The sequence below is a fragment of the Oncorhynchus clarkii genome, chromosome 12 (genome assembly GCF_045791955.1).
Source record: "Oncorhynchus clarkii lewisi isolate Uvic-CL-2024 chromosome 12, UVic_Ocla_1.0, whole genome shotgun sequence".
In the NCBI taxonomy this organism is placed as follows: Eukaryota; Metazoa; Chordata; class Actinopteri; order Salmoniformes; family Salmonidae; genus Oncorhynchus; species Oncorhynchus clarkii.
The window spans coordinates 95,148,940-95,270,939 of NC_092158.1; the positions used below are offsets into that span (position 1 = coordinate 95,148,940).

At 45.9% G+C, this 122,000-nt stretch overlaps 3 protein-coding genes across 5 annotated transcripts; all 3 read right to left on the reverse strand.

Annotated features, from left to right (window-relative positions):
* Positions 1-1,952: 1,952 nt before the first annotated feature.
* Positions 1,953-27,811, reverse strand: LOC139421688 (zinc finger protein 598). Its single transcript, XM_071172782.1, has 11 exons — positions 27,470-27,811; positions 21,670-21,782; positions 20,814-20,943; positions 20,493-20,704; positions 18,837-19,054; positions 18,646-18,754; positions 15,338-15,826; positions 12,579-13,525; positions 10,285-10,453; positions 7,155-7,299; positions 1,953-2,948 (listed from the first exon to the last, which is right to left on the reverse strand). Exons 1-11 carry the CDS (start codon positions 27,638-27,640, stop codon positions 2,583-2,585), a joined length of 3,069 nt encoding a protein of 1,022 aa, XP_071028883.1. The 5' UTR covers positions 27,641-27,811; the 3' UTR covers positions 1,953-2,582.
* Positions 27,812-37,204: 9,393 nt separating this feature from the next.
* LOC139422382 (coiled-coil domain-containing protein 97-like) lies at positions 37,205-45,530 on the reverse strand. The gene is made up of 6 exons (XM_071173587.1): positions 45,154-45,530; positions 44,812-44,976; positions 44,368-44,527; positions 42,675-42,947; positions 39,513-39,636; positions 37,205-37,478 (listed from the first exon to the last, which is right to left on the reverse strand). The coding sequence occupies exons 1-6, from the start codon at positions 45,346-45,348 to the stop codon at positions 37,343-37,345; spliced, it is 1,053 nt and encodes a 350-aa protein (XP_071029688.1). The 5' UTR covers positions 45,349-45,530; the 3' UTR covers positions 37,205-37,342.
* Positions 45,531-47,813: 2,283 nt separating this feature from the next.
* Positions 47,814-99,879, reverse strand: LOC139421689 (E3 ubiquitin-protein ligase SMURF1-like). Of its 3 annotated transcripts, none has more exons than XM_071172786.1 (17): positions 99,613-99,879; positions 96,906-96,944; positions 96,165-96,273; positions 91,812-91,945; positions 87,498-87,563; positions 79,407-79,482; positions 78,839-79,050; positions 76,380-76,464; positions 75,604-75,750; positions 72,394-72,610; positions 71,482-71,585; positions 64,741-64,855; positions 63,205-63,281; positions 61,762-62,020; positions 59,951-60,152; positions 57,604-57,688; positions 47,814-48,330 (listed from the first exon to the last, which is right to left on the reverse strand). In XM_071172786.1, the coding sequence occupies exons 1-17, from the start codon at positions 99,665-99,667 to the stop codon at positions 48,231-48,233; spliced, it is 2,082 nt and encodes a 693-aa protein (XP_071028887.1). In that variant the 5' UTR covers positions 99,668-99,879; the 3' UTR covers positions 47,814-48,230. The 3 variants fall into 3 exon arrangements, with proteins under 3 accessions (XP_071028887.1, XP_071028886.1, XP_071028884.1); XM_071172785.1 differs by having other exon boundaries at positions 57,604-57,679; positions 63,205-63,383; XM_071172783.1 differs by having other exon boundaries at positions 63,205-63,383.
* Positions 99,880-122,000: the final 22,121 nt, after the last annotated feature.

Genomic DNA, 122,000 nt, shown 5'->3' on the forward strand with positions numbered 1-122,000 from the left:
CCTCCAGACTACCGTCCCAAACAGTCCGACTCCCTCCAGACTACCGTCCCAAACAGTCCGACTCCCTCCAGACTACCGTCCCAAACAGTCCGACTCCCTCCAGACTGTCCGACTCCCTCCAGACTACCGTCCCAAACAGTCTGACTCCCTCCAGACTACCGTCCCAAACAGTCCGACTCCCTCCAGACTACCGTCCCAAACAGTCCGACTCCCTCCAGTCTACCGTCCCAAACAGTCCGAATCCCTCCAGACTACCGTCCCAAACAGTCCGACTCCCTCCAGACTACCGTCCCAAACAGTCCGACTCCCTCCAGACTACCGTCCCAAACAGTCCGACTCCCTCCAGACTGTCCGACTCCCTCCAAACTACCGTCCCAAACAGTCCGACTCCCTCCAGACTACCGTCCCAAACAGTCCGACTCCCTCCAGACTACCGTCCCAAACAGTCCGACTCCCTCCAGACTACCGTCCCAAACAGTCCGACTCCCTCCAGACTACCGTCCCAAACAGTCCGACTCCCTCCAGACTGTCCGACTCCCTCCAGACTACCGTCCCAAACAGTCTGACTCCCTCCAGACTACCGTCCCAAACAGTCCGACTCCCTCCAGACTACCGTCCCAAACAGTCCGACTCCCTCCAGACTACCGTCCCAAAACAGTCCGACTCCCTCCAGACTACCGTCCCAAACAGTCCGGCTCCCTCCAGACTACCGTCCCAAACAGTCCGGCTCCCTCCAGACTACCGTCCCAAACAGTCCGGCTCCCTCCAGACTACCGTCCCAAACAGTCCGACTCCCTCCAGACTACCGTCCCAAACAGTCCGACTCCCTCCAGACTACCGTCCCAAACAGTCCGACTCCCTCCAGACTACCGTCCCAAACAGTCCGACTCCCTCCAGACTACCGTCCCAAACAGTCCGACTCCCTCCAGACTACCGTCCCAAACAGTCCGGCTCCCTCCAGACTACCGTCCCAAATAGTCCGACTCCCTCCAGACTACCGTCCCAAACAGTCCGACTCCCTCCAGACTACCGTCCCAAACAGTCCGACTCCCTCCAGACTACCAGACTACCGTCCCAAACAGTCCGACTCCCTCCAGACTTCAACTATCTGATTACCTTCCACAGCCCTGAGAGAACCTCTACCTTTTAACAAGGTTACTTTACCACCCTGAGGGACGAGTAGAGGGTCTGACTGTCTCCGTGGGAGGAGAAGAGGGTTTGACTGACTGTCTCCTCTCTGAGGGAGTAGTAGAGGGTCTGACTGACTGTCTCCTCTCTGAGGGAGTAGTAGAGGGTCTGACTGTCTCCGAGGGAGTAGTAGAGGGTCTGACTGTCTCCGAGGGAGGAGTAGAGGGTCTGACTGTCTCCTCTCTGAGGGAGTAGAATAGAGGGTCTGACTGTCTCCGAGGGAGGAGTAAAGGGTCTGACTGTCTCCGAGGGAGTAGTAGAGGGTCTGACTGTCTCCGAGGGAGTAGTAGAGGGTCTGACTGTCTCCGAGGGAGTAGTAGAGGGTCTGACTGTCTCCGAGGGAGTAGTAGAGGGTCTGACTGTCTCCGAGGGAGTAGTAGAGGGTCTGACTGTCTCCGAGGGAGTAGTAGAGGGTCTGACTGTCTCCGAGGGAGTAGTAGAGGTTCTGACTGTCTCCGAGGGAGTAGTAGAGGGTCTGACTGTCTCCGAGGGAGTAGTAGAGGGTCTGACTGTCTCCGAGGGAGTAGTAGAGGGTCTGACTGTCTCCGAGGGAGTAGTAGAGGGTCTGACTGTCTCCGAGGGAGTAGTAGAGGGTCTGACTGTCTCCGAGGGAGTAGTAGAGGGTCTGACTGTCTCCGAGGGAGTAGTAGAGGGTCTGACTGTCTCCGAGGGAGTAGTAGAGGGTCTGACTGTCTCCGAGGGAGTAGTAGAGGGTCTGACTGTCTCCGAGGGAGTAGTAGAGGGTCTGTCTCCGACTGTGTCTCCGAGGGAGTAGTAGAGGGTCTGACTGTCTCCGAGGGAGTAGTAGAGGGTCTGACTGTCTCCGAGGGAGTAGTAGAGGGTCTGACTGTCTCCGAGGGAGTAGTAGAGGGTCTGACTGTCTCCGAGGGAGTAGTAGAGGGTCTGACTGTCTCCGAGGGAGTAGTAGAGGGTCTGACTGTCTCCGAGGGAGTAGTAGAGGGTCTGACTGTCTCCGAGGGAGTAGTAGAGGGTCTGACTTAATAAACTCTCCTCAGTCATCAAACCTGATAAAACAACCAACGCGTCACTCCTTCAACACTTTATCAACAACATGGAAATGTGATCAGAAGAGAGGGGGAGAAAAATCAAATATATAGAACCATTCTTCTTATTAATACACAACATGTGGTACTTGTAGGGCCCTCCAGGTTCGGGTCGCCAGGCTGGGTCCAGGTCCAGCCGGAATCACACCGGGAATCAGGTCAACATCTGGCAACCAGAATTCAGTTCAACCTCCTGCTGGCCCCAGCCTCGCCATCAAATACACTACCCAACGTCCTCTCTGGCCATGGTCACCATGGAAACAGGCTCCCCCTGAATGGCAACAGGCAGGGCTGTGATTGGGCAGTGCGCATGTCTGTCCCAGGCCAGGGCTAGCTGATGATGCGGCTGATGTCCTGCAGGGAGGGGAAGTCCTCGTTGTCCCCCAGGTGCAAGGTCTTATGGGAGTTGAAGTCTTTAGGGTCCAGCACCTGGCAGCAGGTGGGGCATACCTGGCAGTCCAGCGCGGCTGCATTAGAGATGGCGCTGGAGGGGGTCTGCCAGGCACTCTTCCTGTTCTTCCTGGTCCCGCCCCCTCCCTGTCTTTCCATGGCCCGGTCGTCTGCGTGGGCCGTCAGCAGCTCCTGCTGTTTCCTCGTGTCAGGAAGTAGCACCAGCAGCTCATTGAAGACGCCGCCAAAGTTGTCCCCTAACAGAGTCCTACAGCTCTGGTGGTACAGCACGGCTGTCATCAGACCCTGTTAGAGAGAGAGAGATGTTAGGGTTAGGGTCTACATCAGACCCTGTTAGAGAGAGAGAGATGTTAGGGTCTACATCAGACCCTGTTAGAGAGAGAGATATGTTAGGGTTAGGGTCTACATCAGACCCTGTTAGAGAGAGAGAGATGTTAGGGTTAGGGTCTACATCAGACCCTGTTAGAGAGAGAGATATGTTAGGGTTAGGGTCTACATCAGACCCTGTTAGAGAGAGAGAGATGTTAGGGTCTACATCAGACCCTGTTAGAGAGAGAGAGATGTTAGAGAGAGATGTTAGGGTCTACATCAGACCCTGTTAGAGAGAGAGAGATGTTACCGACTTCACTGTCCCCATGGCAACATGCTGCTGCTGCGTCACGTACACGTTTAAATACAACTTTTATAAACAGTTTCGTATCAATAAAAATAGACTAGCCTGCTGGTCTTACTGGGTCTATAGGAACATTAGCCTGCTGGTCTTACTGGGTCTATAGGAACATTAGCCTGCTGGTCTTACTGGGTCTATAGGAACATTAGCCTGCTGGTCTTACTGGGTCTATAGGAACATTAGCCTGCTGGTCTTACTGGGTCTATAGGAACATTAGCCTGCTGGTCTTACTGGGTCTATAGGAACATTAGCCTGCTGGTCTTACTGGGTCTATAGGAACATTAGCCTGCTGGTCTTACTGGGTCTATAGGAACATTAGCCTGCTGGTCTTACTGGGTCTATAGGAACATTAGCCTGCTGGTCTTACTGAGTCTATAGGAACATTAGCCTGCTGGTCTTACTGAGTCTATAGGAACATTAGCCTGCTGGTCTTACTGAGTCTATAGGAACATTAGCCTGCTGGTCTTACTGGGTCTATAGGAACATTAGCCTGCTGGTCTTACTGGGTCTATAGGAACATTAGCCTGCTGGTCTTACTGGGTCTATAGGAACATTAGCCTGCTGGTCTTACTGGGTCTATAGGAACATTAGCCTGCTGGTCTTACTGGGTCTATAGGAACATTAGCCTGCTGGTCTTACTGAGTCTATAGGAACATTAGCCTGCCGGTCTTACTGGGTCTATAGGAACATTAGCCTGCTGGTCTTACTGGGTCTATAGGAACATTAGCCTGCTGGTCTTACTGGGTCTATAGGAACATTAGCCTGCTGGTCTTACTGGGTCTATAGGAACATTAGCCTGCTGGTCTTACTGGGTCTATAGGAACATTAGCCTGCCGGTCTTACTGAGTCTATAGGAACATTAGCCTGCCGGTCTTACTGGGTCTATAGGAACATTAGCCTGCTGGTCTTACTGGGTCTATAGGAACATTAGCCTGCTGGTCTTACTGGGTCTATAGGAACATTAGCCTGCTGGTTTTACTGGGTCTATAGGAACATTAGCCTGCTGGTCTTACTGGGTCTATAGGAACATTAGCCTGCTGGTCTTACTGGGTCTATAGGAACATTAGCCTGCTGGTCTATAGGAACATTAGCCTGCTGGTCTATAGGAACATTAGCTTGCTGGTCTTACTGGGTCTATAGGAACATTAGCCTGCTGGTCTTACTGGGTCTATAGGAACATTAGCCTGCTGGTCTTACTGAGTCTATAGGAACATTAGCCTGCTGGTCTTACTGGGTCTATAGGAACATTAGCCTGCTGGTCTTACTGGGTCTATAGGAATATTAGCCTGCTGGTCTTACTGGGTCTATAGGAACATTAGCCTGCTGGTCTTACTGGGTCTATAGGAACATTAGCCTGCTGGTCTTACTGGGTCTATAGGAACATTAGCCTGCTGGTCTATAGGAACATTAGCCTGCTGGTCTTACTGGGTCTATAGGAACATTAGCCTGCTGGTCTATAGGAACATTAGCCTGCTGGTCTATAGGAACATTAGCCTGCTGGTCTATAGGAACATTAGCCTGCTGGTCTATAGGAACATTAGCCTGCTGGTCTTACTGGGTCTATAGGAATATTAGCCTGCTGGTCTATAGGAACATTAGCCTGCTGGTCTTACTGGGTCTATAGGAACATTAGCCTGCTGGTCTATAGGAACATTAGCCTGCTGGTCTATAGGAACATTAGCCTGCTGGTCTATAGGAACATTAGCCTGCTGGTCTATAGGAATATTAGCCTGCTGGTCTATAGGAACATTAGCCTGCTGGTCTATAGGAACATTAGCCTGCTGGTCTTACTGGGTCTATAGGAACATTAGCCTGCTGGTCTTACTGGGTCTATAGGAACATTAGCCTGCTGGTCTTACTGGGTCTATAGGAACATTAGCCTGCTGGTCTTACTGGGTCTATAGGAACATTAGCCTGCTGGTCTTACTGGGTCTATAGGAACATTAGCCTGCTGGTCTTACTGGGTCTATAGGAACATTAGCCTGCTGGTCTTACTGGGTCTATAGGAACATTAGCCTGCTGGTCTTACTGGGTCTATAGGAACATTAGCCTGCTGGTCTTACTGGGTCTATAGGAACATTAGCCTGCTGGTCTTACTGGGTCTATAGGAACATTAGCCTGCTGGTCTTACTGGGTCTATAGGAACATTAGCCTGCTGGTCTTACTGGGTCTATAGGAACATTAGCCTGCTGGTCTTACTGGGTCTATAGGAACATTAGCCTGCTGGTCTTACTGGGTCTATAGGAACATTAGCCTGCTGGTCTTACTGAGTCTATAGGAACATTAGCCTGCTGGTCTTACTGGGTCTATAGGAACATTAGCCTGCTGGTCTTACTGGGTCTATAGGAACATTAGCCTGCTGGTCTTACTGAGTCTATAGGAACATTAGCCTGCTGGTCTATAGGAACATTAGCCTGCTGGTCTTACTGGGTCTATAGGAACATTAGCCTGCTGGTCTATAGGAACATTAGCCTGCTGGTCTATAGGAACATTAGCCTGCTGGTCTATAGGAACATTAGCCTGCTGGTCTATAGGAACATTAGCCTGCTGGTCTTACTGGGTCTATAGGAATATTAGCCTGCTGGTCTTACTGGGTCTATAGGAACATTAGCCTGCTGGTCTTACTGGGTCTATAGGAACATTAGCCTGCTGGTCTTACTGGATCTATAGGAATATTAGCCTGCTGGTCTTACTGGGTCTATAGGAACATTAGCCTGCTGGTCTTACTGGGTCTATAGGAACATTCGGCTGCTGGTCTTACTGGGTCTATAGGAACATTAGCCTGATGGTCTTACTGGGTCTATAGGAATATTAGCCTGCTGGTCTTACTGGGTCTATAGGAATATTAGCCTGCTGGTCTTACTGGGTCTATAGGAATATTAGCCTGCTGGTCTTACTGGGACTATAGGAACATTAGCCTGCTGGTCTTACTGGGTCTATAGGAACATTAGCCTGCCGGTCTTACTGGGTCTATAGGAACATTAGCCTGCCGGTCTTACTGGGTCTATAGGAACATTAGCCTGCCGTTCTTACTAAGTCTATAGGAACATTAGCCTGCTGGTCTTACTGAGTCTATAGGAACATTAGCCTGCTGGTCTTACTGGGTCTATAGGAATATTAGTCTGCTGGCCTTACTGAGTGTTTGGAGTCAGGGTTAGGAGTCAGGATTAGGGGGGTTAAGGTTAGGAGTCAGGGTTAGGGGGTTAAGGTTAGGAGTCAGGGTTAGGGGGTTAAGGTTAGGAGTCAGGGTTAGGGGGTTAAGGTTAGGAGTCAGGGTTAGGGGGGTTAAGGTTAGGAGTCAGGGTTAGGGGGTTAAGGTTAGGAGTCAGGGTTAGGGGGTTAAGGTTAGGAGTCAGGGTTAGGGGGTTAAGGTTAGGAGTCAGGGTTAGGGGGGTTAAGGTTAGGAGTCAGGGTTAGGGGGGTTAAGGTTAGGAGTCAGGGTTAGGGGGGTTAAGGTTAGGAGTCAGGGTTAGGGGGGTTAAGGTTAGGAGTCAGGGTTAGGGGGGTTAAGGTTAGGAGTCAGGGTTAGGGGGGTTAAGGTTAGGAGTCAGGGTTAGGGGGGTTAAGGTTAGGAGTCAGGGTTAGGGGGGTTAAGGTTAGGAGTCAGGGTTAGGGGGGTTAAGGTTAGGAGTCAGGGTTAGGGGGGGTTAAGGTTAGGAGTCAGGGTTAGGGGGTTAAGGTTAGGAGTCAGGGTTAGGGGGGTTAAGGTTAGGAGTCAGGGTTAGAGGGGTTAAGGTTAGGAGTCAGGGTTAGAGGGGTTAAGGTTAGGAGTCAAGGTTAGGAGTCAAGGTTAGGGGTTAAGGTTAGGAGTCAGGCCTTACCTGTCTAAACTGTCCAGAGTAGTCCTTGAACTGGTTGAATCGTGACTGGTCGTTCTGCAGGAGGTTCTTAATGGACTGGATCAGTTCCATGTTCCTCTGCTGGAAGTTCTCTGGAGCCAGGTACACCCCCGGGGACTGGGGAGAGCTGAACACCCCCCCCCCATATGGAGTCATTTAGAACACACAGTTTGAATCAAATATGTGTTGTTGTGTCTGTAAAGGTGGTGGCCTGTCTGGTGTCTGGTGTCTGTAAAGGTAGTGGCCTGTCTGGTGTCTGTAAAGGTAGTGGCCTGTCTGGTGTCTGTAAAGGTGGTGGCCTGTCTGGTGTCTGTAAAGGTGGTGGCCTGTCTGGTGTCTGTAAAGGTGGTGGCCTGTCTGGTGTCTGTAAAGGTGTTAGCCTGTCTTGTGTCTGGTGTGTGTAAAGGTTGTGGTCTGTCTGGTGTCTGTAAAGGTAGTGGCCTGTCTGGTGTGTGTAAAGGTGGTGGCCTGTCTGGTGTCTGTAAAGGTGTTAGCCTGTCTTGTGTCTGGTGTGTGTAAAGGTGGTGGTCTGTCTGGTGTCTGTAAAGGTGGTGGCCTGTCTTGTGTCTGTAAAGGTAGTGGCCTGTCTGGTGTGTGTAAAGGTGGTGGCCTGTCTGGTGTCTGTAAAGGTGTTAGCCTGTCTTGTGTCTGTAAAGGTGTTAGCCTGTCTTGTGTCTGGTGTGTGTAAAGGTGGTGGTCTGTCTGGTGTCTGTAAAGGTGGTGGCCTGTCTTGTGTATGTAAAGGTGGTGGCCTGTCTGGTGTGTGTAAAGGTGGTGGCCTGTCTTGTGTCTGTAAAGGTGGTGGCCTGTCTGGTGTGTGTAAAGGTGGTGGCCTGTCTGGTGTCTGTAAAGGTGGCGGCCTGTCTTGTCTGTAAAGGTGGCGGCCTGTCTGGTGTGTGTAAAGGTGGCGGCCTGTCTGGTGTGTGTAAAGGTGGTGGCCTGTCTTGTGTGTGTAAAGGTGGTGGCCTGTCTGGTGTCTGTAAAGGTGGTGGCCTGTCTGGTGTCTGTAAAGGTGGTGGCCTGTCTGGTGTCTGTAAAGGTGGTGGCCTGTCTGGTGTCTGTAAAGGTGGTGGCCTGTCTGGTGTGTGTAAAGGTGGTGGCCTGTCTGGTGTGTGTAAAGGTGGTGGCCTGTCTGGTGTGTGTAAAGGTGGTGGCCTGTCTGGTGTGTGTAAAGGTGGTGGCCTGTCTGGTGTGTGTAAAGGTGGTGGTCTGTCTGGTGTGTGTAAAGGTGGTGGTCTGTCTGGTCTGTAAATGTGATGTAGTGGTCTGTGACTGGTCTGAAAAGGTGATGTGGCGTCTGGTCTGTAAAGGTGATGTGGCGTCTGGTCTGTAAAGGTGATGTGACGTCTGGTCTGTAAAGGTGATGTGACGGTTAGTCTGTAAAGGTGATGTGACGGTTAGTCTGTAAAGGTGACGTCTGGTCTGTAAAGGGGATGTGACGTCTGGTCTGTAAAGGGGATGTGACGGTTAGTCTAAAGGGGATGTGACGGTTAGTCTGTATAGGGGATGTGACGGTTAGTCCGTAAAGGGGATGTGATGGTTGATCTAAAGGAGATGTCTAGTCTAAAGGCGATGTCTAGTCTGTAAAGGTGATGTGATGGTTGGTCTGTAAAGGTAAGGTGATGTCTGGTCTCTAAAGGTGATGTGATGGTTGATCTAAAGGTGATGTCTAGTCTAAAGGCGATGTCTGGTCTGTAAAGGTGATGTGATGGTTGGTCTGTAAAGGTGATGTCTGGTCTGTAAAGGTGATGTGACCGTCACATATAGTCTGTAAAGGTGATGTCTAGTCTGTAAAGGTGATGTAATGGTTGGTCTGTAAAGGTGATGTGATGTCTGGTCTGTAAAGGTGATGTGATGTCTGGTCTGTAAAGGTGATGTGACCGTCACATCTAGTCTGTAAAGGTGATGCCTGGTCTGTAAAGGTGATGTGATGCCTGGTCTGTAAAGGTGATGTGATGCCTGGTCTGTAAAGGTGATGTGATGCCTGGTCTGTAAAGGTGATGTGATGCCTGGTCTGTAAAGGTGATGTGATGCCTGGTCTGTAAAGGTGATGTGATGCCTGGTCTGTAAAGGTGATGTGATGCCTGGTCTGTAAAGGTGATGTGATGCCTGGTCTGTAAAGGTGATGTGATGCCTGGTCTGTAAAGGTGATGTGATGCCTGGTCTGTAAAGGTGATGTGATGCCTGGTCTGTAAAGGTGATGTGATGCCTGGTCTGTAAAGGTGATGTGATGTCTGGTCTGTAAAGGTGATGTGATGGTTGGTCTGTAAAGGTGATGTCTAGTCTGTAAAGGTGATGTCTAGTCTGTAAAGGTGATGTAATGGTTGGTATGTAAAGGTGATGTGATGGTTGGTATGTAAAGGTGATGTGATGGTTGGTATGTAAAGGTGATGTGATGGTTGGTCTGTAAAGGTGATGGTTGGTCTGTAAAGGTGATGTGATGGTTGGTCTGTAAAGGTGATGTCTGATCTGTAAAGGTGATGTCTGGTCTGTAAAGGTGATGTCTGGTCTGTAAAGGTGATGTGATGGTTGGTCTGTAAAGGTGATGTCTGGTCTGTAAAGGTGATGGTTGGTCTGTAAAGGTGATGTGATGGTTGGTCTGTAAAGGTGATGTCTGGTCTGTAAAGGTGATGTGATGGTTGGTCTGTAAAGGTGATGTGATGTCTGGTCTGTAAAGGTGATGTCTGGTCTGTAAAGGTGATGTCTGGTCTGTAAAGGTGATGTCTGGTCTGTAAAGGTGATGTCTGGTCTGTAAAGGTGATGTGATGGTTGGTCTGTAAAGGTGATGTGATGGTTGGTCTGTAAAGGTGATGTCTGGTCTGTAAAGGTGATGTCTCGTCTGTAAAGGTTATGTCTGGTCTGTAAAGGTGATGTCTGGTCTGTAAAGGTGATGTGATGGTTGGTCTGTAAAGGTGATGTGATGGTTGGTCTGTAAAGGTGATGTCTGGTCTGTAAAGGTGATGTCTGGTCTGTAAAGGTGATGGCTGGTCTGTAAAGGTGATGGCTGGTCTGTAAAGGTGATGGCTGGTCTGTAAAGGTGATGTGATGGTTGGTCTGTAAAGGTGATGTGATGGTTGGTCTGTAAAGGTGATGTCTGGTCTGTCTGTCTCACCGGGGGCTGGATGCAGGGGGGGCAGGCTCCACCACGTTGCTGTTGAGGGGGATGCCGGTAAACCCTGGGGGGGGCTTACTGGGAGGGGTGGCGCTGCCCTGGCCGGGGCGAGGGGGGGACAGGTTACTGCGGGGGGCAGAACTCTTCAGGACGAAGGAACTTTTAAAGCCTGGAGGAGACAAACAGCATGGTCAACATCACTACATTATCACAGTTACTTTCATCCATAACCCCAACTTAAAACCTAGAGACAAACAGCATTGTCAACATCACTACATTATCACTGTTACTATCATCCATAACCCCAACTTAAAGCTGCAATTTGGAACTTTGGTCACACAACTAAATTCACATAGAAAATTATGTTAAAGATCTGTCATTATCATTGACGGCAAGTCTAAGAAGCGGTAGGACTGTTCTGTGACCTATTTCTATGCTCCCTGTTCTTATGTTTAGTTTCTGCGTCTTTTACTTTCGGTGTTCAACACCAGCATCAAAACAACTGAATATACAATATTTTTGGTTATTGCATACATATTTCACAGCGGTTTAGATAGAACAATGATTCGCCATGCAATTGGCTAAAAGATTTATACTTAAATGTCAATAAATAAAATGGCTGAGGTCCAAACTGCTGACGCTACGCCCTCATAGACCAACACATCCTCACTGCTGAGACGTTACGCCCTCATAGACCAACACATCCTCACTGCTGAGACGTTACGCCCTCATAGACCAACACATCCTCACTGCTGAGACGTTACGCCCTCATAGACCAACACATCCTCACTGCTGAGACGTTACGCCCTCATAGACCAACACATCCTCACTGCTGAGACGTTACGCCCTCATAGACCAACACATCCTCACTGCTGAGACGTTACGCCCTCATAGACCAACACGTTACGCCCTCATAGACCAACACATCCTCACTGCTGAGACGTTACGCCCTCATAGACCAACACATCCTCACTGCTGAGACGTTACGCCCTCATAGACCAAGACATCCTCACTGCTGAGACGTTACGCCCTCATAGACCAACACATCCTCACTGCCGAGACGTTACGCCCTCATAGACCAACACATCCTCACTGCTGAGACGTTACGCCCTCATAGACCAACACATCCTCACTGCTGAGACGTTACGCCCTCATAGACCAACACATCCTCACTGCTGAGACGTTACGCCCTCATAGACCAACACATCCTCACTGCTGACACGTTACGCCCTCATAGACCAACACATCCTCACTGCTGAGACGTTACGCCCTCATAGACCAACACATCCTCACTGCCGAGACGTTACGCCCTCATAGACCAACACATCCTCACTGCCGAGACGTTACGCCCTCATAGACCAACACATCCTCACTGCTGAGACGTTACATCCTCACTGCTGAGACGTTACGCCCTCATAGACCAACACATCCTCACTGCTGAGACGTTACGCCCTCATAGACCAACACATCCTCACTGCTGAGACGTTACGCCCTCATAGACCAACACACATCCTCACTGCTGACACGTTACGCCCTCATAGACCAACACATCCTCACTGCTGAGACGTTACATCCTCACTGCTGAGACGTTACGCCCTCATAGACCAACACATCCTCACTACAAAACCCCTCCTAACCCCCCAGGGGTAATACTGCACAAAACCCCCCCTAACCCTCCCAGGGGTAATACTGCACAACCCTCCCCAGGGGTAATACTGCACAACCCCCCCCAGGGGTAATACTGCACAACCCCCCCCAGGGGTAATACTGCACAAAAACCCTCCTAACCCTCCCAGGGGTAAAACTGCACAAACCCCCCCCCCAGGGGTAACACTGCACAAAAACCCTCCCAGGGGTAATACTGCACAACCCTCCCCAGGGGTAATACTGCACAACCCTCCCCAGGGGTAACACTGCACAACCCCCCCCTCCCCAGGGGTAACACTGCACAAACCCCCCCCCCCCCAGGGGTAAAACTGCACACCCCCCCCCCCCCCCCCAGGGGTAATACTGCACAAAACCACTCCTAACCCTCCCAGGGGTAATACTGCACAAAAACCCCCCTAACCCCCCAAGGGGTAATACTGCACAACCTCCCCCCCCCCCCCAGGGGTAATACTGCACAACCCCCCCCCCCAGTGGTAATACTGCACAAAACCCCCCCAGGGGTAATACTGCACAAAACTCCCCCAGGGGTAATACTGCACAACCCCCCCAGGGGTAATACTGCACAACTGGCACATAGAAATGTATTGTGTAGAGCAAATATGAATTGGGATAGTTATGTTATGTACCTGGGGGAGGTTTCTTGGAGATGAGGGCAGGGAACTCCTCCTCTACCTCCAGGGGGGGTTCCGGCTGGGCTTTAGGGAGGGGGGCCACTGTGACTGGTTTATCCAGGTGGCCGTTAGCCAATCCACTTGCTTTGACCTTTGCTTTTACAGCGGTTTTAACTGTTGCCGTCGTCATAGCAACCAGTGGCTTGGAGGCGTGGCTCTCCGGAACGTTCTCCTTCTGTACCCTGGAGACCGTTTCCATGAGGACAGGAACTTGGTTCCCAAATGATGACGGAGGGGGCGTGGCCTGTTTCTTCTTCTTGGCTGTCTTGGATGTGGGGCTTGGGGCGGGAATAGGAGTGGGGTTAGATGTCACAGGGGAGGGCTTAGAGGTCAGTGGGAGGGGCTTATCTGTCAGTGGGGGAGGCTTGGCGGTTGGTGGGAGGGGCTTAGCTGTCAATGGGAGGGGCTTAGAGACAGATTTAGAGGGTCCTTTGACGATGAGAAGAGAGGAGATATCCAACATGGTTGGAACTGCTCGGTGCTCCTGCATCGTCTTGGCAACGCAATTGTCATCATCAGATGGGGGGGAGGGGCGGCGGATGGGGTGCTTTTTCCTCCGAGAGGAAGAGGAGGAGGAGAGGAGCTGGGGGCCGGCGGGGAGGGGGAGAGGAGGGTTGTTAGGGGGAGGTCTAGAGGAAGAGGAGGGAAGGATGACCGTCTTGGAGGTGTTGCTGCTGCTGGCTTGGCTCCAGGCTGAGGTAGCTCCGCCCGCTGGTCTGGGAGGGCGGATCTTAGAGACCAGGGCGGGGAAGTCTTCTTCTTGGAAGGAGGAGTGCTTCCTGGGTTGGGCGGAGTAGGCAGGGGTCATGGGGGTCATAACCATGGCAGCAGATAGACTGGGGAAGTCATCCTCCTTCAGAGGGACCTGGGCTGGAGTCTTCAGGGCTGGGGGGGGCTTTACACTGTAACACACACAATATATATACCTATAACATACATCACTAGAGAGACCTGGGGGGGCTTAACACTAACACACAATATATACACATCACTACAGAGAGACCTGGGGGGGGGGGGGGGGGGGGGGGGGGGGGTCAGGAGGGCTGGGGGGGGGGCTTTACACTGTAACACACACATTAATGTATATACCGGTAACATACAATACCAGTAAAAAGTTTGGACACACTTACTCATTCAAGGGTTTTTCTTTATGTTTACTATTTAATAAGTGAAGACATCAAAACTATGAAATAACATAAAGTGTTAAATCTAAATATATTGTATATTTGAGATTCTTCAACAGTAGCCACCTTTTGCCTTGATGACAGCATTGCACTGTCTTGGCATTCTCTCAACCAGCTTCACCTGGAATGCTTTTCCAACAGTCTTGAAGGAGTTCCCACATATGCTGAGCACTTGTTGGCTGCTTTTCCTTCACTCTGCGGTCCGACTCATCCCAAACCATCTCAATTTGGTTGAAGTCAGGTGATTGTGGAGGCCAGGTCATCTGATGCAGCACTTCATCACTCTCCTTCATCAAATTGCCCTTACCCAGCCTGGAGGTGTGTTGGGTCATTGTCCTGTTGAAGAAAATATAGTCCCACTAAGCGCAAACCAGATGGGATGGCGTATCACTTCAGAATGCTGTGGTAGCCATGCTGGTTAAGTGTGCCTTGAATTTTAAAAAACACCTCCTCCTCCATGCTTCACGGTGGGAACCACACATGCGGAGATCATCCGTTCACCCATCTCTGCATTTCACAAAGACACGGCAGTTGGAACCAGAAATCTCAAATTTGGACTCATCAGACCAAAGGACAGCTTTCCACCAGTCTAATGTTCATTGCTCGTGTTTCTTGGCCCAAGCAAATCTCTTCTTCTTATTCGTGTCCTTTAGTAGTGGTTTCTCTGCAGCAATTTGACCATGAAGGCCTGATTCACACAATCTCCTCTGAACAGTTGATGTTGAGAGATGTCTGTTACTTGAATTCTGTGAAGCATTTATTTGGGCTGCAATTTCTGAAGCTGGTAACTATAATTCAGTTATCCTCTGTAGCAGAGGGAACTCTGGGTCTTCCTTTCCTGTGGCGGTCCTCATGAGAGCCAGCTTCATAATGATGGTTTTTGCAACTGCATTGAAGAAACTTTCATGGAAGAATCTTGACATTTTCCGTATTGACTGACCTTCATGTCTTAAAGTAATGATGGACTGTCATTTCTCTTTGCTTATTTGAGTTGTTCTTAACATAATATGGACTTGGTCTTTTATCAAATAGGGCCATCTTCTGTTTCCCACCCCTACTGTGTCACAACACAACTGATTGGCTCAAACGCATTAAGGAAAGAAACTTCACAAATGAACTTTTAACAAGGCACACCTGTTAATTGAAAAGCATTCCAGGTGACTACCTCAAGAAGCTGGTTGAGAGAATGCCAAGAGTGTGCAAAGCTGTCATCAAGGCATCTTTGAAGAATCTCAAATATAAAATCATTATGATTTTGTTTAACATTTTTTTGGTTACTACATGATTCCATATGTGTTATTTCATAGTTTTGACGTCTTCATTATTGTTCTACAACGTAGAAAATAGTACAAATAAAGACAACCCCTGGAATGAGTAGGTGTCCCAACTGTTGACTGGTACTATACATCACAACAAAGAGACCTGGGCCAGGGACAGGAGGGCCGGTGGGGGGCTTTACAGTGTAATATACACATAAATGATAACACAGCTGGTATACACCTTCACCTCGGGGTGTGTGTGTGTGTGTACCTCAGTGTGGGTGCTGCAGCCCCCAGGAGAGCTGGAAAGTCGTCTCCTGTCAGAGGGTTACTCTTCATGGTCCTCACTGGGGGAGCTTCTGCTGGAGGTTTGATAGGAACACTCCTGTGTCTCTCCTCAGTCTCCATCCGCTCGGGCCGCTCCATCCGCTCGGGCCGCTCCATCCGCTCGGGCCGCTCCATCCGCTCGGGCCTCTCCATCCGCTCGGGCCTCTCCATCCGCTCCATCCGCTCGGGCCTCTCCATCCGCTCGGGCCGCTCCATCCGCTCGGGCCGCTCCATCCGCTCGGGCCGCTCCATCCGCTCGGGCCTCTCCATCCGCTCGGGCCTCTCCATCCGCTCGGGCCTCTCCATCCTCTCCTCTTTGCGGTGTTTGGGCGCTGCGCTCCTGTCCTGGGTGTCTCGTCCTCCGTCCTCCTGTCTCCTCTGCTGCATCAAAGAGGCTCTGACTGCTACTGCCAACTCCCTGTCCTCCTCCTCACTACCAAAACACAGCACTGTTATAGTCTATCACAGAGTCATAATACCCCAAAAACACTGGTGAAACACGCAAACGGTTCCAATCGTTTATCCACAATTCATTTTTATTCATTGTGGATATTAGAGTCATTTCAAATAAGGACTGTTTGGTGTAGGCTCACCCTGGCCCTGTTGTGATAACCATGGAGGCTCACCCTGGCCTGATGTTGTGATAACCATGGAGGCTCACCCTGGCCTGATGTTGTGATAACCATGGAGGTTTACCCTGGCGTGATGTTGTGATAACTGTGTAAATCTCTCTAAGACAAGGTGACTTGTATCAATATAGTCGCCTGTATTTACAACCCCAAAAAATGATATGCTAGTTAGCTGCTAATGTGGCTATCATACAGAACTAGAAACGCCTGTCAAGCTTCACGCCACTCACCAGGGCCGTGATGATCTGGACCAGACTGACGAATCCAGGCAAAAGGTAAGAATCTCTGGATTAACTAATGTTAGCTAAATGTAGTAATTAATAAATTGGCTACAGTTGTTTAAATCCTGTGAACTGTCTTGAGCAAGTTTTTAAATTGAAAACGCCTGTTACCTAGCTAGCTAGCTCATGGTTAGCTAGCAAGCAACATTAGCCTGGCTAGATACATTTGTAACTTGTTTAGGTTTTTATAAACCAACAGCCTAGCTTGCTAGTTGACTAGCTAGCTAACTTAGATGGTGAAGCTGGGGCTACGTGTTCATGATAATGTTTGTTTGTGTCTGTGGGTGAGAGTTGGGTAGCCTACTTCAAGTAACGTAAACTCACGTAAACTCGTACATCGCCTTTATTTTAGCGCCCCCAAAACGTAATACTTCCAGATCAACTGTAATGTCAATACCATTGTAAAAGCACAATTTCTCCCCTTTCCAACAAAATCAATTACATGACCTAAACGCTGCCTGTTTCTGCATAATTCAAGCAGGCACTGAGCCCCGTCGGGTCTTTAAAAAAAATGGCGGGTGGGGAAGCGAAACTAATGCGTGATAATGAGAAGGACAGATGTTGTCGTGTGGGAAAATTGCTTTTTTCACTCGATCTGTCCAACTTATCACCTTATCGCCTCTAAAATGTAAATAAAACTCTATAAAGAGTTTATATAATGTGTCATTACATACCTATTTGAAGGTTTGTGTCGAATTTGAATCGGGTTATTAGGGCGGTTCTAAAGTGATCTTAGAAGTAAACAGCGGCTTCGAGAATGATGATCGCATGCAATGATGACGAAAAAAATGACTAGGATGATAGAGGTGCTACACCTGGTGGAGAGAGATTGTAAGACAGAAATAGTTGCTTTATGCTGCTGTACGTTACGACATGACACGTCGAGATGTAACGGAAGGTCAGTTTTCTCAACTTTTCTCCAATACTATAGAGCCGTTACCATGTCGATCAACGCTTGAATGGAAACCTACCGTAATACATCGGATGAAGCAATTCTGAGGCTATTCAACTCCGACGCCGAAGGAGATGACTTCAGTGGTTTCAGTGCACAGGAGGAGGAAGATCGTGACCAATGACTTTCTTGGTAGGCTACTGTTTAATTTTTGTTACAAGCCGTGTTTCGTTAAAGCCTATTTATTTTTGTTACAAGCCGTGTTTTGTTTAAAAGCCTATTTATTTTTGTAACAAGCCGTGTTTAGTTAAAGCCTATTTATTTTTGTTACAAGACGTGTTTAGTTTAAAAGCCTATTTATTTTTGTTACAAGCCGTGTTTCGTTAAAGCCTATTTATTTTTGTAACAAGCCGTGTTTAGTTAAAGCCTATTTATTTTTGTTACAAGACGTGTTTAGTTTAAAAGCCTATTTATTTTTGTTACAAGCCGTGTTTCGTTAAAGCCTATTTATTTTTGTTACAAGACGTGTTTAGTTTAAAAGCCTATTTATTTTTGTTACAAGCCGTGTTTCGTTAAAGCCTATTTATTTTTGTTACAAGCCGTGTTTCGTTAAAGCCTATTTATTTTTGTTACAAGCCGTGTTTCGTTAAAGCCTATTTATTTTTGTTACAAGCCGTGTTTCGTTAAAGCCTATTTATTTTTGTTACAAGCCGTGTTTCGTTTAAAGGCTGTGTAAAGTTCAATAAAATAAATAAATAGTCCAGCAATTACGCTAGTTCACACCCCCGATTGCCGTCAACACAGTCGCTACAGTCCCATTAGTTTTCTTTGTAGCCTCGTTTAAATGTTGCGGTTGCGCACATTTGTACGGAATGGGGCGAGTTTACGTTACTTGGGGGTATGATATAAAATGCTAACCTCCCCTGTTATAGTAATGGTGAGAGGTTAGCATGTCTTGGAGGTATGATATAAAATGCTAACATCCCCTGTTATAGTAATGGTGAGAGGTTAGCATGTCTTGGAGGTATGATATAAAATGCTAACCTCCCCTGTTATTGTAATGGTGAGAGGTTAGCATGTCTTGGGGGTATGATATAAAATGCTAACCTCCCCTGTTATTGTAATGCAAAGAGGTTAGCATGTCTTGGGGGTATGATATAAAATGCTAACCTCCCCTGTTATTGTAATGGTGAGAGGTTAGCATGTCTTGGAGGTATGATATAAAATGCTAACCTCCCCTGTTATTGTAATGGTGAGAGGTTAGCATGTCTTGAGAGTGATCAGCTAACTTTAGCCACCGCTAGCTAGAAATCAATAAGAGTAATGGGTGCAACCCAGCAATGTTTTGGACAAATGAACTGAAATCAACTGGTTTAACGTTACTTAAAGTTGATTAGTGTGATGTGTCACGGATGTCATGGTGGTCTCATAGTGATGATGTCATACTGACCGGTTGTATCTCCAGCTACCTCTGGTGTTCGGTTGGTTCCCTTGGCTCCTTCCTCTTCCCCCCCGACCCGACCTCGCCTCCTCATAGTCCTCTCCAGACACCATGCCTCCTTGAAGGAACACAGTGTGTTGTTACCAAGCAGGCCTGAAATCCAGTTTGTTTAGACAGAAAAGCACAGTATCCAGTCTCACCATCGTTGCGTCGGGTCTGGCGAGGGGCATAGCTGAACTGCAGGTCTATGTGTCGGTTCTGTCGTGCTTCGGCTCGGTTCTTGCTGTGTGCTGAGGCCTTGTGGGCCTTGTAGTCGATCTGGCTCCTGAAGGCGTGGGTGAACTGCTCCGTAGCACAGCGCCCCTCCTCACACAGGTAGTGGGCCTCCCGGAAGTGTTCGCTCAGGTACTGGTAGTCACTGTGGAGAGAAGGGGGGGTACAACATGTTTAGGACAGATACGGGGGGGGGGGGGTTCTCAATTTTGACCAATTTCTACTTGGTAGAATAATAGTGAAGACATCAAAATTATGAAATAACACATTTGGAATCATGTAGTAACCAAAACAGTGTTAAAAAAAAATTAAACTCAGCAAAAAAAGAAACCCTTTATCAGGACCCTGTCTTTCAAAGATAAATGGTTAAAATCCAAATAACTTCACAGATCTTCATTGTAATGGGTTTCAACACTGTTTCCCATGCTTGTTCAATGGGTTTCAACACTGTTTCCCATGCTTGTTCAATGGGTTTCAACACTGTTTCCCATGCTTGTTCAATGGGTTTCAACACTGTTTCCCATGCTTGTTCAATGGGTTTAAACACTGTTTCCCATGCTTGTTCAATGGGTTTCAACACTGTTTCCCATGCTTGTTCAATGGGTTTAAACACTGTTTCCCATGCTTGTTCAATGGGTTTCAACACTGTTTCCCATGCTTGTTCAATGGGTTTCAACACTGTTTCCCATGCTTGTTCAATGAACCATAAACAATTAATGAACATGCACCTGTGGAACGGTCGTTAATACACTAACAGATTACAGACGGTAGGCAATTAAGGTCACAGTTATGAAAACTTAGGACACTAAAGAGGCCTTTCTATGGACTCTGAAAAACACCAAAAGAAAGATGCCCAGGGTCCCTGCTCATCTGCGTGAACGTGCCTTAGGCATGCTGCAAGGAGGCATGAGGACTCCAGATGTGGCCAGGGCAATAAATTACAATGTTCGTACTGTGAGATGCCTAAGACAGCGCTACAGGGAGACAGGACGGACAGCTGATCATCCTCGCAGTAGCAGACCACGTGTAACAACACCTGCACAGGATCGGTACATCCGAACATCACACCTGCGGGACAGGTACAGGATGGCAACAACAACTGCCCAAGTTACACCAGGAACGCACAATCTCTCCATCAGTGCTCAGACTGCACTTGAAGAAACGTTCAGAGTTCTTGGCATTTTCCAGATTGACTGACCTTTAGGTCTTAAAGTAATGATGGACTGTCGTTTCTCTTTGCTTATTTGAGCTGTTCTTGACATAATATGGACTTGGTATTTTACCAAATAGGGCTGTGTTCTGTACACCAAATAGTAAAAAATAAAGAAAAACCCTGGAATGAGTAGGTGTGTCCAAACATGTGACGTGTGTGTGTGTGTGTGTGTGTGTGTCCAAACATGTGACGTGTGTGTGTGTGTGTCCAAACATGTGACGTGTGTGTGTCTGTGTTTCTGTGTGTGTGTCTGTCCAAACATGTGACTGGTTGTGTGTGTGTGTGTCCAAACATGTGACTGTGTGTGTGTGTGTCTGTGTTTCTGTGTGTGTGTCTGTCCAAACATGTGACTGGTTGTGTGTGTGTGTACCTGTAGTACTCCTGGGCTCCGTCAGCATCACAGAAGTGACAGAAGTAATGGTCTCTACGAAGGTGTTTCAGCAGCTCGTCGTTGTCAAGGTAACGGTCATCACAGAACTTGCAGAGCGGGTGTCCGCGGTGAGACGTGTCATCTGGGTCACCATGGGTGCGGTGACGTGCCAGATCCTTCCGGTTATACCACTTCCTCTCATGGGAGAAGATCTGGTGGGAACAGGTTACTTACATGTTAGACAGACAGGTATAACAGGCAGACAGACAGGTATAACAGGCAGACAGACAGGTATAACAGGCAGACAGACAGGTAACCTACCTGCAGGTGTTTGGTACAGAGTTTGCAACAGAAGAGTTCATGCTGTTTCCTCATGTGCTGCTCCAACTCCTCAAACTTTGAGAAGACTTTAGACTCTGGACACACAGGACACTCAGACTGCAGCAGTGTCCTACAGGCAGAGAGAGAGACATGAGGAAGAGACAGACAGAGACTGATAGTAGATAGAGAGGGCCAGGGGGAGGACAGGAGAGGAAGAGCGGTCCAGGGGGAAGACAGGAGAGGAAGAGCGGTCTAGGGGTAAGACAGGAGAGGAAGAGCGGTCCAGGGGGAGGACAGGAGAGGAAGAGGGCCAGGAGAGGAAGAGAGGGCCAGGAGAGGAAGAGAGGGCCAGGAGAGGAAGAGAGGGCCAGGAGAGGAAGAGAGGGCCAGGAGAGGAAGAGAGGGCCAGGAGAGGAAGAGAGGGCCAGGAGAGGAAGAGAGGGCCAGGAGGGGGACAGGAGAGGAAGAGCAGTCCAGGGGGAAGAGGAGAGAGGGCCAGGAAGAAGAGGAGAGAGGGTCAGGAGAGAGGGCCAGGAGGAAGAGGAGAGAGGGATAGGAGAGAGGGCCAGGGGGAAGAGGAGAGAGGGATAGGAGAGAGGGCCAGGGGGAAGAGGAGAGAGGGTCAGGAGAGAGGGCCAGGGGGAAGAGGAGAGAGGGCCAGGGGGAAGAGGAGAGAGGGATAGGAGAGAGGGCCAGGGGGAAGAGGAGAGAGGGATAGGAGAGAGGGCCAGGGGGAAGACAGGAGAGGAAGAGGGCCAGAAGAAAGAGGAGAGAGGGATAGGAGGAAGAGGAGAGAGGGATAGGAGAGGGGCCAGGAGGAAGAGGAGAGAGGGATAGGAGGAAGAAAGCAGTGTACCTGAACTGAGCGTATATCTTGGAGTCTGTAAAGTAGATGTCATGTTTCCTTTCCACCTGCAGCGTCTGGAGGGGCTGAGAGGAGAACGCCACCAACTTCTGCACAAACAGCACCTAGACACAAACACCCTGTCAATGGGAATCAGCCTTTACCTGACCTGTCCACTGGTAGCTGGGGTCAAGCCCTTGGGGTTTTACTTGTTATACCAACCAACATTACAGTGACAATCAAAGTACAGCTGTTAAATGAAGCTAACCCTACCCTAGGGCACTAGCTCACAAACTAACAGAGACAGGGATTAGCCAGCTAGTTAAAGTGAGTAGTGAAATCAGTCTGTAGTCCCACTACTGACCAGACCAGAGTAGTGTTTATAACGAGATGGAGAATCTGTCTCAGAGACCATACTTGTTTTGGGAGACTGCAAAAAACAGGATAAATATATTGTTTCAGGTGTTTAGTTACTTTTTCCTCAACTAGTTTCTCTAATTGTATAGCAAGTCAAGCTAGCTTGCACTGCAGAGCAGCTTGCTAGCTGAATGCTAGGCTAGGTTGAAGCTCCCACCGTAGCTAGCTGAATGCTAGGCTAGGTTGAAGATACCACCGTAGCTAGCTGAATGCTAGGCTAGGTTGAAGCTCCCACCGTAGCTAGCTGAATGCTCGGCTAGGCTGAAGGTACCACCGTAGCTAGCTGAATGCTCGGCTAGGCTGAAGGTACCACCGTAGCTAGCTGAATGCTCGGCTAGGCTGAAGATACCACCGTAGCTAGCTGAATGCTCGGCTAGGTTGAAGATACCACAAATGGTAGGCTGCAGTAGCATGAGTCATTTCCACAGGTTTACTGTCTAAAACGGTAGGCTGCAGTAGCACGACAGTCATTTCCACAGGTTTACTGTCTCAAATGGTAGGCTACAGTAGCACTGTTCTGCCCTATTATTATTCGACCATGCTGGTCATTTATGAACATTTGAACATCTTGGCCATGTTCTGTTATAATCTCCACCCGGCACAGCCAGAAGAGGACTGGCCACCCCACATAGCCTGGTTCCTCTCTAGGTTTCTTCCTAGGTTTCGGCCTTTCTAGGGAGTTTTTTTTTAGCCACCGTGCTTCTACACCTGCATTGCTTGCTGTTTGGGGTTTTAGGCTGGGTTTCTGTATAGCACTTTGAGATATCAGCTGATGTACGAAGGGCTATATAAATACATTTGATTTGATTTGACAGTCATTTCCACATGTTTACTGTCTCAAATGGTAGGCTGCAGTAGCACGACAGTCATTTCCACAGGTTTACTGTCTCAAATGGTAGGCTGCAGTAGCACGACAGTCATTTCCACAGGTTTACTGTCTCAAATGGTAGGCTGCAGTAGCATAGAAATAGGCTACTGGACGGCCAACAGCTGCAAATGTATCATTCTCCACATGTAATGTCAGTTTCATTGTGAACTGTTCCCCATAACAGAGGCCCCTGGACTGTTCCCCAGAGGCCCCTGGACTGTTCCCCAGAGGCCCCTGGACTGTTCCCCCATAACAGAGGCCCCTGGACTGTTCCCCAGAGGCCCCTGGGCTGTTCCCCCATAACAGAGGCCCCTGGACTGTTCCCCCATAACAGAGGCCCCTGGACTGTTCCCCCATAACAGAGGCCCCTGGACTGTTCCCCAATAACAGAGGCTCCTGGACTGTTCCCCCATAACAGAGGCTCCTGGACTGTTCCCCCATAACAGAGGCTCCTGGACTGTTCCCCCATAACAGAGGCTCCTGGACTGTTCCCCCATAACAGAGGCTCCTGGACTGTTCCCCCATAACAGAGGCCCCTGGACTGTTCCCCCATAACAGAGGCCCCTGGACTGTTCCCCCATAACAGAGGCTCCTGGACTGTTCCCCATGTTCCCCAATAACAGAGGCACGGAAGGGAGTTGCATAACTTCCACTTCAAAACTCCACTCAAGACCCAAGAACTGAGCATGCGTAAAAACCCTCCGCTTGATACGGTTTTCCATAAGCAGAGTCGATATTACAATGCAGTTTAAACCACCTACAAGCAGGGTCGATATTACAATGCAGTTTAAACCACCTACAAGCAGAGTCGATATTACAATGCAGTTTAAACCACCTACAAGCGAATGTATCTAATGCGCTGTAGTGCCTAGTGGTTTTCCAGTGCTTTAACACGCTAGAACTGATATATGTTTTATGGAAAAAGCTGTCTCCACAATGACAAATTAAAGAGCCTAACTACAACTGGTGAAACAGTTGTCAGGACGTGCGTCTGCTGTTCACATGCTGGTCGGAATTGGAAGCTCAGGAACGTCCGACTTGCTGATTGAACGAGGCGTATAACTACAACCAGTTAAGCAAGTCGGACATTTCAGACTTTCCTAGTTCCGACTAGCATGTGAAGGCAGCAAATGTCTCCTCTCACTCAGGTGACTCAGCTACCTGCTGCAGCGCTCTCTCAACGCACACCCAAAGACAGTAGGAAGATGGGCAGGAACTCACCCAAAGACCGTATGAAGATGGGCAGGAACTCACCCAAAGACCGTATGAACATGGGCAGGAACTCACCCAAAGGCCGTATGAACATGGGCAGGAACTCACCCAAAGACCGTATGAACATGGGCAGGAACTCACCCAAAGACCGTATGAACATGGGCAGGAACTCACCCAAAGACCGTATGAACATGGGCAGGAACTCACCCAAAGACCGTATGAACATGGGCAGGAACTTATTTTCCAATACAAATCCAAGCTCATGCTTGTAGGTGATGTCATTGCGACATTGGCTAGCTCAGCTCATACGCAGAAACATGTCATCAGGTTTAACGGTCGTTTTGCGCTTGTGCAGGCCGTCAAATCAAAGGCGTATGAGCCTTTCATAGAAAAAGGGTTTTTACCCCCTTTTTCGCCCCAATTTCATGATATCCAATTAGTAGTTACGATCTTGTCTCAACTCCCCAACGAGCTCGGGGGGAGGTTGAAGGTCAAGTCTTGCGTCCTTCGTAACATGACCCGCCAAGACGAGCTACTTCTTAACACTGCTCGTTTTACCCGGAAGCCAGCCGCACCAATGTGTCGGAGGAAAACCCATTCAACTGACAAACGAGGTTAGCTTGCAGGCGCCCGGGCCCACCACAAGGAGTCGCTAGAGCGCAGTGAGCCAAGGATGTTCCACCAGTCAAACCCTCCCCTGGACGACGTGGCTGTAGTGCCCTAAGACAGCTGCGCCACTCGGGAGGCCGATGAAGTTGTTTTTTGCCAAAAATGAAAACGTGTCAGTTTGTCACCTTTATGAGGTTGGAGAAATAACATGTTCAACTACTTAAGACTTAAGCTCAAATCTAGATTGCGCCTTTAGATTAAAAAAATGAACAACTAAAGCCAGAATTGTTCACTTATATTTATTGACTTCTCAAACCCCAAACCGGTCTGGTCTGCTTGGTGTGTTTCAAAAGCGTTCCCGGAAGTCTTGCGATTTTGCACTTCTGGGTTTAGAAACTCTGACACACCCCTACGGCCCTCCCCTTCCCCACCACTCACTCAGCAACAGCTGGCCTCACTGCTTGATCACAGATCGAACAATGAGACAGATATTTCACCGGATGTATAAATGTGAAGCATCCGGTCAGCGTTTCAACTCACTACCAAATATGGTGATGAGAGGAAACCCATCCGGTCGGCGTTTCAACTTACTACCAAATATGGTGATGAGAGGAAGCCCAGTGGGAGAAGATGGAGCGGGATGGATTTTGGCCGACATTCTGCAAATGTTCTCGTCAATGAAACGTTTGATCTCAATACAGTTGACTGCTCCCAAAACTAAAATCAGCTATGAACAGAGTGGACTAAGTTGAGTTGACTTTTCTTCCCCTCACCATTTGCCAATGTTTCCAAAAAGTGCAAAGGCGAATTTAGTTTTTGCACACCCTCACTTCAGAGTAGGCGTTCCCTAATGAAAATATGCAAATACACGCATAAAATGAGCCAATAGGATCTTGGGAGCTCGTGCTTTGCTCTGCCTCCATCCTTGCTTGTTCTGCCAACTATAACTCATTTGTTCCCATTGCAAACCACAGGTTGTGGTCTCTCTTGGATTAGCTATAAACATCTTTGGCCTGATTCTCTGATAGTCAGCAGGTCACAGTGAAATATATATTTTTGTTGAGAAATGCCATGGCGACCGCGGTGCAATTTAGAAGTAGTCCGAAAAACCTGCAACCAATACATTTTCACATTGATTTCAAAGTAGCTTAATTTCAGGAAAACCGCGGACATGGCATCCCCGCCGTCCCGTAGCGAATACCACGGCAACCCAGCCGTCCCGTAGCGAAAACCACGGCAACATCGTTGGAAGCTTCATGAAAATGGGATTCCATGGCCGAGCTGCCACACACAAGCCTAAGATCACCATGCGCAATGCCAAGCGTCAGCAGGAGTGGTGTAAAGCTTGTCGCCATTGGACTTAGGAACAGTGGAAACTGTTATAGCAGCAAAGGGGGGGACCAACTCCATATTAATGCCCTTGATTTTGGAATGAGATGTTGGATGAACAGGTGTCCACATACTTTTGGTCATGTAGTGTCCTTCACAATGTAAACAGGGCATAATGCCTGCCTCATGCCGCAGAACTAGGAAACTTGGAAATGACGAGTTGCTAAACGAGACAAACAGAATCACATGGCTTATCAGTCTTTCTGAACGCTGATAACTTCAGAACAAAGTCGACTACGAATACAAAGTTCTCAATGTCTTTGCAATTGATGTGAAGTATGAAAAGTTATTTCAAATGAAAAAAAATGAGATGAATGCAATTCAAATTTAAACATTAGGCTATAGGCTCATTTCAAGTATATTGAAATTACATTTCATGTTCAATTAATTGACTTCTATTTTCCTACTTGTACTTTTCACAAAATCTGTCATTTGTCAAAAATATATAATGTGTAGCCTAACATGCGAGCAATGACGTGCCAAATCTGTGATTTAGTGCATTTTTATTGAGTAAGCATTAGGCCTAATGTCTGTCTAGGAGCTGATCCGTCGTCTGCATTGTGAAATAATTACCATGTTAATAAGGTCATATTTGAATGGAGAAAACTTATCCTAGAGCAGTGATCCCTTTCTTCCGATCCATCAGACCGATATCTCTACGTGGTGTTTTTGGGAAACGCATGTAACATCATCGGCCGTTGTAGGAAAGATGGACAGGATAGTTAAACAGTCCAACCAAAATGCCATCGCTTTCGGGAAACCGGGCCCTGGTCAATATAATGGATCATCTGTGGCTAGGTCCATGGTACGGGGAGGGGTGACTGTCCCGTCCCCGGTAGTAAATTACAAACCATTACATAACCACCACCCTTCATGAAGCCTGACAGCTCTCTCTCATAAGACAACCTTACATGGCCTTATAGCATCGGTTACATACTTATTAGTTACCTACATAAATACAAAAACGACTTACCTGGTGACAATAACACCAAAATATGTGTTATAACTCACCTCTTTGTTCTATTTGTGATAACACTCAAGCTAACGTTAGTCATTACGTTTCTTAGGTCATTTAACTGTGTGTGTGTGGAGGGGTTAGCTCGTGCCTGCCTATTACCACGTACAAACTACAAATATATGTGTTGACTTTGACGAATAACTATCTAAGTAAGTAAATAAACCCCCTCCGACCTAACTGAAGTAGTTAGATAAGAGTCCGTGAGAGATCATTAGAAACGTAGCTGAGCAGATACCACGGCCTACAGTGTTCCCAGCGCATCCCCGCTGTAGAGTAGTCGGGCCGGTAGTCGGTGTTACCTTGTCGAGCTGCTCCCGGCACACGGCGCAGTACTTCTGGTCGCACAGCACCCTCATTTTGGTCGAGCAGCGGTAACACACCGGGTGGTCGCATTTCCCCAGGGCGAAGATGTCGAGCTCCTGACAACACAGAACACAGTTCCGCTCGTAGTTGTTAGATGTTGATTCCATGGTAGTTATTTGTTTTTTTAAAGGAGTTAAAACCCGGAGTTGTAGTTGGTTTTCCGGTCTGAATCGCAGACGTCAGGAAGTAGCTGGGTGGTTTAACAGCGGCTGTTAGTTCAATAGAAGGAGGTATCGTCTGTTTGTGTAATGACACGGAAGTCCTAAAGTCACTCGACAATGCAGAGATTTACTGGTGTATAAACCATAAGGATAGACTGTCCACGGGTTTGTCTGCGTTCAATGGTAGTTGTGCTTCTCCTATCCCTCGCCAATAGAGATTTACTGGTGTATAAACCATCAGGATAGACTGTCCACGGGTTTGTCTGCGTTCAATGGTAGCTGTGCTTCTCCTATCCCTCGCCAATAGAGATTTACCGGTGTATAAACCATAAGGATAGACTGTCCACGGGTTTGTCTGCGTTCAATGGTAGTTGTGCTTCTCCTATCCCTCGCCAATAGAGATTTACTGGTGTATAAACCATAAGGATAGACTGTCCACGGGTTTGTCTGCGTTCAATGGTAGTTGTGCTTCTCCTATCCCTCGCCAATAGAGATTTACTGGTGTATAAACCATCAGGATAGACTGTCCACGGGTTTGTCTGCGTTCAATGGTAGCTGTGCTTCTCCTATCCCTCGCCAATAGAGATTTACCGGTGTATAAACCATAAGGATAGACTGTTCAATGGTAGCTGTGCTTCTCATATCCCTCGCCAATAGAGATTTACTGGTGTATAAACTATAAGGATAGACTGTTCAATGGTAGCTGTGCTTCTCCTATCCCTCGCCAATAGATATTTACTGGTGTATAAACCATAAGGATAGACTGTTGAATGGTATGTGTGCTTCTCCTATCCCTCTACGAGGCATTGGGGTTCATTACACAGGCGGGTCCTCTGACATCTCCACGTGCCTGTCTCAGTGACTCAGAACATGTCAGATGATTCTTTATGTCAATCCGACACGCATTACATATATATAGTATGTATTTATTTGTGGGTGTCCATCATCCATAATATGTATATATTATGAAGACGTGTCAGATTTTGGTGAGAGTTTTCCGGATGTTCAGGCACACATTACTCTACAGGCGAGCCGCAGCGCGGACCCGAAGACCCTTCGTCGGTGATTGGTCAACGGTGGGGATTCTTCAATAAACTCTGTCATTCAACGAGATACGACTTGTTTCCATGCAAATGTTTTATTTAAAATGAGATACCTTTAGCTAACATGTAAATGAGATGCCTTTACCAAATATCTTAGTTCAATGTAAAATTGCGCAACTAGGATCTCTAAAGGAAAAAATGTCAAAACTAACGTCAGATTTCTTGAGTTATTTTGGCTACAGCCTCTCAAAATGGACAAACAGTACTATTGCCGCTTTATTCTCGTTTTTAAAAATCAAATCAAATGTTATTTGTCACATACACGTGTTTAGCAGATGTTATTGCGGGTGTAGCTTGTGTTTCTAGCTCTAACAATGCAGTAATATCTAACAGTAATATTTAACCATTTCACAACAATACACAAAAATCTAAAGTAAAGGAACTGCCTTTAAGAAGGAGAGGCCTTTAGCTAACATGTAAATGAGATGCCTTTAGCTAACATGTAAATGAGATGCCTTTAGCTAACATGTAAATGAGATGCCTTTAGCTAACATGCAAATGAGATGCCTTTAGCTAACATGTAAATGAGATGCCTTTAGCTAATATGCAAAGAAGATGCCTTTAGCTAACATGCAAATGAGATGCCTTTAGCTAACATGCAAATGAGATGCCTTTAGCTAATATGCAAAGAAGATGCCTTTAGCTAACATGTAAATGAGATGCCTTTAGCTAATATGCAAAGAAGATGCCTTTAGCTAACATGTAAATGAGATGCCTTTAGCTAACATGTAAATGAGATGCCTTTAGCTAACATGTAAATTAGATGCCTTTAGCTAACATGTAAAGGAGATGCCTTTAGCTAACATGTAAATGAGATGCCTTTAGCTAACATGTAAATGAGATGCCTTTAGCTAACATGTAAATGAGATGCCTTTAGCTAACATGTAAATGAGATGCCTTTAGCTAACATGCAAATGAGATACCTTTAGCTAACATGCAAATGAGATGCCTTTAGCTAACATGTAAAGAAGATGCCTTTAGCTAATATGTAAAGAAGATGCCTTTAGCTAACATGTAAATGAGATGCCTTTAGCTAACATGTAAATGAGATGCATTTAGCTAACATGTAAAGGAGATGCCTTTAGCTAACATGTAAAGGAGATGCCTTTAGCTAACATGTAAATGAGATGCCTTTAGCTAACATGTAAATGAGATGCCTTTAGCTAACATGTAAATGAGATGCCTTTAGCTAACATGTAAATGAGATGCCTTTAGCTAACATGTAAATGAGATGCCTTTAGCTAACATGCAAATGAGATGCCTTTAGCTAACATGCAAATGAGATGCCTTTAGCTAACATGCAAATGAGATGCCTTTAGCTAACATGTAAAGAAGATGCCTTTAGCTAATATGTAAAGAAGATGCCTTTAGCTAATATGCAAAGAAGATGTCTTTAGCTAACATGTAAAGGAGACACATTTCGCTTACATGTAAATGAGATGCCTTTAACTAACATGTAAATGAGATGATTTTAGCTAATGGAGATGCCTTTAGCTAACATGTAAATGAGATGCCTTTAACTAACATGTAAAGGAGATGCCTTTAGCTAACATGTAAAGGAAATGCCTTTAGCTAACAGGTAAATGAGATGCCTTTAACTAACATGTAAAGGAGATGCCTTTAGCTAACATGTAAAGGAAATGCCTTTAGCTAACATGTAAAGGGGAGGTCTTCAGCTAACATGTAAAGGGGAGGCCTTTAGCTAACATGTAAAGGAGATGCCTTTAGCTAACATGTAAATGAGATGCCTTTAGCTAACATGTAAATGAGATGCCTTTAGCTAACATGTAAAGGAGATGCCTTTAGCTAACATGTAAAGGAAATGCCTTTAGATAACATGTAAAGTAGATACCTTTAGCTAACATGTAAAGGAGATGCCTTCAGCTAACATGTAAAGGGGAGGCCTTTAGCTAACATGTAAAGGAGATGCCTTTAGCTAACATGTAAAGGAGATGCCTTTAGCTAACATGTAAATGAGATGCCTTTAGCTAACATGTAAAGGAGAGGCCTTTAACTAACATGTAAAGGAGGTCAAAAGTATATATATGTAGGTATCGTTAAAGTGACTGTGCATATAAGATAAACAGAGAGTAGCAGCAGCATAAAAGAGGGGGACACACACAATGTAAATAGGTCAGGTAACCATTTACCTGTTCAGGAGTCTTATGGCTTGGGGGTAAAAACTGTTGAGAAGCCTTTTTGTCCTGGACTTGGCACTCCGGTACAGCTTGCCATGCGGTAGTAGAGAGAACAGTCTTTGACTGGGGTGGCTGGGGTCTTTGACAATTTTTAGGGCCTTCCTCTGACAGAGGTCCTGGATGGCAGGCAGCTTTGCCCCAGTGATGTATTTGGCCGTACGCACTACCCTCTGAAGTAACCTTTGTCTTATGCAACCCCACCAAACTTAACCAGGCTGGTCTGTCTAGTCTGAGAGATCAGGCTGGTCTGTCTAGTCTGAGAGATCGGGCTGGTCTGTCTAGTCTGAGAGATCAGGCTGGTCTGTCTAGTCTGAGAGATCAGGCTGGTCTGTCTAGTCTGAGAGACCAGAAAGGTCTGTCTAGTCTATAGACGTTTATAAGCGTGAATATCGACTCATCCACTTGAGCATGCTTTTGTGTCAGAGTCGATGGCGCGCTGGGCTTCCCTTTGAGGGTTCCTTCTGCCCCAAAGTCAAAGCATACGTTGTAAACCAGTTTATAATACCAATAAGGCACCACCGGGGTTTGTGAAATATGGCCAATATACCATGGCTAAGGGCTGTATCCAGGCATTCCACATTACGCGAAGGTAGCCGTGTTATATTGGCCTTATACCACACCTCCTTAGGCCTTATTGCTTCATTATAAACCAGGTAGTTTGGATCCTGAATGCTGATTTGTATTTATTATGGATCCCCATTAGTTCCTGCCAAGGCAGAAGCTACTCTTCCTGGGGTTTATTATGGATCCCCATTAGTTCCTGCCAAGGCAGCAGCTACTCTTCCTGGGGTTTATTATGGATCCCCATTAGTTCCTGCCAAGGCAGCAGCTACTCTTCCTGGGGTTTATTATGGATCCCCATTAGTTCCTGCCAAGGCAGCAGCTACTCTTCCTGGGGTTTATTATGGATCCCCATTAGTTCCTGCCAAGGCAGCAGCTACTCTTCCTGGGGTTTATTATGGATCCCCATTAGTTCCTGCCAAGGCAGCAGCTACTCTTCCTGGGGTTTATTATGGATCCCCATTAGTTCCTGTCAAGGCAGCAGCTACTCTTCCTGGGGTTTGTTATGGATCCCCATTAGTTCCTGCCAAGGCAGCAGCTACTCTTCCTGGGGTTTATTATGGATCCCCATTAGTTCCTGCCAAGGCAGTAGCTACTCTTCCTAGGGTTTATTATGGATCCCCATTAGTTCCTGCCAAGGCAGCAGCTACTCTTCCTGGGGTTTATTATGGATCCCCATTAGTTCCTGCCAAGGAAGCAGCTACTCTTCCTGGGGTTTATTATTAGTTCCTGCCAAGGCAGCAGCTACTCTTCCTGGGGTTTGTTATGGATCCCCATTAGTTCCTGTCAAGGAAGCAGCTACTCTTCCTGGGGTTTATTATGAATCCTTCTCCCTGCCTGCTTTCACCTGATGGCGTGATGGGTCTTTACTTCAGCCTCATCGAATCTGCCCATTATAAACCGGGTAGTTTGGCTCCTGGATGCTGATTGGCTGAAAGCCGTGGTATACCACAGGTATGACAAAACATTTATTTTTACTGCTCTAATTACGTTGATAAACTCGGTCTCAACCTTTAAGTCTTTACTGAAGACTCATCTCTTCAGTGGGTCATATGATTGAAGTTGTAGTCTGGCCCAGGAGTGTGAAGGTGAACGGAAAGGCTCTGGAGCAACGAACCGCCCTTGCTGTCTCTGCCTGGCCGGTTCCCCTCTTTCCACTGGGATTCTCTGCCTCTAACCCTATTACAGGGGCTGAGTCACTGGCTTACTGGTGCTCTTCCATGCCGTCCCTGGGAGGGGTGCGTCACTTGAGTGGGTTGAGTCACTGATGTGATCTTCCTGTCTGGGTTGGCGCCCCCCCCTTGGGTTGTGCCGTGGCGGAGGTCTTTGTGGGCTATACTCGGCCTTGTCTCAGGATGATAAGTTGGTGGTTGAAGATATCCCTCTAGTGGTGTGGGGGCTGTGGGAACCACACATGCAGAGATCATCCGTTCACCTACTCTACGTCTCACAAAGACAAAGCGGTTGGAACCAAAAATCTCCAACTAGCCTACCTGGTAAAATAAAGGTAAAGTGGGTGGGGTTGTATCCTTCCTGTTTGGCCCTGTCCGGGGGTGTCATCGGATGGGGCCACAGTGTCTCCTGACCCCTCCTGTCTCAGCCGCCAGTATTTATGCTGCAGTAGTTTATGTGTCGGGGGGCTAGGGTCAGTTTGTTATATCTGGAGTACTTCTCCTGTCCTATTCGGTGTCCTGTGTGAATTTAAGTATGCTCTCTCTAATTCTCTCTTTCTTTCTCTCTCTCGGAGGACCTGAGCCCTAGGACCATGCCTCAGGACTACCTTGGTATGATGACTCCTTGCTGTCCCCAGTCCACCTGGCCGTGCTGCTGCTCCAGTTTCAACTGTTCTGCCTGTGATTATTATTATTTGACCATGCCGGTCATTTATGAACATTTGAACATCTTGGCCATGTTCTGTTATAATCTCCACCCGGCACAGCCAGAAGAGGACTGGCCACCCCACATAACCTGGTTCCTCTCTAGGTTTCTTCCTAGGTTTTGGGCTTTCTAGGGAGTTTTTCCTAGCCACCGTGCTTCTACACCTGCATTGCTTACTGTTTGGGGTTTTAGGCTGGGTTTCTGTATAGCACTTTGAGATATCAGCTGATGAACGAAGGGCTATATAAATACATTTGATTTGATAAACAGTTTATAAAAGCAATAAGGCACGAGGTGGTGTGATATATGGCCAATATACCACGGCTAAGGCTCTGTGTGCCTAAGGACAACCCTTAGTCGTGGTATATTGGCCATATATCACACCACCTCGTGCCTTATTGCTTAAATATAAGACTGGTCTAGTGAACCATAAGAGCAGTATTACATGGTTGGGGCAATCATGAGCACTCTTAATTTACAGGATTCATTAGCTAGTTGAAATTCAATCCCTGTGTTCTCCCCCATTAATGGAAATGGAACGGGAAAAATCCCTCTGAAATAAAAATAACTGATTTCACTCCTGGAACCCAAAATCCACCTGTTTTCAGCCCTTTGAAATACTACAATCAGCTCTCTGACTCATTCAGAAATACTGACTCAGTTACAATCAGCTCTCTGACTCATTCAGAAATACTAACTGTTACAATCAGCTCTCTGACTCATTCAGAAATACTGACTCAGTTACAATCAGCTCTCTGACTCATTCAGAAATACTGACTCAGTTACAATCAGCTCTCTGACTCATTCAGAAATACTAACTGTTACAATCAGCTCTCTGACTCATTCAGAAATACTGACTCAGTTACAATCAGCTCTCTGACTCATTCAGAAATACTGACTCAGTTACAATCAGCTCTCTGACTCATTCAGAAATACTGACTCAGTTACAATCAGCTCTCTGACTCATTCAGAAATACTAACTCAGTTACAATCAGCTCTCTGACTCATTCAGAAACACTAACTGTTACAATCAGCTCTCTGACTCATTCAGAAATACTGACTCAGTTACAATCAGCTCTCTGACTCATTCAGAAATACTGACTCAGTTACAATCAGCTCTCTGACTCATTCAGAAATACTGACTCAGTTACAATCAGCTCTATGACTCATTCAGAAATACTAACTCAGTTACAATCAGCTCTCTGACTCATTCAGAAATACTGACTCAGTTACAATCAGCTCTCTGACTCATTCAGAAATACTAACTCTTCATTGAGTTGCTGACTCAGTTACAATCAGCTCTCTGACTCATTCAGAAATACTAACTCAGTTACAATCAGCTCTCCGACTCATTCAGAAATACTGACTCAGTTACAATCAGCTCTCTGACTCATTCAGAAATACTAACTCAGTTACAATCAGCTCTCTGACTCATTCAGAAATACTAACTCATTTACAATCAGCTCTCTGACTCATTCAGAAATACTGACTCAGTTACAATCAGCTCTCTGACTCATTCAGAAATACTAACTGTTACAATCAGCTCTCTGACTCATTCAGAAATACTGACTCAGTTACAATCAGCTCTCTGACTCATTCAGAAATACTGACTCAGTTACAATCAGCTCTCTGACTCATTCAGAAATACTGACTCAGTTACAATCAGCTCTATGACTCATTCAGAAATACTAACTCAGTTACAATCAGCTCTCTGACTCATTCAGAAATACTGACTCAGTTACAATCAGCTCTCTGACTCATTCAGAAATACTGACTCAGTTACAATCAGCTCTCTGACTCATTCAGAAATACTAACTCAGTTACAATCAGCTCTCTGACTCATTCAGAAATACTAACTCAGTTACAATCAGCTCTCTGACTCATTCAGAAATACTAACTCAGTTACAATCAGCTCTCTGACTCATTCAGAAATACTGACTCATTCAGAAATACTGACTCAGTTACAATCAGCTCTCTGACTCATTCAGAAATACTAACTCAGTTACAATCAGCTCTCTGACTCATTCAGAAATACTAACTCAGTTACAATCAGCTCTCTGACTCATTCAGAAATACTAACTCAGTTACAATCAGCTCTCTGACTCATTCAGAAATACTGACTCAGTTACAATCAGCTCTCTGACTCATTCAGAAATACTGACTCAGTTACAATCAGCTCTCTGACTCATTCAGAAATACTGACTCAGTTACAATCAGCTCTCTGACTCATTCAGAAATACTAACTGTTACAATCAGCTCTCTGACTCATTCAGAAATACTGACTCAGTTACAATCAGCTCTCTGACTCATTCAGAAATACTGACTCAGTTACAATCAGCTCTCTGACTCATTCAGAAATACTGACTCAGTTACAATCAGCTCTCTGACTCATTCAGAAATACTAACTCAGTTACAATCAGCTCTCTGACTCATTCAGAAACACTAACTGTTACAATCAGCTCTCTGACTCATTCAGAAATACTGACTCAGTTACAATCAGCTCTCTGACTCATTCAGAAATACTGACTCAGTTACAATCAGCTCTCTGACTCATTCAGAAATACTGACTCAGTTACAATCAGCTCTATGACTCATTCAGAAATACTAACTCAGTTACAATCAGCTCTCTGACTCATTCAGAAATACTGACTCAGTTACAATCAGCTCTCTGACTCATTCAGAAATACTAACTCTTCATTGAGTTGCTGACTCAGTTACAATCAGCTCTCTGACTCATTCAGAAATACTAACTCAGTTACAATCAGCTCTCCGACTCATTCAGAAATACTGACTCAGTTACAATCAGCTCTCTGACTCATTCAGAAATACTAACTCAGTTACAATCAGCTCTCTGACTCATTCAGAAATACTGACTCAGTTACAATCAGCTCTCTGACTCATTCAGAAATACTAACTCAGTTACAATCAGCTCTCTGACTCATTCAGAAATACTAACTCAGTTACAATCAGCTCTCTGACTCATTCAGAAATACTAACTCAGTTACAATCAGCTCTCTGACTCATTCAGAAATACTGACTCAGTTACAATCAGCTCTCTGACTCATTCAGAAATACTGACTCAGTTACAATCAGCTCTCTGACTCATTCAGAAATACTGACTCAGTTACAATCAGCTCTCTGACTCATTCAGAAATACTGACTCAGTTACAATCAGCTCTCTGACTCATTCAGAAATACTAACTCAGTTACAATCAGCTCTCTGACTCATTCAGAAATACTGACTCAGTTACAATCAGCTCTCTGACTCATTCAGAAATACTAACTGTTACAATCAGCTCTCTGACTCATTCAGAAATACTGACTCAGTTACAATCAGCTCTCTGACTCATTCAGAAATACTGACTCAGTTACAATCAGCTCTCTGACTCATTCAGAAATACTGACTCAGTTACAATCAGCTCTCTGACTCATTCAGAAATACTAACTCAGTTACAATCAGCTCTCTGACTCATTCAGAAATACTGACTCAGTTACAATCAGCTCTCTGACTCATTCAGAAATACTGACTCAGTTACAATCAGCTCTCTGACTCATTCAGAAATACTGACTCAGTTACAATCAGCTCTCTGACTCATTCAGAAATACTGACTCAGTTACAATCAGCTCTCTGACTCATTCAGAAATACTGACTCAGTTACAATCAGCTCTCTGACCCATTCAGAACAACTTCAGTGGCCAGTGTTGTCAGCAGGGTGTGGAGTCCAGTCCAATCAGGAACTAGTAAGAAATAATTCAACTGACTAACAACGTACGTAAACACACACGATTTATTGCTATCCATGCAAACTGAATATTAAATGAATGTGAGGAGAATAAACAGAGTAGAAACATTACATAGTATAGTTATTACAGAAGTTAATATATTTACAGTCCAATGACAGCTGCTGTCATGACACATCTATAGTCATGTCCTCCTCCTCCTCTTCCTCCTCCTCCTCCTCTTCATCCTCATCGAAGTACTTCTCCTCTGCATCTCTGTTGACGATGTCCAGGTTGTCGTAGTCGGGGTTCCCGTCCACTTCACTACAACACAAACAGCTCGTAAAGTAGTTCAGTCTGTCCACTTCACTACACACAGCTAGTACAGTCTGTCCACTACGACACACACAGCTAGTACAGTAGTTCAGTCTGTCCCCTTCACTACACACAGCTAGTACAGTAGTTCAGTCTGTCCACTACAGCACACACAGCTAGTACAGTAGTTCAGTCTGTCCACTTCACTACACACAGCTAGTACAGTAGTTCAGTCTGTCCACTTCACTACAACACAAACAGCTCGTAAAGTAGTTCAGTCTGTCCACTTCACTACAACACAAACAGCTCGTAAAGTAGTTCAGTCTGTCCACTTCACTACAACACAAACAGCTCGTAAAGTAGTTCAGTCTGTCCACTTCACTACAACACACACTGCTAGTACAGTAGTTCAGTCTGTCCACTACAACACACACAGCTAGTACAGTAGTTCAGTCTGTCCACTACACTACAACACACACAGCTAGTACAGTAGTTCAGTCTGTCCACTACAACACACACAGCTAGTACAGTAGTTCAGTCTGTCCACTACACTACAACACACACAGCTAGTACAGTAGTTCAGTCTGTCCACTACAACACACAGCTAGTACAGTAGTTCAGTCTGTCCACTTCACTACACACAGCTAGTACAGTAGTTCAGTCTGTCCACTACACTACAACACACACAGCTAGTACAGTAGTTCAGTCTGTCCACTACAACACACACAGCTAGTACAGTAGTTCAGTCTGTCCACTACAACACACACAGCTAGTACAGTAGTTCAGTCTGTCCACTTCACTACACACAGCTAGTACAGTAGCTCAGTCTGTCCACTACACTACACTACAACACACACAGCTAGTACAGTAGTTCAGTCTGTCCACTACACTACAACACACACAGCTAGTACAGTAGTTCAGTCTGTCCACTACAACACACACAGCTAGTACAGTAGTTCAGTCTGTCCACTACACTACAACACACACAGCTAGTACAGTAGTTCAGTCTGTCCACTACAACACACAGCCAGTACAGTAGTTCAGTCTGTCCACTTCACTACACACAGCTAGTACAGTAGTTCAGTCTGTCCACTACACTACAACACACACAGCTAGTACAGTAGTTCAGTCTGTCCACTACAACACACACAGCTAGTACAGTAGATCAGTCTGTCCACTTCACTACACACAGCTAGTACAGTAGCTCAGTCTGTCCACTACACTACACTACAACACACACAGCTAGTACAGTAGTTCAGTCTGTCCACTACACTACAACACACACAGCTAGTACAGTAGTTCAGTCTGTCCACTACAACACACACAGCTAGTACAGTAGTTCAGTCTGTCCACTACACTACAACACACACAGCTAGTACAGTAGTTCAGTCTGTCCACTACAACACACACAGCTAGTACAGTAGTTCAGTCTGTCCACTACAACACACACAGCTAGTACAGTAGTTCAGTCTGTCCACTACAACACACACAGCTAGTACAGTAGTTCAGTCTGTCCACTACAACACACAGCTAGTACAGTAGTTCAGTCTGTCCACTACACTACAGCACACACAGCTAGTACAGTAGTTCAGTCTGTCCACTACAGCACACACAGCTAGTACAGTAGTTCAGTCTGTCCACTACAACACACACAGCTAGTACAGTAGTTCAGTCTGTCCACTACAACACACACAGCTAGTACAGTAGTTCAGTCTGTCCACTTAGTTGGTCAGCCCGGTTAGTCTCCCCAGTTGGTCAGCCCGGTTAGTCTCCCCAGTTAGTCAGCCCGGTTAGTCTCCCCAGTTAGTCAGCCCGGTTAGTCTCCCCAGTTGGTCAGCCCGGTTAGTCTCCCCAGTTGGTCAGCCTGGTTAGTCTCCCCAGTTGGTCAGCTCGGTTAGTCTCCCCAGTTAGTCTCCTCGGTTAGTCTCCCCAGTTAGTCTCCGAGTTAGTCTCCCCGGTTAGTCTGCCCAGTTAGTCAGCCCGGTTAGTCTCCCCAGTTGGTCAGCCCGGTTAGTCTCCCCAGTTGGTCAGCCAGCTACTAACCTGTAGTTAAAGTCTTTGTCGTGTCCGTCCAGGAAGCGTTGGTACATCTGAGTGATGAACTCGTCCCTGAGCAGAGCTTTCTCCTGGGGTGTTGGCTCATAGCCCTCTGCCCCCAACCCTCCACCTGGAGGCACCACACACACAGTACCGTGAGACACACACACACACACAGTACCGTGAGAAACACACACAGTACCGTGAGACACACACACAGTACCGTGAGACACACATACACACAGTACCGTGAGACACACACACAGTACCGTGAGACACACATACACACAGTACCGTGAGACACACACACACACAGTACCGTGAGAAACACACACAGTACCGTGAGACACACACACACAGTACCGTGAGACACACACACACAGTACCGCGAGACACACACACACACAGTACCGCGAGACACACACACACACAGTACCGCGAGACACACACACACACAGTACCGTGAGACACACACACACACAGTACCGTGAGACACACACACACAGTACCGTGAGACACACACACACAGTACCGCGAGACACACACACACACAGTACCGCGAGACACACACACACACAGTACCGTGAGACACACACACACACAGTACCGTGAGACGTTACGATTCTAACTACATGGCCACATTACATTACGTTGCTATTCTAACTACATGGCCACGTTACGTTACGTTGCTATTCTAACTACATGGCCACATTACGTTGCTCATCTAACTACATGGCCACATTACATTACGTTGCTATTCTAACTACATGGACACATTACATTACGTTGCTATTCTAACTACATGGCCACATTACATTACGTTGCTATTCTAACTACACGGCCACATTACATTACGTTGCTATTCTAACTACACGGCCACATTACGTTGCTATTCTAACTACATGGCCACATTACGTTGCTATTCTAACTACATGGCCACATTACGTTGCTATTCTAACTACATGGCCACATTACATTACGTTGCTATTCTAACTACATGGCCACATTACATTACTATTCTAACTACACGGCCACATTACATTACGTTGCTATTCTAACTACACGGCCACATTACGTTGCTATTCTAACTACATGGCCACATTACATTGCGTTGCTATTCTAACTACATGGCCACATTACATTACGTTGCTATTCTAACTACACGGCCACATTATGTTGCTATTCTAACTACATGGCCACATTACATTACGTTGCTATTCTAACTACATGGCCACATTACATTGCTATTCTAACTACATGGCCACATTACATTACGTTGCTATTCTAACTACATGGCCACATTACATTACGTTGCTATTCTAACTACATGGCCACAGTACATTACTATTCTAACTACAGGGAGTCATAACGTTGCTATTCTAACTACATGGCGTCATAACGTTGCTAATCTAACTACATGGCCACATTACATTATGTTGCTATTCTAACTACATGGCCACATTTCGTTGCTATTCTAACTACATGGCCACATTACATTGCGTTGCTATTCTAACTACATGGCCACATTACATTACGTTGCTATTCTAACTACATGGACACATTACATTACGATTCTAACTACATGGCCACATTACATTACGTTGCTATTCTAACTACATGACCACATTATGTTGCTATTCTAACTACATGGCCACATTACGTTGCTATTCTAACTACATGGCCACATTACGTTGCTATTCTAACTACATGGCCACATTACATTACGATTCTAACTACATGGCCACATTACATTACGTTGCTATTCTAACTACATGGCCACATTACGTTGCTATTCTAACTACATGGCCACATTACATTACGTTGCTATTCTAACTACATGGCCACATTGCGTTGCTATTCTAACTACATGGCCACATTACGTTGCGATTCTAACTACACGGCCACATTACGTTGCTATTCTAACTACATGGCCACATTACATTACGTTGCTATTCTAACTACATGGCCACATTACATTACGTTGCTATTCTAACTACACGGCCACATTACATTACGTTGCTATTCTAACTACATGGCCACATTACATTACGTTGCTATTCTAACTACACGGCCACATTACGTTGCTATTCTAACTACATGGCCACATTACATTACGTTGCTATTCTAACTACATGGCCACATTACATTACGTTGCTATTCTAACTACATGGCCACATTACATTACGTTGCTATTCTAACTACATGGCCACATTACATTACGTTGCTATTCTAACTACACGGCCACATTATGTTGCTATTCTAACTACATGGCCACATTACATTACGTTGCTATTCTAACTACACGGCCACATTATGTTGCTATTCTAACTACATGGCCACATTACATTACGTTGCTATTCTAACTACACGGCCACATTATGTTGCTATTCTAACTACATGGCCACATTACATTACGTTGCTATTCTAACTACACGGCCACATTATGTTGCTATTCTAACTACATGGCCACATTACATTACGTTGCTATTCTAACTACACGGCCACATTATGTTACTATTCTAACTACATGGCCACATTACATTATGTTGCTATTCTAACTACATGGCCACATTACATTACGTTGCTATTCTAACTACATGGCCACATTACATTACGTTGCTATTCTAACTACATGGCCACATTACATTACGTTGCTATTCTAACTACACGGCCACATTATGTTGCTATTCTAACTACATGGCCACATTACATTACGTTGCTATTCTAACTACATGGCCACATTATGTTACTATTCTAACTACATGGCCACATTACATTATGTTGCTATTCTAACTACATGGCCACATTACATTACGTTGCTATTCTAACTACATGGCCACATTACATTACGTTGCTATTCTAACTACATGGCCACATTACATTACGTTGCTATTCTAACTACACGGCCACATTATGTTGCTATTCTAACTACATGGCCACATTACATTACGTTGCTATTCTAACTACATGGCCACATTACATTGCTATTCTAACTACATGGCCACATTACATTGCTATTCTAACTACATGGCCACATTACATTACGTTGCTATTCTAACTACATGGCCACATCGTACAGACTACCTTCTCAAACTGTTAGTCAACTGTAGTGAATGTTGGCAAACTATTTCCCTTGTTGAACGCACGTCTGGTGATGCTGTGTCTTACCCTCCTCCCCCTCCTCCTCCTCCAGTGCGTTCTCCTCCCTGTCCTGCTCCTCCTGCAGCCGGCTCTGGATCAGTCTCTCCTGGTAGGAGGTGAGGAGGAGGTGGGCCAGCCCCCCCTCTGCTCCCCCCGGCCCCCGCTCCTCCCCTGCTCCTCCCTGCATGGCCTCGAGGGAGCGATGTAGCAGCTCCTCCTCTGTCAGGTATTGGCCGATGTATTGCTCATACAGTAGGGGCTCCCGGCTTCTCATCTGGTCCTCACTGAAGTACTGGCCCCCTGGGGGGGGGTTAGAGACATGTTGAAGTACTGGTCCTCTGGGGGGGGGGGTTAGAGACATGTTGAAGTACTGACCCTCTGGGGGGGTTAGAGACATGTTGAAGTACTGACCCTCTGGCGGGGTTAGAGACATGTTGAAGTACTGACCCTCTGGGGGGGAGGGGGGAGAGGTTAGAGACATGTTGAAGTACTGGCCCTCTGGGGGGGTTAGAGACATGTTGAAGTACTGGCCCTCTGGGGGGGGAGGGGTTAGAGACATGTTGAAGTACTGGCCCTCTGGGGGGGGACAGAGAACATCCCTGGTCATCCCTACTGCCTCTGATCTGGAGGACTCACTAAACAGAGAACATCCCTGGTCATCCCTACTGGCTCTAATCAGGAGGACTCACTAAACAGAGAACATCCCTGGTCATCTCTACTGCCTCTGATCTGGAGGACTCACTAAACAGAGAACATCCCTGGTCATCCCTACTGCCTCTGATCTGGAGGACTCACTAAACAGAGAACATCCCTGGTCATCCCTACTGCCTCTGATCTGGAGGACTCACTAAACAGAACACATCCCTGGTCATCCCTACTGCCTCTGATCTGGAGGACTCACTAAACAGAGAACATCCCTGGTCATCCCTACTGCCTCTGATCTGGAGGACTCACTAAACAGAAAACATCCCTGGTCATCCCTACTGCCTCTGATCTGGAGGACTCACTAAACAGAAAACATGTCTCCCCTGGTGCCGTCTGGTTTGTAAATGATGTCTGAGTGTTGGCGTGGGCCCCTGGTGACGTCTGGTTTGTAAATTATGTCTGAGTGTTGGCCCCTGGTGACGTCTGGTTTGTAAATTATGTCTGAGTGTTGGCCCCTGGTGCCGTCTGGTTTGTAAATGATGTCTGAGTGTTGGCCCCTGGTGACGTCTGGTTTGTAAATTATGTCTGAGTGTTGGCGTGGGCCCCTGGTGCCGTCTGATTTGCTTCATAAGGAATTTGAAATGATTTATACTTAAATATATTTTAGCAATTGCATTTACTTTTGATACTTAAGTCTATTTAAAACCAAACACTTTTAGACTTTTACTCAAGTAGTATTTTACTGTGTGACTTTCACTTGAGTCATTTTCTATTAAGGTATCTTTACTTTTACTCAAGTATGAGGATTGGGTCCTTTTTCCACCGCTGATTACCAGTAGCTTTGCAACCCTGGACCTGGGTGAGCATCAGTGTTTGAGTACCAGGGTCTGTGATTGGTGCTGAAGACTGAGTACCAGGGTCTGTGATTGGTGCTGAAGACTGAGTACCAGGGTCTGTGATTGGTGCTGAAGACTGAGTACCAGGGTCTGTGATTGGTGCTGAAGACTGAGTACCAGGGTCTGTGATTGGTGCTGAAGACTGAGTACCAGGGTCTCTGATTGCTTGCTAGGCTCACCCCTCTGCAGCTCTCTGAGGGCAGCGTAGCGTTGGTTGCGTACCCGGGTCCTGTTGGTCCGTCCCGCTGCTCTCCGCCTCACCTCCCGGCAGTAGTACTGCGCCCGGGGGTCAGAAGTCAGATGGCAGAATACTGACAGGTGCTGTGGCTTCAGGTGGGCCTGTGGGAGAGGGTTAGAGGTCAGAGGTGATGGGGGAGCAGGGGTTGGTCATATGTCAGTTTCTATATAATATCAAGTTGTACTCAGGCCAGTTTCAGATACAGAGATACTGTATGAATACAGTAAGTGAATGAGATGGCAAAGCATTTGTGTCTCAAAAACAATAAGTGTAAAGAATGTCTAAAAATATGGATTTCAAAAATACTTAACTTTCTAAGCTTTAATTTAATCAGTGGAGAAAGACCAGCCCAGTTCTGGTTGTCAGGGTTCGAGAAAAGAGGTACCTGGTATCTCTCCAGGAACACCAGGGGCTTGGTCCGGTACTGTCCCAGCAGCTCCTCTCTCCGCTGGGCTACGGTCAGTTCTGCCTCACCTACCTGCTGGCTCTTCACCTGAATACCACTCACAGCCACCACCTCCACCATGGCACACACACCGATGGGATCCGCCTGGGAAAACACACACACACACACACACACTTGTCTTCGCCAATTCCTTGTCATTCGCCGGTTGGTAGCTAGCTAGTTCACACATTAACATCACAGATGGAAGGGGCGTAGTCATCAATATTTTTGGTAACATCTGGTTTATACGTCACTATCTCCCTCCTTGTTGCTGTTTCTCACCTGGTTGTCCTGCGGCTCGTCCTCCTCGGTGTGGGCGGTTTCAGAGCAGCTAGAAGCTGGTCCGGTTCCCCTGGGGTCGGGCTGTGGTTTCCGGGGGTCGGGCTGTGGTCGCCGGGGGTCGGGCTGTCTGCAGGCCACTGGTTCAACGCTGACAGGCGGACTGGGCTCGGGAACAGGGTCGATCTCCCCCCACATGGCTGTGAGCACAATGACGACACCTCTATGGTCTAACTTAACTTACTAGCAATGTTAGCGCGGACGGAAGGTCCCTCTTTCTTGCGAAACGAGACTAATCTGATAAATATTGGTTGAATACAATTTTAGAATTCTCACTGCATTTCAAAGTTTATAAACCTTTTGCATTTCTTGCTATTTCGAAAATGTCGCTTCCTGGTCCGTCGTTGTTGTCAGTCCCCTGATTACCAAGGTACATCGCTCAAGGTTCCTACTTACGGTTCATTATTTTTTCTTTCTTGAACTTTTCCATTTATACAAACATATACGGGAGTTAAATGATACATTTAAAATGTATATTTAACAAAGAACATAACCAAACACACAGGTTGAAGAATATATATTTGAACAAACGTCAGATCTTATACTGTATACAAAACATTAAATTATACATGTCATATCAGCAATGAGATTCAGGACATGTTTGTTTTTAACAAATGTCTATGTGTAGTGTATGCTAAGGCGTTTCTCATGAACCCTCCATTATGATTTGCACCAGTTCTTCTCCAGAATAAAGACAAGTTGGAACTCAACTTTATTTTCAATTTAGTTTCTTTAATAGAATCTTATTTACACAGTATTTTGTCATTAATGTTTAGTAGCCAGGAAGTTACAATACTCTGCTTCCATCTTTACACAACGAACAACCTCTCCACTGTTACCAACACACTCATACTGCAGTACTGGGAGCCGTGGTCCTGTAGCCCACTGAGCTAAAGGCATCAGGTCTCAGGTCAGAGATCACTCATACTGCAGTACTGGGAGCCGTGGTCCTGTAGCCCACTGAGCTAAAGGCATCAGGTCTCAGGTCAGAGATCACTCATACTGCAGTACTGGGAGCCGCGGTCCTGTAGCCCACTGAGCTAAAGCCTCAAGGCATCAGGTCAGAGGTCACTCATCATGCGAGTGCAGTCATCTGTTATGTTCCACCAACGTCCAGTCTTCGTCATATTTGACCTTCAACATTTAGTTTGATTTAATTTGTTTCTATGGAGGTTTAACGACGGTTGGGATTCACTCATTCAGGGAGAGAAATAAACAGAAAAGTAACCATAGTAACCAATCCCCAACCTTATGTCTGTGTTCAGGAGAGGGGGAGGGAGGGAGGGGGAGGGACACAGATGTAGAGATGTGAAGTTTGGAGAGAGAGAGGGATGGAGGTAGGAAGAGACACAGGTGGAGAGAGAGAGGGATGGAGGTAGGGAGGGATACAAAGATGGAGAAAGAGAGGGATGGAGGTAGGGAGGGACAGGTGGAGAGAGAGAGGGATGGAGGTAGGAAGAGACACAGGTGGAGAGAGAGAGCGATGGAGGTAGGGAGGGACAGGTGGAGAGAGAGAGGGATGGAGGTAGGGAGGGACACAGAGATGGAGAGAGAGGGATGGAGGTAGGGAGAGACAGGTGGAGAGAGAGAGGGATGGAGGTAGGGAGGGACACAGGTGGAGAGAGAGGGGGATGGAGGTAGGGAGGGACACAAAGATGGAGCGAGAGAGGGATGGAGGTAGGGGAGGGACACAGAGATGGAGAGAGCGGTGAAGTTTGGGGGTTTATTGCATATTTCAGACAGGTGTGGGGATGAGACAGGCTGGGGAGTGAGGCAGGTTAGATTATTGTGGAGCTCACAGCCAGTCTGTTTGTCAGACCCAGATGAACCCTAACAAGGATGAGGGAGGATGAGAGGAAAGAAGGAGAGAGGGTTAACCTAGGGTTAATATGGGGTCTGAAGAGGAGTGGAGGAGGGATGAGAGGAGAGAGGGATGAGAGGAGGAGAGAGGGTTAATGGCTGTGAGTGGAGGAGAGGGAGAGAGGGAGGAGAGAAGGAGGGATGAGAGGAGGATAGAGGGAGGGAGGGAGGGATGAGAGAAGGAGGGATGAGAGAGGGTTAATGGCTGTGAGTGGAGGAGAGGGAGAGAGGGATGAGAGGAGAGAGGGAGGGATGAGAGGACAGAATGAGGGATGTGAGGAGAGAAGGAGGGAGGAGAGGAGAGAAGGAGGGATAAGAGGAGAGAAGGAGGGATGAGAGGACAGAATGAGGGATGTGAGGAGAGAGAGGGAGGAGAGAAGGAGGAGGAGAGAGAGGGAGGAGAGGAGAGAAGGAGGGATGAGATGAGAGGAGGGATGAGAGGAGAGAAGGAAAGATGAGAGGAGAGGGAGGAGAAGTGGAGAGATGAGAGGAGGGGGATGAGGAGAGAGGAAGACAAAAGAAGGAGGGATGAGAGGAGGGGTTAGGGGGTCCGTCTCTGTAGAGTAGCAGCAGGTCAGTATCATCATCATCACAGTAAATAAATAAAATAATAATCAGAGAGACATACAGGATTAATACCATTATACAGAGGACCAGGTGCTATGCACACACACACACACACACGCACGCACGCACGCACGCACGCACGCACGCACGCACACGCACACGCACACGCGCACGCACACACACACACACACAACAGTGGTTAAACATGAAGCATGAACATTAATCAATCTGCTTTCTGATTGGAGGATTTCAGCTCAGATGGTCTCTGATTGGCTTATTCTGTACAGAGACTGCGTGTGATTGGAGACAGAATCAAAGTCATTGGTTGTTCTGAAGAGTGACATCATAGCTCGATAAAACTGAAGGATAAAAATGTTTCTTCAAAATCTGAAAAACCTCTAAAATACAGGAACCGATGATATCCCCGGATCATGCAACCATGGTAACAAACCTGGCCGTGACCCATGATGACAGTTCCCCTGGAGATCAGTCTGGTCGGGATGGGAGAGGCTAGGTGGTATTGTCCTGTGATTGGTCAATAGTAGTTCTGTAGGGGCGGGGGGTTATTGCAGGGTGACGTGTGTGTGTGTGTTTCACTCCACAGCGAAGCCGCAAGTTTCCTCCACGGCCGTCAGCAGTTTCTCATAAAGTTTCTCGTACGACTCGTAGGGAGGGATATCTATTCTGTTAAAACTAAAGGAGGAGAAGGAGAGAGTGAGATCGGGAAAGGGGGAGGGAGGGAGGGAGGGAGGGAGGGAGGGAGGGAGGGAGGGAGGGAGGGAGGAAGAGAGAGATTAATATCCAGACAGTGATGTTCAGTGCCTTCAGAATGTATTCACACCCCTCGACTTTTTCCACATTTTCTGTTACAGCCTGAATTTAAAATGGATCCATTTTAGATGTTGTTTAGGCCAGTGACACACAAATACCCCATAATGTCAAAAGTGGAATTATGTTTTTAGAAATGTGTACAAATCAATAAAAAATGAAAAGCTGAGATGTCTTGAGTCAATAACTATTCAACCCCTTTGGTCAGTCTAAATACGTTCAGGAGTGAAAATCTACTTAACACATTAGTCCCATAGTCAGGTTATACCTGTTAGTGGCGCTAGCGGAGTCCCATGGTCAGGTTATACCTGTTAGTGGCGCTAGCGGAGTCCCATAGTCAGGTTATACCTGTTAGTGGCGCTAGCGGAGTCCCACGGTCAGGTTATACCTGTTAGTGGCGCTAGCGGAGTCCCATAGTCAGGTTATACCTGTTAGTGGCGCTAGCGGAGTCACATAGTCAGGTTATACCTGTTAGTGGCGCTAGCGGAGTCCCATAGTCAGGTTATACCTGTTAGTGGCGCTAGCGGAGTCCCATAGTCAGGTTATACCTGTTAGTGGCGCTAGCGGAGTCCCATGGACTCACTCTGGTTATACCTGTTAGTGGCGCTAGCGGAGTCCCATGGTCAAGTTATACCTGTTAGTGGCGCTAGCGGAGTCCCATAGTCAGGTTATACCTGTTAGTGGCGCTAGCGGAGTCCCATAGTCAGGTTATACCTGTTAGTGGCGCTAGCGGAGTCCCATAGTCAGGTTATACCTGTTAGTGGCGCTAGCGGAGTCCCATAGTCAGGTTATACCTGTTAGTGGCGCTAGCGGAGTCCCATAGTCAGGTTATACCTGTTAGTGGAGATAGCGGAGTCCCATAGTCAGGTTATACCTGTTAGTGGCGCTAGCGGAGTCCCATGGACTCACTCAGGTTATACCTGTTAGTGACGCTAGCGGAGTCCCATAATCAGGTTATACCTGTTAGTGGCGCTAGCGGAGTCCCATTGTCAGGTTATACCTGTTAGTGGTGCTAGCGGAGTCCCATAGTCAGGTTATACCTGTTAGTGGCGCTAGCGGAGTCACATGGACTCACTCAGGTTATACCTGTTAGTGGCGCTAGCGGAGTCCCATGGACTCAATCAGGTTATACCTGTTAGTGGCGCTAGCGGAGTCCCATGGACTCACTCAGGTTAAACCTGTTAGTGGCGCTAGCGGAGTCCCATAGTCAGGTTATACCTGTTAGTGGCGCTAGCGGAGTCCCATAGTCAGGTTATATCTGTTAGTGGCGCTAGCGGCGTCCCATGGACTCACTCAGGTTATACCTGTTAGTGGCGCTAGCGGAGTCCCATGGACTCACTCAGGTTAAACATGTTAGTGGCGCTAGCGGAGTCCCATAGTCAGGTTATACCTGTTAGTGGCGCTAGCGGAGTCCCATAGTCAGGTTATACCTGTTAGTGGAGCTAGCGGAGTCCCATGGACTCACTCAGGTTATACCTGTTAGTGGCGCTAGCGGAGTCCCATGGACTCACTCAGGTTATACCTGTTAGTGGCGCTAGCGGAGTCCCATGGACTCACTCAGGTTATACCTGTTAGTGGCGCTAGCGGAGTCCCATGGACTCACTCAGGTTAAATCTGTTGGTGGCGCTAGCGGAGTCCCATGGACTCACTCAGGTTATACATGTTAGTGGCGCTAGCGGAGTCCCATAGTCAGGTTATACCTGTTAGTGGAGCTAGCGGAGTCCCATGGACTCACTCAGGTTATACCTGTTAGTGGCGCTAGCGGAGTCCCGTCCCATAGTCAGGTTATACCTGTTAGTGGCGCTTGCGGAGTCCCATAGTCAGGTTATACCTGTTAGTGGAGCTAGCGGAGTCCCATGGACTCACTCAGGATATACCTGTTAGTGGCGCTAGCGGAGTCCCATAGTCAGGTTATACCTGTTAGTGGCGCTAGCGGAGTCCCATGGACTCACTCTGGTTATACCTGTTAGTGGCGCTAGCGGAGTCCCATGGACTCACTCAGGTTAAACCTGTTAGTGGCGCTAGCGGAGTCCCATAGTCAGGTTATACCTGTTAGTGGCGCTAGCGGAGTCCCATAGTCAGGTTATACCTGTTAGTGGAGCTAGCGGAGTCCCATGGACTCACTCAGGTTATACCTGTTAGTGGCGCTAGCGGAGTCCCATGGACTCACTCAGGTTATACCTGTTAGTGGCGCTAGCGGAGTCCCATGGACTCACTCAGGTTATACCTGTTAGTGGCGCTAGCGGAGTCCCATGGACTCACTCAGGTTAAATCTGTTGGTGGCGCTAGCGGAGTCCCATGGACTCACTCAGGTTATACATGTTAGTGGCGCTAGCGGAGTCCCATAGTCAGGTTATACCTGTTAGTGGAGCTAGCGGAGTCCCATGGACTCACTCAGGTTATACCTGTTAGTGGCGCTAGCGGAGTCCCGTCCCATAGTCAGGTTATACCTGTTAGTGGCGCTTGCGGAGTCCCATAGTCAGGTTATACCTGTTAGTGGAGCTAGCGGAGTCCCATGGACTCACTCAGGATATACCTGTTAGTGGCGCTAGCGGAGTCCCATAGTCAGGTTATACCTGTTAGTGGCGCTAGCGGAGTCCCATGGACTCACTCTGGTTATACCTGTTAGTGGCGCTAGCGGAGTCCCATGGACTCACTCAGGTTATACCTGTTAGTGGCGCTAGCGGAGTCCCATAGTCAGGTTATACCTGTTAGTGGCGCTAGCGGAGTCCCATAGTCAGGTTATACCTGTTAGTGGCGCTAGCGGAGTCCCATAGTCAGGTTATACCTGTTAGTGGAGATAGCGGAGTCCCATAGTCAGGTTATACCTGTTAGTGGCGCTAGCGGAGTCCCATGGACTCACTCAGGTTATACCTGTTAGTGACGCTAGCGGAGTCCCATAATCAGGTTATACCTGTTAGTGGCGCTAGCGGAGTCCCATTGTCAGGTTATACCTGTTAGTGGTGCTAGCGGAGTCCCATAGTCAGGTTATACCTGTTAGTGGAGCTAGCGGAGTCCCATGGACTCACTCAGGTTATACCTGTTAGTGGCGCTAGCGGAGTCCCATAGTCAGGTTATACCTGTTAGTGGAGATAGCGGAGTCCCATAGTCAGGTTATACCTGTTAGTGGCGCTAGCGGAGTCCCATGGACTCACTCAGGTTATACCTGTTAGTGACGCTAGCGGAGTCCCATAATCAGGTTATACCTGTTAGTGGCGCTAGCGGAGTCCCATTGTCAGGTTATACCTGTTAGTGGTGCTAGCGGAGTCCCATAGTCAGGTTATACCTGTTAGTGGAGCTAGCGGAGTCCCATGGACTCACTCAGGTTATACCTGTTAGTGGCGCTAGCGGAGTCCCATAGTCAGGTTATACCTGTTAGTGGTGCTAGCGGAGTCCCATAGTCAGGTTATACCTGTTAGTGGTGCTAGCGGAGTCCCATAGTCAGGTTATACCTGTTAGTGGCGCTAGCGGAGTCACATGGACTCACTCAGGTTATACCTGTTAGTGGCGCTAGCGGAGTCCCATGGACTCACTCAGGTTAAACTTGTTAGTGGCGCTAGCGGAGTCCCATGGACTCACTCAGGTTATACCTGTTAGTGGCGCTAGCGGAGTCCCATCGACTCACTCAGGTTAAACCTGTTAGTGGCGCTAGCGGAGTCCCATAGTCAGGTTATACCTGTTAGTGGCGCTAGCGGAGTCCCATAGTCAGGTTATATCTGTTAGTGGCGCTAGCGGAGTCCCATGGACTCACTCAGGTTATACCTGTTAGTGGCGCTAGCGGAGTCCCATGGACTCACTCAGGTTAAACCTGTTAGTGGCGCTAGCGGAGTCCCATGGACTCACTCAGGTTATACCTGTTAGTGGCGCTAGCGGAGTCCCATAGTCAGGTTATACCTGTTAGTGGCGCTAGCGGAGTCCCATGGACTCACTCTGGTTATACCTGTTAGTGGCGCTAGCGGAGTCCCATGGACTCACTCAGGTTATACCTGTTAGTGGCGCTAGCGGAGTCCAATGGACTCACTCAGGTTATACCTGTTAGTGGCGCTAGCGGAGTCCTATAGTCAGGTTATACCTGTTAGTGGAGCTAGCGGAGTCCCATGGACTCACTCAGGTTATACCTGTTAGTGGCGCTAGCGGAGTCCCATGGTCAGGTTATACCTGTTAGTGGCGCTAGCGGAGTCCCATAGTCAGGTTATACCTGTTAGTGGCGCTAGCGGAGTCCCATGGACTCACTCTGGTTATACCTGTTAGTGGCGCTAGCGGAGTCCCATGGACTCACTCAGGTTATACCTGTTAGTGGCGCTAGCGGAGTCCCATGGACTCACTCAGGTTATGGAGTCCCATAGTCAGGTTATACCTGTTAGTGGAGCTAGCGGAGTCCCATAGTCAGGTTATACCTGTTAGTGGCGCTAGCGGAGTCCCATGGACTCACTCTGGTTATACCTGTTAGTGGCGCTAGCGGAGTCCCATGGACTCACTCAGGTTATACCTGTTAGTGGCGCTAGCGGAGTCCCATGGACTCACTCAGGTTATGGAGTCCCATAGTCAGGTTATACCTGTTAGTGGAGCTAGCGGAGTCCCATAGTCAGGTTATACCTGTTAGTGGCGCTAGCGGAGTCACATAGTCAGGTTATACCTGTTAGTGGCGCTAGCGGAGTCCCATAGTCAGGTTATACCTGTTAGTGGCACTAGCGGAGTCCCATAGTCAGGTTATACCTGTTAGTGGCGCTAGCGGAGTCCCATAGTCAGGTTATACCTGTTAGTGGCGCTAGCGGAGTCCCATAGTCAGGTTATACCTGTTAGTGGTGCTAGCGGAGTCCCATGGACTCACTCTGGTTATACCTGTTAGTGGCGCTAGCGGAGTCCCATGGTCAGGTTATGCCTGTTAGTGGCGCTAGCGGAGTCCCATAGTCAGGTTATACCTGTTAGTGGCGCTAGCGGAGTCACATAGTCAGGTTATACATGTTAGTGGCGCTAGCGGAGTCCCATGGTCAGGTTATACCTGTTAGTGGCGCTAGCGGAGTCCCATGGACTCACTCAGGTTATACCTGTTAGTGGTGCTAGCGGAGTCCCATGGACTCACTCAGGTTATACCTGTTAGTGGCGCTAGCGGAGTCCCATGGACTCACTCAGGTTATACCTGTTAGTGGAGCTAGCGGAGTCCCATAGTCAGGTTATACCTGTTAGTGGCGCTAGCGGAGTCCCATAGTCAGGTTATACCTGTTAGTGGAGCTAGCGGAGTCCCATAGTCAGGTTATACCTGTTAGTGGCGCTAGCGGAGTCCCATGGACTCACTCTGTGTGCAAAAATAATGTATATATATAGTGTTTTACAATGACTACCTCATCTCTGTACCCCACACCTACAATGATTACCTCATCTCTGTACCCGACACATACAATGACTACCTCATCTCTGTACCCCACACATACAATGACTACCTCATCTCTGTACCCCACACATACAATGACTACCTCATCTCTGTACCCCACACATACAATTATCTGTAAGGTCCCTCCGGTTGAGCAGTGAATTTCAAACAAAGAATCAAACCTTTGATCATGGTGAAGTTATTAATTACACTTCGGATGGTGTATCAATACACCCAGTCACTACAATGATAATGCTCCTAACTCAGTTGCCAGAGAGGATGGAAACCGCTCAGGGATTTCATTATGAAGCCAATGGTGATTTTAAAACAGTTACAGAGTTTAATTGGCTGTGAGACGAGGGAACTGAGGATCAAATCAAAGTGTATTTGTCACGTGACCCGAATACAACAGGTGTTTACAGTGAAATGTAAACAATAGATAAGTAAAGAAATAAAAAACTGTAAAATAACAGTGAAAATAACAGTAGCTTTATACAGGGGGTACCGGTACAGAGTCAATGTGGAGGCTATATACAGGGGGTACCGGTACAGAGTCAATGTGGAGGCAATATACAGGGGTTACCGGTACAGAGTCAATGTGCAGGCTATATACAGTGGGTACAGAGTCCATGTGGAGGCTATATACAGGGGGTACCAGTACAGAGTCCATGTGGAGGCTATATACAGGGGGTACAGAGTCAATGTGGAGGCTATATACAGGGGGTACAGAGTCAATGTGGAGACTATATACAGGGGGTACCAGTACAGAGTCAATGTGGAGGCTATATACAGGGGGTACCAGTACAGAGTCCATGTGGAGGCTATATACAGGGGGTACCGGTACAGAGTCAATGTGGAGACTATATACAGGGTATTACGGTACAGAGTCAATGTGGAGGCTATATACAGGGGGTACCGGTACAGAGTCAATGTGCAGGCTATATACAGGGGGTACCAGTACAGAGTCAATGTGGAGACTATATACAGGGTATTACGGTACAGAGTCAATGTGCAGGCTAATTGAGGTAATATGTACATCTAGGTAGAGTTAAAGTGACTATGTATTGATGATAATCAGAAAGTAGCAGCAGTATAACAGAGGGGGTAGGATGGATCAACAACATTGTAGTTAGTCCACAATACTAACCCAAATGACAGCGTGAAAAGGAAGCCTGTACAGAACAACATATTCCACAACATGAAGTTCTTATGGCTAGGGGTTCCGCTAGCGCCACTAACAGGTTAATTATGGCTAGGGGTTCCGCTAGCGCCACTAACAGGTTAATTATGGCTAGGGGTTCCGCTAGCGCCACTAACAGGTTAATTATGGCTAGGGGTTCCGCTAGCGCCACTAACAGGTTAATTATGGCTAGGGGTTCCGCTAGCGCCACTAACAGGTTAATTATGGCTAGGGGTTCCGCTAACAGGTTAATTATGGCTAGGGGTTCCGCTAGCGCCACTAACAGGTTAATTATGGCTAGGGGTTCCGCTAACAGGTTAAGGCACTAAATTAAAACTTCAAAAATGTGGCAAAGAAATTAACTTTATGTCCTGAATACAAAGTGTTATTTTTGGGGCAAATCCAACACATCACTGAGTACCACTCTTCATAATTTCAAGCATGGTGGTGGCTGCATCATGTAATGGGTATGCTTGTCATCGGCAAGGACTAGGGAGTTTTTTAAGGATAAAAATAAACTGAAGCACAGACAAAATCCCAGAGGAAAACCTGGTTCAGTCTGCTTCCCAACAGATACTGGGAAACAAATTCACCTTTCAGCAGGACAATAACCTACAACTCAAGGCCAAATATACACTGGAGTTGTTTACCAAGACGACATTGAATGTTCCTGAGTGGCCGAGTTACAGTTTGGACTTACATCGGCATGAAAATCTATTGCAACATTTGAAAATGGCTGTCTAGCAATGATCAACAACCAACTTGACAGAACTTGGAGTTTAAAAAATAATACATGTGCAAATATTGTACAATCCAGGTGTGTAAAGCTCTTAGAGACTTACCCAGAAAGCTTACCCAGAATGCTTACCCAGAATGCTTAGCCAGAATGCTTACCCAGAATGCTTACCCAGAATGCTTACCCAGAATGCTTACCCAGAAAGCTTAGCCAGAAAGACTCACAGCTGTAATCGCTGCCAAAGATGATTCTAACATCTTAGATTCTAACTCAGGGGTGTGAATACTTCTGTAAATGAGATATTTCTGTATTTTATGTTCAATACATTTGAAAGGGGTACTGCGTGTAGATGGGTGATGATAACGTATATTTTAATCCATTTTGAATTCAGGCTGTAACACAACAAAATGTGGAATAAGTCAAGGGGTGTCAATACTTTCTGAAGATACTGTCAGAGTTACATGTTAAAGCAGGGGGGTGTCAATACTTTCTGAAGATACTGTCAGAGTTACATGTTAAAGCAGGGGGGTGTCAATACTTTCTGAAGATACTGTCAGAGTTACATGTTAAAGCAGGGGGGTGTCAATACTTTCTGAAGATACTGTCAGAGTTACATGTTAAAGCAGGGGGGTGTCAATACTTTCTGAAGATAGTGTATATCCATATGTCAGAGTGTGGATGGCTGTTAGCAAGCTGGGAAGAGTAAAGAGACCAGGGTTGGCGTCATGGGTGGACGTTAGGGGGCCTGGTCTGCTCTACCGTACCTCCTTGCCAGTCCAAATAAAATATTTATCATTTATTCGACCGAGACGCACGGCGACAGAAAGATGCATCCATTTCAGATAAAGCATGCGAGGGTTAGGGGTTGGGGTTAGGGGTTAGGGTTAGGGGTTAGGGGTTAGACCATGTATCTGATGCTGTCTCAGTATGTGTAGACCATGTATCTGATGCTGTCTCAGTATGTGTAGACCATGTATCTGATGCTGTCTCAGTATGTGTAGACCATGTATCTGATGCTGTCTCAGTATGTGGAGACCATGTATCTGATGCTGTCTCAGTATGTGGAGACCATGTATCTGATGCTGTCTCAGTATGTGGAGACCATGTATCTGATGCTGTCTCAGTATGTGGAGACCATGTATCTGATGCTGTCTCAGTATGTGGAGACCATGTATCTGATGCTGTCTCAGTATGTGGAGACCATGTATCTGATGCTGTCTCAGTATGTGGAGACCATGTATCTGATGCTGTCTCAGTATGTGTAGACCATGTATCTGATGCTGTCTCAGTATGTGGAGACCATGTATCTGATGCTGTCTCAGTATGTGGAGACCATGTATCTGATGCTGTCTCAGTATGTGGAGACCATGTATCTGATGCTGTCTCAGTATGTGGAGACCATGTATCTGATGCTGTCTCAGTATGTGGAGACCATGTATCTGATGCTGTCTCAGTATGTGGAGACCATGTATCTGATGCTGTCTCAGTATGTGGAGACCATGTATCTGATGCTGTCTCAGTATGTGGAGACCATGTATCTGATGCTGTCTCAGTATGTGGAGACCATGTATCTGATGCTGTCTCAGTATGTGGAGACCATGTATCTGATGCTGTCTCAGTATGTGGAGACCATGTATCTGATGCTGTCTCAGTATGTGGAGACCATGTATCTGATGCTGTCTCACTATGTGGAGACCATGTATCTGATGCTGTCTGGGCATAAAGAGTATTGCATGTCATACTCTTTCTCTGGTGAGATAGTTTCAGCAAAGAGGAAGAGGAGAAGCCGTGGGCAGTGTGTTTGACACCCCGGTGTTAAAGGCATGGTTATTTGAAAGTGTGTGTTCTTACCATGTGTGTGCCTTGGGTAGGTTGTCTGTGTTGGCCTCTATCAGATGGATGGTGAACAGCCTTGGGCCTGCTGAACCTGTAGAACCTTACACACACACATTCTAGTTATCACTGTTCTAGAACACCAACATTACTGATGTACAACACATTCTAGTTATCACTGTTCTAGACCACCAACATTGCTGATGTACAACACATTCTAGTTATCACTGTTCTAGAACACCAACATTACTGATGCACAACACATTCTAGTTATCACTGTTCTAGAACACCAACATTACTGATGCACAACACATTCTAGTTATCACTGTTCTAGAACACCAACATTACTGATGTACAACACATTCTAGTTATCACTGTTCTAGAACACATTCTACTTATCACTGTTCTAGAACAAACATTACTGATGCACAACACATTCTAGTTATCACTGTTCTAGAACACATTCTAGTTATCACTGTTCTAGAACACCAACATTACTGATGCAACACATTCTAGTTATCACTGTTTTAAAACACCAACATTACTGATGTACAACACATTCTAGTTATCACTGTTCTAGAACACCAACATTACTGATGTACAACACATTCTAGTTATCACTGTTCTAGAACACCAACATTACTGATGTACAACACATTCTAGTTATCACTGTTCTAGAACACCAACATTACTGATGTACAACACATTCTAGTTATCACTGTTCTAGAACACATTCTACTTATCACTGTTCTAGAACAAACATTACTGATGCACAACACATTCTAGTTATCACTGTTCTAGAACACATTCTAGTTATCACTGTTCTAGAACACCAACATTACTGATGCACAACACATTCTAGTTATCACTGTTCTAGAACACATTCTAGTTATCACTGTTCTAGAACACCAACATTACTGATGCAACACATTCTAGTTATCACTGTTTTAAAACACCAACATTACTGATGTACAACACATTCTAGTTATCACTGTTCTAGAACACCAACATTACTGATGTACAACACATTCTAGTTATCACTGTTCTAGAACACCAACATTACTGATGCACAACACATTCTAGTTATCACTGTTCTAGAACACCAACATTACTGATGTACAACACATTCTAGTTATCACTGTTCTAGAACACATTCTACTTATCACTGTTCTAGAACAAACATTACTGATGCACAACACATTCTAGTTATCACTGTTCTAGAACACATTCTAGTTATCACTGTTCTAGAACACCAACATTACTGATGCAACACATTCTAGTTATCACTGTTCTAAAACACCAACATTACTGATGTACAACACATTCTAGTTATCACTGTTCTAGAACACATTCTACTTATCACTGTTCTAGAACAAACATTACTGATGTACAACACATTCTAGTTATCACTGTTCTAGAACACATTCTAGTTATCACTGTTCTAGAACACCAACATTACTGATGTACAACACATTCTAGTTATCACTGTTCTAGAACACACACACATTCTAGTTATCACTGTTCTAGAACACCAACATTACTGATATACAACACATTCTAGTTATCACTGTTCTAGAACACCAACATTACTGATGTACAACACATTCTAGTTATCACTGTTATAGAACACACAAACACATTCTAGTTATCACTGTTCTAGAACACCAACATTACTGATGTTCAACACATTCTAGTTATCACTGTTCTAGAACACCAACATTACTGATGTACAACACATTCTAGTTATCACTGTTCTAGAACCCATTCTAGTTATCACTGTTCTAGAACACCACCATCACTGTTCTAGAACACATTCTAGTTATCACTGTTCTAGAACACCAACATTGCTGATGTACAACACATTCTAGTTATCATTGTTCTAGAACACACACACATTCTAGTTATCACTGTTCTAGAACACCAACATTACTGATGTACAACCCATTCTAGTTATCACTGTTCTAGAACCCATTCTAGTTATCACTGTTCTAGAACACCACCATCACTGTTCTAGAACACATTCTAGTTATCACTGTTCTAGAACACCAACATTGCTGATGTACAACACATTCTAGTTATCATGTGGTCTAGAACAGTGATAACTAGAATGTGTTGTACATCAGTAATGTTTGTTCTAGACCAGTGATAACTAGAATTTGTTCTAGAACAAACATTACTGATGTACAACACATTCTAGTTATCACTGTTCTAGACCACATTCTAGTTATCACTGTTCTTGAACACATTCTAGTTATCACTGTTCTAGAACACATTCTAGTTATCACTGTTCTAGAACACCAACATCAACTGTTCTAGTTATAGCTGTTCTTTGTTAATAGTGATGTGGGGTGTGCGTGCGACCCACCCTGTAGTGCCTTGAATCCCTGTAGTGGAACTCTGGTAGAACCGGTAACAAACTGCAGTAGTCGTCCTCTCCTCTCCTCAGTGAAGCTCTCTACAGCCTCCCAGAACCAGCAAACCACATTACTGTCTACAGCACAGTGCTTCAAACGGGTGTTAGACTTCCAATCTGCTAGGTCTATCTTCCCCAGGCCTCCGATTATCAACTAGGGAGAGACAAGGAGACAGGCCTCCGATTATACACGAGGGAGGGACAGGGAGACAGGCCTCCGATTATCAACTAGAGAGAGACAGGGAGACAGGCCTCAGATTATACACTAGAGAGACAGGCCTCCGATTATCAACTAGAGAGAGACAGGCAGACAGGCCTCCGATTATACACTAGAGAGAGACAGGCCTCCGATTATCAACTAGAGAGAGACAGGGAGACAGGCCTCCGATTATACACTAGATAGAGACAGGGAGACATGCCTCCGATTATACACTAGAGAGAGACAGGGAGACAGGCCTCCGATTATACATTAGAGAGAGACAGGGAGACAGGCCTCCGATTATACACTCGAGAGCGACAGGGAGACAGGCCTCCGATTATACACTAGAGGGAGACAGGCCTCCGATTATACACTAGAGAGACAGGGAGACAGGCCTCCGATTATACACTAGAGGGAGACAGGCCTCCGATTATACACTAGAGGGAGACAGGCCTCCGATTATACACTAGAGAGAGACAGGCCTCTGATTATACACTAGAGAGAGACAGGGAGACAGGCCTCCGATTATACACTAGAGAGACAGGCCTCTGATTATACACTAGAGAGAGACAGGGAGACAGGTCTCAGATTATACACTAGAGAGAGACAGGGAGACAGGTCTCAGATTATACACTAGAGAGAGACAGGGAGACAGGTCTCAGATTATCAACTAGAGAGAGACAGGGAAACAGGTCTCAGATTATCAACTAGAGAGAGACAGGGAGAGAGAGTTAGACAGGCCTCAGATTATCAACTAGAGAGAGACAGGGAGAGAGAGTTAGACAGGCCTCAGATTATCAACTAGAGGGAGAGAGACAGGGAGAGAGAGTTAGACAGGGAGAGAGAGTTAGACAGGCCTCAGATTATCAACTAGAGAGAAAGAGACAGGGAGAGAGAGTTAGACAGGCCTCAGATTATCAACTAGAGCGAGAGACAGGTACAACAGCCAGCCAGCCAGCCAGAAAGGCAGAAACAGACAGACAGGTATACAGTTGAAGTCAGAAGTTTACATACACTTAGGTTGGATTCATTAAAACTTATTTTTCAACCACTCCACACATTTCTTGTTAACAAAGGTAGACAGCCAGACAGGTATAACAAACAGACAGGTATAACAGACAGGTATAACAGACAGGTATAACAGACAGACAGGTATAACAGACAGGTATAACAGACAGACAGACAGGTATAACAGACAGACAGGTATAACAGACAGGTATAACAGACAGACAGGTATAACAGACAGACAGGTATAACAGACAGACAGGTATAACAGACAGGTACAACAGACAGGTATAACAGACAGACAGACAGACAGGTATAACAGACAGGTATAACAGACAGGTATAACAGACAGACAGGTATAACAGACAGACAGGTATAACAGAGACAGGTATAACAGACAGACAGGTATAACAGACAGACAGGTATAACAGACAGGTATAACAGACAGACAGGTATAACAGACAGACAGGTATAACAGACAGACAGGTATTACAGACAGACAGGTACAACAGACAGGTACAACAGACAGGTACAACAGACAGGTACAACAGACAGGTACCTCCAGCTCCTTGTGGTCAAATGGTTTGAGGAGGTGTTGAGGAATCAGTTGGCTGAATCCTTTCTGCAGAGCTAAGAACTGAGCCTCGATCCCCCTCATAAACCTCCAGGTGACATAAAGCTTCACGTACTCCTTCTTGTTGTCCTCGGTTACCGGGAGGTTCTGACCGTTGGGTTTCAGCTCATGTTGAAGGAACTTCCCGAAGGCACTGTGTTCCACGCAGAACGTATGATCTAGAACCGACGAGATGTCATTCTCCCTACACACACACACACACACACACACACACACACACACACACACACACACACACACACACACACACACACACACACACACACACACACACACACACACACACACACACACACACACACACACACACACACACACACAGATAACATTGTAATACCCAGAAACGAAGAGACACTGCTGGCACGAAGCTAGTGTAATACTAGTGTGTGGTACTCACAGTATCCAGACCAGACTCGTGTCTAGTCCAGGGTCAGTAAAGCTAGTGTAATTACTAGTGTGTGGTACTCACAGTATCCAGACCAGACTCGTGTCTAGTCCAGGGTCAGTAAAGCTAGTGTAATTACTAGTGTGTGGTACTCACAGTATCCAGACCAGACTCGTGTCTAGTCCAGGGTCAGTAAAGCTAGTGTAATTACTAGTGTGTGGTACTCACGGTATCCAGACTCTTGTCTAGTCCAGGGTCAGTAAAGCTAGTGTAATTACTAGTGTGTGGTACTCACGGTATCCAGACCAGACTCGTGTCTAGTCCAGGGTCAGTAAAGCTAGTGTAATTACTAGTGTGTGGTACTCACAGTATCCAGACTCGTGTCTACTCCAGGATCAGTAAGGCTAGTGTAATTACTAGTGTGTGGTACTCACAGTATCCAGACTCTTGTGTAGTTCAGGATCAGTAAATCTAGTGTAATTACTAGTGTGTGTGTGGTACTCACGGTATCCAGACTCTTGTCTAGTCCAGGATCAGTAAAGCTAGTGTAATTACTAGTGTGTGGTACTCACAGTATCCAGACTCGTGTAGTTCAGGATCAGTAAAACTAGTGTAATTACTAGTGTGTGGTACTCACGGTATCCAGACCAGACTCTTGTCTAGTCCAGGATCAGTAAAGCTAGTGTAATTACTAGTGTGTGGTACTCACGGTATCCAGACTCATGTAGTTCAGGATCAGTAAAACTAGTGTAATTACTAGTGTGTGGTACTCACGGTATCCAGACCAGACTCTTGTCTAGTCCAGGATCAGTAAAGCTAGTGTAACTACTAGTGTGTGGTACTCACAGTATCCAGACCAGACTCGTGTCTAGTCCAGGGTCAGTAAAGCTAGTGTAATTACTAGTGTGTGGTACTCACGGTATCCTGACTCGTGTAGTTCAGGATCAGTAAAACTAGTGTAATTACTAGTGTGTGGTACTCACAGTATCCAGACCAGACTCTTGTGAAGTTCAGGATCAGTGGTCTCCAGGTCTTGTAGCATAATAGGTTTCCCCAGCAGCTGCTTGTAGAAGGGCAGGGTGAAGCCTCCGTTGATATAGTGACTATGGAACACTGCCAGGCCCATCACACGACCCACAAAGTGGAAATACGACAGGTGGTCCTATACACACACCATCATCATCATCAGTACTCACAGGGTTGATCTGTAGTGTGTGTACTCACAGGGTTGATCTGTAATGTGTGTGTACTCACAGGGTTGATCTGTAGTGTGTGTGTACTCACAGGGTTGATCTGTAGTGCGTGTGTGTACTCACAGGGTTGATCTGTAGTGCGTGTGTGTACTCACAGGGTTGATCTGTAGTGCGTGTGTGTACTCACAGGGTTGATCTGTAGTGCGTGTGTGTACTCACAGTGTTGATCTGTAGTGCGTGTGTGTACTCACAGGGTTGATCTGTAGTGCGTGTGTGTACTCACAGGGTTGATAGAGTCAGGGTTGATCTGTAGTGTGTGTACTCACAGGGTTGATAGAGGAGTCAGAGTTGATCTGTAGTGTGTGTACTCACAGGGTTGATAGAGGAGTCAGAGTTGATCTGTAATGTGTGTACTCACAGGGTTGATCTGTAGTGTGTGTCTACTCACATGGTTGATCTGTAATGTGTGTGTGTACTCACAGGGTTGATCTGTAGAGTGTGTACTCACAAGGTTGATCTGTAATGTGTGTGTACTCACAGGGTTGATCTGTAGTGCGTGTGTGTACTCACAGGGTTGATCTGTAGTGCGTGTGTGTACTCACAGGGTTGATCTGTAGTGCGTGTGTGTACTCACAGGGTTGATCTGTAGTGCGCGTGTGTACTCACAGGGTTGATCTGTAGTGCGTGTGTGTACTCACAGGGCTGATCTGTAGTGCGTGTGTGTACTCACAGGGTTGATCTGTAGTGCGTGTGTGTACTCACAGGGTTGATCTGTAGTGCGTGTGTGTACTCACAGGGTTGATCTGTAGTGCGTGTGTGTACTCACAGGGTTGATAGAGGAGTCAGAGTTGATCTGTAATGTGTGTACTCACAGGGTTGATCTGTAGTGTGTGTACTCACAGGGTTGATAGAGGAGTCAGAGTTGATCTGTAATGTGTGTACTCACAGGGTTGATCTGTAGTGTGTGTACTCACAGGGTTGATAGAGGAGTCAGAGTTGATCTGTAATGTGTGTACTCACAGGGTTGATCTGTAGTGTGTGTACTCACAGGGTTGATAGAGGAGTCAGAGTTGATCTGTAATGTGTGTACTCACAGGGTTGATCTGTAGTGTGTGTACTCACAGGGTTGATCTGTAGTGTGTGTACTCACAGGGTTGATCTGTAGTGTGTGTACTCACAGGGTTGATAGAGGAGTCAGGGTTGATCTGTAATGTGTGTACTCACAGGGTTGATCTGTACTGTGTGTACTCACAGGGTTTATAGAGGAGTCAGGGTTGATCTGTAGTGTGTGTACTCACAGGGTTGATCTGTAAAAGGTGTACTCACAGGGTTTATAGAGGAGTCAGGGTTGATCTGTAGAGTGTAAATGTTGTCTGTTGAGTACTGGAACAGGCCGTAGTACGGGTTCAACATCTCATGGCACAGCAGGTACAGCCACTCCCTGTAAAACCAAAATACAACATTATTACAACGTTACCACAGCAGGTACAGCCACTCCCTGTATAACCTTAATACAATGTTACCACAGCAGGTACAGCCACTCCCTGTATAACCACAATACAATGTTACCACAGCAGGTACAACCACTCCCTGTATAACCTTAATACAATGTTACCACAGCAGGTACAGCCACTCCCTGTATAACCACAATACAATGTTACCACAGCAGATACAGCCACTCCCTGTATAACCACAATACAATGTTAAAACAGCAGGTACAGCCACACCCTGTATAACCATAATACAACGTTATTACAACATTACCACAGCAGGTACAGCCACTCCCTGTATAACCATAATACAATGTTACTACAGCAGGTACAGCCACTCCCTGTATAACCTTAATACAACATTATTACAATGTTATCTCAGCAGGTACAGCCACTCCCTGTATAACCATAATACAATGTTATTACAACATTACCAGATCAGGTACAGCCACTCCCTGTATAACCATAATACAATGTTACCACAGCAGGTACAGCCACTCCCTGTTTAACCATAATACAATGTTACTACAGCAGGTACAGCCACTCCCTGTATAACCATAATACAATGTTACTACAGCAGGTACAGCCACTCCCTGTATAACCATAATACAATGTTACCACAGCAGGTAGTCACTCCCTGTATAACCTTAATACACCGTTATTACAATGTTACCACAGCAGGTACAGCCACTCCCTGTATAACCACAATACAACGTTATTACAATGTTACCACAGCAGGTACAGCCACTCCCTGTATAACCACAATACAACGTTATTACAACGTTACCACAGCAGGTACAGCCACTCCCTGTATAACCATAATACAATGTTACCACAGCAGGTACAGCCACTCCCTGTATAACCATAATACAATGTTACCACAGCAGGTACAGCCACTCCCTGTATAACCATAATACAATGTTATTACAATGTTACCACAGCAGGTACAGCCACTCCCTGTATAACCATAATGCAATGTTACCACAGCAGGGACAGCCACTCTCTGTATAATCATAATACAATGTTACCACAGCAGGTACAGCCACTCCCTGTATAACCATAATACAATGTTACGACAGCAGGTACAGCCACTCCCTGTATAACCATAATACAATGTTATCACAATGTTACCACAGCAGGTACAGCCACTCCCTGTATAACCATAATACAATGTTACCACAGCAGGTACAGCCACTCCCTGTATAACCATAATACAATGTTACCACAATGTTACCACAGCAGGTACAGCCACTCCCTGTATAACCATAATACAATGTTACCACAGCAGGTACAGCCACTCCCTGTATAACCTTAATACAACGTTATTACAACGTTACCACAGCAGGTACAGCCACTCCCTGTATAACCATAAAACAATGTTACCACAATGTTACCACAGCAGGTACAGCCACTCCCTGTATAACCGTAATACAATGTTACCACAGCAGGTACAGCCACTCCCTGTATAACCTTAATACAATGTTACCACAGCAGGTACAGCCACTCCCTGTATAACCATAATACAACGTTATTGCAATGTTACCACAGCAGGTACAGCCACTCCCTGTATAACCTTAATACAATGTAACCACAGCAGGTACAGCCACTCCCTGTATAACCATAATACAACGTTATTACAATGTTACCACAGCAGGTACAGCCACTCCCTGTATAACCATAACACAATGTTACTACAATAGGTACAGCCACTCCCTGTATAACCATAATATAATGTTACCACAGCAGGTACAGCCACTCCCTGTGTAACCATAATACAATGTTACCACAGCAGGTACAGCCACTCCCTGTATAACCATAATACAATGTTACCACAGCAGGTACAGCCACTCCCTGTATAACCTTAATACAATGTTACCACAATGTTACCACAGCAGGTACAGCCACTCCCTGTATAACCATAATACAACGTTATTACAATGTTACCACAGCAGGTACAGCCACTCCCTGTATAACCATAACACAATGTTACTACAATAGGTACAGCCACTCCCTGTATAACCATAATACAATGTTACCACAGCAGGTACATCCACTCCCTGTATAACCATAATACAATGTTACCACAGCAGGTACAGCCACTCCCTGTTTAACCATAATACAATGTTATTACAATGTTACCACAGCAGGTACAGCCACTCCCTGTATAACCATAATACAACGTTATTACAATGTTACCACAGCAGGTACAGCCACTCCCTGTATAACCATAATACAATGTTACCACAGCAGGTACAGCCACTCCCTGTTTAACCATAATACAATGTTATTACAATGTTACCACAGCAGGTACAGCCACTCCCTGTATAACCATAATACAATGTTACCACAGCAGGTAAAGCCACTCCCTGTATAACCACAATACAATGTTACCACAGCAGGTACAGCCACTCCCTGTATAACCATAATACAATGTTACCATAGCAGGTACAGCCACTCCCTGTTTAACCATAATACAATGTTACCATAGCAGGTACAGCCACTCCCTGTTTAACCATAATACAATGTTACTACAGCAGGTACAGCCACTCCCTGTATAACCATAATACAATGTTACCACAGCAGGTAAAGCCACTCCCTGTATAACCATAATACAATGTTACCACAGCAGGTACAGCCACTCCCTGTTTAACCATAATACAATGTTATTACAATGTTACCACAGCAGGTACAGCCACTCCCTGTATAACCATAATACAATGTTACCAGAGCAGGTACAGCCACTCCCTGTTTAACCATAATACAACGTTATTACAACGTTACCACAGCAGGTACAGTCACTCCCTGTATAACCATAATACAACGTTATTACAATGTTATCTCAGCAGGTACAGTCACTCCCTGTATAAACATGTTTGACTAGCTGTGCTTCTGCACCAATCAAGAGACTGGTGTTTCTGCACCTAGCAAGAGACTGGTGTTTCTGCACCTAGCAAGAGACTGGTGTTTCTGCACCTAGCAAGAGACTGGTGTTTCTGCACCAATCAAGAGACTGGTGTTTGACTAGCCGTGTTTCTGCACCAATCAAGAGACTGGTGTTTCTGCACCAATCAAGAGACTGGTGTTTGACTAGTGGTGTTTCTGCACCAATCAAGAGACTGGTGTTTGACTAGCCGTGTTTCTGCACCAATCAAGAGACTGGTGTTTGACTAGCCGTGTTTCTGCACCAATCAAGAGACTGGTGTTTGACTAGCCGTGTTTCTGCACCTAGCAAGATACTGGTGTTTCTGCACCAATCAAGAGACTGGTGTTTCTGCACCAATCAAGAGACTGGTGTTTGACTAGCCATGTTTCTGCACCTAGCAAGAGACTGGTGTTTGACTTGTGGTGTTTCTGCACCTAGCAAGAGACTGGTGTTTGACTGGTGGTGTTTCTGCACCTAGCAAGAGACTGGTGTTTGACTAATGGTGTTTCTGCACCAATCAAGAGACTGGTGTTTGACTAGCCGTGTTTCTGCACCAATCAAGAGACTGGTGTTTGACTAGTGGTGTTTCTGCACCAATCAAGAGACTGGTGTTTCTGCACCAATCAAGAGACTGGTGTTTGACTAGTGGTGTTTCTGCACCAATCAAGAGACTGGTGTTTGACTAGCCGTGTTTCTGCACCAATCAAGAGACTGGTGTTTGACTAGCCGTGTTTCTGCACCAATCAAGAGACTGGTGTTTGACTAGCCGTGTTTCTGCACCTAGCAAGATACTGGTGTTTCTGCACCAATCAAGAGACTGGTGTTTCTGCACCAATCAAGAGACTGGTGTTTGACTAGCCATGTTTCTGCACCTAGCAAGAGACTGGTGTTTGACTAGTGGTGTTTCTGCACCTAGCAAGAGACTGGTGTTTGACTGGTGGTGTTTCTGCACCTAGCAAGAGACTGGTGTTTGACTAATGGTGTTTCTGCACCTAGCAAGATACTGGTGTTTGACTAGTGGTGTTTCTGCACCTAGCAAGAGACTGGTGTTTGACTAGCCGTGTTTCTGCACCAATCAAGAGACTGGTGTTTGACTAGCTGTGTTTCTGCACCTAGCAAGCGACTGGTGTTTGACTAGCTGTGTTTCTGCACCTAGCAAGAGACTGGTGTTTGACTAGCCGTGTTTCTGCACCAATCAAGAGACTGGTGTTTGACTAGCCGTGTTTCTGCACCTAGCAAGAGACTGGTGTTTGACTAGCTGTGTTTCTGCACCTAGCAAGAGACTGGTGTTTGACTAGCTGTGTTTCTGCACCTAGCAAGAGACTGGTGTTTGACTAGCTGTGTTTCTACACCTAGCAAGAGACTGGTGTTTGACTAGCCGTGTTTCTACACCAATCAAGAGACTGGTGTTTCTACACCAATCAAGAGACTGGTGTTTGACTAGCCGTGTTTCTGCACCTAGCAAGAGACTGGCTAAACAACGTGGTAGACAGGGATTCCCATGCCCAGCTAACTGGCTAAACAATGTGGTAGATGGGGATTCCCATGCCCAGCTAAACAACGTGGTAGACAGGGATTCCCATGCCCAGCTAAACAATGTGGTAGACGGGGATTCCCATGCCCAGCTAACTGGCTAAACAATGTGGTAGACAGGGATTCCCATGCCCAGCTAAACAACGTGGTAGACAGGAATTCCTATGCCCAGCTAAACAACGTGGTAGACATGGATTCCCATGCCCAGCTAACTGGCTAAACAACGTGGTAGACATGGATTCCCATGCCCAGCTAACTGGCTAAACAACGTGGTAGACAGGGATTCCCATGCCCAGCTAAACAACGTGGTAGACAGGGACTCCCATGCCCAGCTAACTGGCTAAACAACGTGGTAGACGGGAATTCCCATGCCCAGCTAACTGGCTAAACAACGTGGTAGACAGGGATTCTCATGCCCAGCTAAACAACGTGGTAGACAGGGATTCCCATGCCCAGCTAAACAACGTGGTAGACAGGGATTCCCATGCCCAGCTAACTGGCTAAACAACGTGGTCGACAGGGATTCCCATGCCCAGCTAAACAACGTGGTAGACAGGGCCTCCCATGACCAGCTAAACAATGTGGTAGACAGGGATTCCATGCCCAGCTAACTGGCTAAACAACGTGGTAGACAGGGACTCCCATGCCCAGCTAACTGGTTAAACAATGTGGTAGACATGGATTCCCATGCCCAGCTAACTGGCTAAACAACGTGGTAGACAGGGACTCCCATGCCCAGCTAACTGGCTAAACAACGTGGTAGACAGGGATTGCCATGCCCAGCTAACTGGTTAAACAACGTGGTAGACAGGGACTCCAATGCCCAGCTAACTGGCTAAACAACGTGGTAGACAGGGATTCCCATGCCCAGCTAAACAACGTGGTAGACAGGGCCTCCCATGACCAGCTAACTGGCTAAACAATGTGGTAGACAGGGATTCCCATGCCCAGCTAACTGGCTAAACAATGTGGTAGACAGGGATTTCCATGACCAGCTAACTGGCTAAACAAGGTGGTAGACAGGGATTCCCATGCCCAGCTAACTGGTTAAACAACGTGGTAGACAGGGACTCCCATGCCCAGCTAACTGGCTAAACAACGTGGTAGACAGGGATTCCCATGCCCAGCTAACTGGCTAAACAACGTGGTAGACAGGGATTCCCATGCCCAGCTAACTGGCTAAACAACGTGGTAGACAGGGATTCCCAGCTAACTGGCTAAACAACGTGGTAGACAGGGATTCCCATGCCCAGCTAAACAATGTGGTAGACAGGGATTCCCATGCCCAGCTAAACAACGTGGTAGACAGGGATTCCCATGCCCAGCTAAACAACGTGGTAGACAGGGATTCCCATGCCCAGCTAACTGGCTAAACAACGTGGTAGACAGGGATTCCCAGCTAACTGGCTAAACAACGTGGTCGACAGGGATTCCCATGCCCAGCTAAACAACGTGGTAGACAGGGATTCCCATGCCCAGCTAAACAACGTGGTAGACAGGGATTCCCATGCCCAGCTAAACAACGTGGTAGACAGGGATTCCCATGCCCAGCTAAACAACGTGGTAGACAGGGATTCCCTTGCCCAGCTAAACAACGTGGTAGACAGGGATTCCCATGCCCAGCTAAACAACGTGGTAGACAGGGATTCCCATGCCCAGCTAAACAACGTGGTAGACAGGGATTCCCATGCCCAGCTAAACAACGTGGTAGACAGGGATTCCCTTGCCCAGCTAAACAACGTGGTAGACAGGGACTTCCATGCCGTGACTTCTTCAGAAAGTTGCAGGAAATACAAATCACTGATTCACCTTTTATATTCTTTAGGGAAACATGTGGCTTTGGATCAAAATGATACAAAATGTTCCCGAATGCCAACGTGGCTGGTGGAAGACATTCTGACCCAATGCCTTCTGGGTGGTGGTTTTAATTTCCCACCCTGCACACAGCAGGTATGCCACCCGCCACGACCAGAAAACAACGTCATCACAACGTCCTCACAACGTAACCACAACGTCATCACAACGTAACCACAACGTCACCACAACGTAACCACAACGTCATCACAACGTCATCACAACGTCATCACAACATAACCACAATCCAACGTTAGTACAACAGACCTTGCCACTCCTCCGTAGTCCAGTCCTTCCTCTCCTCTAAACTTCACCATCAGTCGTTTCTTCAGATCCTTGGGTCTCATCTTCATGATCTGACGATAAGACTCCTACACACACACACACACACACACACACACACACACACACACGCACAGACACACACACGCACAGACACACACACGCACGCGCACGGACACACACACACACACACACACACAATTAAAGAAAATATAACCTGAAGAAAAATCCATCTTGTATTGTGGAGGCCTATAAAAGTAAAGGTGGGTATGTGTGAGTCTCTCTGTGTGTGTGTGTGTGTGTGTGAGTCTCTCTGTGTGTGTGTGTGTGTGAGTCTCTCTGTGTGTGTGTGTGTGAGAGTCACTCTGTGTGTGTGTGTGTGAGTCTCTCTATGTGTGTGTGTGTGAGTCTCTCTCTGTGTGTGTGTGTGTCTCTGTGTGTGTGTGTGTGTGTGAGTCTCTCTGTGTGTGTGTGTGTGAGTCTCACTGTGTGTGTGTGTGTGAGAGAGTCTCTGTGTGTGTGTGTGTGAGAGTCTCTCTGTGTGTGTGTGTGTGTGAGTCTCTCTGTGTGTGTGTGTGTGTGAGTCTTTGTGTGAGTCTCTCTGTGTGTGTGTGTGTGTGTGTGAGTCTTTGTGTGAGAGTCTCTGTGTGTGTGTGTGTGTGAGAGTCTCTGTGTGTGTGTGTGTGTGTGTGTGTGAGTCTCTCTGTGTGTGTGTGTGTGTGAGTCTCTGTGTGTGTGTGAGAGTCTCTGTGTGTGTGTGTGTGTGTGTGTGAGAGAGTCTCTGTGTGTGTGTGAGAGTCTCTGTGTGTGTGTGTGTGTGTGTGTGTGTGTGTGTGTGTGTGTGTGTGTGTGTGTGTGTGTGTGTGTGTGTGTGTGTATATATATATATGTACATACCTCAAAGATCTCGTCTCGTGAGACCTCTATGCGACAGTGTCCGGCCTGTGGTTGCTGTAGTGACAGCTCGTGTCGGAGCAGCTTCAGTTTGTGGACCAGGTCTCTCTCATAACGCAGTGTCACCTCCCCTTCTCCTCCCTCCTCCCCCCCCACCTCCATCTCTCTCCCGCCTCCCCCACCCAGCGGCTGAGACGAGTCCTTCACCTGGGAGTGTTGGCTGGAGAAACACAGTGGATTTGTCCCCTTTCTGATTTTTACACATCTTTGATACTGAATGTTATCAGATATTCAACCAAAACCTAATATTAGATAAAGGGAACCTGAGTTTACAAATAACAAAAACATGTATTTATTTTTTAATTAACCAAGTTATGTAACACCAAATTCCTGTTTCAAAAAAGTGTTGCCCCCCTACACCCAATAACTGGATGAGTTAAAAGAATGTTCTATAGACAGATGAGCTAAAAGAATGTTCTATAGACAGATTAGTTAAAATAATGTTCTATAGACAGATGAGTTAAAATAATGTTCTATAGACAGATGAGCTAAAATAATGTTCTATGGACAGATGAGCTAAAATAATGTTCTATGGACAGATGAGTTAAAATAATGTTCTATAGACAGATGAGTTAAAATAATGTTCTATAGACAGATGAGTTAAAAGAATGTTGAGATGTTGGAACTGAGATGTTGGAATGGCCTAGTCAAAATCCAAACCTAATCCCAATTGAGATGTTGGAATGGCCTAGTCAAAGTCCAAACCTAATCCCAATGGAGATGTTGGAATGGCCTAGTCAAAGTCCAAACGTAATCCCAATGGAGATGTTGGAATGGCCTAGTCAAAGTCCAAACCTAATCCCAACTGAGATGTTGGAATGACCTAGTCAAAGTCCAAACCTAATCCCAATGGAGATGTTGGAATGGCCTAGTCAAAGTCCAAACCTAATCCCAATGGAGATGTTGGAATGGCCTAGTCAAAGTCCAAACCTAATCCCAACTGAGATTTTATTTTTATTTCACCTTTATTTAACCAGGTAGACTAGTTGAGAACAAGTTCTCATTTACAACTGCGACCTGGCCAAGATAAAGCATAGCAGTGTGAACAGACAACACAGAGTTACACATGGAGTAAACAATTAACAAGTCAAAAACACAGTAGAAAAAATAGAGTCTATATACATTGTGTGCAAAAGGCATCAGGAGGTAGGCGAATAATTACAATTTTGCATGTGCAGGTAGAGATACTGGTGTGCAAAAGAGCAGAAAAGTAAATAAATATAAACAGTATGAGGATGAGGTAGGTAAAATTGGGTGGGCTGTTTACCGATGGACTATGTACAGCTGCAGCGATCGGTTAGCTGCTCAGATAGCAGATGTTTGAAGTTGGTGAGGGAGATAAAAGTCTCCAACTTCAGCGATTTTTGCAATTCGTTCCAGTCACAGGCAGCAGAGAACTGGAAGGAAAGGCGGCCAAATGAGGTGTTGGCTTTAGGAATGATCAGTGAGATACACCTGCTGGAGCGCGTGCTACGGGTGGGTGTTGCCATCGTGACCAGTGAACTGAGATAAGGCGGAGCTTTACCTAGCATGGACTTGTAGATGACCTGGAGCCAGTGGGTCTGGCGACGAATATGTAGCGAGGGCCAGCCGACTAGAGCATACAGGTCGCAGTGGTGGGTGGTATAAGGTGCTTTAGTAACTAAACGGATGGCACTGTGATAAACTGCATCCAGTTTGCTGAGTAGAGTGTTGGAAACTATTTTGTAGATGACATCGCCAAAGTCGAGGATCGGTAGGATAGTCAGTTTTACTAGGGTAAGTTTGGCGGCGTGAGTGAAGGAGCCTTTGTTGCGGAATAGAAAGCCGACTCTAGATTTGATTTTAGATTGGAGATGTTTGATATGAGTCTGGAAGGAGAGTTTACAGTCTAGCCAGACACCTAGGTGATGTTGGAATGGCCTAGTCAAAGTCCAAACCTAATCCCAATGGAGATGTTGGAATGGTCTAGTCAAAGTCCAAACCTAATCCCAATGGAGATGTTGGAATGGCCCAGTCAAAGTCCAAACCTAATCCCAACTGAGATGTTGGAATGGCTTAGTCAAAGTACAAACCTAATCATAAATGGAGATGTTGGAATGGCCTAGTCAAAGTCCAAACCTAATCCCAATGGAGATGTTGGAATGGCCCAGTCAAAGTCCAAACCTAATCCCAACTGAGATGTTGGAATGGCCTAGTCAAAGTCCAAACCTAATCCCAATGGAGATGTTGTGGGAGGATCTGGGCCAAAATTCCTCCACAGCGACGTGAGAGACAACTACAGGAAGTGTTTGGTTGGAGTCGTTGCAGCTAAAGGTGGACTGATCAACTACAGGAAGTGCTTGGTTGGAGTCATGGCAGCTAAAGGTGGACTGATCAACTACAGGAAGTGTTTGGTTGGAGTCATGGCAGCTAAAGGTGGACTGATCAACTACAGGAAGTGTTTGGTGGGAGTCATGGCAGCTAAAGGTGGACTGATCAACAACTACAGGAAGTGTTTGGTTGGAGTCATTGCAGCTAAAGGTGGACTGATCAACAACTACAGGAAGTGTTTGGTTGGAGTCATTGCAGCTAAAGGTGGACTGATCAACAGCTACAGGAAGTGTTTGGTTGGAGTCATGGCAGCTAAAGGGGGACTGATCAACAACTACAGGAAGTGTTTGGTTGGAGTCGTGGCAGCTAAAGGGGGACTGATCAACAACTACAGGAAGTGTTTGGTTGGAGTCGTGGCAGCTAAAGGGGGACTGATCAACAACTACAGGAAGTGTTTGGTTGGAGTCGTGGCAGCTAAAGGGGGACTGATCAACAACTACAGGAAGTGTTTGGTTGGAGTCGCAGCTAAAGGGGGACTGATCAACAACTACAGGAAGTGTTTGGTTGGAGTCGTGGCAGCTAAAGGGGGACTGATCAACAACTACAGGAAGTGTTTGGTTGGAGTCGTGGCAGCTAAAGGGGGACTGATCAACTACAGGAAGTGTTTGGTTGGAGTCGTGGCAGCTAAAGGTGGCATAACCAGTTATTGAGTGTAAGGGGGCGATAACTTTTCACACAGGGGCATTGGGTGTTGCATAACCATGTTTATGAAATAAATTTAATAATTGTGTGTGATTGTGTGTGTGTGTGTGTGTGTGTGTGTGTGTGTGTGTGTGTGTGTGTGTGTGTGTACAAGTGTACCTGATGATGGTGTGTAGCCGGGGGTCAGTGAACTGCGTTGTTCGGTTGTTGTGATCCACAAAGTAGATCCGTCCCGACACCGTGCTCCTCACCTCCCAACCGGCCGGCAGCGGACCCAACTCCTCACAGCTCACACTGGCCAGGTCCCTGGACCAATCACAACACACCTTACTATCAGGTCCCTGGACCAATCACAACACACCTTACTATCAGGTGCCTGGAACAATCACAATACACCTTTCTGAGCTCTACACCAATCACAACACACCTTACTGAGCTCTACACCAATCAAAACACACCTTACTGAGCTCTACACCAATCAAAACACACCTAACTGAGCTCTAAACCAATCACAACACACCTTACTGAGCTTTAAAACAATCACAACACACCTTACTGAGCTCTAAACCAATCACAACACATCTTACTGAGCTCTAGGCCTTCCACCGGGATGCGTTCCAATTCAGGTAAGGTGGTAAGGGAGGAGGTAGTAAGGGTAGAGGGTAGTAAGGGTAGAGGGTAAGATAGTAAAGGTAGAGGGTAGGATAGTGAGGGTAGGAGAGTAAGGGTAGAGGGTAGGATAGTGAGGGTAGGATAGTAAGGGTAGAGGGTAGGATAGTAAAGGTAGAGGGTTGGATAGTGAGGGTAGAGGGTTGTATAGTAAGGGTAGAGGGTAGGATAGTAAGAGTAGAGGGTAGGATAGGAAGGGTAGAGGGTAGGTAGTAAGGGTAGAGGGTAGTAGGTAGACGGCTGGCTGTATGGTGGGCGTGTATTACCTGGGTATGCGTGGGTCATGCCAGGTGCTGACTCCCGTCTGTGTGTGAAGAAAATACACCTGGCCCTGCACCGTGGTGCGCTGCTCTGTAACACACACACATTATACAGAAAGGTCACACACACACACGTTGGACACAAACACACACTAGGGATAATAGTATCCGGAACACATGTGGTTTTTAACATGAGAAGTGCTGCGTGAGAGAGAGTCTCTACTGCTGCAGCTGTTGAGATGGGAGCAGAGCGACAGCGATACGTCAACTCAGCTACAGCCAAGACCAGCTAACCTGTAAACAGCCAAAACCAGCTAACCTGTAAACAGCCAAGACCAGCTAACCTGTAGCAGCCAAGACCAGCTAACCTGTAAACAGCCAAGACCAGCTAACCTGTAAACAGTCAAGACCAGCTAACCTGTAAACAGCCAAGACCAGCTAACCTGTAAACAGCCAAGACCAGCTAACCTGTAAACAGCCAAGACCAGCTAACCTGTAAACAGCCAAAACCAGCTAACCTGTAAACAGCCAAGACCAGCTAACCTGTAAACAGCCAAGACCAGCTAACCTGTAAACAGCCAAGACCAGCTAACCTGTAGCAGCCAAGACCAGCTAACCTGTAAACAGCCAAGACCAGCTAACCTGTAAACAGCCAAGACCAGCTAACCTGTAAACAGCCAAGACCAGCTAACCTGTAAACAGCCTAGACCAGCTAACCTGTAGCAGCCTAGACCAGCTAACCTGTAGCAGCCAAGACCAGCTAACCTGTAGCAGCCAAGACCAGCTAACCTGTAAACAGCCAAGACCAGCTAACCCTTAGCATCCAAGACCAGCTAACCTGTAAACAGCCAAGACCAGCTAACCTGTAGCATCCAAGACCAGCTAACCTGTAAACAGCCAAGACCAGCTAACCTGTAGCAGCCAAGACCAGCTAACCTGTAGCAGCCAAGACCAGCTAACCTGTAGCAGCCAAGACCAGCTAACCTGTAGCAGCCAAGACCAGCTAACCTGTAGCAGCCAAGACCAGCTAACCTGTAGCAGCCAAGACCAGCTAACCCGTAGCATCCAAGACCAGCTAACCTGTAGCAGCCAAAACCAGCTAACCCGTAGCAGCCAAGACCAGCTAACCCGTAGCATCCAAGACCAGCTAACCTGTAGCAGCCAAGACCAGCTAACCCGTAGCAGCCAAGACCAGCTAACCCGTAGCATCCAAGACCAGCTAACCTGTAAGCAGCCAATACCAGCTAACCCGTAGCAGCCACAATGTAGTTCACCATCCACATAACAGTATCTGTCTTGACTGGAGCAGCCTAGAGAAGCTAGCCAGGCTAATTGAGGCCACATGTTGTGCTTTCTCCACAACCCCATTCAGATTAAACAGCCTCCCTGTTGGTCAATAACACACACCTGGTAAATAACACACACCTGGTCAATAACACACACCTGGTCAATAACACACACCTGGTCAATAACACACACCTGGCCCTGGTCAATAACACACACCTGGTCAATAACACACACCTGGCCCTGGTCAATAACACACACCTGGTCAATAACACACACCTGGCCCTGGTCAAGAACACACACCTGGTCAATAACACACACCTGCTCAATAACATACACCTGGCCCTGGTCAATAACACACACCTGGTCAATAACACACACCTGGTCAATAACACACACCTGGCCCTGGTCAATAACACACACCTGGTCAATAACACACACCTGGTCAATAACACACACCTGGCCCTGGTCAATAACACACACCTGGTCAATAACACACACCTGGCCCTGGTCAATAACACACACCTGGTCAATAACACACACCTGCTCAATAACATACACCTGGCCCTGGTCAATAACACACACCTGGTCAATAACACACACCTGGCCCTGGTCAATAACACACACCTGGTCAATTACACACACTTGGCCCTGGTCAATAACACACACCTGGCCCTGGTCAATAACACACACCTGGTCAATAACACACACCTGGCCCTGGTCAATAACACACACCTGGTCAATAACACACACCTGCTCAATAACATACACCTGGCCCTGGTCAATAACACACACCTGGTCAATAACACACACCTGGCCCTGGTCAATAACACACACCTGGTCAATTACACACACTTGGCCCTGGTCAATAACACACACCTGGCCCTGGTCAATAACACACACCTGGTCAATAACACACACCTGGCCCTGGTCAATAACACACACCTGGTCAATAACACACACCTGCTCAATAACATACACCTGGCCCTGGTCAATAACACACACCTGGCCCTGGTCAATAACACACACCTGGTCAATAACACACACTTGGCCCTGGTCAATAACACACACCTGGCCCTGGTCAATAACACACACCTGGTCAATAACACACACCTGGTCAATAACACACACCTGGCCCTGTACCATTTGTCAATAACACAAACTCTCTCCGTCTCTCTCACCGTATCCCTCAGGCAGATCAGGTGATTGGTTGCCATGCGGTCGGTTCTGAGGGGTGTGGGTGTGTCTTTGGGAATCCTGGCCTCTGATTCGCTGAGCCTGGAGCCGGTTCTCCTGGTTGGGTGAATCCGGTGGACAGGTCCCGCCCCCAGCGGCGCCCGTGGGGTCTGAGTACGGTAGCGGCTCCTCACTGAAACAGTTCTCAAACACAGGCCTACACACACACACACACACACGCACACACACGCACACACACACGTTACACACACGTTACACACAAACACACCTGTTACACACATAGACACTTGTTACACACACACACACCTGTTACACACACACACACCTGTTACACACACACACACGTTACACACACACACCTGTTACGTACACACGCACCTGTTGCGCACACGCACGCACACACACGCTCTCTCCACTCACAGTCACACACACACAGTGAGAGAGCCCTCCAACACACACAGTGAGAGAGCCCTCCAACACACACAGTGAGAGAGCCCTCCAACACACACAGTGAGAGCCCTCCAACACACACAACCACAGAAGGATCCTCACCCGTCATTCTCTAACAGTCCTCTACAGTCGACCACGGGTCCTCCGCTGCCCAAACCATCTCTGGTCTGGAGGCTCACTGGAAAACACAGTTAACACACATTACACACACAGTCTAGTACCGCTAACCTGGTGGGGACACACAATTCAGCCCCAATCAAAATCCTATTTCCTTAACCCGTACACTTACCCTAACCTTAACATAAACCCAAACCCGTAGTCTTACCCTAAACTTAACATAAACCCTAACCCGTACTCTTACCCTAACCTTAACATAAACCCTAACCCTAACCTTAACATAAACCCTAACCCGTACTCTTAACCTGTCTTGGTCAGGGGGCGGTATTTTCACCTCCGGATGAAAAGTGTGCCCAAATTAAACTGCCTGCTACTCAGGCCCATAAGCTAGGGTATGCATATAATTAGTAGATTTGGATAGAAAACACTGTAAAGTTTCCAAAACGGTTAAAATAATGTCTGAGTATAACAGAACTGATATGGCAGGCGAAAACCCGAGGAAAATCCAACCAGGAAGTACTATTATTTTGAAAGGCTGTTTTTCCATTGAAAGCTTATCCACCATACAAAGACTTAGGACCCAGTTCACAAGCTCTATGGCTTCCTCAACATGTGACCAGTCTTTAGGCATTGTTTCAGGCTTTTACTCTGAAAAATGAGGGAGATACACCGCTTTCAATCCGATGACAGTGGAAACTTCCAGACATGAACGAAGCACGTGATCAGGAGTGCGCATTTACCTTTTCTATTGACAAAGTTTTTGTCCGGTTGAAATATTATTTATTATTTATGACAAAAACACCCTGAGGATTGATTTTAAACATCGTTTGACACGTTTCTACTATCTTTTATTGTACTTTTTTTACTTTTCGTCTTGAGGTGTTGAGAGCTCGCATTGTGCCTTTGGATTTCTGAACAAAACGCACCAACAAAACGAAGGTATTTGGACATAAAGATCAACTTTATCGAACAAAACAAACATTTATTGTCTAACATGGAGACCTGTGAGTGCCACCAGATGAAGATCATCAAAGGTAAGGGATTATTTTTAACGTTATTTCTGACTTTTGTGACACCTCACCTTGGTTGGAAAATGGCTGTATGGGTTTCTGTGTCTAGGCGCTGACCTAACATAATCGCAAAGTGTGCTTTCGCCTTAAAGCCTTTTTGAAATCTGACACAGCGGTTGCATTAAGGAGAAGTTTATCTGTATTCGTATGTTCAACACTTGTATCTTTTATCAATGTTTATGATGAGTATTTCTGTTGTTTGATGTGGCTCTCTGCACTTTCACCGGATGTTTGTTTGAGACAATGCATTTCTGAACATAACACACCCATTTCAAATGAGGTTTTTGGACATAAAGATTAACTTTATCGAACAAAACACACATTTATTGTGTAACATGAAGTCCTGTGAGTGCCATCTGATGAAGATCAAAGGTTAGTGATGAATTTAATTGCTATTTCTGACTTTTTAAATGCAAATGGCGTGTTAAAACAGTTTTGATGGCCATGCTTAAAAAAAGAGCTACTATTTTTATTTTCCAAATGGTAATTGATGAGCGCCTCCCATTCACTATTCAAGTGTACAGGCAACTGTAGGCAGGCTATTACGGAAACGTGGAGGCAATTATTTTATAAAGTCTTCCTAATAGGCCATTGAAACCAGCATTTCTCTCCTGTTTAATTGTTTTTCATTTCAACTTTCTTTCACTGTCCAGAAGCCAATGGCACAATCCTAGTCACTTCTCTTTTCAGTTCGCTGCAGCTAGCGACTGGAAGGAGCTGCAACAAACACTCAAACTGGATAGTTTTATCTCCATCTCTTCATTCAAAGACTCAATCATGGACACTCTTACTGGCAGTTGTGGCTGCTTAGCGTGATGTATTGTTGTCTCTACCTTGTTGCCCGTTGTGCTGTTGTCTGTGCCCAATAATGTTTGTACTAGGGATGCACGATATATCGGTAAACATATCGGAATCGGTCAATATTAGCTAAAATGTCAACATCGGTATCGACCCGAAGTCTAGTTTAAAGCCGATGTCAAAGCTGACGTGCATACCTATATAACGTAGGTAGATGACCTACATACCTATATAGCGTAGGTAGATGACGTGCCATACCTATATAACGTAGGTAGATGACGTGCATACCTATATAACGTAGGTACATACCTATATAACGTAGGTAGATGACGTGCCATACCTATATAACGTAGGTAGATGACGTGCCATACCTATATAACGTAGGTAGATGACCTACATACCTATATAACGTAGGTAGATGACCTACATACCTATATAACGTAGGTAGATGACGTGCCATACCTATATAACGTAGGTAGATGACGTGCCATACCTATATAACGTAGGTAGATGACGTGCCATACCTATATAACGTAGGTAGATGACGTGCCATACCTATATAACGTAGGTAGATGACGTGCCATACCTATATAACGTAGGTAGATGACCTACATACCTATATAACGTAGGTAGATGACCTACATACCTATATAACGTAGGTAGATGACCTACATACCTATATAACGTAGGTAGATGACGTGCCATACCTATATAACGTAGGTAGATGACGTGCCATACCTATATAACGTAGGTAGATGACGTGCCATACCTATATAACGTACCTACATACCTATATAACGTAGGTAGATGACGTGCCATACCTATATAACGTAGGTAGATGACCTACATACCTATATAACGTAGGTAGATGACGTGCCATACCTATATAACGTAGGTAGATGACGTGCCATACCTATATAACGTAGGTAGATGACCTACATACCTATATAACGTAGGTAGATGACCTACATACCTATATAACGTAGGTAGATGACGTGCCATACCTATATAACGTAGGTAGATGACGTGCATACCTATATAACGTAGGTAGATGACCTACATACCTATATAACGTAGGTAGATGACCTACATACCTGTCGTCTAGGGGGGGTGGATCTTTGCTATAAAAGATCCCAGTTGCCATTATGTTGACCACTCTCAACTTTTCATTAGAGATACTGAAATGTTGAAAGTCAAAATGCTATTGCAAAAGCTTAATTATTATTAAAAGGTGAAGATTAAGCATAACTCTGACTGGTGTGTGATTTGCTCTCTCATCATTTGGTAATTAAGGAAATTTCCACGACACTCTACACACTACCAAGTGCGCTATTTTTCAGATGTTGCCCTACCGGAGTTACACAGTAATAGTGTCACTGCTATTAGCTTCACGACATACTATGGATTGCCGTTTGGGTCTTTACGTGTCAGAAAAGATACGTCAAATAAACACTATTTTATAATAACACAATTTGTTATTGTTAATTGTTAATTTGTTAATTTGTTAAATAAGCTTTTAATTTGACACGTCAAATAACACAGTTCTATTATAGAATGTCGTGTGTTCTGAATCTGCACGTTCAAAGCCAAGCAACACCACTACTATCAGCACTGTCAAAGCTGTACAGGAAAAGTCTGCAAACAAGCAAACACTGGCCACGAACGATGTGTTTACAATACCGCGTTGGGTAATAAAGCATTATTTGTTAGAACGCAACTTCTGGGGTAGCTAGCGTTAGCTTGGTACCTATCTAGCACCAATACAACCAGCCTGAAAACAATGACCAGTAGAAACTGCAGTCATTTTCATTATTCTTAGCAATGATTTAGGAATCCTTGAGTAAGTATTAGCTAGGTTGCCACTTGTTGTTCGGCTATTGAAATTGAACTTCAGTTCATGAAAATAAATAGCTAGCCAGCTACTTAACCCTGTTGCCCAAAGCTAACGTTATAAGCAGCCAGCTAGCTTCATCTGGCTAGTGAGGCTCGACCGGACCGGGTTATGTGTTGTGAAGCTAGCCACAATAAGGATTAGGCACAATAGTGGAATTTGCGAATTGCCTTCAAAATAAAAGTACTTATTTGACAGTGATGCAGAAGGTTACAATTGGTGGAATCCTGCCATATTTAGACTAGATAATGTTAAACAAGGTTGGAATGTGAAGCAATGAAATGGGGTATCAGTCCCCTCGGTGACGCCCGCAGAACACAACCGTGAAAAGTTTACGCAAATATTAACGTTGTAGCTCTTATCGCGGGACTGTGACTGTGTAAAATCACCTCCCCAGTCAGTCTATTGTGTGTTTTGACATTCATATTGCACTCTACCGCTTTACCTAAGGATTGAGAATCAATGATATGATGTAACAGTCTACTCAATCCCCAAGATATTTTTTTCCAACATCCTCCTCAGAGTTTTCAGACTCCAAAACATCCACGCAGTATTGTTTTTCCTCAGGAATAGTGTTCAATACAAACAGGTTGACAATAAATGTGGCTCAATTCACAGTTGTTTCAGAGTCCCGCAATAAGAGCTATGATGCTAATGTTCTCAGGGTGTCACGGAGTAGACTGATACCCCATGTCATTGACCCACAATCCCTAGGTAAGGCTGTACAGTGAAATAAGGATGCCCCCAATGCAACTCTAAAGTATAATACATCCAGTGTGATTTCAACAGATTTTTGTCAAATTAACAAATCATTGTCCTTTGTTGATTTCATATAACAACATTCCAACCTCGTTTAGCATGATCTATTCAATTATGGCATAATTATACTATTTGTATTCATTTGCATCACTGTCAATTACATACTTTTATTTTGAAGTCCACTATTGTGGCTAATCCTTATTGTGGTTAGCTTAACATAGATGGGTCCGACCACCATTAATCAATTAATCTCTTTCTTTCTCTCTCTCGGAGGACCTGATGCCCCAGGACTACCTGACATGATGACTCCTTGTTGTCCCCAGTCCACCTGGCCGTGCTGCTGCTCCAGTTTAAACTGTTCTGCCTTATTATTATTCGACCATGCTGGTCATTTATGAACATTTGAACATCTTGGCCATGTTCTGTTATAATCTCCACCCGGCACAGCCAGAAGAGGACTGGCCATCCCACATATGCTCTCTCTAATTCTCTCTTTCTTTCTCTCTCTCGGAGGACCTGAGCCCTAGGACCATGCCCCAGGAATACCTGACACGATGACTCCTTGCTGTCCCCAGTCCACCTGGCCGTGCTGCTGCTCCAGTTTCAACTGTTCTGCCTTATTATTATTCGACCATGCTGGTCATTTATGAACATTTGAACATCTTGGCCATGTTCTGTTATAATCTCCACCCGGCACAGCCAGAAGAGGACTGGCCATCCCACATATGCTCTCTCTAATTCTCTCTTTCTTTCTCTCTCTCGGAGGACCTGAGCCCTAGGACCATGCCCCAGGAATACCTGACACGATGACTCCTTGCTGTCCCCAGTCCACCTGGCCGTGCTGCTGCTCCAGTTTCAACTGTTCTGCCTTATTATTATTCGACCATGCTGGTCATTTATGAACATTTGAACATCTTGGCCATGTTCTGTTATAATCTCCACCCGGCACAGCCAGAAGAGGACTGGCCACCCCACATAGCCTGGTTCCTCTCTAGGTTTCTTCCTAGGTTTTGGCCTTTCTAGGGAGTTTTTCCTAGCCACCGTGCTTCTACACCTGCATTGCTTGCTGTTTGGGGTTTTAGGCTGGGTTTCTGTACAGCACTTTGAGATATCAGCTGATGTACGAAGGGCTATATAAATAAATTTGATTTGATTTGAAATAAGAACTGTCTTATAAATTAGGGTTATTTTAGATGATGACACCTAGCCTTATAGTTAGCTAGCTAACTACAGCTACTGAAACAGATGTTAGCTAGCTAACTACAGCTACTGAAACAGATGTTAGCTAGCTAACTACAGCTACTGAAACAGATGTTAGCTAGCTAACTACAGCTACTGAAACAGATGTTAGCTAGCTAACTACAGCTACTGAAACAGATGTTAGCTAGCTAACTACAGCTACTGAAACAGATGTTAGCTAGCTAACTACAGCTACTGAAACAGATGTTAGCTAGCTAACTACAGCTACTGAAACAGATGTTAGCTAGCTAACTACAGCTACTGAAACAGATGTTAGCTAGCTAACTACAGCTACTGAAACAGATGTTAGCTAGCTAACTACAGCTACTGAAACAGATGTTAGCTAGCTAACTACAGCTACTGAAACAGATGTTAGCTAGCTAACTACAGCTACTGAAACAGATGTTAGCTAGCTAACTACAGCTACTGAAACAGATGTTAGCTAGCTAACTACAGCTACTGAAACAGATGTTAGCTAGCTAACTACAGCTACTGAAACAGATGTTAGCTAGCTAACTACAGCTACTGAAACAGATGTTAGCTAGCTAACTACAGCTACTGAAACAGATGTTAGCTAGCTAACTACAGCTACTGAAACAGATGTTAGCTAGCTAACTACAGCTACTGAAACAGATGTTAGCTAGCTAACTACAGCTACTGAAACAGATGTTAGCTAGCTAACTACAGCTACTGAAACAGATGTTAGCTAGCTAACTACAGCTACTGAAACAGATGTTAGCTAGCTAACTACAGCTACTGAAACAGATGTTAGCTAGCTAACTACAGCTACTGAAAGAGATGTTAGGTAGCTAACTACAGCTACTGAAACAGATGTTAGCTAGCTAACTACAGCTACTGAAACAGATGTTAGCTAGCTAACTACAGCTACAGAAACAGATGTTAGCTAGCTAACTACAGCTACTGAAACAGATGTTAGCTAGCTAACTACAGCTACTGAAACAGATGTTAGCTAGCTAACTACAGCTACTGAAACAGATGTTAGCTAGCTAACTACAGCTACAGAAACAGATGTTAGCTAGCTAACTACAGCTACAGAAACAGATGTTAGCTAGCTAACTACAGCTACTGAAACAGATGTTAGCTAGCTAACTACAGCTACTGAAAGAGATGTTAGGTAGCTAACTACAGCTACGGAAACAGATGTTAGCTAGCTAACTACAGCTACTGAAACAGATGTTAGCTAGCTAACTACAGCTACAGAAACAGATGTTAGCTAGCTAACTACAGCTACTGAAACAGATGTTAGCTAGCTAACTACAGCTACTGAAACATATGTTAGCTAGCTAACTACAGCTACTGAAACAGATGTTAGCTAGCTAACTACAGCTACTGAAACAGATGTTAGCTAGCTAACTACAGCTACTGAAACAGATGTTAGCTAGCTAACTACAGCTACTGAAACAGATGTTAGCTAGCTAACTACAGCTACTGAAACAGATGTTAGCTAGCTAACTATAGCTACTGAAACAGATTGTTGTCTTGCTATGTTTTTGGGGAATAACATTGTTTGCATCCATGAGCTAGCTAGCTTTTTTATATGACCAGCACTGTAGGTGCGCGAGATAATTTTACCAGCATCATAGCATACGTATCGATGAATCGCTGTGACATATGAAATAGGAGTGATCGTGTAATCAATGTGTAATAACCACATAAAACAATGTATGAACGTGTTAAATGATTATGTGAAGGGCAGTCATATTCAGGTCCTGATTGGTCAACAAGCTTTTAGTCCACATCAAGTAACTGATGCAGCATTAGAATCAGATTTAAAAACAGGTTAAAGTACACCTTATAGAACAACACTAACTGTGAAGAGACACACAAAAGGTACAGACACACGCACACACAGGCTAACACACGCACTCTACACATGTACACTGTAATATTGTTGTATGGTGGTATTATACATGTTGTATTGTAGATATGTAGTGGTGTAATAATGTTATATAATGTACTGTTTTATCTTTAGTTTTATATGTAATGTAAGTGCCAAAATGGGTTCCCGAGTGGCGCAGCGGTCTAAGACACTGTATCTCAGTGCAAGAAGCGTCACTACAGTCCCTGGTTCGAATCCAGGCTGTATCACATCCGGCGGCGCACAATTGACCCAGCGTCGTCCAGGTTTAGCCGTCATTGTAATTAAGAATTTGTCCTTAACCGACTTGCCTCGTTTAAATAAAGAATACAAATAAATGTGTTTGGACCCCTAATAAATTAATATGGGCAAATTAAAATCTGTCATGTTGTCCAGCACCACATTTTCCTAACGGAAACCCTGTGTTCAGTCAGTCTTACCTACGATCTGTCCCCGTACTGCATCACTGTCTGATGGATTCAGCTTACACAGATCCAACCGCTGGTCTGGAGAGAGAGAGAGAGCGAGAGAGAGCGAGAGAGAGCGAGAGAGAGAGAGACAGAGAGACAGAGAGACAGAGAGACAGAGAGAGACAGAGAGACAGAGAGACAGAGAGAGAGACAGAGAGACAGAGAGACAGAGAGAGAGAGAGAGAGAGAGAGAGAGAGAGAGAGTGGAGTTTGTAGTGTACCCGTGTGCTACAGATCCATGCCAGAACATGTCAATCTGCTAACATAACTAAAGCCCCCCCGTTGTAACTGCCGTCGGCAGTAAAGGTCTGAACATGTTTTGGACACTTTTGGTACCTAATAAAACTGATATTTGTCAGTCCCCTTCACTTTCCCAAATGTGGTTACATTACAGCCTTATTCTAAAATTGATCAAATAAAGCATTTCCCTCATCAAGCTACACACAATACCCCATAATGACATCACAATACCCCATAATGACATCACCATACCCCATAATGACATCACAATACCCCATAATGACATCACAATACCCCATAATGACATCACAATACCCCATAATGACATCACAAAACCCCATATTGGCAAAACGAAAAGTTTTTTAAAAACATTTTAGCAAATATATAAAAAATTCTGAACAGAAATACCTTATTTACATAAGTATTCAGACCATTTTCTATGAGACTCAAAACTGAGCTCAGGTCCGTCCTGTTTATTATGGATCCCCATTAGTTCCTGCCAAGGCAGCAGCTACTCTTCCTGGAGTTTATTATGGATCCCCATTAGTTCCTGCCAAGGCAGCAGCTACTCTTCCTGGGGTTTATTATGGATCCCCATTAGTTCCTGCCAAGGCAGCAGCTACTCTTCCTGGAGTTTATTATGGATCCCCATTAGTTCCTGCCAAGGCAGCAGCTACTCTTCCTGGAGTTTATTATGGATCCCCATTAGTTCCTGCCAAGGCAGCAGCTACTCTTCCTGGGGTTTATTATGGATCCCCATTAGTTCCTGCCAAGGCAGCAGCTACTCTTCCTGGAGTTTATTATGGATCCCCATTAGTTCCTGCCAAGGCAGCAGCTACTCTTCCTGGGGTTTATTATGGATCCCCATTAGCTGCAAGGCTACAGCTACTCTTCCTGGGGTTTATTATGGATCCCCATTAGTTCCTGCCAAGGCAGCAGCTACTCTTCCTGGGGTTTATTATGGATCCCCATTAGTTCCTGCCAAGGCAGCAGCTACTCTTCCTGGAGTTTATTATGGATCCCCATTAGTTCCTGCCAAGGCAGCAGCTACTCTTCCTGGAGTTTATTATGGATCCCCATTAGTTCCTGCCAAGGCAGCAGCTACTCTTCCTGGAGTTTATTATGGATCCCCATTAGTTCCTGCCAAGGCAGCAGCTACTCTTCCTGGGGTTTATTATGGATCCCCATTAGTTCCTGCCAAGGCAGCAGCTACTCTTCCTGGAGTTTATTATGGATCCCCATTAGTTCCTGCCAAGGCAGCAGCTACTCTTCCTGGGGTTTATTATGGATCCCCATTAGCTGCAAGGCTACAGCTACTCTTCCTGGGGTTTATTATGGATCCCCATTAGTTCCTGCCAAGGCAGCAGCTACTCTTCCTGGGGTTTATTATGGATCCCCATTAGTTCCTGCCAAGGCAGCAGCTACTCTTCCTGGGGTTTATTATGGATCCCCATTATTTCCTGCCAAGGCAGCAGCTACTCTTCCTGGGGTTTATTATGGATCCCCATTAGTTCCTGCCAAGGCAGCAGCTACTCTTCCTGGGGTTTATTATGGATCCCCATTAGTTCCTGCCAAGGCAGCAGCTACTCTTCCTGGAGTTTATTATGGATCCCCATTAGTTCCTGCCAAGGCAGCAGCTACTCTTCCTGGGGTTTATTATGGATCCCCATTAGCTGCAAGGCTACAGCTACTCTTCCTGGGGTCCAGCAACATTAAGGCAGTTATATAATTTTAGAAGTGAAACCATGCACCTGAACAAAGATAGCGCAGACGTGGAGGAGGAGGTACTGCTCTGTTTCAGCTGGTATGGTCAGTCTAGCTGTATGGAGAAGGTACTGCTCTGTTTCAGCTGGTATGGTCAGTCTAGCTGTATGGAGGAGGTACTGCTCTGTTTCAGCTGGTAAGGTCAGTCTAGCTGTATGGAGAAGGTACTGCTCTGTTTCAGCTGGTAAGGTCAGTCTAGCTGTATGGAGAAGGTACTGCTCTGTTTCAGCTGGTATGGTCAGTCTAGCTGTATGGAGGAGGTACTGCTCTGTTTCAGCTGGTATGGTCAGTCTAGCTGTATGGAGAAGGTACTGCTCTGTTTCAGCTGGTAAGGTCAGTCTAGCTGTATGGAGGAGGAGGTACTGCTCTGTTTCAGCTGGTATGGTCAGTCTAGCTGTATGGAGAAGGTACTGCTCTGTTTCAGCTGGTAAGGTCAGTCTAGCTGTATGGAGGAGGAGGTACTGCTCTGTTTCAGCTGGTAAGGTCAGTCTAGCTGTATGGAGGAGGAGGTACTGCTCTGTTTCAGACGTGGAGGAGGTACTGCTCTGTTTCAGCTGGTATGGTCAGTCTAGCTGTATGGAGGAGGTACTGCTCTGTTTCAGCTGGTATGGTCAGTCTAGCTGTATGGAGGAGGTACTGCTCTGTTTCAGCTGGTATGGTCAGTCTAGCTGTATGGAGGAGGAGGTACTGCTCTGTTTCAGCTGTTATGGTCAGTCTAGCTGTATGGAGAAGGTACTGCTCTGTTTCAGCTGGTATGGTCAGTCTAGCTGTATGGAGGAGAAGGTACTGCTCTGTTTCAGCTGGTATGGTCAGTCTAGCTGTATGGAGGAGAAGGTACTGCTCTGTTTCAGCTGGTATGGTCAGTCTAGCTGTATGGAGGAGGAGGTACTGCTCTGTTTCAGCTGGTATGGTCAGTCTAGCTGTCTGGAGGAGGAGGTACTGCTCTGTTTCAGCTGGTATGGTCAGTCTAGCTGTATGGAGAAGGAGGTACTGCTCTGTTTCAGCTGGTATGGTCAGTCTAGCTGTATGGAGGAGGAGGTACTGCTCTGTTTCAGCTGGTATGGTCAGTCTAGCTGTATGGAGAAGGAGGTACTGCTCTGTTTCAGCTGGTATGGTCAGTCTAGCTGTATGGAGAAGGAGGTACTGCTCTGTTTCAGCTGGTATGGTCAGTCTAGCTGTATGGAGAAGGAGGTACTGCTCTGTTTCAGCTGGTATGGTCAGTCTAGCTGTATGGAGGAGGTACTGCTCTGTTTCAGCTGGTATGGTCAGTCTAGCTGTATGGAGAAGGTACTGCTCTGTTTCAGCTGGTATGGTCAGTCTAGCTGTATGGAGAAGGTACTGCTCTGTTTCAGCTGGTATGGTCAGTCTAGCTGTATGGAGGAGGTACTGTTCTGTTTCAGCTGGTATGGTCAGTCTAGCTGTATGGAGAAGGAGGTACTGCTCTGTTTCAGCTGGTATGGTCAGTCTAGCTGTATGGAGAAGGTACTGCTCTGTTTCAGCTGGTATGGTCAGTCTAGCTGTATGGAGGAGGTACTGCTCTGTTTCAGCTGGTATGGTCAGTCTAGCTGTATGGAGAAGGAGGTACTGCTCTGTTTCAGCTGGTATGGTCAGTCTAGCTGTATGGAGGAGAAGGTACTGCTCTGTTTCAGCTGGTATGATCAGTGTGTGTGTGTGTGTGTATGTGTGTGTGTGTGTCTTACAGCCTGTGTCTTTCAGTCTGCTGATGGAGTTAGCCAGCAGTCGTATACAGCCTGTGTGTGTATGTGTGTGTGTGTGTCTTACAGCCTGTGTCTTTCAGTCTGCTGATGGAGTTAGCCAGCAGTCGTATACAGCCTGTGTGTGTATGTGTGTGTGTGTGTCTTACAGCCTGTGTCTTTCAGTCTGCTGATGGAGTTAGCCAGCAGTCGTATACAGCCTGTGTGTGTATGTGTGTGTGTGTGTCTTACAGCCTGTGTCTTTCAGTCTGCTGATGGAGTTAGCCAGCAGTCGTATACAGCCTGTGTGTGTATGTGTGTGTGTGTGTCTTACAGCCCGTGTCTTTCAGTCTGCTGATGGAGTTAGCCAGCAGTCGTATACAGCCTGTGTGTGTGTGTGTGTGTCTTACAGCCTGTGTCTTTCAGTCTGCTGATGGAGTTAGCCAGCAGTCGTATACAGCCTGTGTGTGTATGTGTGTGTGTGTGTCTTACAGCCCGTGTCTTTCAGTCTGCTGATGGAGTTAGCCAGCAGTCGTATACAGCCTGTGTGTGTGTGTGTGTGTGTGTGTGTGTGTGTGTGTCTTACAGCCAGTGTCTTTCAGTCTGCTGATGGAGTTAGCCAGCAGTCGTATACAGCCCAGGAACCCGGCGCCCTGCCGCTTGTGGATCTTCTTATGGTTCCACACACTGATGGTGATGGAGTCTGTCTTCCCTATGTACCTACACGCACACGCACACACACGCACACACACACACACACACACAAACACACAGGTCAGGATTAGAGGTCGACAGATTAATTAGGGCCGATTTCAAGTTTTCATAACAATCGTTAAATCGTCCGATTACATTTCTCCACGAGGAGACTGAGTGGCAGGACGACCACCTTGTGGCTGATTACATTTCTCCACGAGGAGACTGAGTGGCAGGATGACCACCTTGTGGCTGATTATATTTCTCCACGAGGAGACTGAGTGGCAGGACGACCACCTTGTGGCTGATTACATTTCTCCACGAGGAGACTGAGTGGCAGGACGACCACCTTGTGGCTGATTACATTTCTCCACGAGGAGACTGAGTGGCAGGATGACCACCTTGTGGCTGATTACATTTCTCCACGAGGAGCCTGAGTGGCAGGACGACCACCTTGTGGCTGATTACATTTCTCCACGAGGAGACTGAGTGGCAGGATGACCACCTTGTGGCTGATTACATTTCTCCACGAGGAGACTGAGTGGCAGGATGACCACCTTGTGGCTGATTACATTTCTCCACGAGGAGACTGAGTGGCAGGATGACCACCTTGTGGCTGATTACATTTCTCCACGAGGAGACTGAGTGGCAGGATGACCACCTTGTGGCTGATTACATTTCTCCACGAGGAGACTGAGTGGCAGGATGACCACCTTGTGGCTGATTACATTTCTCCACGAGGAGACTGAGTGGCAGGATGACCACCTGGTACACAGGTGCAGCGTCAAAATGACCTTGTGGCTGCAAGGAGCCAAGGTAAGTTGCTGCTGTGGTTGATACAATGTAACAGCAATATTCAGGCTGAGGGATGCCACCCGTTAGATAAAATACAGAACGGTCTTTCACTGAAAGAATAAACATTTTGTTTTCGAAATGATAGTTTCTGGATTTGACCATATTAATGACCCGAGGCTCGTATTTATGTGTGTTATTATATTATAATTAAATCTATGATTTGATATTTTATAGAGCAGTCTGACTGAGCAGTGGTAGGCAGCAGCAGGCTCGTAAGCATTCATTCAAACTTTACTGTGTTTGCGAGCAGCTCTTAGCAATGCTTGAAGCATAGCTCTGTTTACGACTTCAAGCGTACCAACTCCCGAGATGAGGCTGGCAATACTATAGTACCAACTCCCGAGATTAGGCTGCAATACTATAGTACCAACTCCCGAGATGAGGCTGGCAATACTATAGTACCAACTCCCGAGATTAGGCTGGCAATACTATAGTACCAACTCCCGAGATTAGGCTGGCAATACTATAGTACCAACTCCCGAGATTAGGCTGGCAATACTATAGTACCAACTCCCGAGATTAGGCTGGCAATACTATAGTACCAACTCCCGAGATTAGGCTGGCAATACTATAGTACCAACTCCCGAGATTAGGCTGGCAATACTATAGTACCAACTCCCGAGATTAGGCTGGCAATACTATAGTACCAACTCCCGAGATTAGACTGGCAATACTATAGTGCCAACTCCCGAGATGAGGCTGGCAATACTATAGTACCAACTCCCGAGATTAGGCTGGCAATACTATAGTACCAACTCCCGAGATTAGACTGGCAATACTATAGTGCCAACTCCCGAGATGAGGCTGGCAATACTATAGTGCCAACTCCCGAGATGAGGCTGGCAATACTATAGTACCAACTCCCGAGATTAGGCTGGCAATACTATAGTACCAACTCCCGAGATTAGACTGGCAATACTATAGTACCAACTCCCGAGATGAGGCTGGCAATACTATAGTACCAACTCCCGAGATGAGGCTGGCAATACTATAGTACCAACTCCCGAGATGAGGCTGGCAATACTATCGTACCAACTCCCGAGATTAGGCTGGCAATACTATAGTACCAACTCCCGAGATGAGGCTGGCAATACTATCGTAACAACTCCCGAGATTAGGCTGGCAATACTATAGTACCAACTCCCGAGATGAGGCTGGCAATACTATAGTACCAACTCCCGAGATGAGGCTGGCAATACTATAGTACCAATTAGAACATCCAATAGTCAAAAGGTATATGAAATACAAATGGTAGAGAGAGAAATAGTCGTATAATTCCTAGAATAACTTCAACCTAAAACTTCTTACCTGGGAATATTGAAGACTCATGTTAAAAGGAACCACCAGCTTTCATATGTTCTCATGTTCGGAGCAAGGAATTTAAACGTTAGCTTTCTTACATGGCACATGTTGCACTTTTACTTTCTTCTCCAATACAGGGTACCAGTACTGAGTAATGATAACTAGGCTATATACACACACAGGGTACCAGTACTGAGTAATGATAACTAGGTTATATACACAGGGTACCAGTACTGAGTAATGATAACTGGGCTATATACACAGAGTACCAGTACTGAGTAACGATAACTAGGCTATATACACAGAGTACCAGTACTGAGTAATGATAGCTAGGTTATATACACAGGGTACCAGTACTGAGTAACGATAACTAGGTTATATACACAGGGTACCAGTACTGAGTAATGATAACTAGGTTATATACACAGGGTACCAGTACTGAGTAACGATAACTAGACTATATACACAGGGTACCAGTACTGAGTAATGATAACTAGGTTATATACACAGGGTACCAGTACTGAGTAACATTAACTAGGTTATATACACAGGGTACCAGTACTGAGTCGATGTGCAGTGGCTGAGGTGACTGAGGTAGATATGCATGTATAGGTAGGGACATCACTGCATCACGCTAGCTCCCCGCTCGTCACGTTAGCTCCCCACAATGTCCCTACAGGCTAGAAGACTTTCCAGAAGGCCGTCTACTGCCTCGGTGAACCGACCGTCTACTGCCTCGGTGAACCGACCGTCTACTGCCTCGGTGAACCGACCGTCTACTGCCTCGGTGAACAGACCGTCTACTGCCTCGGTGAACAGACCGTCTACTGCCTCGGTGAACAGACCGTCTACTGCCTCGGTGAACAGACCGTCTACTGCCTCGGTGAACAGACCGTCTACTGCCTCGGTGAACAGACCGTCTACTGCCTCGGTGAACAGACAGTCTACTGCCTCGGTGAACAGACCATGTGTGTAGGGCACCGACATCCTCCTGCCTCAATGAACAGACCATCTACTGCCTCAGTGAACAGACCGTGTGTGTTGGGCACCGACGTCCTCCTGCCTCAGTGAACAGACCCATTTACTGCCTTGGTGAACAACAAATGCTAGCAACACAACAACAACATGGTAGCATCACAGCATGCTAGCAACACAACAACAAGATGGTAGCAACACAGCATGCTAGCAACAAAACAACAACATGGTAGCAACACGGCATGGTAGCAACACAGCATGCTAGCAACACACCATGACAACAACATGGAGGCAACACAACATGGTAGCATCACAGCATGCTAGCAACACAAGATGACAACACAGCATGCTAGCAACACAAGATGACAACACAGCATGCCAGCAACACAAGATGACAACACAGCATGCTAGCAACACAAGATGACAACACAGCATGGTAGCAACACATGACAACACATCATGGTAGCAACACAAGATGACAACAACACATGACAACAGCATGGTAGCAACACAACATGACAACAACATGGCAGCAACTAATGACAACACAGCACGGTAGCAACACAACAACATGGCAGCAACTAATGACAACACAGCACGGTAGCAACACAACAACATAGCAGCAACTAATGACAACACAGCACGGTAGCAACACAACAACATGGCAGCAACTAATGACAACACAGCACGGTAGCAACACAACAACATGGCAGCAACTAATGACAACACAGCACGGTAGCAACACAACATGACAACACAGCACGGTAGCAACACAACAACATGGCAGCAACTAATGACAACACAGCACGGTAGCAACACAACAACATGGCAGCAACTAATGACAACACAGCACGGTATAGACAACGGACACAGACAACGGACAAGAAGAGAGAGCAGTAAAATAAAAACAAGTCATCAATGGAAGGGAAACAGACTGTAGCCCCATGAAATCAGCCCCTCTTGCTCAATAACTCAACGCCCACTGTGACGGCCCTGAATTCTCTGACCCGTCTCAGTGCTTAAAAAGGAACGGAACGATATCAACCGGTTCGAACCGGATCAGAACTTTATTTTGCTGTTCAGTGGGTGTGTGGGTTTCAGCGGGTTTACTCACAGGTCATAGTGTTGGTTCCATTTGGGGTCCAGAGTGCTCTTCACTGTGTCTGTAGAATGACACTGTCCTGATCCATCCACCACTACCTTTGCAAATGGGTCTGGCAACCCTACACACACACACACACCACACCACACACACACACACACACCACACACACACACACACACACGCACACACTTATTATAAAGTAGAATGTGAAAGAGAGAGGAAGACAGAAAGAGAGATGGAGACAGAGAGAGAGGAGGGATCAGAGATACTTACAGAAGGATACAGACAGAGAGGAGGGATCAGAGATACTTACAGGAGACAGACAGAGAAGAGGGATCAGAGATACTTACAGAAGGAGACAGACAGAGAGGAGGGATCAGAGATACTTACAGAAGGAGACAGACAGAGAGGAGGGATCAGAGATACTTACAGAAGGAGACAGACAGAGAGGAGGGATCAGAGATACTTAGAGAAGGAGACAGACAGAGAAGAGGGATCAGAGATACTTACAGAAGGAGACAGACAGAGAGGAGGGATCAAAGATACTTACAGAAGGAGACAGACAGAGAGGAGGGATCAGAGATACTTACAGAAGGAGACAGGCAGAGAGGAGGGATCAGAGATACTTACAGAAGGAGACAGACAGAGAGGAGGGATCAGAGATACTTACAGAAGGAGACAGGCAGAGAAGAGGGATCAGAGATACTTACAGAAGGAGACAGGCAGAGAAGAGGGATCAGAGATACTTACGGAAGAAGTCTTTCTTTGCAAGGTTCTTGGCACATAAGACTAAAAACACAGAACAGACAACTGTCAGTCAACCAAACAGATGTCGCTACAGACAGCCTGACAGCCAATCAGATCAGTGACTGGCTGCTGTAAGCCAATCAACAGATGTCTCTTCACCTCCCCACAGCTTCTCTCTTCATCTCCCTCCCTTTCTCTCCCACAGCTTCTCTCTCTCCTCCTCTTCCCACAGCTTCTCTCCTCCTCCTCCCCACAGCTTCTCTCTCATCCTCCTCCCCACAGCTTCTCTCTCTCTCCTCCTCCCCACAGCTTTTCTCTCATCCTCCTCCCCACAGCTTCTCTCTCATCCTCCTCCCCACAGCTTCTCTCATCCTCCTCCCCACAGCTTCTCTCTCATCCTCCTCCCCACAGCTTCTCTCTCTCCTCCTCCTCCCCACAGCTTCTCTCTCATCCTCCTCCCTACAGCGTCTCTCTCATCCTCCTCCCCACAGCTTATCTCATCCTCCTCCCCACAGCTTCTCTCTCCTCCTCCCCACAGCTTCTCTCTCTCATCCTCCTCCCCACAGCTTCTCTCTCTCATCCTCCTCCCCACAGCTTCTCTCCTCCTCCCCACAGCTTCTCTCTCCTCCTCCCCACAGCTTCTCTCTCTCATCCTCCTCCCCACAGCTTCTCTCTCTCATCCTCCTCCCCACAGCTTCTCTCTCTCATCCTCCTCCCCACAGCTTCTCTCTCCTCCTTCTCCTCCCCCCCACAGCTTCTCTCAGCATCTATCCTGTGTATGTGTGTGTAGTGTATTTCAGTGTGTGTCTGTGGTGACCTGGTCTCATTGAGAGTATTAAATGGTCTCTTGCTCTCTCACCATGTTATCCTTTTACACGTTGTGTATTTTATTCCTTGTGTTATTATTTTTTCCATTTCTCTCTCTCTGCATTGTTGGTAAGGGCCCTGAAGTAAGTGTTTCACTGGTAGCCTACACCTGTTATCTCTCTCTGACCCTAACCCACCTGTTGTCTCTCTCTGACCCTAACCCACCTGTTGTCTCTCTCTGACCCTAACCCACCTGTTGTCTCTCTCTGACCCTAACCCACCTGTTGTCTCTCTCTGACCCTAACCCACCTGTTATCTCTCTCTGACCCTAACCCACCTGTTGTCTCTCTCTGACCCTAACCCACCTGTTGTCTCTCTCTGACCCTAACCCACCTGTTGTCTCTCTCTGACCCTAACCCACCTGTTGTCTCTCTCTGACCCTAACCCACCTGTTGTCTCTCTCTGACCCTAACCCACCTGTTGTCTCTCTCTGACCCTAACCCACCTGTTGTCTCTCTCTGACCCTAACCCACCTGTTGTTTGTGACAGATACAGGTCTCATTTGGATACACAGCTGGAACAATGTCTGCTACTGTAGTAGTTAATGGAAGCCGTGCAGACTGGCTGGGTCTCTATTCACATGGAGATGATGTCTTTCTGCAGTCTGGACTGAGCTTCGTCCACTGGTTCACACAGCAACACTGTGTGTGGTCTGCTATCTAATAGACGTGTGCCAACACTCTGGGTGTGACATGCTTACTAAACACACTCAGCAGATGAATTGTCTGGCTAACTAACGTTATCGGCTAACTACTAACGAGCCAACTATAAAAAATAAAATAAAAAATATCTAGGTGCTAGTCAACGTTACTGAGCGGCTTAATTTGCTCTAGAAACCCTACCAACTAGCTGCTTTGAGATCAGTTAGCTAGCTAACTGGTTAGCCAGGTTAGATATCTTGGTAATGTAGAGAGCAGGTCAGTTATAGGGGAAGTAGTTCGCTAGAATAGCTCCTGAATAGTCTAGGAAGGGCACTGGTTAGGTCTAGTTAGGACGCTGGTTAGGACTAGTTAGGCCACCGTGGCAGGAGGACACTGGTTAGGTCTAGTTAGGACACTGGTTAGGTCTAGTTAAACCACTGTGGCAGAAGGACACTGGTTAGGTCTAGTTAGGACACTGGTTAGGTCTCGTTAGGACACTGGTTAGGTCTAGTTAGGACACTGGTTAGGTCTAGTTGGGACACTGGTTAGGTCTAGTTAGGCCACCGTGGCTGAAGGACACTGGTTAGGTCTAGTTAGGACACTGGTTAGGTCTAGTTGGGACACTGGTTAGGTCTAGTTAGGCCACCGTGGCAGAAGGACACTGGTTAGGTCTAGTTAGGCCACCGTGGCCGAAGGACACTGGTTAAGTCTAGTTAGGCCACCGTGGCAGGAGGACACTGGTTAGGTCTAGTTAGGACACTGGTCAACTAAACAGAGTAGTATTCAGCTCATGACTAACCTACTAACTAACTGTTCCCGTTAGTTAACTAGCCAAACACCTTGGACGAGGCTGTTACAATGGCATTTGGCAGAGACAAACCTGCCTGTTAAATCAGGCGAATATTAGACGCCTTTCAATCTAAATAGCTAGTTAATAACGTTAATGAAGTAGCTATCCTCATCCGTTTGTTGAGTTATTTGAACTAACTAATAAGAGTTAAGGCCTAGTTAACGTTACCTATTGTATGTAACGTTAGATGTCAGTAAATAGAGAAACCCCCGGATGTGAACCCTGTCCAGTGTCGCTGGCGCCATGACAGGCTCGGAAATGGAGCTCTGTCCACCCCCCTGTTACAGGCTTTTAAATCCCGAATAATACAAATGAAACCGTAAGCGCTTTCACGGTGTTTTAGTTAGTTTACCTGTCAGGCGGATTTTGATGCTGGACCCGGTCCTCCGAGACCCAGGACCCGACATCACAGCGGAAGAACTGTTACTGTAAACTCCCGTTTTTTGTTGGTGTCGCTCCAACACACCAACTCGACACTCCTTCCTGGGGGATAGTACTCTAGGTTGTCAGAATATGTGGCTTGTGTCTGTCTTCTTCAGGGGTTAAATGTGTATTATTTCCTGGCGAAATCCCCCGTCCCGATCGAGCCGCAACACAGACGGACATTTTCGGTGGCTCTGGACCATAGAATTAGAATACTAGAAGACCATAGAATTAGAATACTAGAAGGGACATGAACCGTCTTATGATTGTCTAAAGGGCGGCCATGTTGGTCAGGGAGTCGACCAACCATGGTTTCCCAGAGCTGTAAGATAAGATATTGTGAAAAATAATGAATGTAAATCATTTATCTGCACTGTATGTGTGTTAGCTAGCTGGCCAGTCAGTTTTAGAGGAATGATTTCCATTATTTTAATTAAATGCCAACATTCAAACAATGCAGTCAATCCACCACAGCCAACAAACAAAACATTTATGGTCTGTAACATATATTTTAGTATAAAAAAATAGTATAAAACCCATAAATTGTATTTATAATTATGTAAGGTATAATGAATGAGTGGCTATGCATTCTATGGAAAACAATGAACAGTGTCAAACTGTATTTTCCATGGGATGCTAGTGGAACTAACCTTCCACGGAGTTGATTGGCCCTTTCATATCAGTGGAACTAACCTTCCACGGAGTTGATTGGCCCTTTCATATCAGTGGAACTAACCTTCCACGGAGTTGATTGGCCCTTTCATATCATGGCTATAATGTAGCACATTTGCTGCTAGAAATGTTTAGTTTTTTTTGTCTTTAGAAATGTGTTCAACATCCACTGAGTATCTAGCAAGTTTTCTACAGTAGTAGTTCTAGTTCTACAGTAATCTACAGTAGGTGCCTTGGTAACCAAACAAACCCGACGCAACGCTGAGAGCTTGGATACAGCCCTTGGCCGTGGTTTATTGGCCATATACCACAACCCCCTGAAGTGCCTTATTGCTATTATAACCTGGTTATCAATGTAATCAGAACAGTAAAAATAAATGTTTTGTCATGCCCGTGGAAACCACGGCTGTCAGCCAATCAGCATTCAGGGCTCGAACCACCCAGTTTATAAAGGGAAATAATACACGTTCTAGTATGCCATTCAAGCCACTCAGAAATTAGCATTCAACAATGGCATGGTATAAATTACAATATTTTAGGTTGACAATAATTATATTACATCATTTCTGATATCACATGCCTTTTATTTTAATGCATAAGAAAAATCTGGATTCCAATTTGAATGGTTTGGATTTCTCCCTGACCAATATGGCTGCCATTTTCACCCCATTCTGGAATTTGACGGTTTATGACATTTCCCCTCTAGTAATTTGATAGGATCTCTATGTTCTGGACTGGCTCAAACAGGCATGTCCTGAAGTTACATGGCAAATACTTCCTCGGGTCTGGAAACATAGGCGTGCTCGGGAATCGGACTGTTTAGGATAAATGTTTTTTTTAAGTGTGAACGGCAAGGAGAGAGAAGGAGGCGGGAAGGAGGAAAGAGTAAGGAGAGACACAGAGAAGGAAAGGAAGGAAGGAGAGGGTAAAGAAGAGAGAGAGAAGGAAAGGAAGAAAGGAGAGAGCGAGGAAGGAATGGGAGGAGAGGGTAAAGGAGAGAGAGAAAGTAAGGAAAATAGGGTAAAGGAGATAGAGAGAGAAAGGAGGGAAGAGAGGGTAAAGGAGAGAGAGAGAGAAAGGAGGGAGGGAACAGAGGGTAAAGGAGAGAGAGAGAAAGGAGGAAAGAGAGGGTAAAGGAGAGAGAGAGAGGGGAGAGGGTAAAGGAGAGAGAGAGAAAGGAGGAAAGAGAGGGTAAAGGAGAGAGAGAGAGGGAATAGGGTAAAGGAGAGAGAGAGAGAGGGAAGAGGGTAAAGGAGAGAGAGAGAGGGAAGAGAGGGTAAAGGAGGGAGAGAGAGAAAGGAGGGAAGAGAGGGGGAGAGAGAGAGAAAGGAGGGAGGGAACAGAGGGTAAATGAGAGAGAGAGAGAAAGGAGGAAAGAGAGTGTAAAGGAGAGAGAGAGAGAGAGGGAAGAGAGAGTAAAGGAGAGAGAGAGAGAGGGAAGAGAGGGTAAAGGAGAGAGAGAGAGAAAGGAGGGAGGGAACAGAGGGTAAAGGAGAGAGAGAGAGGGAAGAGAGGGTAAAGGAGAGAGAAAGAGGGAAGAGAGGGTAAAGGAGAGAGAAAGAGGGAAGAGAGGGTAAAGGAGAGAGAGAGAGAGGGTAAAGGAGAGAGAGAGAGAGAGGGGAGAGGGGGAAGAGGAGAGAGAGAGAGGGGAGAGGGTAAAGGAGAGAGAGAGAGGGAAGAGAGGGTAAAGGAGAGAGAGAGAGGGAAGAGAGGGTAAAGGAGAGAGAGAGAGGGGAGAGAGAGAGGGTAAAGGAGAGAGAGAGAGAGAGAGAGAGGGTAAAGGAGAGAGAGAGAGAGGGTAAAGGAGAGAGAGAGAGGGGAGAGAGGGTAAAGGAGAGAGAGGGGGTAAAGGAGAGAACATGTTAGGTTGCATGGATTATTTTAGTAGTTTTAGCTGCTTTGTTTTAGTTGCAGTGTTCATTAGTGTGATTAGCTGTGGAACAAAGGAGTCTCTCATAATGCTGCTTACTGCAAAAACTAAATGAACACACACAAGCCCTTTAGCATTAGGCTGTGTTTGGTATAGATAGGGTATAGGGGGAGTGAATGCATTAGGTATAGATAGGGTATAGGGGGAGTGAATGCATTAGGTATAGAGAGGGTATAGGGGGAGTGAATGCATTAGGTTGTGTTTGGTATAGGTAGGGTATAGGGGGAGTGAATGCATTAGGTATAGATAGGGTATAGGGGGAGTGAATGCATTAGGTATAGGTAGGGTATAGGGGAGTGAATGCATTAGGTTGTGTTAGGTATAGGTAGGGTATAGGGGGAGTGAATGCATTAGGTATAGATAGGGTATAGGGGGAGTGAATGCATTAGGTATAGGTAGGGTATAGGGGAGTGAATGCATTAGGTTGTGTTTGGTATAGGTAGGGTATAGGGGGAGTGAATGCATTAGGTTGTGTTAGGTATAGGTAGGGTATAGGGGGAGTGAATGCATTAGGTATAGATAGGGTATAGGGGGAGTGAATGCATTAGGTATAGATAGGGTTTAGGGGGAGTGAATGCATTAGGTATAGATAGGGTATAGGGGGAGTGAATGCATTAGGTATAGATAGGGTATAGGGGGAGTGAATGCATTAGGTTGTGTTTGGTATAGGTAGGGTATAGGGGGAGTGAATGCATTAGGTATAGATAGGGTATAGGGGGAGTGAATGCATTAGGTATAGGTAGGGTATAGGGGAGTGAATGCATTAGGTTGTGTTAGGTATAGGTAGGGTATAGGGGGAGTGAATGCATTAGGTATAGATAGGGTATAGGGGGAGTGAATGCATTAGGTATAGGTAGGGTATAGGGGAGTGAATGCATTAGGTTGTGTTTGGTATAGGTAGGGTATAGGGGGAGTGAATGCATTAGGTTGTGTTAGGTATAGGTAGGGTATAGGGGGAGTGAATGCATTAGGTTGTGTTAGGTATAGGTAGGGTATAGGGGGAGTGAATGCATTAGGTATAGATAGGGTATAGGGGGAGTGAATGCATTAGGTATAGGTAGGGTATAGGGGAGTGAATGCATTAGGTTGTGTTTGGTATAGGTAGGGTATAGGGGGAGTGAATGCATTAGGTATAGATAGGGTATAGGGGGAGTGAATGCATTAGGTATAGGTAGGGTATAGGGGGAGTGAATGCATTAGGTATAGATAGGGTATAGGGGGAGTGAATGCATTAGGTATAGGTAGGGTATAGGGGGAGTGAATGCATTAGGTATAGGTAGGGTATAGGGGAGTGAATGCATTAGGTTGTGTTTGGTATAGGTAGGGTATAGGGGGAGTGAATGCATTAGGTTGTGTTAGGTATAGGTAGGGTATAGGGGGAGTGAATGCATTAGGTATAGATAGGGTATAGGGGGAGTGAATGCATTAGGTATAGGTAGGGTATAGGGGGAGTGAATGCATTAGGTATAGATAGGGTATAGGGGGAGTGAATGCATTAGGTATAGATAGGGTATAGGGGGAGTGAATGCATTAGGTATAGATAGGGTATAGGGGGAGTGAATGCATTAGGTATAGATAGGGTTTAGGGGGAGTGAATGCATTAGGTATAGATAGGGTATAGGGGGAGTGAATGCATTAGGTATAGATAGGGTATAGGGGGAGTGAATGCTTAAGGTACAGGTAGGGTATAGGGGTGTGAATGCATTAGGTTGTGTTAGGTATAGGTAGGGTATAGGGGGAGTGAATGCATTAGGTATAGGTAGGGTATAGGGGAGTGAATGCATTAGGTTGTGTTTGGTATAGGTAGGGTATAGGGGAAGTGAATGCATTAGGTATAGATAGGGTTTAGGGGGAGTGAATGCATTAGGTTGTGTTTGGTATAGATAGGGTATAGGGGGAGTGAATGCATTAGGTATAGATAGGGTATAGGGGGAGTGAATGCATTAGGTATAGATAGGGTATAGGGGGAGTGAATGCATTAGGTATAGATAGGGTATAGGGGGAGTGAATGCATTAGGTATAGATAGGGTTTAGGGGGAGTGAATGCATTAGGTATAGATAGGGTATAGGGGGAGTGAATGCATTGGGTATAGATAGGGTATAGGGGGAGTGAATGCATTAGGTATAGATAGGGTATAGGGGGAGTGAATGCATTAGGTTGTGTTTGGTATAGATAGGGTATAGGGGGAGTGAATGCATTAGGTATAGATAGGGTATAGGGGGAGTGAATGCATTAGGTATAGATAGGGTATAGGGGGAGTGAATGCATTAGGTATAGATAGGGTATAGGGGGAGTGAATGCATTGGGTATAGATAGGGTATAGGGGGAGTGAATGCATTAGGTATAGATAGGGTATAGGGGGAGTGAATGCATTAGATTGTGTTTGGTATAGATAGGGTATGGGGGGAGTGAATGCATTAGGTTGTGTTAGGTATAGGTAGGGTATATGGGGAGTGAATGCATTAGGTATAGATAGGGTATAGGGGGGGGTGAATGCATTAGGTTGTGTTAGGTATAGGTAGGGTATAGGGGGAGTGAATGCATTAGGTATAGATAGGGTATAGGGGGAGTGAATGCATTAGGTTGTGTTAGGTATAGATAGGGTATAGGGGGAGTGAATGCATTAGGTTGTGTTAGGTATAGATAGGGTATAGGGGGAGTGAATGCATTAGGTATAGATAGGGTATAGGGGGAGTGAATGCATTAGGTATAGATAGGGTATAGGGGGAGTTAATGCATTAGGTTGTGTTAGGTATATATAGGGTATAGGGGGAGTGAATGCATTAGGTATAGATAGGGTATAGGGGGAGTGAATGCATTAGGTATAGGTAGGGTATAGGGGGAGTGAATGCATTAGGTTGTGTTTGGTATAGATAGGGTATAGGGGGAGTGAATGCATTAGGTTGTGTTAGGTATAGATAGGGTATAGGGGGAGTAAATGCATTAGGTTGTGTTTGGTATAGATAGGGTATAGGGGGAGTGAATGCATTAGGTATAGATAGGGTATAGGGGGAGTGAATGCATTAGGTATAGATAGGGTTTAGGGGGAGTGAATGCATTAGGTTGTGTTAGGTATAGATAGGGTATAGGGGGAGTGAATGCATTAGGTATAGATAGGGTATATGGGGAGTGAATGCATTAGGTATAGATAGGGTATAGGGGGAGTGAATGCATTAGGTATAGATAGGGTATAGGGGGAGTGAATGCATTAGGTATAGATAGGGTATAGGGGGAGTGAATGCATTAGGTATAGATAGGGTATAGGGGGAGTGAATGCATTAGGTATAGATAGGGTATAGGGGGAGTGAATGCATTAGGTATAGATAGGGTATAGGGGGAGTGAATGCATTAGGTATAGATAGGGTATAGGGGGAGAGAATGCATTAGGTATAGATAGGGTATAGGGGGAGTGAATGCATTAGGTTGTGTTAGGTATAGATAGGGCCCTCAAACCATCACAGTCACCTAATAATCCCCCATTTACAATTGGCTCATTCATCCCTCTCCTCCTCTCCCCTGTAACTATTCCCCAGGTCGTTGCTGCAAATGAGAACGTGTTCTCAGTCATTTTACCTGGTAAAATAACGGATAAATAAAATTGTAAAAATTCAGAAGCCCGGTTGGCGGTAGATGCACTTGATTCAGAAGCCCTGTTGGAGGTAGGTGCACTTGATTCAGAAGCCCTGTTGGCGGTAGGTGCACTTGATTCAGAAACCCTGTTGGTGGTACGTGCACTTGATTCAGAAGCCCTGTTGGCGGTAGATGCACTTGATTCAGAAGCCCTGTTGGCGGTAGGTGCACTTGATTCAGAAACCCTGTTGGTGGTAGGTGCACTTGATTCAGAAGCCCTGTTGGCGGTAGGTGCACTTGATTCAGAAGCCCTGTTGGTGGTAGGTGCACTTAATTCAGAAGCCCTGTTGGTGGTAGAAGGACTTGATTCAGAAGCCCTGTTGGTGGTAGGTGCACTTGATTCAGAAGCCCTGTTGGCGGTAGGTGCACTTGATTCAGAAGCCCTGTTGGCGGTAGGTGCACTTGATTCAGAAGCCCTGTTGGAGGTAGGTGCACTTGATTCAGAAGCCCTGTTGGCGGTAGGTGCACTTGATTCAGAAGCCCTGTTGGCGGTAGGTGCACTTGATTCAGAAGCCCTGTTGGAGGTAGGTGCACTTGATTCAGAAGCCCTGTTGGTGGTAGGTGCACTTGATTCAGAAGCCCTGTTGGAGGTAGGTGCACTTGATTCAGAAGCCCTGTTGGAGGTAGGTGCACTTGATTCAGAAGCCCTGTTGGTGGTAGGTGCACTTGATTCAGAAGCCCTGTTGGTGGTAGGTGCACTTGATTCAGAAGCCCTGTTCCCATTATCGGCCATTTCTGTTACGGTGAGTGAATGAGGACCCAAAAGCGAACTAACTTAAACAGAGCTTCTTTAATAACTAAACATAGGTAGGCTCAGATAGACCGGCAGATTCCGACAGGACAGGACAAGGTTACAGCAAACATGACGATAGTCTGGCTCAGGCATGAAACACAACAAACAAGAATCCGACAAGGACAGGAACAAAAACAGAGAGAGATATAGGGGACTAATCAGAGGGAAAAGGGGAACAGGTGGGAGAAGGGGTGACGAGGTAGTCAAGAGGAGACAAGGAACAGCTGGGGGAAAGCGGGGGAGAAAAGGTAACCTAATACGACCAGCAGAGGGAGACAGGGTGAAAGGAAAGGACAGAAAGACACAACATGACAATACATGACAGTACCCCCCCACTCACCGAGCGCCTCCTGGCGCACTCGAGGAGGAAACCTGGCGGCAACGGAGGAAATCCTCGATCAGCGCACGGTCCAGCACGTCCCGAGAGGGAACCCAACTCCTCTCCTCAGGACCGTACCCCTCCCAGTCAACGAGGTACTGGTGACCACGGCCCCGAGGACGCATGTCCAAAATCCTGCGGACCCTGTAGATGGGTGCGCCCTCGACAAGGATGGGGGGGGGGGGGGGGGGAAGACGAGCGGGGGCGCGAAGAACGGGCTTAATACAGGAGACATGGAAGACCGGGTGGACGCGACGAAGGTATCGCGGAAGAAGAAGTCGAACTGCGACAGGATTAATGACCCGAGAAATACGGAACGGACCAATGAACCGCGGGGTCAACTTGCGAGAAGCCGTCTTAAGGGGAAGGTTCTGAGTGGAGAGCCAAACTCTCTGACCGCGACAATATCTAGGACTCTTAGTTCTACGCTTATTAGCAGCCCTCACAGTCTGCGTCCTATAACGGCAAAGTGCAGACCTGACCCTCTTCCAGGTGCGCTCGCAACGTTGGACAAAAGCCTGAGCGGAGGGGACGCTGGACTCGGCGAACTGAGATGAGAACAGCGGAGGCTGGTACCCGAGGCTACTCTGAAAAGGAGATAGCCCGGTCGCAGACGAAGGAAGCGAGTTGTGGGCGTATTCTGCCCAGGGGAGCTGTTCTGACCAAGACGCAGGGTTGCGAAAAGAAAGACTGCGTAAGATGCGACCAATAGTCTGATTGGCCCGTTCTGCTTGACCGTTAGACTGGGGGTGAAAGCCGGAAGAGAGACTGACGGAAGCCCCAATCAAACGGCAAAACTCCCTCCAAAATTGAGACGTGAATTGCGGACCTCTGTCCGAAACGACGTCTGACGGAAGGCCATGAATTCTGAAAACATTCTCGATGATGATTTGTGCCGTCTCTTTAGCAGAAGGAAGCTTAGCAAGGGGAATGAAATGAGCCGCCTTAGAGAACCTATCGACAACCGTAAGAATAACAGTCTTCCCCGCTGACGAAGGCAGTCCGGTGACAAAATCTAAGGCGATGTGAGACCACGGTCGAGAGGGAATGGGAAGCGGCCTGAGACGGCCGGCAGGAGGGGAGTTACCGGACTTAGTCTGCGCGCAGACCGAACAAGCAGCCACGAAACGACGCGTGTCATGCTCCCGGGTGGGCCACCAAAAACGCTGGCGAATGGAAGCAAGCGTACCCCGAACGCCAGGGTGGCCGGCTAACTTGGCAGAGTGAGCCCACTGAAGAACGGCCAGACGAGTAGGAACGGGAACGAAAAGAAGGTTCCTAGGACAAGCGCGCGGCGACGGAGTGTGAGTGAGCGCTTGCTTTACCTGCCTCTCAATTCCCCAGACAGTCAACCCGACAACACGCCCCTCAGGGAGAATCCCCTCGGGGTCAGTGGAGGCTACTGAAGAACTGAAGAGACGAGATAAAGCATCAGGCTTGGTGTTCTTAGAGCCCGGACGATAAGAAATCACGAACTCGAAACGAGCGAAAAACAGCGCCCAACGCGCCTGACGCGCATTAAGTCGTTTGGCAGAACGGATGTACTCAAGGTTCCTATGGTCAGTCCAAACGACAAAAGGAACGGTCGCCCCCTCCAACCACTGTCGCCATTCGCCTAGGGCTAACCGGATGGCGAGCAGTTCGCGGTTTCCCACATCATAGTTACGTTCCGACGGCGACAGGCGATGAGAAAAATACGCGCATGGGTGGACCTTGTCGTCAGAGAGGGAGCGCTGAGAAAGAATGGCTCCCACGCCCACCTCTGACGCGTCAACCTCGACAACGAACTGTCTAGAGACGTCAGGTGTAACAAGGATAGGAGCGGATGTAAAACGATTCTTGAGGAGATCAAAAGCTCCCTGGGCGGAAACGGACCACTTAAAGCACGTCTTGACAGAAGTAAGGGCTGTGAGAGGAGCTGCCACCTGACCGAAATTACGGATGAAACGACGATAGAAGTTCGCGAAGCCGAGAAAGCGCTGCAGCTCGACGCGTGACTTAGGGGCGGGCCAATCAATGACAGCTTGGACCTTAGCGGGATCCATCTTAATGCCTTCAGCGGAAATAACAGAACCGAGAAATGTGACGGAGGAGGCATGAAAAGTGCACTTCTCAGCCTTCACAAAAAGACAATTCTCTAAAAGGCGCTGGAGGACACGTCGAACGTGCTGAAGATGAATCTGGAGTGACGGTGAAAAAATCAGGATATCGTCAAGGTAAACGAAAACAAAGATGTTCAGCATGTCTCTCAGGACATCATTGACTAATGCCTGAAAGACAGCTGGAGCGTTAGCGAGGCCGAAAGGAAGAACCCGGTATTCAAAGTGCCCTAACGGAGTGTTAAACGCCGTCTTCCACTCGTCCCCCTCCCTGATGCGCACGAGATGGTAAGCGTTACGAAGGTCCAACTTAGTGAAAAACCTGGCTCCCTGCAGGATCTCGAAGGCTGAAGACATAAGAGGAAGCGGATAACGATTCTTAACTGTTATGTCATTCAGCCCTCGATAATCTATGCAGGGGCGCAGAGACCCGTCCTTCTTCTTGACAAAAAAAACCCCCGCTCCGGCGGGAGAGGAGGAGGGGACTATGGTACCGGCGTCAAGAGCTACAGACAAATAATCCTCGAGAGCCTTACGTTCGGGAGCCGACAGAGAGTATAGTCTACCCCGGGGGGGAGTGGTTCCCGGAAGGAGATCAATACTACAATCATACGACCGGTGTGGAGGAAGAGAGGTGGCCCTGGACCGACTGAACACCGTGCGCAGATCGTGATATTCCTCCGGCACCCCTGTCAAATCACCAGGCTCCTCCTGTGAAGAAGAGACAGAGGAAACAGGAGGGATAGCAGACATTAAACATTTCACATGACAAGAGACGTTCCAGGAGAGGATAGAATTACTAGACCAATTAATGGAAGGATTATGACAAACTAGCCAGGGATGGCCCAAAACAACAGGTGTAAAAGGTGAACGAAAAATAAAAAAATAAATGGTTTCGCTATGATTACCAGAAACAGTGAGGGTTAAAGGTAGCGTCTCACGCTGAATCCTGGGGAGGGGACTACCATCCAGGGCGAACAAGGCCGTGGACTCCCTTAACTGTCTGAGAGGAATGTCATGTTCCCGAGCCCAGGTCTCGTCCATAAAACAGCCCTCCGCCCCAGAGTCTATTAAGGCACTGCAGGAAGCTGACGAACCGGTCCAGCGTAGATGGACCGACAAGGTAGTGCAGGATCTTGAAGGAGAGACAGGAGTAGTAGCGCTCACCAGTAGCCCTCCGCTTACTGATGAGCTCTGGCTTTTACTGGACATGAAGTGACAAAATGACCAGCAGAACCGCAATAGAGACAGAGGCGGTTGGTGATTCTCCGTTCCCTCTCCTTAGTCGAGATGCGGATACCTCCCAGCTGCATAGGCTCAGCTCCCGAGCCGGCAGAGGAAGATGGTAGTGATGCGGAGAGGGGGGCAACGGAGAACGCGAGCTCCTTTCCACGAGCTTGGTGACGAAGATCAACCCGTCGCTCAATGCGAATAGCGAGTTCAATCAGGGAATCCACGCTGGAAGGGACCTCCCGGGAGAGAATCTCATCCTTTACCTCTGCGCGGAGACCCTCCAGAAAACGAGCGAGCAAAGCCGGCTCGTTCCAGCCACTGGAGGCAGCAAGAGTGCGAAACTCAATAGAGTAGTCTGTTATGGATCGATTACCTTGACATAGGGAAGACAGGGCCCTGGAAGCCTCCTCCCCAAAAACAGATCGATCAAAAACCCGTATCATCTCCTCCTTAAAGTCCTGATACTGGTTAGTACACTCAGCCCTTGCCTCCCAGATTGCCGTGCCCCACTCACGAGCCCGTCCAATAAGGAGAGATATGACGTAGGCGACACGAGCAGTGCTCCTGGAGTAAGTGTTGGGCTGGAGAGAAAACACAATATCACACTGGGTGAGGAACGAGCGGCATTCAGTGGGCTCCCCAGAGTAACACGGCGGGTTATTGATTCTGGGCTCCGGAGATTCGAAAGCCCTGGAAGTGGCCGGTGGATCGAGGCGGAGATGGTGAACCTGTTCTGTGAGGTTGGAGACTTGGGTGGCCAGGGTCTCAACGGCATGTCGAGCAGCAGACAATTCCTGCTCGTGTCTGCCTAGCATCGCTCCCTGGATCTCGACGGCTGAGTGGAGAGGATCCGAAGTCGCTGGGTCCATTCTTGGTCGGATTCTTCTGTTACGGTGAGTGAATGAGGACCCAAAAGCGAACTAACTTAAACAGAGCTTCTTTAATAACTAAACATAGGTAGGCTCAGATAGACCGGCAGATTCCGACAGGACAGGACAAGGTTACAGCAAACATGACGATAGTCTGGCTCAGGCATGAAACACAACAAACAAGAATCCGACAAGGACAGGAACAAAAACAGAGAGAGATATAGGGGACTAATCAGAGGGAAAAGGGGAACAGGTGGGAGAAGGGGTGACGAGGTAGTCAAGAGGAGACAAGGAACAGCTGGGGGAAAGCGGGGGAGAAAAGGTAACCTAATACGACCAGCAGAGGGAGACAGGGTGAAAGGAAAGGACAGAAAGACACAACATGACAATACATGACAATTTCAATTGTCTGGAAATACAAACTCCACCTGTCTGGCGGACCAGCAAATCTGTGGCTTTAATGGAGTGCGCCTACTACGCTGGCCAATCGATAGCTCAAATCACTGTGCCTACCTACAGCTTCTACGAGCCCGGCCACAGCAAAGTTTGATACTAGCTATTTCACAGTAAACAAATTAACAATAGATTTTCAGAACGCTTATGGAGAAGGGCATTCAACACTTACACAAATGACTGATGATTGATTGAGAGAAATCGATAATAAAAAGCTGCTTTGTTAGACTTCGGTGAAGCTTTTGACACGATAGAGCATCATCTGCTGCTGGAAAACGTCTGTGTTTTGGCCTTACATCCCCTGCTATACTGTGGATCAAGAGTTACCTGTCTAACAGAAAACAGAGGGTGTTTTCTAATGGAAGCCTCTCCCAACATAAGCCAGGTAGAATTAGGAAATCCCCAGGGCAGCTGTCTAGGCCCCTTACTGGTAGAAATAGGAATTCCCCAGGGCAGCTGTCTAGGCCCTTACTTTTTTCAATCTTTACTAATGACATGCCACTGGTTTTGAGTAAAGCCAGTGTGTCTATGTATGTGGATTACTCAACACTATACACGTCAGCTACCTCAGCAACTGAAATGACTGCAACCCTTAAAGAGCTGCAGTCAGTTTCAGAATGGGTGGCAAGACATAAGTTAGTCCTAAATGCTTCCAAAACTAAAAGCATTGTATTTGGGACAAATCAATTACTAAACCCTAAACCTCAACTAAACTAACTCTTGTATGAATAATGTGGAAATAGAGCAAGTGGAGTTGACTAAACTGCTTGGAGTAACCCTGGATTGTAAACTGTCATGGTCAAAACATGTTGATACAACAGTAGCTAAGATGGGGAGACGTCTGTCCATAATAAAGCGCTACTCTGACATCTTAACAGCACTATCAACAAGGCAGGTCCTACAGGCCCTAGTTTTGTCACCCCTGGACTACTGTTCAGTCGTGTGGTCAGGTGCCACAAAGAGGGGCTTAGGAAAATTCCTATTTTTTTTTCCAATTCCAAAATTCCAACATCAAGCTTGTGACTCTACAAAACTCCTTGGATGCATTTGTAGTTTGTTTTGAGTCCTCTTATAGAGAGAGAAAGGACATCAACATGGAGGACACAGAAACATGTCTGTTACAGAAACATGAAGGACACAGAAACATGTCTGTTATCAACATGAAGGACACAGAAACATGTCTGTTACATCAACATGAAGGACACAGAAACATGTCTGTTATCAACATGGAGGACACAGAAACATGTCTGTTACATCAACATGAAGGACACAGAAACATGTCTGTTATCAACATGAAGGACACAGAAACATGTCTGTTATCAACATGAAGGACACAGAAACATGTCTGTTATCAACATGAAGGACACAGAAACATGTCTGTTATCAACATGAAGGACACAGAAACATGTCTGTTACATCAACATGAAGGACACAGAAACATGTCTGTTATCAACATGAAGGACACAGAAACATGTCTGTTATCAACATGAAGGACACAGAAACATGTCTGTTACATCAACATGAAGGACACAGAAACATGTTTGTTATCAACATGAAGGACACAGAAACATGTCTGTTATCAACATGAAGGACACAGAAACATGTCTGTTATCAACATGAAGGACACAGAAACATGTCTGTTATCAACATGAAGGACACAGAAACATGTCTGTTATCAACATGAAGGACACAGAAACATGTCTGTTACATCAACATGAAGGACACGGGGAATGAAAATGGCGCCGTAGAGAGAACACAGTGTTTCAGCGAGCTCTCGTGGCATTCGTAAATTTATATTTTTTACATTAATCTCCTAGCTTGAAAAAGTGGTAGAATTGGCTAAACAAGTTACCATATAATGAGTCTTGACGACTTTTTCGCAAAAATCTCCGACAACATGCCCAACAGAACTACTAAGAAGTCGACCAAAACCCCCACCCCTGTGGATGTGCATGAGGAGCTAGCTAACGTTAGCGAGGCTAGCACCATTGCGGATACAGGCACAATGGACCTGGTGATTCAAAAGAGGACTGATAACATTACTAAAGTGATCGATGCTAAGATAAGAACGGTCTTGGAAGCAATAGCAGGCCATTCAGCTGAACTACAGAGGGTTGTGGAACGTGTTGTTGAGGCGGAAGGAAGAATTGATGCAGTGGAAACTTCAACTACATCTATGGACGCTAAGCTAAAAGCACTTGAGAAACAGGTGCGCGAAATGGCGGAGCACATTGACGACTTGGATAATCGAGGACGCAGATGCAATATTCGTGTTGTGGGACTCCCGGAAAATTCTGAAGGGACACGTTCAGTAAAATTCTTTGAGGAATGGATCCCTGGCTACCTACAAATGGACACTAAGGCTGGCCGTGTGAAGCTGGACAGAGCCCATCGCTCTCAAGCACCGATACCCGGTCCCAATCAGAGCCCACGGCCGGTGGTTATAAAGTTCCACAACTTCAACGACAAGCAGCGCGTCATGGATGCGGCTAGAAACATCGGCTCTGATGGTAGTCAACGTAAAAGTCCTAAGGTTTTATTCTTCAATGATTATTCCACGGCGGTTGTACGAAGACGCAAAGCGTATGATGAGGCTCGACTCAGGAGAATAAAGATGGACTACGCACTGTTGTACCCGGCCACATTGAAGATTATGGTCAACGGATCACCTAAAAAGCTCTACACACCTGAAGAGGCTGCTGCGTTTATTGACTCTCTTGGGTAAATAACTTTTAAGCTGCACCTCCGCAGCATTGGATAACTTTGTTTATTTTTGGTTGAATCTGATCATGAAACAGTGGTGGGAGTCCTCACGTACTCCGGCTCAGTGATATTCGTATCTTTATTATTTTTCTTGCTAAAGTAATAGCCGCTATAGCTCAGGCTGAGATATGTGTGAATCCATATTGGTGCCCAGGCTTGGTTTTAGGTGGAAGAGCCTCAATCTTCTTCTATTGATTTTCTTTTCCATACATATAAAGGATGAGGCTATGGAGCGGCAATGCAGACTTAAGAGTCTACATTGGAGAGTTGAAATCCCCTGCATGTTAGCTAGTGGGAAAACCCCCTTTTGGATCTTTACATGTTTAATTTTTGGGTTTAGTATAGTTCGAGTTCAGGGTTCATATCGTTTGTTTATGCTCAGTGAGATGGAGGAGAGTTCAACACATGGAAAAAGGTACCACCCCACTTTTACAGTGGGATTCAGTCTGGATATTGAATGGTCAAGATACAATGGCAGGTAATGGACTGCGTGTATGTACATGGAACATTAGAGGGAGCCATAACCCCATTAAGAGGAAGAAGGTACTATCTTTTTTTTTTAAATAAAATATTGATATTGCCCTGTTGCAAGAAACTCATTTGGAGGATAAGGAGCACCTGAAATTACAACAGGGGGGGTTTGGTCAAGTGTTTTTCTCATCATTTACATCCAGAAGTAGAGGGGTAGCAATTCTGGTGAAAAAGAACTTACCACTTAAGGTCTTGAATTGTGTGAAAGATAAATTTGGTCGCTTTGTTATAATTAATGGTACTTTACAAGGGCAGAACATTTCTATAATGAATATTTACTTCCCCCCTGCTCACCCCCCTGATGATTTCCTCACTAAGGTATTTCTAGACTTTTCAGAATTAAACTCGGACACTGCAGTGGTTGGAGGAGATTTTAACTGCTTGTTGAACCCCCTTATTGATAGGTTCCCCAGCGGTTTAGCTTCACTCTCTCCTCAAGCTAAGTCACTTAAAGCTATTTGTGATTATCTGGGGTATGCGGATGTCTGGAGAGCTTTTCATCCCTCCAACAGAGAGTTCACTTTTTTCTCTGCACCTCATGGATGTCAGACTAGAATAGATTATTTTTTTGTGCCCAGGACGTCTCTGCAGTCTGTTCTATCCGCTAGGATAGGAAGCATAGTCATATCTGATCATGCTGAGGTAATCCTGGACATAAAACTCAACGGGGCATTCAATCGGTCAAGACATTGGAGGTTGAACACAACCATTCTTAAAGACCATACATTCACATCATATTTGATTACAGAGTTTAAAGCATTTTTCTCTATTAATTCTCAATCAACAGATAACCCCTCGCTCCTTTGGGAGACCTGTAAAGCGTATGCCACGGGTCTGATTATGTCATACACAGCTACTAAGAGACGGAAAAAGCGTGAAAAGCAAAAAATGTTAGAGGGTGAATTAGGAACTAAAGAGAAGGACTACATTAAAACGCCCACTCCTGCCCTATTAAAGGAAATATCAGTCATTAGATCAACGTTAGACTCTCTCCTAACACAGGACGCTGAAAAGAAAATGAGATTTGTGAGGCAAAAGCTATATGAACATGGCGATAAGCCAGGAAAGTACTTGGCATACCTAGCTAAAAAGAGAGCTGACTCTCAGTCAATTGCTACAATTACTGACTCTGATGGTAATCACTTATATGAAAATAAATTGATAAGTGACTCATTTAAGAAATTTTATACAAATCTTTACGCCTCAGAACTGCCAAATGATGCTCCCAAATGAATGGAGAACTTATTTTGTAAGATTGAGCTCCCTACTATCTCCGAAGAGCAGCGGTCCCTCCTTAATGCCCCTATTACCAAGGAAGAGATAATGTTCGCAATTAAGAATCTGCAAAATGGTAAGGCCCCAGGACCAGACGGGTTTTGTAGTGAGTTCTATAAAGAGTTCCATGGCCTGATCCTTGAGCCATTGCGGGATATGTTTAATCACTCATTTTCAAATGACCAACTCCCTCAAACGCTGAGAGAAGCCAACATTTCACTTATTCTCAAAAAGGGAAAATGTCCAGAGTCTTGTTCCTCGTACAGACCAATTTCCCTTCTGAATGTGGATAGAAAATTGCTTTCTAAAATTCTAGCCACAAGATTAGAGGACTCACTGCCATTAATTGTGAAAGGAGACCAAACTGGCTTCATTAAGGGCCGTAAGTCATGCAACAATGTCAGGCGGCTTCTTAATGTAATTCAAGCTTACCAACAAAGTGCTGTAGATGCTGAGAAAGCATTTGATCGTGTGGAGTGGTCTTACCTATTATTTGCTCTAAATAAATTTGGTCTGGGTGACAACTTTATAAAATGGGTGAAAGTTTTATATGATGATCCTCAGGCGGCTGTCCTTACTAATGGGCTAAGGTCAAATAACTTCTCTATACACAGAGGTACCAGACAGTGCTGTCCTTTATCCCCCCTCCTCTTTGCACTCGTTATGGAACCACTGGCTGAGGCCATCAGGGTAACGCCTGCTATACAGGGGCTGCTCATTGGTGATGTTCACCATAAAATAAGCTTGTATGCTGATGATGTCCTGATATTCATCTCTAGTCCCGAGACTTCAATTACAGCTCTTATTAATATTATTGAATTATTCAGCGAATTCTCAGGCTACAAGATTAACCTAACTAAGTCAGAGGCTATGCCACTTGGTAGCCTGCACTCTGTACCTAATACTTCTCCCCCCTTCCCTTTTAAATGGTCTCCCTCAGGTTTCATGTATCTGGGTATATTTGTAACTCCTAAATTCCAGCAAATGTACAAAGCCAATTTTGTTCCCTTGTTTGATACAATAAGACAGGATCTGGAGCGCTGGAACTCTCTCCCGATTTCTTGGTTGGGTAGAATATCCCTCTTGAAAATGAACATTTTACCTAGACTACTTTACCCAATCCAAATGATCCCAGTATTACTCTCCAATAAGGTAATAAAGGATGTAAATGGATGGCTAAGTTCCTTTATATGGAGTAAACGCAAACCAAGACTTAAGATGGCAATATTGCAGCTGCCAAGTTCTATGGGCGGCTTGGACCTGCCCAATATCAGGTTCTATCAATGGTGTGCCCACCTTTGTTATATTTCTGACTGGATCACAAATGATGACTCCTCTATTTGGTTAGACATTGAGACTTCTCTTTCAAAATACCCCTTACAGGATATTTTATTTTTCAGAAGTTTTAAGTCTGTAGAAGATCACTGCAATAATCCCGTTACACTTAACACACTCAAAGTATGGAGGTCAGTTCAACGCTTCCTGGGAAGGTCCAAACTAACCTCTGCTCTTACCCCAATTCTTAACAATCCAGATTTCAGTCCAGGATTGCTGGATGCCGGCTTTAACTCTTGGCTTAATAAGGGCATACGCAGGCTAAATTACTTATTTGTTGATAAGATTTTGTTGTCATTTGAGCAGATGGTCGAGAAATATCGACTCCCAAAGCAGGACTTTTTCCGCTTCCTACAAGTAAGACATTATATCCTGAAGGGCACCACCTTAATTGGTAACCTTGATGTGTCTGTCATTGAAAGAATGCTTTTTTTCCCACAAAGGAAAATGTCTGTAAGTCTGTTTTATGATACTTTAAGGTCCCTTTCTGCTGTCAACACACAGAGGGTGAAACAAGTGTGGGAGAAAGAATTGTCTGTTACTATTGACGAAGAGATGTGGGAGGACATTTGGAGATATGCAAAAACAATATCTATATGTAATCGTACTAGAGCAATCCAATTAAGAATAATACACAGATTGCATATATCCCCAAATCGCAGACATGCTTTTAGCCCCACCTCCTCTTCCCCTCAGTGTCTTAAATGCAAAACTGATACAGGCACCCTAACACATTGTTTATGGTCATGTACCCAAATACAAAGATACTGGTCTGGTGTTCTGCAAGAAATTGAAAAGATCCTAGGGGTTGATCTAGAGTTGGACCCAGTTTCTTTACTGTTAGGTCTCCCTAGTAGGCAGGTTACTTCTGTGGGTAAAAGGAGGCTTTACAACATCCTTACCTTCGCAGCGAGGAAAAACATCCTTTTACAGTGGATTAGTGATAAGGTTCCTTCTATTAAAGATTGGCACAAGATACTATTTGAATGGGTGCCTCTGGAATATCTGACATGTACATTGCATTCTAAAACAGACCAGTTCTACAAAGTATGGGAACCTTATCTAAATTACCTAGAACCTGAGGTATCAGCTATTATGCTGCAAGGATTCTCGTAGAATGACGGGGATGTATGTATTTCAGAACTACACTGTACGTTCCATGTGTGGAACCTAACCTCTTGGTTTAAACTGAGCTTTTTTGTTTAATTTCTGTTTGTAAGTTTGTTTAAAATGTATGTATTGAGGGACGCAATGATGGTGATGGGGTGAGAGAAGCTTTCTGTGTGCTTTGTCTCTGTTGTTGTATCTCTTAATATGGGTGAAAATTGTAAAATTCCAATAAAAATACTGTTTATAAAAAAAAAAGAAAAAACATGAAGGACACAGAAACATGTCTGTTATCAACATGAAGGACACAGAAACATGTCTGTTACATCAACATGAAGGACACAGAAACATGTCTGTTATCAACATGAAGGACACAGAAACATGTCTGTTATCAACATGAAGGACACAGAAACATGTCTGTTACATCAACATGAAGGACACAGAAACATGTCTGTTATCAACATGAAGGACACAGAAACATGTCTGTTATCAACATGAAGGACACAGAAACATGTCTGTTATCAACATGAAGGACACAGAAACATGTCTGTTATCAACATGAAGGACACAGAAACATGTCTGTTACATCAACATGAAGGACACAGAAACATGTCTGTTATCAACATGAAGGACACAGAAACATGAAGGACACAGAAACATGTCTGTTACATCAACATGAAGGACACAGAAACATGTCTGTTACATCAACATGAAGGACACAGAAACATGTCTGTTATCAACATGGAGGACACAGAAACATGTCTGTTACATCAACATGAAGGACACAGAAACATGTCTGTTATCAACATGAAGGACACAGAAACATGTCTGTTATCAACATGAAGGACACAGAAACATGTCTGTTACATCAACATGAAGGACACAGAAACATGTCTGTTATCAACATGAAGGACACAGAAACATGTATGTTATCAACATGGAGGACACAGAAACATGTCTGTTACATCAACATGAAGGACACAGAAACATGTCTGTTATCAACATGGAGGACACAGAAACATGTCTGTTATCAACATGAAGGACACAGAAACATGTCTGTTACATCAACATGAAGGACACAGAAACATGTCTGTTACATCAACATGAAGGACACAGAAACATGTCTGTTATCAACATGAAGGACACAGAAACATGTCTGTTATCAACATGAAGGACACAGAAACATGTCTGTTACATCAACATGAAGGACACAGAAACATGTCTGTTACATCAACATGAAGGACACAGAAACATGAAGGACACAGAAACATGTCTGTTATCAACATGGAGGACACAGAAACATGTCTGTTATCAACATGAAGGACACAGAAACATGTATGTTATCAACATGAAGGACACAGAAACATGTCTGTTACATCAACATGAAGGACACAGAAACATGTCTGTTATCAACATGAAGGACACAGAAACATGAAGGACACAGAAACATGTCTGTTACATCAACATGAAGGACACAGAAACATGTCTGTTATCAACATGAAGGACACAGAAACATGTCTGTTACATCAACATGAAGGACACAGAAACATGAAGGACACAGAAACATGAAGGACACAGAAACATGAAGGACACAGAAACATGAAGGACACAGAAACATGTCTGTTACATCAACATGAAGAACACAGAAACATGAAGGACACAGAAACATGAAGGACACAGAAACATGTCTGTTACATCAACATGAAGGACACAGAAACATGAAGGACACAGAAACATGAAGGACACAGAAACATGAAGGACACAGAAACATGAAGGACACAGAAACATGTCTGTTACATCAACATGAAGGACACAGAAACATGTCTGTTACATCAACATGAAGGACACAGAAACATGTCTGTTACATCAACATGAAGGACACAGAAACATGTCTGTTACATCAACATGAAGGACACAGAAACATGTCTGTTATCAACATGAAGTACACAGAAACATGTCTGTTACATCAATATGAAGGACACAGAAACATGAAGGACACAGAAACATGTCTGTTACATCAACATGAAGGACACAGAAACATGTCTGTTACATCAATATGAACATCAACATGAAGGACACAGAAACATGTCTCTTACATCAACATGAACATCAACATGAAGGACACAGAAACATGTCTCTTACATCAACATGAAGGACACAGAAACATGTTTGTTACATCAACATGAAGGACACAGAAACATGTCTGTTATCAACATGAAGGACACAGAAACATGTCTGTTATCAACATGAAGGACACAGAAACATGTCTGTTATCAACATGAAGGACACAGAAACATGAAGGACACAGAAACATGTCTGTTACATCAATATGAAGGACACAGAAACATGTCTGTTATCAACATGAACATCAACATGAAGGACACATCAACATGAAGGACACAGAAACATGTCTGTTACATCAACATGAAGGACACAGAAACATGAAGGACACAGAAACATGTCTGTTATCAACATGGAGGACACAGAAACATGTCTGTTACATCAACATGAAGGACACAGAAACATGTAATCAACATGAAGGACACAGAAACATGTCTGTTACATCAACATGAAGGACACAGAAACATGTCTGTTATCAACATGAAGGACACAGAAACATGACATCAACATGAAGACACAGAAACATGTCTGTTACATCAACATGAAGGACACAGAAACATGTCTGTTATCAACATGAAGGACACAGAAACATGTCTGTTACATCAACATGAAGGACACAGAAACATGAAGGACACAGAAACATGAAGGACACAGAAACATGAAGGACACAGAAACATGAAGGACACAGAAACATGTCTGTTACATCAACATGAAGGACACAGAAACATGAAGGACACAGAAACATGAAGGACACAGAAACATGTCTGTTACATCAACATGAAGGACACAGAAACATGAAGGACACAGAAACATGTCTGTTAAGGACACAGAAACATGAAGGACACAGAAACATGAAGGACACAGAAACATGTCTGTTACATCAACATGAAGGACACAGAAACATGTCTGTTATCAACATGAAGGACACAGAAACATGTCTGTTACATCAACATGAAGGACACAGAAACATGTCTGTTACATCAACATGAAGGACACAGAAACATGTCTGTTATCAACATGAAGGACACAGAAACATGTCTGTTACATCAATATGAAGGACACAGAAACATGAAGGACACAGAAACATGTCTGTTACATCAACATGAAGGACACAGAAACATGTCTG

Excerpts from the sequence above, each read along its gene's own strand:
- LOC139421688 (XM_071172782.1), bottom strand. The coding sequence starts at position 27,640 with ATGGAATCAACATCTAACAACTACGAGCGGAACTGTGTTCTGTGTTGT. Across the intron at positions 21,783-27,469 it reads GCCGGGAGCAGCTCGACAAG|GTGCTGTTTGTGCAGAAGTT; the intron begins GTAACACCGACT and ends GTTTGTGTCTAG. Across the intron at positions 20,705-20,813 it reads TCTGTACCAAACACCTGCAG|ATCTTCTCCCATGAGAGGAA; the intron begins GTAGGTTACCTG and ends TGTTCCCACCAG.
- LOC139422382 (XM_071173587.1), bottom strand. The coding sequence starts at position 45,348 with ATGTGGGGGGAGATCGACCCTGTTCCCGAGCCCAGTCCGCCTGTCAGC. Across the intron at positions 44,977-45,153 it reads ACGAGCCGCAGGACAACCAG|GCGGATCCCATCGGTGTGTG; the intron begins GTGAGAAACAGC and ends GTGTTTTCCCAG. Across the intron at positions 42,948-44,367 it reads CCTCAGAGAGCTGCAGAGGG|GGGGCCAGTACTTCAGTGAG; the intron begins GTGAGCCTAGCA and ends ACCCCCCCCCAG.
- LOC139421689 (XM_071172783.1), bottom strand. The coding sequence starts at position 99,667 with ATGTCGGGTCCTGGGTCTCGGAGGACCGGGTCCAGCATCAAAATCCGC. Across the intron at positions 96,945-99,612 it reads CATCAAAATCCGCCTGACAG|TCTTATGTGCCAAGAACCTT; the intron begins GTAAACTAACTA and ends CTGTGTTTTTAG. Across the intron at positions 57,689-59,950 it reads GGGATTCAAGGCACTACAGG|GTTCTACAGGTTCAGCAGGC; the intron begins GTGGGTCGCACG and ends TGTGTGTGTAAG.